The sequence below is a fragment of the Scomber japonicus genome, chromosome 1, assembly GCF_027409825.1.
Source record: "Scomber japonicus isolate fScoJap1 chromosome 1, fScoJap1.pri, whole genome shotgun sequence".
Taxonomy (NCBI): domain Eukaryota; kingdom Metazoa; phylum Chordata; class Actinopteri; order Scombriformes; family Scombridae; genus Scomber; species Scomber japonicus.
The window spans coordinates 31,671,462-31,803,727 of record NC_070578.1 but is presented as its reverse complement, the minus strand read 5'-3'; the positions used below and the strand labels follow the sequence as shown (position 1 = coordinate 31,803,727).

At 38.5% G+C, this 132,266-nt stretch overlaps 1 protein-coding gene across 1 annotated transcript; it reads right to left on the bottom strand.

Annotated features, from left to right (window-relative positions):
* Positions 1-15,742: 15,742 nt before the first annotated feature.
* tspan4a (tetraspanin 4a) lies at positions 15,743-130,147 on the bottom strand. Its single transcript, XM_053316815.1, has 7 exons — positions 129,827-130,147; positions 65,985-66,176; positions 57,835-57,909; positions 32,503-32,604; positions 28,895-29,026; positions 18,911-18,994; positions 15,743-16,298 (listed from the first exon to the last, which is right to left on the bottom strand). Exons 1-7 carry the CDS (start codon positions 130,145-130,147, stop codon positions 16,230-16,232), a joined length of 975 nt encoding a protein of 324 aa, XP_053172790.1. The 3' UTR covers positions 15,743-16,229.
* Between the last annotated feature and the right edge of the window lie 2,119 nt (positions 130,148-132,266).

Genomic DNA, 132,266 nt, shown 5'->3' with positions numbered 1-132,266 from the left:
AGATGGAGAAAAAGAAAAGGTTCAAAATGGAAAATGGAGGAGACAGTAAATGTGACTTGATTCATGGAATAAATGAATATGAAATGAATTAATTTACTCAATACTATAAAAATGTTTATTTTTTTTCCCCACTGGTGGAAGATTCAATTTGAGATACTGTATTGTAGAAACACATATGTTATGGATATCTGGAGCTTGTTAATTCAGAAATACCAGGAACCTTAGATGTCTTATGCAGAAGAATTTATTGACACTTAATCGATTAAGGAGACACTTGGGGTACAATCTTAAGTTCACAGTCTTGCTACAATGAATGCTAACCAAAAGTCTGAAAAGGAGAGCTCTCTGCAACACTCTCAGATAAGGATTTTATTTACCAGACAGCCTTGGTTTGAGTTAAGACATACAGAAACAAGCCATGAGATTATTTTCTGTAGGGCTGATTCCCGTGAGAGTGTTCCTGAGGAGAAGTACAGCCTGACCAAAGCTGCCTGACATACTGATATATGGTTGGTCAGAAGTTCAATAATAATTATCCCTCAAATATTATCCTTAAGAGTTGGAGTAACATCCTCCTGCCTTAATCAATCAAACATCATGTAAATCAAAGTATAAAAAGATGAATATGACTCATATTATGCAATAAAGAATTAATAATGCAGTGTAGAATTAATAATGTACTGAATCAATCAGAGAACCTCCACTCTTTAATCCTTACACATGTTAATCTGCACACATCTAGCGAGAGATATATAGATATTTTATAATATTTTCTAAATCAAAAATCTCAATTCACCCAATTTATCTGACTCTAAGTGTCAGTGTCAGTGAATATGATTATATCGATCAAAATAACCTTATGAAAAAAATATGTTTATATCTAAAATGTTCTTACTTAATTATTCTAGTGGAAATCAATCAGTGCCTATTAGCATGTTAGCTGAAAATATATTTAAATACATGATTGAATAAGTTTGAATTGAATATATGGGCAAGATAACAAAAACTAATAATATGCATTTCTAGGACTACTTGCAGTCTAGTAAAACAAAATGATTAACAAACTTAAATATAAGGGTAAATCATTAAATTCAGATCAGAATTAAGGTATCAGTGTCTGCCATAAATCTGGTCTTGGAGACGTGTTCGTTTCAGAGAGCCAATCACGCTCATTTTTCTGCCTCAGTTAAAGGAAGGAAAGCGGCTTGATTTTAAGGGAGTTTTTCAAAAATATGTGGGAACAGAAAAGAGTTATCGCTTCAAATCCTGAGCATCGTGCTGCGTTAGCGACCTTGTACAATGGGTGAAGATTTCTCAATCATGGTGGCACCTGCAGCAACTGATCTATGGTAACCCGGCATGCCAAGAACCACAGGCGAATGTCAGGATGAGTAGTACCCAACAGCCCGGTAATGAGACCCATGTTTCTGCACCAGGATGCCTGTAGCACAGCCTTTCCCTTTGAGGTACATGCAGGTGAAACAGCTGAAGATAAGCCAGCAGACCCAAGGCTATGGCTACTGAGAGTGCATGTTTCAGTTAATGAAAAGCTTTGCACATTTCTTCAGTTCATAGCACAGTTGGAGGAGCTGATTGGACTGTGGCTGCCTGCAAACCAGAGTCCACAGCAGCGTACTCATTATCCAGTGCCCAGAGTAGTTTGCCAACCGCAAAACTGAGAGAAGCTCTTTCTTAGTCTTGGGAGGAGGCATGTTCTTCTGAAGTTTTCCTCTATCTGGTAAGAGCAGGTGATGTCTTTTCTTAAGAACATGTCCTCACTATGTCTCTTTAGGTACACAAGACTGCAGCTCAGCCAAAGAGGCTCTGTGGCCGCCGGAGAAGGGTTCTTCCTTCTGGAAACTGGAGATCTGCCAGATCTAGTTTTACTGCTGTTGTGTACACCATCAGACTCTCTACAGATCCCTGGACTAGCCTGGTCCAACAGTATTATTTACCTTTAAAAGTGAATGCAAACAGATACTGGCTATCTAGATGTTAAGGAATTGAAAAGAGTGCTGAACACAGGTCAATTACTGTGTATTGTGTGGAGTTAGAAGGCAGCGATGCAAGAATTGAATCAGTGTCCGGCATAATTGGAGCTGTGAGTACTTCAGTGTTGTTGATGGCAGTACAAATCCTCATTCATCTGGACAGCCAGCTTTTGCAGTAGGCAGAACAGGAGTGTTACATGGACTAGTGGTTTGAACCAACATGTCCTGATCTACTGGTGACTGAAACACTGGCTCAATTCCTTCTCTTGTTTTCATGGGCAAATAATACAACCTAATCACAGGCAGCGTAGCATCAGCTGTGAGTTTTAGTCAGTGAGCCGGAACAGGCTTTTCCCAATCCCACATGGTTCTTATGTTTAGCCCATAAAATGGCAGGAACCTCAGAAAGATCAGATGGGGGTCCATATTGTACTGATAGAGATGACTGTTGCTGTATAAACTCACTTTGTGGAAGGACAATTTGTTCACTTTGGTGTAACATGTACGCGTTGTCACCTCGGCTTGTTACAGTCTGGTTTTCAGAAGCTGTTACTGCTTTTCTCACTGATTGGCATTGAGCCATCACTTCTCCAACATGTTTTGATTCGTACTCTGCTGTGTCTGCTACAGTGAACATAAATCATCGGCCTTAAACAATGTATTGTTTGTGTCAGGTAATTGAATCGATAAAACACCTCCCTGTGGACCTACAAACCAAATTTGTTCACTCTTCAACCACTCTTGTGTATTTACAAATGGATCAGCCATAGCTTGCTCTCAGCTGACGGGTTAGATGTTGTTTACAGTGATAATGTAAGACAGGACTCATAGCAAACATTTGTGAAACACGAGCTGGTGATGTTTTAGCAACATGCTGAATGAATGACATGTTGAAAATGTGTTACATGTCAAATCTGGCAAAGTTCAGCAATACAAACAACAAATGGTGAATCATAACATAAAACATACAGAGGACTATATTATGTATTATGTATGTACACTGTGTGAAGTAAATATAGTAACAGCCTTGCTATGCACATACTGCAGTGAGGCAAAGACATATGCAGAAAACAGGACACAGCTATGGGCCTGCATACATATTTACAGCAGCATCTATTCTTCATGTTGGCGCGGTAAGACATTAGACAACAACAAAAATCTGCACCTATAGTTTTTTCTGATGTTTTTTTAAGATTTAAAGCCCTTTAATGTTGGTTCCAAATGTTAAATTATATTATGTTAAAAATATTTGTCTATAACATTAAATATTCATAATTAAAATTTAGAAAATAACATCCATCTGTTGCATTTTTTTTACCATTTGAAACTCAAAAACAAGTAGTTTGGTGTGGTTTTATTATATAATTATTTTTTTATTAAATTTCATGCTGCCTGGCAACAACTATAAAACTATAATATTAAATAAAAACAAATAAAAAACTTTAAAAATTGCTAAATTCTGATTGTTCCATGTTTTGATCTATTTTACTACTCAGGGGATGCAGTGTGTGTGTGAGTGTGTGTGTGAGTGTGAGTGTGTGTGTGTGTGTGTGTGTGTGTCTTCTTAATTGCTAATATGTATGAGTTGTAGTGGGCCCTGTTCGTTTAACTATATGTGTGTGAATTCATGTGTGGTTGAGTGAGAAAATGAACTTGATGTAGACTAAACAATTGCTCATAGTTCAATGAGATGAAGAACAGGATATCCCATACTTCCATGCGTTAGAAGTGTCTATAAACACATAACTATTTTCAGGTATGATCAGTTTAGACACACAGAAGGCTGTTTTGTAGATGGCGTAATTTAAGATCTGGTTTTAAAAAAAAAACTGATTCAACTTTTTCATGCTGGATGAATTCTGGAAATCTTCCACCACTGTTTAGAAAAGTAATAGCACCAACAATAATGGTGGCCAGTAGAAATTTTTCAACTTACCATTGCTGGAAAATCAGGTGGAGCTAAAAGCATTAATGGTAGATCATTTCTACTAAGTGTCCCGTGAAGCCATGCAATTGAGCCATCATGCCCTGTTACTGGTGACAATCACTGAATGCAGCCATAATCAGTATTATTAATCACAGCTGTGCCTTTTCAAACACGACATGTCAAAATGTCACAAAGTGCAGAGATGGTTCAGGTGCTGCCAAACAGCACTGTGTCACGTCCAGACTCAAAGCACAAATAACAAGCAGACATTGATGTTTTCAGTTGAAGCGTTTAAGTTTTAAAAGGCTATTAAAAATGCATCTGTCCTTCAAGTTTGACGTAGGTGACAGATTATTTTAAACCCTGCACTGCCTCAAAATATCAAAACATACAACAGAGATGTCCCTTTAAAGCTGCCTATTATCAGGGTCCACAGAGCTTCTTAGGGTCTTTTAGCTCATTGTTTTGATTTTATGGTCCACTAGTTCATTGTTTTGGTTCAGTTTCTGATTCAGTCTCACTGCTTTCATCAATCTAGTTTGAAGCCCCACCAGCAGGGAGGTGTTTTCAGTGAAAAGGCTCTGATAAACTCACAGTATGCTACCTGCCCAGCAACAAACAGCAGACAGATGAAGTTAGGAACCAGCTGTTGCACATGTGGTGTGATCCATTCAAGTCAAGAGGTCAAAAAATGTCCAAGTTGAAAATTTCACTCCAAAACAAAACAAATGGGTATTGTCTAATCTGACACATTAACAGTTCAAATCAGGATATCAGTAACTTTCCAAAACCGTTACCAATCATGTTTTATGGTGTGACAACACTGTGGTTAAGTTCTGGTTGGGTTGAAGCACAAAAAACACCTGGTTTGGGTTAAAATGATCACTTTGCTAATGTTAGTATAAGATGTGGTATTTACTGCTGCCTTAAAGTTAGGTGGCTGCTAATGTTGCTCCATATTTGTTGACTGTGTAAAACTCTCTGTGTCAATAAATCAACTTAACAAGGTGATAATAATCTGTGATAATGTGTCAGTGATACAATGTTTACAGCTTATTTTTTTATTGTTTCCCCAAGTGGCCAAAAACATTTATTAAAGCATTGTTGTTCTTTAGTGCGGTGTCAGAATAAATGTAACACAGTAAGTTTCCTCATAACAGAAAAAAAACAGCCTGTGAACTCAAATGATTTTTACTCAGAAAACACATCATATACAATGTGCCAGGATTCAAAACACCCAACAGTGGTGTAACTTATTAGTTATTTCCACCTACACATACTGTATAACCTGCAGCTGGATCTGGATGCAACACGTCTTCTCTTGCTTCTCTTGAAACAAAGCCATTAAGTGAAGCAGATGTTGATTATAACAAGAAAGGGGGGGGGGATTCAAGTTGGTTACACAAAAACGAGAAAACAGAATTAAAACACTTGCTGAAATAGCTCCTCCAAGGCACCGAACATCATATATGGGTGATATCAAACCGTGTAACAAGCTCTCAGAGAGGATTTTTTCCTTTAAAGGGGAAAGCAAGGTCAACCATGTAGAACCACCTCTGGGAAATGTCCAGCACAACCGCAGTCTCGTACTGATTAAACAGAGCGGCTTCACCAGAACAGCTGTGAGGCTGAAGCAAATAATTTCACCTCGGATTGTTTGACACGCGGTTATCTGCTGAGTCTAAACGGGTGTCAGAGAGTCATGCTAGCTCTGTTTTTGTTCGTTGTCTGTATCCCTGAGAAGTTTTTTTTTTTTTTTTTTTTTTGCACCTCAGCTTGGTCTGGCTCCCAGCTACATCACACATCTTTTGATCCCACTGAGCTGGAGCCAGAGGGCCCTCCTGGCCGATTCTCAGCACCAGAAGTGACAGGGTCTTTGATGTCAGTGCCCCAAAGCTTTGCAACACCCTACTCCAAAAGCTCCAGCAACCTTTCTGTGTCATATTTCTAAAGTCTTTATCTTATTACCTGTTCTATGCTTGGTTTATTTATCTCATATAATTCCTGTATGATCACCTTCAGGCAGTTTATAATGTATAGTGAGTGTTAATGAAACACTTTGCCCCCCTGTTTTGTATAAGTAGGGTTGACACATTTCATCTCATGATTTCCAGCCTTTAATTGAAGCATAAGGCAGGTGATATTCTATTTTGTCTCTCAGTCTTTTGTGGACTTTCGCAGCCTGTGGCACTTAGTCACTTGCTGATTTCTTGTTATGAAAGACATAAATATTTAAAAACAAGTCACAAATATATAGTTTCATTTTTGTCATTTCAACCAAAACAGATGCTCAATGTAGTCTTTAGTAGATTTTGCTCAAACAGGACCTAATGATGTATTTGTTGGGATCTATTTTCAGCTGTGGATCTGGCGCTCTTGTGGCAGCAGGACGATATATGTACAGTGCCCGTGTTCATCTTACGATCTGTGACCAGTTCTTCTAAACAAATTGATGTTTTCTTCTCTCATCTTTTAGGGATATTCTAGCACTTTAGTATTAGACGTCCCTGAAGTTTGTTGACCTACAAGAAACAAACTTTAAAAAGAAAATTGAAATAGCAGAGGCTGCATTATCCTGACTTTTCTCTTAATAGTATGGCGACAATTCCCATCATGCAACTCGATAGCATCTCCTTATTTGAGCCTCACTGCCATATTACCACCTGCGTCTTTCAAACTCATCTCCATTTTAGCACTGTCTCCGAGCCCAAACTGATATAACTGTTGACATCACTAGAAAACTGATCTTGACACGTAAAAACGTCTGAAGAGGTGAAACTATCCAATATTTCAGAAGAAATGTAAAGATTACAGAAAGATCAAAAAAGAAAATGAACAATAGAGACAGAAATTGCTTTATTTTATTATTTGCTTTCTCTTTCATCATCTCAAAACACCACAGCTTTATCTAGTGATAACCTGACCCCAGAGTTGGGAACCACTGTACTGTAGGTTAAGTCCAATTCTAGACCCACAAAATTGTATTTCCATATAATATTCTTCCCACATTTTCGACCATTTATCTGCACACGACACCCTGTTCAGAGCCAAATTGCTTACTGAGAGTGTGTTGTGAAAGTGAGAGTTTCATTGGACTCGGTAGACTCCCTACAGAAAACCTGAGCTCTTTGTCAAAGATTGAAACGAGTGAAACTCCATATTGTCCCAGGATGAACTCTATATTTTCCCCGAGGATAGAAGTGGACTATTTTATGGAGTCTAAACAGCATGGTTAATGCATTCAGCCCTGGCAGGGATCCCCCACTTTCTGGCACATCATTTGTTACTGCCATTCCCATCCTGCAGCAGCTGAGGGGGAGTTTTGCCCTGGTTGCTGTACCCCTCTGCAAGTCTGTGATTCAGCCAAAGTAAACCTGGTTGTGGGTATTTGTTTTTTTGTCCTTCTTTTTCAGTCTTACCAGGATTGAACTACATTTCTGTGGTTTTGGTTTTGTGTTGTTTTTGTTTGAAGTATTGCATGTCCTCTGATTCTGACTTTGGGTGTTTTTTTTTTTTTTGCAGCACAGAGATATGAAGATAAATTCTTACCCAACAGAAGAAAAATATGTGCAGTAATGTATTTAGACTTTAAACAGTCCCAAACAATATGGTGGAACTGGATTACTAGAATATTACAATGTTTATTTTCTTAAAGATAGTCTCTCTTGCCTTTCCAATCCCCAAATTGTCCATAATAACACAGGAAGAGGAAGATGTCTGTAAGCGCTGACACAGTGATGTGTAGATTTCAGGCAACTTAAAAGGAATCTGAGGAGTCTTTTTCTGTGTGCTGTCAATAAGAAGGGCCAGCCATCACTTTTTAAATTTAGGGATAGAAATGACCACAACTTCCTCCATGAAATCACACTTCACTGTGAAGATAACATTTGATGGAAAGCTGTTCTCGAGATCGTTAATATACACTCTCTGGCATAATTTCCACCCGATTGTGTTAATAATGTAGCGCCTCTAATCACGTTAGCTTAGACGTAAGATGGGATTGGTTTTGATGCTTGGGCATACAGCATGAAATATTCAAATTGAGGTGCCCTACATTAGGCTGTGAATCTTCTCTTCTTTCTTTTTTTTTAGCGCACTGGAGGCGAGTGCCTGATAACACAGCCTTTCTCTGATAGCCATGTTAAGATGCTAATCTGGTAGTCCAAACATATAATTATGTTACAAAAGGAGAACCTAGACATTTTCTGGCACTGTATAATTACAAAATGTAGATAAAAGTTCACTTGCAAACAACAAGGAGACAAAAACACAAAGCCAAGGATGTTGAATCTCTTTGTGCGAGCAAAATCACCCGGGCTGCTGTTTACAGTGGTGTCGTTATAAATGTAATTGTGGTCAAATTATCCAAAAATAATTAGATCTAGATGAAAAAAATTAACAACAATTGAAAACAACACTAAAAGTCTCCAGCTGCGCCGGGCTCTGAGAGGCTTATTCAAAGTGCTGCTTTGAGTTAAACGCTAATGTCAGTATGCTAACATAACATCACAAAGACACTGCTGATATTTAATAGATATAATGTTCACCATGCTAACCACTTTAGTTTAGTGTGTTGACATGCTTACACACAAGTAAAGTTGAGGCTGATGGGAATTTAATTCACGTTTCATTCATCTCATCTAAAACCACACAAGTATAACAAGAAGAAAAGTCATGGGATCCGCAAAGTCATTATCATACATCTCTGAGGTGGTGTAAAGGTATTGTTAGACTGTTTCAGTATTTTGTGTGTTTCAGGGGAAGGCTGGAATGAATCAGTCTAACAATAATAATTAAGTTGTTCTGTGTACTACAAGTGTTGCTGCAGCTTTTTAAGCTATTTTTTTCTTTTCCATGCACCTTTGAAGTAGATGGACTTGTGCCAGATACCCCTTCTCTGCTTCTGATACATCTCTGAGGAACGTGAATGTCTGCTCAAAATTTCCTCTTAATACACCCAGTGGTTGTTGATATTTCAATCTGGATCACAGTGGCAGAATGGTAGACCCACCGACACTGCCAACCCTTGAGCCACACTAGTATCCACTATAGTATTACTATAAAAAGTTGAAAAGCACAATTTTTACAATGTAGTACTATTTATTTGCTGCAACAAAAGCTACAATGTTTAGGCTCTCTTTAAGATGAGAGCACCACAACACCTCCACATCTGATGGCCTGAAAAAAAAAATCCACTTCTATGCATTGCCTCTGTGTACTACCTGACCTGAGAGAGGTTCAACATGTGGCATTGCAGTATATATTGTAACACACCACCTTTGGTTTGTGTAATGAATTCAACATATATGATGGTTAAAACACTAGAGATATTTTTGGCTCTCTGAAATTCAATTGGGAGAAACCCCACTGACACGTCAAGGTGTTGTCAAAGGAACATTGCCTCTGCTGGCCAGGCTGTAGTCATGCTCCGTTGGGCTCAGTGACTGGACAGTCTGATAAAACTTTGCTTGGCTCAGACTGCAGCATAAAAAGAGAATTAATGGTTCTGGATTATAAATCAAAGGTTTAACAAAGCCCATGTTTTGGAAAAGCAATCTAAAGACCATTAAATTGGTCGGCAGTCTGTCATTTGTTTTCAATCTCTCATCCAGAAAAAATTAAACATTGATTAAAGTAGAAGTTATTTTTTTGCTGCTTACAAATTGTACTGTAATTTGTTGTGTTAGTTGATCGGTGGAGATTTAAACTTAACCAGCCAGAGTGTGATGGATGTCCACCTACAAGAGAGCCAGCCAAGTCTGACCTTTCAGCTTTAAATAGTCGGTACAAAGTCAAACCCAGTGAGCACACACTCCGTCTCACTGTGGAGATTTTGAAACAAATTTAAACAGATTATCAGGGAGACAGTTCACCTCTCTTTTTCAGGAGTAGGGGGAACAGCTCTCAGCCCAACTATATCACACTGTTGTTTACCAAGGCACACTATATGGCCAAACATATGTTGACACACTTTCTAATTAGTGTGTTCAGCTGCCTCAGGAACTGCTGCTGCTAACAGGCGCATAAAATCAAGCATATATTCTCCTTTGACAAACATTTGCAGTAGAAGAAGTTATAACCAAGAACTCAGTGACTTTTAATGAGAGTGCCATCTTTCCCATGACTGAGTCTGTCATGATTTCTTCCCTTCTACTTTAGATTTGACACTGTCAACCGTAAGTGCTGTTATAAGTGCTGAATGGTAACCCTGAGCCTTTAAGTGCATGGAAATCATTTACCTGCAGTTGCAAAACTATTGAGCTCGGCCTCAGAAGTTATGAGTTATACTTTAGACAATAGCGTTCCTCCAACTTTGTGGCCACAGTTTGCTGAAGGCCCTCTCCTTTTTGAACATGATGCCGCCCCCTTGCACAAAACCAGGTCCATGAAGTAAAAGGTTTTTCTAGTTTGGTGTGGAAGAAATTGACTGGCCTGCACAGAGCCACTGACCATTACCTGGAGTAATGTTTTTTTTTTTATGTTCCAGTCTTTCAGGTTTGGTGTGAAGATGGTAAAAGGTTTCCATTAGTTCTGGCCATCATATAAAAGTCTATGTCACATGAAAGGAACACAATAAGTAACAGGTGTACATGAGCCTTTCTTCTTTAACCATTAGTCCACATAAATGTCCATCTTGTGATGCTGCAGAGAATATGTTTCTACTCTGTGTATGAGTGACATTTGTTGTATGGAATCCATTTGAGGCTTTGGAGAAAACCTCTGTTCACCAGTGTGGTATATGTATTCCTGGACATTTGCCAAACCTTTTCTTAAAGCTGCTTTAATCCCTATTTTTATATTGACAATGGACCACCTGACCAATGGACACCTGCATCTTTCAGGTCATTGTTTTTGGTTTATGTTGTTTTGGTTCAATTTCACTGCAAACATCAAGCTGTTTTCCAGCAGCAACTGTTGTGTGAGTTTATATGAACTCACTGTGTGCTACTTGACCATCTGCAGTGATATTTAACCACTAGCTAATAAACATGGTGGAGCATTTAGCAGCTATAGAGACAGATATTTAGTCTCTCAGGAGTTGGTGGAGACGAAAAATAGAGCTAAAAGGTGAGTAAATATTGGGCTTGGAGTCGCTAGGTGGCCGGAAACATAACTACAAATGAATGCTTATGTTACTCTGTGTTTGCTGAATGTGTAAATAAGGTACTGTTTGCTAACATGTTTACCAAATTCAATTTATAATGTGGTAATATATTAATACTGTGTCAATAGTGTTAATTAATGCAGGTTTAAAAATTATTTAGTGGTGAAACTTCCTCTTTGGTTTCAGGAAAGTGAAAGAAAATTATTCTTAAAATGACATTTGGGAAAGAAACTCTCTGTGGGTGACAAATACAGTGAGTTCCTTTCACCACCCAAAATTAGAGACACAACTCACGCAGGCTAGAGATGGCCTGAATTGTAGTAATTTTCCCCCGTTTGAAAAGGCCATCCATCTATGCTGTTTTATCAGCACAGCATGGGCTCACGGTGTGGCTTCAGGAACAAGAAGAGAGGATGATTTATTATTATATATGACATCATCTTGTGCTTGATTTATTGATCAAGCACAAGATGGGAGAAAGCCCGTGAACATGGGTATGAATAATGTATTCGACAAGGGGAAAGGAAACAGAGATCTGCTGCGGCGGTGAGGTGAATTTGAGAGGCAACAGAGGGGCGAGAGGAGACGCTAGAGTTTGGAGAGGGTTTGCTTTCTTGTAAGTATGCAGTCACATTTCCTGACTAATGAAGTCAACAAGGCCTCTTATGCTTGTGTTTGAAATGATTCGCACACCTTGCATGTTGGAAAGTCGATTGCAGGTTAATTTTGTTCCTCTTCCCATTTCTTGGCATCCAGGGTGCTCCCGTCTGACTCCCCTTTTTTATTTTTAAAGCTTTTGTGTCTTAAAACCTTAATCTAGGCCAACATGTACCCTTACTTTTCAACTTCACCGTATGCTCTTAAGATTATTTTCACTATGTTTTGTTTTTTTAGGTCACATCAAGTTGTGGTACTGAAAGCTCATTTTCACCACCAGAATAGTTTATTTTTTCACAGCTATCTCACAGCTTCTGCACTGTAGGATCAAAGCTCCTGAACCTACAGATACCAGCACATGTTGAATAGTATATACAAGCTTGTATACACCTGTTTAAGTTGGAGAAAAAGCCATTTTGTGTAATGAGGTTTTAGTGAGAGGTTTATCTTGCATTCACCAAGAGCTTGAAGTTGTGGAATGACGTTTTCATGTATCACTTTCATTTATTGTTTCATAATGCAGCTACTGTGAGCCCCTTTTGAGACTCTAACTGCGGTTCAAGGGCTGTACACATAAACTTGACTTATTCCTTCATAAAAATGCCTGAAACACTGCATGAAAACATAGGTACATGGGTCAAAAGGTTACATCTGAACACTCCAAATCAATCTGTGAAATGCTTGTGGTGTATGGTTTGGCTTCAGAGAGCTGAGGAAATATTCTCTACATCTGTCTTGGCACTTTCAAACCACATCTCAGCATGGGTGTGTCTGTTGACTGAAAGGAAAGCAAAAATATAATCTTGCGAATGTTACTGTAGCAGGTCCAAGGGTCCAAACTGACGTCTGAGACATCACTGATTGCAAAATTGAAAACTTATCCTCACATGGCAGAACATAGCTGTCTTTGATCTGACACAATTTTGAGCCCACACGAATACTCAGATGTATTAAATTTTTTATTATGTTTGCATATCTTTGACGTTCTGTCGGCGTCATCGGTCTGTCTCGGCCAGCTTATAGAGTTTAACATGTTCTAGAAAGATGGAGGCATTTTTATGTGTGCAAAATGTTGTGGAAAATTACTCAATTTAGCAGAAATATTCTGTGTAAAAATGTGAATTGGAGTGTAAATGTTGTTTATCTCTTCTATGTGCTGTCCAGTGTTTATTCATAGATATGTTGCCTTCCTCTTGCACAATGCAAGCTGGAATATGCTCCAGTCTGCTGCTAGTGAAATATGATAAGTTATAAAATGGATAGATATGACAAGATAGATAGACAATATGGAGCTGGTCTACAGGGAGGAAGTGAGGCAGCTACTAGATTGGTGTGTCACCAACTATCTGTCCCTGAATGTTGTGTGCAAAATTAAAGAGATCCTTGTTGACTTGAAGAGGAACTGTCCCAATCTGACTCCTCTCTACATCAAAGAGAAACATGTAGAGAGGCTCATGACTGACAGTGTAGTTAGTCAAGAGCACAAAGTTCCTGAGGGTGCACATCACAGAAAAGCTGACCTGCACCCTAAACACCTCATCTCTAGCCAAGAGAGCCTAGCAGCAGTTACACTCCCTGCGATGGATGAGGAGAGCACCCCCCCTACCCCAGCTGTAATGACCAGCTGCATCTCTACAGCAATGCTGAAATCCCTGCAGAGAGTGGTGAAGACAGCTGAGAAAAATCATCAGGATTCACTCCCATCCATTCAGGACATATCACAGAAAAGCTTTTTCCCTTTAATCTTGAATCTGTTGTGTATGTGTGGCTGTGTGGGTGTGACCAGGCAGGTAGCTCCGGGTCTGAAAAGTGAAGCCAATGCAGAAGTGCCTTAAACCTGCATTCTTTCTAATGACCAGTGTGGGATGACTCCACTGGCTCCAAAATGAAGTCATTTTGTATAGAAGACCTCTCACTTGATTTATTACCTCAGTAAACATTTTCCTAATGAGTTTATAGTCTTCTTCAATTCAGCATTATTTTCATTTTGTAAATTATAGCCCTGTTTAGAGTAAAATAGATGATAAAGCAGCTTTAGGGAGTGGCTATCTTGTGATTTACAAGTCGCTAGCGGTGCGTTAAGTGCTGTAGTTGGACCCTGAGGAGCTCCTCCACAGCTCCATGCTCTCGTCTAAATATGGTTACTTCTCATCACTTCTGGCTCCAAAAAACCAAGATGGCGAAGGTCAAAATGCCAAACTCGAGGCTTCAAAATGGGTGTCCACAAACCATGTGACGCCACTGCGATATCATGGTGGTTACGTCCTTTATATTAATACATTCTATGCGTTTGACAGCAAACAAAATAACAGCAAATAACAAGCATTACAAGTACCACCTCTACTACTAATATTAATTGCAAAGGATGTGAAACAATGAAAAGAAAAAGGATGAGCAGGAATTAAGTATTTTCTTAATACATTAATGTTGGTCAGTCCCAATGGCTGGGAGGTCATGAAGAGGGAGATACGATTCTCCTCTAATGCTCATCAAGCATATTTCCCCAAAATGTCCAACTATTCCTTTAATACATCCATATGACATGCAGACAGGCGTCCACAAATTAAACACATCTTTACTGTAGTTTTCTAAGCCAGAGGTAGGAAATACAAATCACTTTGCTGGTTTAAAACATTACAAGTAGTTCTTTGGTAGTTTGTTAACTACACTTAGCCATCAGATCAACATCCAAAGGCACATCCAGATAAACTTCATTAAGTGAGTTCCTCAGCGTTCACTTTACCGTTACTGTATAGTTTATGCCTCCTTCAGCTCGATAGTAAGTCAAGTGTCTTCCTGATTCACACTGTTAAAATCAGTTCATGACAAACTAGGCCTATACAAGCACTGTTTATAAGGTTAATAGCTCAGCATTCACCTATTACATTACAATAGTTAACACATCATGACTGTTTCTCTGGCTTCTGCAGTCTTTTAGTAGCCTTTTTACTGGGGGTTAATGCACTCTCACTGTGCTCTCAGATGCCAGTGAGGAGCTTTGCACTACAGAGTACTTAACGATCTGAGTACGATTATGATTCAGTATACTCAGTTTAGTTAAAAAATGTTCATCCATGTACTTAACACCTCTAGATGCAGCATCAGTTTGTGTTATTTTGCATTACTTCCAGTTTGGTGTTTTATTTTTCACTATTTGTCTCATGGCCAAATACTCTAAATAAAGAATTGCTTCTTTTTTTTCCAACTATTGAACTGCAATATTAAGAGATATTTATTCATGTGACTCTCTGCCAGTTAATGCGTCACCGACTGTCGGCATTGTGTGACTTCATTGGAGAGTTTTGAAACGTTTCCAAATATTTGATTGCTGTGTGACTTTTGTTGTCTGAGGTCCAGGTTATGTGAGGGCACAGACAAAGAAGCATTAGATGACAAATCCTAACAATTCAGTACCTGTGGTGCTTGGATCTCAAACTGTAGCTGAGACACATCTTAAAGCGTTTTTCCTATGGGGCTATTTAATCAAAGAGCGTCTCTGGCGTACTTATAGCCTGGATTACCCTTGAAGGCCCAAGGTAGGATGGGGGGGAAAAAAAGGAACTTAAGAAGTCACAAAAGGGGCAGAGGCGTCTTCAAAGACTGCAGATGAATCTTTGTCATTGAAGCTCTGATTGGTGCTGGGAGGGAAATCGCCCCAGGCCTGTCTGGAGGATCCTGCTACTTGTTCATTTAAATTCTTATGACAGAATCTTTTCTATTGCAGTTGCTGCAATTCTCACGTCCCACGTAAATCCATCTGGTAGAAATATATATAAAAAAACAACACGTTCCAAAGTGCATGAAGTCAATATATCTAATTAATGTCTGATTTGTCATGTGCTATGAAATATTTTAATGACTCCATAATGTCAGTCTCAGCTGGCATTCTGGTGGACTATATTCATATTTTTACATTTTGGTTGCCAATAAATTTTCGCCGTCGCGCTTGTTTGTCATCTGAGTATCCAGAGTCTCAGGCATAAACACAGCAGGATTACATATTTAAACCCTTTCAGCGTTTCCTGTTGAGGAATGACACGATGACATGTACGTCGTGTTTAGTCGAGCCAAAACATTTAATACACACCATCGCAGGAGACATGCACTTGCGCTTTCCCAATTTTTTAGCTCTCATTTTTAAAACACATACAAACCATAAAATAATTTAAAACAAACACATATTAAAAAAGGGGGAGGGAGGGTTACACCTTTTTATACATGTTCATAATACTGCTTCATAAAATGTATCACAGAAATTAGCTTTTTGACACAGAGCAAACCATAGGAAACAACTCAGATATTACACTGACACTGTGCTTGTTGATAGTTAGCGGAAAAAACTGTGAGCTTGTTGACATCCAATAAGGAATGTCACAGAGGACAAGTGTGTTGGAAAGAAGAGTCTGTCGTGGGAGGAGGAAGAGGAGGACAAGGACGAGGAGGAGAAGGTGGAGGAGGAAGAGGAGGAGGAGGAGGGAGGGTGGGTAAATATCTGTTCCTCTCTGATGAGAAGCAATCCAAGTGTGCTGAAGGGCAGAGAGGTCGAGTGCTAGGCGTAGAAGGTTTCCACTTTCACTGCCTGACAGAACATCGTCATGGAGAAGACCAGGCCAAGGATCTGCACCAACACAAGAAACAAATCAGCTGTTAATGTCTTTTAATGTTCATGTGTGAAGTCACAGTGGAACAATAAGGAGCCTTTCTTTCTGCTCGACTCACTCTTTCTATCATAATGTACAGCTGTTTGAGGATAAACGCTGAAAAGACTTTTTCATTTATTTTCCTCACACTGTTATATCCAAATCTCATTATGTTTATTTCTCAGATAACAATAGGAAGATCATCCACATTTGCCCACTCCAATCTGTGCATTGCTGATTTATGAAGTATCACACAGATTGGATTGCATGGACACCCTTCATTTTATTTCACATTGTGTCTCTTTTTTGTTAAAAAGCTTTTCAATAGTAACTTTCTACATTTGGTTTCTGCTACACAAAAATGCCACTTTCTCATGTATCATCATTATTATTATTATTGTTATTCAGCACTTGAGTAAAGAGCCATAGATTTCTCTTCATTTATTTTATTTTTTAAGATGCTTTTTAATATCTAGCTGAGGACAATTGAAGGGATCTTTTAATGGCCGGTATGAACAGGAGGAATTATTACATCACGTTAAGCCTGTTTCAGTGTTCATATCCACAAGCCCTTCAAGGTAAACGACCACATTCATTTGTACCATTCACTCCAGAATGACCCATAGGAGCGTTTTCTACTGCCTCTATTGACAGTAATCAGAAGGACAACATAATTAGTGTTGTGCTTTCCAAAAGCGTTATTCATTGCTGTTAAAAAAAGAAAAAGAAAAGATGTTTATGGTATGATAACTGTGGTTAAGGTCGGGTTAGGTTTAGGCACAAAAATAACTTGTTAGGAAAAGATCATGGTTTGGGTTAAAATGATCACTTGAGTTGAAGTTGGTACTTAAAGTTAGGCAACTTTTGTCGCCATGGCAACAGTAAACACCGCAATAATTGTGAGGATTTAAAAAAAAGTTGTGGTTGGAAAATGGGAAGCGAACAGCAGTCTCCTGCAGCAACATCCACTTTCTATCATCAACCTGTCTCATCATCCACCCAACCAGAATATGTAAATTTGTTACCATACTGTATATTGACGTAATTTGAACTGTGTCACTTCTCATGGTCATAATTGCTGCAGTTGCTAGATGGTGTCTGTCCCTCAAACGTAACTATAGGTAACTATGAACATAGTAACGGAACATAACGGACTTGAACATTTCTCAACCTACCCTTTAATTAACTAACTAGCTAACAAGCTAACTAGCTAACTAACTAACTAACACACCAAGGTTCAAAACTCAAACGTCACTTCAGTTGATAAAACAGCAACAGTAAAATGAAAATGGCGCTGCAGGAGCTACATACTCTTCCCTGGATCATTGAGTGAGTGTGTGCATACGGTGTGTGTGTGTGTGTGTGTGTGTGTGTGTGTGTGTGTGTGTGCGTGTGTGTGTGTGTGTGTGTGTGCGTGTGTGAGAATTAACTTATGCCATTGCCTTAATAGAATCATTACAGACCTCCAACTCTCAATATTAATAATGCTGCACCTTCTGCCTGTAACCTTCTGCAACTTGATTTAATCACTGCTGCATAATCTGTCTTCTCAATATGCAGTCGATTTTTTTCTGGCATATTTTAGAACCTAATGTGTTTGTCTCAGCGAGTCGTTGTTTCAGATTGGTCTCATTCATTTTTTATCTAGACTGCTTGAGTTGTTTTAAGGAATCTTGAATTGTCTTTTTAATCTCAATTAGGTTTCCCTGGTTAAATAAAGGTTAAAAAACTAACTACACCAATCTATTGAAAGTTTGCTAACATTACACATTGTAAGCTTCTAGTCACACCAGACTGATTACTGTAAAATCCCTAAAAGCAAAACCCCTGAGTGCATGGAACGAAATCTCAGCTTAGCTTTTTATTTGTAAGAGGCAGAATTTGTGATTTCAAATGTAACACGCTTTAATTCTTAGTTGCTGTCTACATTTCAAGATGAATTATTTAACTTCAGTGAAGACTTGATCTGAGAGAAAAAGAAAGCTAATGGCAACCTGGGCAAGAACAAGCATTTACCAAATAGCTGTTAAAGGTAAATCACTTACCTGAAAACATAATTGTTTAATTCAATTCTGTGCATCTTATAACACTGACTCAGCAGGCAAACATCAGAGAACTATATATTCGAGATAAGTCTGGTAGTGATTACATTTTCTGTCTGGGTTTCATTTTGCTGCTTGTAGGATTTTTCTAAACGGGGCACTGATATACTAACGGGTGACTAAAAATCAGCCTGCAGCATCACAGGAGCCTTGTGTGTTCAGTGCTTTCAAGAACAGTGTATTTCTCTTCTTGGATTGGGGAGGCATGTCACGTACCACATGGCTGGAAGGAAGATAAAAGACTTTTTATGGAAAGTCAAACCCTCCTATGTGATCTTTAGTGGTAACAAACACAAGAGGCTTACATGGGCTCCTGCTGTCCTAAGAAATCCTGCCTTCGGTGCTTAATGCAAAGGACATTGGGAATATTAGGTTTATTTTTCACAAAGTAAGAGCCCCGATCTGACACTGCAGATATCAAGGGCTGAGTTAATGACTGCCAAAAAACATAAAAAAATCTCATAACTTAAAAGCTGTACACTAATTACCTGAGTAAGTGCTGTGCATAGAGCAAAGATCCAAAGTGCCACCAGGTTCTCATTAAGCCAGTCCTTCACCCGCTCGTAGCACGGCTGTGGAGACACAAACACACAAAAGCACAAACACACAGTATGAACAAACACTGGCCGACAAATGTAAACTCCTCATTTGTGCCTGCATAGATCATGTCCAATGAAATATGCAATAGAAAGTGCCATTTACAGTGAGTCTTCTTCTCTCTTGTATTAAGAAAGAATGACAGAAAATGTTCTTTAGCTAAACGATCCCCTGTGGCAACATCCTTATCTCCCGTCCCCTCCTCTGACCTAACATTCCTTGGGAAAACTTTTCAAAATTCACACAATTCCCTGCTGTACTTGTCTCACTTCAGCTGTACAAATGGGAGTAATATGAATGGGCGAGCAGCACACACAACCGGAGGTGTCATTTAGACATAAGAATTGGGTGAATGCTTCATATCTGACATTTTTAAAATGCCTTCTGAAGGCATCTCGACAAAAAAATAATGAAAACAATCTCAACCCTCCCTCTCCACTCCAACTCGAGTTCATTTCAAAATCCCTTTTGAAACTCATTGAAATGTCCCTGAGCCATGTAGTACCCAAAAGGCAGAGAGAGAGAGTAAAGATAATTATTATTAATAGGAAAAATGGGGCCAAATCCTCTTGGGTCAGGAATGTAAACAAGTCATGAAAAGGAGAAGAATCCTCAAAGCAATGAAAGTGTATTTCTAAGAATAGATGAAAGCAGACATTACAAGTGATGGGAGTGGCATTTGTCATAAGGGCCTCGTGGCAAATGGTTCACTGCCTAAGGGAATTTCACCTTTTAGACATTTTAAAGATGTTTGTGCAAAACTGCGTGTATTATTATGTTAGATACATAGGAGAAAAAAACCATCTGACATACTGTAGTAAAGGAAAGGTGCTGTCATAACAGGCTCCACCGCTGTTCTAATTAAATTATTCATTTCTGCAGACATGCCTTCCCGATTGTGCTATTTTTTAAAGCTCCTTACATCAAGAAGCTGAGTCAGAGCCGGAGAAACCAAATACAATCTCCTCTACATTTCACTGCTGCCTGAAATGTCGGGGAACCAAAAAATATATTTTCCTAAGCACAAGGTGAAATAATTCTTGGTTGGATCAATATGGAAAGTGATGCAGTAAGCCAAAATTTTCGATAGCTTTAGTGTTATTTATCAAACTGCTGCCCAGCTGTAATCCTGTTGGACCACAGAGCTGCAGCTGAAAATATATAAATTCATATTTTTTATTGTTTGGCTTCCACTGCAGGTTCCTATAAAACCAGGAAAGAGCAGGTAAGTATACCTGAACCTGCTAAGTCAGAACACATAATACAGTCACAATGTTACATGGCCAACAAGTCCTTCAACCTAAATAACAAAATAAGTCTGTGTAACTTCAGTTCAGAGATCCTCTTTGTAGCTTTTACTGTATCTTTTAGCTTTTAAAATAACTGTTGTTGTTCATTCAGTCTCTTTTTCAGTGTTCACAGTAGTTTTCCCAAAAGCTGTCACATGTGATTTCATAGGGGGAGTCTTGTCTTTAGAGTGTACCAGCAGAGGTCTTAAAAAAACTCTGGTTAGATGTTCTGACAGGACAGTCATGTTGTTGGTTGTTCACATTGTCCACTTGCATTTTTACGATCAGATTCAAGCTTGAATGTGTACAGAATAGATGTATTTAAGAAGTTTCCATTTTGAATAAAAAATGAGAAAAAGAAGATAAATCTAACTACTGTTGTTTGTTGACATTGCCTCCGGAGTGGGCAGCCTGAATGGCATGGATGTATTATACGAGTTGAATGCAGCACTGCTGCTCAGCCTCACTTCCAATTTTGCCCAGTAGCCACTCGCAGTATTACAGCAAAATATTGTTCTGTGGCCCAAAAAGCATTTTCCGCATAGACTACCATTACAAAAGAGACATCTGTAAAGCTGTTGACAGCACACCTTGAACTGCAAACAAGGTCATTTATTACTTTCTATTATGAATTTTCGATCCATGGGGGATTTATATTTATAAAAACATTCCTCGAGCCTAGAAAAGAGATTTTAAAAGTCTTTGGGCTGAGTGGGAACTCATGGGCAGGGCCAGCAGGAGAAACTGTGCATATTTAATGAGCTCTATACCTGGTAGAAAACCCAAAAGCTAGAAATCTTTTTCCATATGCATCAGGTGAGCAACTGTTATTGGACTAAATAGGTGCCATTTTGGGTCCAGTAAACAGCCTTTAAAATACATCCATGGGTAGAAGCATAGGAGCAGCTTTCTGGCAGACAGCCAATGACAGTAGGTTCATTTTGAGGGAGCCTTAAAGAGACAGGAGCTAAATAGTCTGTTCATGACAAAGGCTGAACTGAGGGACTGAATAAAGACCCGGTATAAGACACATGAGAAGTCTTTTGAACTGTAAATCATGCAAAGATATTCTAGTAGAGCCCCAGAATATAAATATAGACCTGGAAATATGCATGATACATCCCTTTTTAAATGAAGAGAGAAGGTCTTTAGAGAAATTCCAGGAATGCTCCTTTTTGTCACAGCTGGCTATAGGGGTGTGTGGGTGTCAGTGTTTGATTGACAGCAGCTGGCAGCCTGCCGGTGTTACACCTTATAGTACGAAGACACAGTAAACAAACTGCTGACAGCGTGTCACTAATGGATCTGAACTGACATTTTCAGGTACTGTATGTTAACATGCTGGTTAATCTGCTGCACTTTAGCAGCTAATTGGCTATCTAGCCTGCTAACTGATGTAAGCAGTGCACTTCTCCCTAGAAAATGTTTGTTAGGTGGCTCGTTCAACCAGGCTACATTCAGGACAAGACGTGTTAAGTCTGTCTTAAGAAGGAGACTTTAGCTGGTTGTTGTTGAGTATGTAGCTCTAAGCCAGCTGCTGCAAGGCTCAGTATGACTTATTAGGCTTTCTGCTCTGCCTATGATTGACTGCCACATTCTTCGTCACCGAGGGATTTTTGTGTTTTAAATGAAGACCACGATCCTTCCCTAACTAAGTGCTAAACAATGAAAACAAATTAAATATGTCATTAGTGAATATTGTACTGAAATGTTCAGTATCAATATTTTTGCAACATGCAAGATGTATTAATTAACAGCATTTTCTCATTTTTGTTGACAGAAAATGTTGGTTTGGCAGTGGTATGCTTCCTTCAAAAACTATTTGCTGTTGCACCTTAGTATGAAATCATTTCTAATTATAACTTAACGGATAATTGCATACTTACAGAAGCACACATGGTCCTTGAAATTTATGAAGTCTTTCATATTGTGACTGTGTGTGTGTGTGTGTGTGTGTGTGTGTGTGTGTGTGTGTGTGTCAAGAAGCCTGTTTGTGTGTCCTTTTTGTATTGTCTCTGTTTGCAGTCAATAAGGCAGCGTTAAGAGAATTTCTTTAGTTTGTACAAAAGACTTTTACATGGTTCTTGGGTTCATGGACACTCAGCTGGCAATGACAGGGACCACAAGAATGTAAAGCTAGCACCTGGGATCAGACTTTATTCCTTCTCTATTCATTACTAAACCATTTACGTGATGTTTATAAGATTTTCATCTGGAACAAGAGACACTCTCATATATCTGCCTTGAGACACCTCAGTGGCATGAAGCTGTCGGTGGCCTTGAGTGCTGTCATTGACTTTTTTTGTCCTCAATAGAAAAATCTCAGCAGCACAATTTGATGTCACACTGAGAAGTTAGGATGAAATTCTGGGTAGAAATTCAGATATAATTTAACTGCAATATGCAATATATATTTAAACAAAGAAGGACCTAGGTATTATTGAAAAAGAGGATTGTTTATGCATAATTCATTATGAATGAGTAACTGAATCCTTGATCTGCATAGCAAACATTAATCAAACTAAAAAACAAACTATTGGGATTCAGAGGGCTACGTGAAGGCCAACCAGCTGTCACACAGGGGTAAATATGCATCATTTTGAAAAATCTTTCAACAGTTTGTGCAGAACGTGTTTTTATGGGAAAATAATGGAAAGACATTTTAAAAGGTTACGTCTTTCATTTTTAATATGGAAAACAGCTGCAGCTTGACCACAGCTTGGCCTTTCCACTGCTGAATGAACAAATTAAATTAAGTTGTCAACAACTGCAGTAAGAGATTTGTGTTTAAAGATGAAAGACTGTTTGTTCCTGAGGCTGCACCTGTGACTATGATGGCATCATATTTAAGATCTGGCCTCTGCAAGTGGAAAATTAGGATTCACTCTATGAACTACAATAAAGACGGAGATGTGGTGGCAAATAGCAACCAAGACAACAAAATGTGCAAAACATGGTCTCTCATTATACCACACCACTGTCTTTGTGAATTCTTTTTTTAAAGTATATTTTTGGGGCTTTTTGCCTTTATTATACAGGTTAGTAGAGAGAGAAACAGGAAATGAGAGGCAGAGAGGGGGGCAATGACACACAGGATAGGATTGCTTGGTGCAGGATTCGAACTGGGGTCGCCTGCAGTGAGGACTGTAGCCTCAACACATGGGGCGGGTGCTCTACCCACTGAGCTAAACACAGCCACGTCTTTGTGAATGTTATCATAATTATGTTAAATGATATGATGAGTAGGTACAAATATCGATTATTTTGTTGATTAATCGATTAACATTTGTCAATAAAATGCTATAACTTCTTAAAGATCATGGTGACTTCTTCAAAATCTCAATTAGTCCAATCAGCTGTGTTATGTATGACAAAGAAAAGCTTAAATTACATGTAAGAAGGTGCAACCAGCAAATTCTGTTGAACGGCTAATCAATTAATTGACTAATTGTTCCAGCTCTAATGATGACCATAACCATAAGGTTGTTTTGGCAGCTGATTTGGATCTGCATTTTTCCACAAAAATGAATCCTAAAATTTGTACATCTACAGTTTCATGACACCTGAATACCTTGATCTGCAGATGAAGATCATATGCTTTGATCACAGCTACTGATAGGACCTCTTCATGAGATGATTTTCTGAACTGCTGTTTGTTTTGTTTTTTGAAGTACAAGAATAAACTCTGAACCTCAAATTGTATGATGTTTAATATGTTAATCTATCTGGTTTTAAAATGAAAACTGACATCATCCAATAAGATTTCATTGAAAAAGATTCATGAAACACTTTGTAAACCTCGAATGTTTCTACAGGCATCATGCAGCACATTTGTATGATTTTTGAAAAGCCCTAGTTACCATTTTATTGCAATGACACAACATCTGATGCTGCACTGAAAGTGTCATTATTGTTCATCATCTTCACTCATTTTGATGCGTGATGACGACTTTGGCTCTGCTGCATGACAACACCCCATGTGTTAAGTGGTCCTAAAATTTCCTACTTCTTAATTCTGACTATGTGTCAACGTCAAAGCTTATTTTTAATCTTGTTACTCCTGGCTTCACATCCTGTTGTGACACCTTATTTTTTTTTGTCCTTCATCATGTTGACACCTCCAAACGATGTCCCCCATTTCTGGAGCTCTTCTCGTTCATACACACCATTATCATCTTTTGCAGTTTTCTGTGAGAAATCATTGACCTCTGCTTTGATTTATATTGTCTGTTGGTTCTGTTAAAGTTTTAAAAATGTTCAAATTGAAACAGCAAACTACTGAATTTTTACATTATGTTTGTTTAACTGTTAGCTTTTATGATGCTACCTAATTAACATCACACTTAAAATACTGTTGAGTTGGTCAAAATGTTTAAAATTGACTATCACAGTTGATGCAACTCAATTTTTATTTCATTTTTTTTAAAGTTTTACTCAGTATTATTAAGCTGATATTATTCACAAGTTGACTTTCAAAAGTTGGGTGAACTCATTTTCCGCACATTTTCACTTAGGCTTTACTCGGCTTACTTGATAGACAGGTTTGTAAAAGCCTCACGTACATGCATAAGCCTTTGTAACAGGTAAGAGTCATGTTAAAGTGGTAGGTTAGACATTTACGTATGATAAATTGTTTTTACTTTAGATTCAGGGGACACAAAAAACATTTGTAATGACTCATAAATGATTCAGTCATACATATACACATCATTTATAACTAATGAAGATGCTAAAAATAGTTGGGGATAGTATAGAGCTGACACACATAGAGTCCCCAGCCTCTTCATCTGCAGGAGGAGCTAGATGTATACGGGCAGGTAACAACGTTCATAAGTTCATAGTATCCCACAGACTTATAAACAATGTAACTAGTAATCCATGAAGCACCTGGTCAATACTGGAAACACCAGAAAGTGATTCATAATATATGAACAAATCATGAATGAATCATCACTTAATGATTTACACATTAATTTTTCACAATTAACTAATCATTTATAGATGACTTACAACATATTTCCAATATGTTAACATTGCATCAATTATTAATTTACAAAGGTATATTCATGTTTTGTTTATAATTAGCTCATTATTAATTAATGACATATAAATTACTTATTACTGATTGTTATTATGTGTATAACTTGTTATTATGTGTATAACTCATACTAAAATAAAATGTTTATTGAATATTTGATTCATATTTGGAACCATCAGTGGAGAAAACCCAAAATCAACCCTACAGGGATCCCACAGTAGATAATGAAGTCTGAGAGAGTTCTTTTAGATCAATCTAGTAAAAGACTGGTCCAGGGACACCTACCCAGTGGTCCAGCATAAGATTAGTGTGGTCTACAGTGTGTAAGACTGATATAAGCCGATATTAACCTAGAAGATGGCACAATTTGATGTGTCAGCTGTCGAGAGGAGATCATTAGTCAGGAGGGCTTATTCTGTCCGATGGAGCTGTATAGGATTGTCAAACCAGACTGGAACTTTTTCAAAGATGTTGATCTGAAGCAGGAAAGACAGCGGTTCAGAAAAGAAATTCTGCTTTTTCTAGGACTTTGGGAAGAAAGGGAATTTTGAGGATGTGTCTGAGAGACTGTGAAATGTCTCTCTTTTTTTAAGCAGTGGGTGGAGTACTGTGATTGAAAGATAGAGGCCAGTCACCAGTTGTCTTGCTCCAGCTTTGGCTAAAGACTGAGAGAATGCTTTGACTAACAGTATTAATGACAAGTTTATAGTGAGTGTGTTGAGAGAGCAGATGGGTGCTTTCATGTGGGAAACAATTTGCTTCAGAGTCCAGAAATTATAGTAAAATAATTTAGAGCAGCAGAGTTTGCATGGGTGATGAACAGGTCACAAGTAGGTGGAGTAATTTTAACTCTGAATGACTGTGTAATTAATACCAGCTGTCCCTATATTATCTCAACACACTCAATTACCTCTCCAGTAACTACTTCCAGTCTTGCGAAATCATGTTGCATGTGCAGATTAATCTATTTGCATACTGTTCTAGTAATCTCTAGAAGCACCCAGCATTACATATTCATTGAGGCAAACCTGCAAAAAATGATGTAGCCTCTATTTTCTCTGTTGACTGATGCAATCTGCTGCACATCCTGTTCAGGCTCTTCACCAGCAGTAACTGTCATGCTCACAGTCATAAAACCCAACCCCTTTTAACAGATTATACACGTTTTACACATGACACTGATGATTTTAACCTGTAAAAGACAACTTTTTTTATTCGTAGATGGTTTGGCTTCAAGGAAAAACAACCAACAAAGACAACCCCAAAAACTGCTGTTGGTTTTAATCTGTTCTGGACCTACAAATAGTCTCAAAAATGTGCAGAAACCACATATCTAAGACCTCTAAACCTGTTTCGTTTTTTCAACTTGTAAAATATTGTAAAACATTGGACCTGTCTGTCTTTGTGCTGTATGATTAACTTCCTACAATCTTTGATCACAATCCAAAAGGAAAACATCAATTTTAAGTACTGTATAGCTGCAAAAACTTTAAAAATATGATGATGTGATTATACATCAGAGGAACATTAGCGCTAGTAGGAAAGCCCTTCTAGACAGAAGTGATTAATTGTATAATTATGAAAATTAATCTCTCCTGTCCTGTTATTTGCCTGCTGGGATCTGGGGCTGAACAGTTACAGTGTAAGTTAAAAAAAAAGAAGCCCAATATTTTTGGCTGTGAGGATTTTGAGTGAATTGGAAGATTACTTGAATCTTCTTCTTCTAGGTATCTAAAGGATAGCAGATATGTGATTATTGATTATGGCACAAGAATGATTTGGCCTCAAGTAAAGCCTTTTGACATTACACATTTGCATTTAAATGAAATGTGACTGACACTGTAATGCCCTCAACCCAGTGGTATCTTCTCTTCTTCATTTTTCTTTGCTTGAAACTGTACCTGGCATGACTTTGGAACGTACTTTTCCTTGACACCTCAGGCAGTCCCTTTGTTCAACAGTGAGGATAACTGACTTAAAGGTAGAGTCAGTCATTCTGGAGAAGTGGGGAAGCAGCTTCTCACCCTACACATTTCACTTACTGCATTCAGCCTCTCTATCATGGATGTAAAATAAGAGCTGGATACCGGACCAAAAAATGTCAGCCATTCAATCCTATAACAATTGTTCGACTGGTGCATACACCAAAAAGAGTTTCTAGCTCCAGGTTTGATTCTGCATTATGCAGCCCATTGAATATGTGCAGAAGTGTTTCTCCTGCTGGCCCTGCCTGCGAGTTCATGCTCGACCCAAAGACTTTATATTGTGATCACGTCACATATTTTTTAATCGCATTTCTCAGCTCGAGGAAGGTTTTACATAAATAACCTCCATGGATTAAAAAATTATAATAGACATAGTCATATTTTTTTGCAGTTGGTGGTGTCCTGTCAACAGTTTTATAGACATCTCTTTTACGATGGTGGCCTATGGGGGAAATGCTTTTTGGGCTGCATGGGGATTTTTTGCTGCAATACAACAAGCAGCCACTGGAAAAAAACAGACTGCTTAGTGGCGGTACTGTTTCCAGCTTTTATAATACATCCATGGTCTCTGTCTGTCAGCAGCAGCTCTTGGGGAACCGCAGAAATTTGTTAAACCGAAATAATTTGCATGTCGACTCCACGGGAAGAAATCAACAGTGTTTGTATTTATTGATCAATTGAGCTAGTTTATCATTTTAAAACATATACAGACGGATATTTGTGTGATTCAAACAGCTGCCTGCTCAAATTACACTTCACTAAACTAAACAGAAACAGACTCAGAGTGTAAATAATAAATAAATGTGGTGGATCTCAGACTCAGTGTGGATTGATACATTTAATAAAATGGAAGTGTATCTGTCCCATGAGATAACACTTTCTTTGTGAATTGGCTACAGTCTACAGTCAGTCCTCCAATTTGCCAACTCTCCCCCACCATTCAACTGCTGCTGGACACAGTTGGCTGTAACTTCCACACACAGACAGCTGCCCTGATAACTTCCCACTGTCCTGTGCACCAGCATGAACAGACTGTCATCTCAAAAACTAAAGGCCACTGCTCCCAAGGCCCATTGGGACATCTAATAGGACATTTTTCGAAATATTGAGCTTTTGGAATAATTAGCCATTGGACCGGTTAGCTAACTGCTTAACTACCTACAGCTGCTAAAATCCACCACAGCCTTTTTTACATAACCTGCTACCACACAAAATAATATATAAGTCAGTGCTACCTCAATGATATGTTAAGTCATGGATACTAAAGTATGCAATGAGCTAGTTAGATGGACATGGTATCATTTACAGTTTAGAGCAGGTAAACACACGGTTTAATCTTTAAACTTTTGCTTACATGTTTGTGGTTTTGGAATGAAAAATTACACCAACCTGTAGACTCTTTAGGTGCTAATTATGAATTAACAGTTATGATTGCAAAGCTAAAATAATTGTACAGGTAAAGGGATTTAGTGAAGTTTATAATTCAGTATGCTATAGTGTAAAAATGAAGAAGAAGAGTAACAATAACAACACAAACAGTAAGTTGAGAAGTACAGTGCTTACCGCTGTCCACCATGTTCCTGGGTTGTCCAGACCGCAGTTGTCGCTGTATTCCAGGCAGCAGGAGTCCGGCACACGGGTGGCATTGTAAACTTCAAACCAGTCTGTGTGGTTGGTAACTCCACAGCAGCGAAACTGCAGCAGAGACAGACAATGAATCAAGACAGTCTGGGCTTTTATTATCATCACACTGAAATCCTGATGCATGATATCAAATAAACATCCTCTGCTGCTGGCCAACTGAAAATTATTTACCTGCCAAAAAAGATTTACTGGCCAAAGCAATTTATATGTGATGATAGTTAAAAACACTTCATCTTGCTGATATTGAGCTGCAGCCCTATTTTTACAGTCCACATCTCATTTGTTTCACAGCCCTAAAATCATTTTCCAACTCGCCTGCTTCTTTCTATCTAAACCTTCCCCCCTGTGATTGGTATAGATTTTTGATAAAGGATCATGGCATACACCACAGTTCAATTCATCAGTGTACTGCATGAAAAGATAAAGTGTCCCTGATGTTTTGTTCATTCAGTGGACTTTAATTCCAGACAGAGGTAATGCCGCCTTCTCCCCACGCCACTTCGTGCACAGAATCAGAGATTGTGTGTTAATTTAAAACTTGCTCACCCCCCTAAACAATGGATCAAGTTGGCAATTTATCATCAAGTACAGCAGAATTTAAATTACCAGAAAGTATTTGAAGCTCATTTTGAAAGTTCGAGAACAAAGCACAGACTAAAGCGGACGTAAAGTCGGGATATTCAAATGTGATCACCTCAGAAAGTTAACGGCCAGTGCGACATGCACCCTTGACAGATTTATTATACCGGCATTTGGCGTCAGGTGGATGTTCAAGTCATATCCTGTGTGTTTTTATTACATCTCCTTATGTATGTAGATGCTCAACTATTCCTTAAGCTGCCATTAATAATATCCAGGGTGAACTTTGCTCCAGGGACAGCCGCTTTATTATCTATTCAGTGACTCAGCATGTATGAAGAACGGTAGAACAGTGACAGAATGAGAGCTGCCTTTTAATGGTCACATCTCAGCCAGGCGCAGACTTTATGGAGCCCCATACATACACACACACAGCAGCACTGATCTGACAAGGAGAAAAGTGCACATTCACGCTCACACACATAAATTATCAAACTGAAGCTCATTCAGGCAGATTCCCCTCACGCTATCATCCTGTATGCAGAAAAAAAAACTGCACATTACCACCCACACATACAGACACATTTGCATATATTATGTGCATATCAATACATTTCGCTGTCATCATTTATGCTTTCCACCGTGCACACACACACTCACGCAATATGCCTTCCAGACACTAGATACAAGCATGCACACACACACACACACACACACACGCATACACACACACACACACACAGACAAGAGCCAGACGTTCAGCATGTACTGCACATTTGCTAATGGAACAAAACTACAAGCCATAACACTGGATCTCTGATGCGAAAAAGGTCCAAAGAGGCCTGAAGTCTCCTATCTATCATTTGATGTCTCCCAAAGGTATTCACCAGCAGCAGGATCCGTCCTCTGCACCCCCTAAATCCAAATCTCTGATTCACACATTGTGTTTTCTTTGCAGTGGAATTTTTTTATTTTTTTATATAAAAATATAAATAATACAAAGACGAAGGCACATCAAAGTGAGAGCTGGAAACAAAGATTACCTCAGAGAGTCTATGATGTTGGCATTAATCTCTCTGAGCATTTTTTTTAAAACTAGGGAAGCTTTGAGTGTTTGTTACAGTTGGTAGAGACAATTTAGGTATTTTTTCATCAGAATGTCAGTAATTTTTTTTTTATCAGCCTGCTTGTAAATGTCTAGATTCCATTAACTACAAAAATGAATTTCAACTTTTTATTCACATTTTTACACAAAATGTGAACTGTAAAATCAAATGGCTCTTCAACATTTGACTGCTCAACCTTTTTTATTTTTAACCGTTACATACTGTTTGGGTCAAATTTGAGCAAAAATTATATTCTTCACGCCTGAAATCTGATGCCTTTCTCTAAAGTGGCTCAGGATATACTTTTTATGTATAAATATATGCACATTTGTACATCTATGCAGCTGATATACATTTTTTTGCACATAGAGGGTATTCTGGATCAAATTCAACCTATATTCATTCAAAGGCATTTAAAGTCACCAGAGAGGGCGTCAAATCAAAGTAAAGGATGGTGATGGGGAGTCTTGAAACAGTGAAACTACAGATTGGCATGTCTGTGTATTTTTGTCATTGGGACAGTGGGGACAGAGCTGCAGGGGGAACTTGACACTGTCACAAGAACTTCCTGTTATCCAACAATATTGCTACATTTGGGTAACTTGAAACAGTGAAAGACTAAAACTGTACATAGGAATTATCACATACGGTTTACACACAGCAGGAACATTGAGTCACAAAGTGCTTTGACACTTTCACAGCATCTGCACCTACAAATCTATAGAAAGTAACTAATCAAATCCATCACTTCCCATACAGCCAATATACTAGTTGCTCAGCACTGCCTATGCTATAGTGGAGGGCTTTCATAGGACTATAAAAAGTACCTACGCCCCTATTTTCACTGATTTGGTAGAGTGATTTGGTCAATCTATTAATCCAAGATGAAAAAGGACACAGTGAGTTAAAGAGAAAGTATAACAAGAGGAGAATAAACATGAAGGAGATGGAGGAGAGGCTCTTGTGACTCCTCTCATGCAGCGGTGATACCGCCCTCCCCACACACCAGCCGCAGCAGCAGCAGCAGCAGCAGCAGCAGCAGCAGCAGCAGAGTAGTCTGATTCTTGCCCTGATCAATCTGCAGTCACTCAGACAGTCGCCGCAAGGGAACAAAAAAATGGAGATGCAATTCTTCAAAAACAAGGGCTGTAAAAGTAATGTGTTTCAATGTTTTGTTTGATATTTGCAAAGTGTTTTGTTGTTTTGTTTTATGACTAATACACTCGATGCATAGTTGATTATGCACCATTGACAGAAAAGGAGGGCATGTTGTTTACAGGCTGTGGTTGATTAATGGTTTTAATGGCTATACTGAAACCTACCATTCAAAATGTTGATGCGTCCTTCACTCTCGATGAAATTCATAGAAATCATTATGGCTGCTAGTTTTGCCTGTTTTAGATTACATGAGATCATAATATAGAGTAATGATTTTGAATGTATTTACTTATAAACGAATAGCGTCAACCCTAAAGACCCTAAAACATTAATGAAGGATTACTCACCCATTTATTAATCAGTGCTATGATATGGGAAACAAAACACATTTGTGGCTAAAATTTGGTGTAGGGATTAATGTGATCACAGCAGTAGAAATGGTGAAACCTTGCCAATAGTAAAAGTAAACATTGTCACAATGAATAATGGAACCAAAATTAAGACACGTTAATATTGAATGGGCTGGGACGTTCAGAACAGCATGTTGAAGTGTTTTTTTTTTAGCATCAGGGCCTTGACAGACTGTGACTGAGCAAAAAGTACAGTGTCTTTTTAACTTCTGAGCTCTGTTTTAGATCACCCCAACCACCACCATCTGCACCCTTCAGTGATCCCATAACTTACATCAGTCTGTACTATCATCCAGGCGTTGGTCAAACCCACGTTGCCCTCTGTTCCGAAAAGCTGAAGGCCCTTCTTTAAATCCCTCTGGGCGTAGTGATCGATCTGTGAAAACAAGACAGAAAAAAATGTTGTAAAAGAGAGAAAAAAAGTAATGTTTTAATAAAATTTTAATTACTGCTTGTGTGACTGCTTTAATACTATTGTGCTAACTATGAACAATTCAACAAAAAGATCCAAATGAATGCAGCAGGACCAAGGATATCATATTTTTTTTATTCCATGGATTCTTCTTTGTCAAAATATGATGCTTACATTACCTAACATGCACCTTGACTAGAATCACACACCTGCAAAGATTTTATTTTCTATGCTAGCAGCAACTAATGTAGCCTTGAGCCGCTAGTTTCAATAAGAGATGAAGAGTGGGCTACAAAAGTCTGGTGACTTCACTTCTGTCTCACGCCACATCCCCCGGATTTGTTCCACTTTCAAACTGGTAATCTTCAGCTCCAGCTGACATTGCTTCAAATGATATCACTTGCGGCAAGTTATCAGATTTCACACAACTCACAAAATGCTTTATATAACTTATATCACATATGCAGTAGTACTCTCCAAGACCTGGAAATGTGTAAAATCTGCCATGTCTGATGCCTTGTGGGGATCTCATGAATTGTAATTGGTCAGGTTTGGCTTCTTGTGTGTTCTCCTACAAGTTTTTGATAATGATGGAGAATGTTGATAGTAAAAACAACATAAAGCAAGGTGGATAAAAGCTCCAATGTCAATGTCAACATCTCAGCTAGAAACCTTCTGCTCACTGTTACCGCTGCTCTGCACACAGTCAGTAAAACAACATTATGATGACCAAATGAAATAGTCTAATAATCAGTAAGAGCAAAATAGAACAGTGTGGTGACAGAAAGTTGCAATAAAACTGCTATTAGAGGTAAAACAAACAAAAGTTGATGCTTTTCTTAGACTAATTTGAATGTTAACGTCACAAAAAGGTAAAAGAAAAAGTGCCAGATGGACTCACATCAGGAATGTACTGGTTCACATGATCACCTCATGTATACTGGACTGCTGGTTTACTGTACATGGTTACACAGTGCATGTGGTCTCATAATAGACCCCTGTACTATATTGTTACCCTTACCAACATCTGACATACATCAATGGTTTCCAGCTGGTGGTCAAGATCCCATCAAGGGGTTGAAATTAAATGGTCACAAGAGAGTAAACAAATTATTAATAAGAAGAAAAATAATTTCTATCATGCAAGATGGGGTCAAAAGTCATTAACTGGTTGAATTTCTCACAGCTCACTGATAACCAGTGATGAGGGGTCATAAGTAGGCATTTCTCATAACCCAAAATGTGTTGGGTGATTTATAGCAGATATTCTTGCATGCTGGACCATAGTCTGAAACAAATTGGTTTACACAGCTGCATAGTAGAACAACTATATATAAACCTCTAGTTAACATAATAAATCTCCAGGACACTTTTATAGATAGAGGGAGGTGGATGTTGACTGCCTGCAGTTTTTCAAGCTTAGACTAACACAACTTTAATGGACTGAGAGAGACCGCAGTGTGCACTGATACTCATACACAGCTCATATTTCATATTTCCACAAGTGTTCTCAAATGGTATTAAGACTAATAAACTGTGGTCAACAGTGGAAACAAGTCAGCTTTACTGAACTTATTTCTGCTAAGATTAGATTTACTTTGACTCAAATATCACACGACAGGAAAAGCAGGTTATCCAGCTTCTGTTCAGTAAACAAGCTGCATGCAGATCTATGTGGGTTTACTTTACAATCTCTGCTTCTGTGAACCTAAACAAACAAGATAAACACATTTAACAAAATCAGCTTTTCCAGTAAGCTTTCAATCAAAGAAAACAAATGGTTGCATAGATAAACATTCATAGTTACTGAATTTAAAATACAATAATTTCAAACAATATGATCACAGTGCTCAGCCAGCGCTGTGTGCAATCAGCAAACAGAAACTCCAGACACACACAAGCTGCTGATCCTTGTTTTTACATTCAGATGGCCAATCCTATCAGACATCAATCTGATCTCCATGGACCTTGCTTTCTCCTAGAATGCAGCCTTTCAGTCTGTGATGTGCTGCAGACACCAAGCACCTTGTAAGATCTGTATCTCTATACTCTTTCTTCAAACACAAAATAACCGACAAAAGACATTTTGCCAAAAAGCATCTGGATGTTAAATGTGTGATGAATGCATATATTCAGTGTTGATCCTTAACATTATAGTGAATGTAAAATGGGGTTGAATGGGGTAACTTGTTACTCTGACAAAGCTCTCTGTAATCTGACAATGACATGATAAAAGTATCATTTCAGGCAGACAATACATCACTCAGACATCCACACAAACCCACTCTACTGGGAGTTCAGTGTGTATCTAAAGCTGACACCCACATCTGGCTCTTCTCAGCATCCTTGACACCCCACCTAACTGAAACAAACCAGTATTGCCAAATTTGAGATCCAAACCCAACCCATTATATTCTTGCTCTATTTTCTCCATTACAGATGATGGGCTTTATCTCTCTTTTCAGCACGAGACACACAGATTCAAATGATTGGCAAAATAACTAAACTCAAACCAACCCAAGCTTAGCTATTATTTTGTTCTATTGTCTTTGAGAGTCTTTGTCTCTCATTTTCAATCTGAAAAAATGAGTGAATATTCTGGAAATGTCAAATTTGTCCTAGTTTCTGAAAAAAGTTGATGGGAAATATGGGACATGCACCTGCAGATTCTACTTAATTAAAAGCAATCAGTAGCTTTAATTAGTTGGTAATAATCATTTTTAAAGGTGACTCATGACACTGTTGAAATATTCACTGATTAGTGTAATCAAAGTCACATATTTAAGAGGAGATGTTATTTTTCCAGTAGTCTGTGATGAAGAAAATATCCAATTTAGGAATTATGATATTTGCACAGCAGGTGATTTCATCATGAAAAACGCAAGTTGCCAAATGCAAATAGCTAATTGCATATTTAAGATTTTATTAAACATTTATTAAAGGTCACAAACACGCCTGCAGGCCTGAATTTCTGTGAGAGGCACTTTTGTGATGCTATTGGCTATTAAAATTAGCCACGAGCCATGTGTTCAGCTGACTCACTGCAACTGCATTCAACACTCTCATTTGCAGAGGTGCTTTTCTCTGATATTGCAGAACAGATATCAATATGTCAGACCATTGCACAAAAAGAGCCTCATAAAGTAGTCGGCTGAAAGAGAGCAGACAGAGATGTATTGAGGAAATCAAGAAAAAAGCTGAATTAACATGAACAGGTTATGACACACACACACACGTCTCTCTGTCTCTTTGTCTTGACTGAAAATGGTCTGTTTGTTTTTGTTTTTGCTCTTGTACATGTATTTTAGCAGCATAACCATGGTGACAAATGTTATTGTTTATGAGATACTGGGGGAGGACATGTATGGGTGCCTTTGTATATATCTTATTTGCAAGGAAATATTGCATTTTTTCTTTTCTTTCATAAATTCTTTTTCTTTTTCTTTTTATTACAAACCTCTTGTGTTTATACCATGGAGTGGAACAGGATAAAAAATGAAATGAAGCATGTCTAGAGAAGAGAAGCTTTTAAGCGTATGTGTTTTTGTGTATTTGTGTCATATTTTCTTTGTCATATTGGGTTATGTTCTATGTCCTAGATCTCAAATGGGGTATGCCTCGACTCTGAAGCAGCTAAGTTTTCCTTTAACAAGCAAGATAAAAAGGACAAATGGTACCAAGTAAGATTATAGAAACTCTACCTTATAAATTTACCATTTTTACCTTGAATATCAATGGAATAAAAAGAAGGTGATGAAAACAAAAATTGTAGGCCATTTAGAAAAAAATGTCCTCAGGCATTGTCTTTCTTCAAGAGCTTGATTTCAAAATGGGTGAAATATAATATCTAAAGAGACGGTGGGTGGGGAGGCATTCAAGTCTACCTTCACATCCAGTAGCAGAGGAGTTGGAAGACTTTGAATACATTCATTAATATTTATGCCCCACAATCCTAAATAAAAACCAGAAAACACTTGATGTGACTCCAACAGGGATAATTATATTAGGTGGAGATTTGAATAATATATTTAGCACACATGACAGGCCATATAAAAATAGGAAAGTAGAGCTACCTACATGACTATTAGAATTTCTTTCACTGCCTTTATCTGCCAAAGCTGATTGGACCACATTTCCATATCAGGTATAGGGCTAGGCAATGTCATATTAATACAAATATATGATGAAGTCATATCAGGTCATGCTGCAGTTATGTGTGTAATGACGCCTTCAATAAATTAACTTCAATAAATGAATTGAAAATATTTACCAACATAGAAATTCTTATACACATAAAAAATCAAACCGATACTTTTGAAGATACATCTATTGATCGACCTGTAGATAATTCTATTTTATACATTTAAGGTGTATATAAGAGGGATAATAGTTTTCAGTTAAGTAAGAATTAAAGGCACAGACAGAGTAGAAAAATCAATGAATTGTCTCTGAAATATTCTTCATCAATAATTCATCTGAGTATCAAGCAATATGTTTAATTAATAGTGACTATAAAATGATTAGAAATGTCCTAAATAATTGAATAGCCAAGATACTCCCAAATAAAATGAACTATAATCAAACTGGCTTCATAAAAAATTGAGGTCTTAAAGCAACATTATAGAACATGAACCAGTCAAAAGTTTGGACACACTTTCTCATTGATATGAATGAGAAAGTGTGTCCAAACTTTTGACTGGTACTGATATCATTAAGGAAATATGCCAGGATGCAAAAACTAAATGTGATGAGATGTAGAGAACGCTTTGGATCAATTAGAAAAAATTGAATTAATAGAAATGTTTGAATTTCATGAGGAAATAACTACCATAGTAAAGACAGTTTATATCTCACCAACAACACAGCTTTATGTTAATGGAACTTAAGCTGAGATATTTAGATTAAAAAGAGGCACTATAAGATTAATCATTAGCTCTGTTTTTATTTGCATTGGCAATCAAACCTTTGGCTCAGAAAATCAGACAGACAGAAGAAGTGAGTGGCATAAATGCAGATAAAGAAAAAATATAAACCGAGATTATTCGCTGATGATTTGATGTTATATTTAGCTAATATTCAAACATCTCTTCTATAGAGGATTTCCCCAAAATATCAGGTTATAAGATGAACTGGTGCCAATTAATAAAACATATTGTAGTATTCCACCAGAGTCTAAGAATTGTTAATGGAAAAAAAGATAGCTGAAGATACCTAGGTTGCAATATAAGGTCTGACAAAACTTGCCAATTATACAAAGACAACATTCTTTTTCTAATTAATTAATGTTAACAAATCAGACCTGCCCATAAATTTAATTGTGGAAGGATAAATCTGTTTGAAATAGTATGGTTACCTACTTTTCTATATATTTAATTGCTCCAAGAATTTTTTTACATGGTTAAGCAGGACTCTTTTTCAAAGTGTTAGAACATAAGGAAATCTGAGAAAGATACATAGATCTGTATGTATCATTAGGCCTCACAGATTTGATATATACTCTATAATCAATAACACAGCTAAAGAACCCTGGATAAATACTGAAATCTTATAATTAAAGCCTTCCAACCTATTTACATCTCTGTATACAAAACACAATATGAAATGATCTAACTTCATTATAAAAAGCACATTAAAATACTGGAACAAAATTGAAAAAATATATATATGTAAGGAAAGCAATTTAGTATGCAATGTGAAGCTTAACTTGGTCACATAGAGTACAAGTGGAATTAAACATTTTTCAGTCATAACTATGCATAAAGACTTCAATCATTTACAGAACTTCAGAATAAATTTACATCAACAAATCAAGATATTTTTTTTTAAATTTGCAATTGACACCATGATTTGGTGCTAGGACCTTTTGAGGACATTCTGTTTAAAGAGAGAAAAAGACATGATTAATGGGTAGAATATATATCATGCTGCTGGAGGACCAATCTAAACTGTTTCATATTTTCATTAATAATAATAAAACTGCCAGCACAGTTTTGTGGGGACTTGGGGACTCTATATGAAATCTCAGACTGCTGTTTTCTTGCAGCACATTTTCCCCCAAAGATACAAATCTTCTCATAAAACTAAGTAAAAAACACAGTAACATTCTGGCAGATTGAAGTGGACAGTATACTTGACTCACAGCTGCTCTTTTCCCCAACAGTTTTAGCTGTCTTTTTTTATTTAAGATGTTGCCATTTTGTAAACATAGTAATAACAAGAGACTGTGTGAAAATACCACCAGAAGGGGTTTATTCTTCCATTGCTATATAAGCTAATCTAATGTTTACAACCTTAAAGCTGCCTTCACAACAAACTGACAACCTCACAGCCTTGAAAGTCGTACAAAGTTGTTGCTTTTTGCCTGTTTTCACATCCAGCAGACATGGAGCAAAAATATGTACAGAATATTCACTCTCATTTTCACTCTGGTTTGATCTCCACCAACTTCTTTTTTTAATAAATGTGTTTATTATAGGTCAGCCATAAACAGTGACAATGGCAGCATAAGTGAAGGCATACTTCAACAACAACAGAAAGAAAAGAAAAAAGACAATGAAGATTGAAAATGATCAGTGAGCCAGTGTTAAAAGTGAAAATAAAATAACCCTAACCCTAAACCCCCACCCTCCTCCACACACTTCTGGCATGATTATTTGGACTTTTAGCTGTTAGCTGCTTTCTTCACCATGTAGTTGTTAACTTTGCTGTTTGTTGCTGGGTAGATTGCAGTTAGTTCATTCAAGCTTGTTAGCAGCAGTGACTGGAATCAGAGTTGATGAGGTTGAAGCTCAGTAAAGCTGCTGAGTTGGTGGTAATTACTTGTGGATGTGTTACTAGGATTGCCCGTGATTGCTTTGTCATGGTGTCCACCTGTGGAACATAAGTCCAATATTCATTCTCTTATAGCTCTTTAGTCTCTACCCAGTGGCGGTTTTTGCTATGGGCAAAGTGGGCAACCGCCCAGGGCGCAATCTACTTGGGGGCGCACGAGCGCTCTCAAAAAAAAAAAAAGGAAAAAAAAGTCCGTCCTCAAAAAAAGAAAAGCGCGCCCTCAAAAAAAAAAATCGCCAGTTTTCTAGACTAATACCGCTCATTTCCACATCAAGTTGGTGCAGTGGGCGATGAGGCGCCCCTACTATCACGTCAACTTGCAGCTGAGAGTCATGTATACAGGTTGTGTGTGTCAGAAGAAAAAGCAAAGGGGAGGGGGGGGGGGTGATCAACTTGCGACTGCAGAGGCTGTGAGCAGGTTGTGAGTGAGTCTCACTCTCAGAGGAAAAGCAAGGGGGGAGGGGGGCGGGGGATAGACTGACCTGTGATGATTATGAGCCCAGGCCACACAACACAAACTGCTGCTTCCAAATAAATAGTAATACATTTATAAAATTAATACAGACCCGTTATAGCTACATGTAAGTTATTGGAAAATGCAATAAATAAATAAATAAATAACTTTACACCTGCACTTTCATGTGGTCAAGCACTCCCTGATAGCAATCTAATCACCCACAAAACATTTTAATGCCAGTTGTAAAAAGGGTGAAAGTCTGTCAGATTACGTTAATTATTAGTATTTTTCATTTATTTATTTTATTTTATTCATTTGTATGATGACGGATGTGTGTGATTTACTTTGGTGTTTACATACTATATTTCATTTATTTATCTTATTTTTTGTGTGATGAAGGATTTGTAGGGAGGGGCGCCGATAGTCGGTCCGCCCAGGGCGCAAAACCAGCCAGAACCGCCTCTGTCTCTACCAACAGTTGAGAGTAGCTAATCGCTAACTGTGTCTGTTTTCCATTTGGTGTTGAGCAGGTAGTGTACAGTACATTTTTATATATTTATATATTTCTCTGATAAAAACTGCCTTCTGTAGCCAAAAACAATGCTATGAGAGCAGTGAGAGTGAACCAGAACAACAAAGTTGCTGCCAGACAGCTAAACAATGAGCTGAACCTAGTCATACATTTCTGTAAAGCTGAGAGGAGCTGCAGAGTCGCTGTTATTTTTTTGTAGGTTAGTGAGGCCTCTGACATTACACACTGAATTTGTTATGATAAAAAATATCAATAATAGCTGCTTTAAGTATGCACACTATTTTGCCCGAATATATTTATTGCATATATTGTGGACACTTACACATTTATGACAAATACACAAAAATTTGATAACACAGAGGGATCTGTAAACATAAAAAAATCATCATTTGGATGCCTCAAAGACACAGAGATAAAAGAGAATCCTGAATGAAAAGACAAATAGTACAGAAAGTAATTTCTTGAAACAATAAAGAACTGTTGATCTGATTTCTAAATAAACTAGTGGTATAAGCCACTGTATGACATCATAACCCTGGCACAATGCAACATGCAAGTTATTTCAAAACTGATGTAAGAATCTAGCACAAGGAGCTCTTTATATCTCATTTGACTGGACTGGAGAAAGCCTTCTGTCTTCTGAAGTTGTGCTAATAAAAAAAGAGAGAAATGAAAAGAAAAATATATTTCATTCAAAACTAAGTAGGTCGTTAGTAAAGACTGACTGAAAGTGCGGCAAGCAGACTGTGAATACGCCACAGCTGTACTTTTAGCTTAGTATTGATGTTGTCCTCGGGACTTCAGTCGCCCTTTAACTACACCAGGCGAGTCAAAGATGGGCCATCAATTATTTATATGGCAGGGATACAAGGAGAGATAAGAGATGAGATGTATATGGAGAAGAGAGGAGAGGAGAGGAGAGGAGAGGAGAAGAGAGGAGAGGAGAGGAGAGGAGAGGCAAGGAGATGTGGATTTGAAAAAAGAGATAAGAGATGGAGGTGGAGGTGGGGGGAAGAGAGTGGCTGCAGGAAAAAAGTAAACAGGGTAGAAGAGGGAGAGGATGAGGGCGATGAAGGGCAGAACATATAATAGCATACCTCTATGCACTGTGGGAAGATGGAGTGCTTATATAGCCACTGGACTCCATGCAAAGATAACACTGACAGCATTGCAAGCAAAGAAAGGAAGCTTCCCATCTGTGACAGCTCAAAGAAAGGACATTATATTTGAAAGAAGACACAAGAAATGGTTTTCAGAGGACAAAAAATAATGAGTGGAAAAATGCCTCAATTTGCCTCCTTCCTCCAAATAGTGGATATCCATTACCTGTGTCATACAGTAAATGTAGGAGAAAGACAGAATCTAAGGTACAGTAAAATAGATAAAATCTGTGATCATATTCTCTGTGGATTATTTCACTATGCTACACCAAACTGCATAAAAAACATGTCCTACTTCATGTCCTGTGATGACATTACTATTTCTAAAAAAAGGAGGATTTTAACATTATTGTTTCATAGCGTAAAATGCTGCCTTGACATTTGGAATTCATCACCACAACGCCGGGGGCTTTGTCCCACCGGATAACCCCAAATCAAGGTTGTATAAAATGTTTGATTTAAAAAGTCATGTTTCTGTCATTTCAAATATGTGGGATTCGGTCGTCTCTGTGTTTTCTAAAAGTACCCAAATGTCCCACCGGGCTTCTGCCTTTCTCACCTACTGGGTGCCCACGCTTATTGGCAAGGACTGGTTTCCTGCAAATGCTTTCATTTTGTCCTTCCTCCAAGGGAGCTGGAGCCCAGATTACATTCCCCCGGACTCTGACCAATTTGGACCAAAGTCAAGGTTTTTCAAGGGCATTTATTTTGACTGCAGACAGACTATATTAGCCTGACATGCTGCACTTTAGTTCCCCTGGTTTGGTATATGAGCATTAATCTTTGGAAGCATTGCAGTACATTTAGAAAACGAGTTATAGGGGAATGTTACTTTTCTGAAGGATCCACATATGTTATTCCTGTGCCTCAGGACAGATCGGTCAATCCTTCGATTGCTCTTCAGTAAAGATATAAACCTCAAGAAACCTTTAAATTTGTAAAGTGGGATGTGAAATCTGGTAGTGCTCCTTAGATACCAGAGTTGCACATTTAAGGCTTCAGTTTCCAACTTGTAATTCTGTCCTGGGGCATAGCAATAACATACGTAAATTATTAATATGACTGGTATTCATCTTTAAGTGACTAATCGCAGTCCTTAGCTGGGGCAAATCAATTACAACCCAACCTCTTTTCCCTCCCCTGCTTCTAATCAGTTCCTGATTAACACTTGGCAAACCATGTGAGTAGACAATCAATGCTGCTAACAGGGGAAAAGTAGTGAACTAGCAGGATTGAGGCTGTAAGAGATGCTCCAAACAGCTTTAATCATGGTAGTACTGAATGATCTTGGACAAGATGTTGGACAAAAGCACAAGGTCAAGACTCATTATCTCTTAGATTCAAAGGAAAATGTTCATTGTGATTGGACTTGTTTATTTAAAACCCCAAAGCCATCATAGATATTGATGTGTTTGTAGCCTGTTCTCCATGTTGATGCTACAAAGAAGTTCTGCACTGTTTAACATTAAAGTAGATTTTATATTTACTCACCTTTTATCTACACTTATTTTATTATTGTAGTGTCTGGTATGTGTAATACATTATTATCTCAATACAGAATATGTGTATAAGTGTTGATATTTGGAGTCTGTCACATTGTTACTCACTGCATGGAAGCAATGTAGACTCCCACAGGTGGATGCTGGGGAGAAGGTAGGTTTGTGAAATGTTATATGAGTAGCAGTGATAGTAAGTGACAGCGTAGCTTTCAGGCGAGCGGTGGGCAGCAAGCACAAAAGAGTGAGCAGAGCACTGACGGTTTAAGTACACTGCCAAGACTAAAAGGATGTGTTAGCACATTTGCAGATATGTTAAGTTGCAGGCTTTGATTAAGTTAGAAAATACTGTGAAAATAAAATATGAACATTCATGAAAAAAGCAGCAATTTTAAGATGCAATATTGTACAACTTAAATGAGTAGAAGCATATCTCTTTGGCTCGTCGAATGGCAAAGTCCTGACATAAGCACAAAAAATGCATTCCCTTACTGAAATAATTAGTTGACGAGCAGCAAACTAACTATGTGTTAATGTGAAATTACGAACAGAGATCTTCTGCTTACAGTGACGGATTTCCTTTATTAACGCAATTCAAATTATTTGAATTATTTTGTGTGACTTTTGGAATCGAATGGGAGAGGAAAAAGCCTGACAAATTTGCCAAAAACTAATTTACATCTGGCACAAAAGGATTTAGAAGTGTCTTTAATCACGGCACATGCTTTATTCAAAGCAGCACATTTTAACTGTAACTCTTATTGTGATTTCCCAGCAGAAGTCAAACTGTCAGCCTGTCAGTGCTCTGTCCATTGTCCTACTGGGCCAGTGAACCAGTGAAGCCTTGACAACAGAGTGTGTGCTCACCTCAGGCTAATATTTCATTTCGTGAGTGGGTTTTCAACCTCTGGAAGGAGCCCTTTTTTATTCAGAATGTAACCCTTTAACCTCCCAAATTGTGCTGGTTTATTAATTCATGGACCAGGAAAAGGCAATGAAAGGTGCAATATGTGAATCTCTCTATCCAAGTAACCTCTGCACAATTTGTTTTTTATTCAAAATCCTTTCCAAACCGTAACCCCAAAAGCCATTTGTATAGAAATTGCACAAAGCAAGAACATAAATCTGCGCTCATTTTTCATGTCTTAAAGAAGACTGAATAATCTGAAGCAGGAGGAACATGACACCTGGCAGTTCACCACCAACTGGGCAAAGGCTTTTCCTTTTCACAAGATTTCTTTTTTTTCCTGTTCCCACTGAGAAGTGAAATTGAAACCAGAGAACATTTGATTTGTGTTCAGTTTCTTCCTGTATCTGGCTAATGTTTTCTTCATGTTCAGTCAAATGTAACTGTAGAAGTGTTTATATTTTCCAGTTTTCTTCCTGTTGCAGAGCGTCACTCTCTTGTGTCCCTTCATAATATGTGCATCTGAGCCTGATTGCAATTTAAATTACTCATAATTACTGTTGTTGCAATTCCTCAACATTGTTATCTGCGCCTCTCAAACTGCACATTCCCTTGTCACATATATTCCAAGACTCTGCAAACAAATATCTTGTCTGTTTACCGATCATCTCAATTTGTCTCTCATATTAACATTGCCTTGACGTGGGTGTATTTTAGTAATGTGATTAGCCAGGGTTGTTTATCTAATTTCATTTTTACAGTCTACTACATGAAATGAAAATTTCTCAGCCTTGAAATGTATTCAGAAAGGGGTGCAGCATTTTGATATCCACACAAACTAAAATATTTTGATGGCTGATGCTGAAACAGTAATGATATGGAAAAATTGGAGCTATGTTGTTTGAAATGGAATTTGAGTGTGTCTCACACCTCACATATCTGCAGTTTTTAGAAACATGACACTTATAGTTTCAGGAGTTGTGGATACTTTTTTCCCATTTTCTTCTCAAATCATCTTGCAATTTTCCATGTTTAGTGTAAAACAGTCTACAAACAGTGGGATAGGACCAAAAATAGGAGACAGTGAGTGAGACCGACACATCACTGAGGGCCTGGCGCTGCATACTCACTCAGTAGTGAGAAAGGCAAGGCAGACTGTTTCACCTCAGTCACTTGAGGGAACTCTGGGTATCCTCTCAAATACTGAAGAACTCCCACTCCTGCACCATTGAGAGTGTACTGACAATGGGCATCAATTCCTGGTACAGAAACAGCACCAAACAGGACTCCAAGGCCCTGCAAAGAGTGGTTCGATCTGCTGAACATACAATAGGCGGTGCTTTACCATGTCTAAAGGATATTTACACCAGGCCCTGAGAAGATAAGACGAGAAAGAAAAAGACTAGGAGAAACAATAAGGACCCCGACCACCCAGATAACGGTCTTTTTTCCCTGCTGTGGTCGGGGAAAAGACCAGTTCCTTCACAAAAGGGTTTCACTGTGACTATGACAAATAAGCTTGTTTATTGATTGATTGACAGCAGTTTATTCTCCAGAGGAATAATGCATTTCAACAAAATTTGTAGGGTCTACATGGAAAAAACTCGATTTTTAGTTGCAGTTACTTTCAAAAGGATAAAACAAGGTGATTCTCAAGGTGATTCTGCTTATGAGGGAAAGTCTTTGTCAAGATAAGCATGAATGACCACTTAATTATCCATGAACACATTACTTTCACCCCCCTAGTTTAGCATTTAGAAGCAGTGTATAAATACCTCACTTAAATGCTAAATTACAGCACATATATTGTAGTTGTAAACAGATATAAGGACAATTTTATGTGTTTTAATGTATTTGTCACCAGTTTAAGTTCTCCTATGAAGCATCTGCAACTGACATATAAGTTAATTAATTATTTACAACACAATATGACACACCAGTAGGCAAATAGCAGCATGTGGGCCAAATCCTACTGCAGACAGTAACGTAAACAAAAGGCTTATGTACAAGGCTCATTATGAATCCCAATGAATATTTAATTTTACAACAATTAATACTGCTCCCACATGACAAGAGCAAAGCACAGCTACTGTTTCTTGTTCTGTGTCCAAGCTGATTGAAAAGCACATAGAGCTGAAATGAAGTCTAATAAACCAGATGAATGAAACAAATAAATAATATTACCATGTGAATTGAAAACGCAATTTCAATTTATCAGCTTTAACTGATTAAGCCATTTATGCCTCACAAACACAAATAGGTATTCCAAGAAATAACTTTGTCTGATTAGTTTTTTTTCTAAGGCAACAACAACAACAAAAGTATCTTCACTCATCCATGAATGAGGCAGACCACTGTTTTTCATGTGTGGATAACGTATGAATTTCATCTCTTGTATCAAAAATTTAAAATATATAAAATACATTCTGGTGTATAAGTCATTTATATGCAATTTCTTACCAAATGAGTATACATGCCACTTTCTTATAGGGAAAATGGCATGTGCCCTCGGACCCAGAGATTTTTTTTTCAAAATGAGCTTTATTCTCAAATTAGTTCAAGTAAATGAAACAAACAAAACATATTGAAAATATATAGGGCTGTGTTTCCACTGCATCTGAACAAAACTGAAAAAACAGGCCTATGGTGGAACTCAAAACCCCTTTTCCCACAGCAGACATTTGAGAAGTCAAAGTAGGAAAAGTGCAAGTGCAATTGATTACATTCATGATAGCTGAATCCTATTTAGTTTTTCCAAATTCATATCCCTGGTACAGTGTTGTATAGTTCAACAATATGGCTCCCCAAGGCAGTTGAATGGAACTGAACCATCATTAAAGGACGGGTTCACAATTGTTCAAGTCTGTCTTAAAACAACAGTCAGAGACCCGAATGAACATAGAAAAAGGATTTTTTTGCCACAATCATCCCCCCTCTTCAAACGGGCTATCTGAAGATCCCCGTAAGTGATGTAAGTGATGAGGGCCAAAATCTGCAGTCTTCCTTCTGTGCAAAAATTGATTTAAAAGTTTATCTGAGGTTAATATGAAGCTTCAGTCATCCAAATGAGTCAAATTAAGTCGTTATCTGTCAGTATTACAGTCTTTTTAGTGCCAAAGTTCCTCTTTTTATTACTATACTTCCACCACAGCTCAACAAAGGAAACACTGTCTGAGGGAATTTGACGCTAAAAAGACTGTAAATGTGGCAGATAGACACTTAACATGACTATGTCAGACTGCTGAAGCCTCATATAAATCAGTCTGTTGGTGGTCAGTAAATGCCTCCAATATAAATAGCTACCTGCAGTCTGATGCAGTTCAGCCTCTTCTGTAAAAAACAACTAACCTTTATACATCATCCCAAAAACTACAGGCCTATATTTAAGCTACCTTTTATTCTAAAAAAGTCCAAGAGAAAGTTGTTGCAAAACAGTTCACTGCTGTCTTGACTGCACACAGCATTTTAAATAAATTCCAATTTGATTTCTGTCAGCAGCATTTCACTGAAATTGCTCTTCTTAGTGTCTCCAATGACATAATGATGCCTTCTGATGTGAAGGAATGTTTTGGTGCAGCTAGATCTAAGTGTAGCTTTTGATACTGTAGATCTAAGCGTCTTGATTGAAAGGCTTAGGCAGTGGGTGGGTTTCTCTGGGGGCGGCCTGGACTGGTTCACCTTCTATTTCTCTTGGATAGGAGTTTTCTTTGTGACACTTTGTTCCAACATGTCTGAAACTGCTGCTCTTTCCTGTGGTGTACCTCATGGTTCTGTTTTGGGTCCTATACTTTTATGTGTTTTGCTTCCCTTAAATCATGTTATTGGCAAATAATGTGTAAAGTTACCTCGTATCACTTTTGCGCTGATGATATTCAGCTGTATGTCTCTGATGATGAGACTATTTGTCTGACTGCCCTAAAGGTCTGCATGGATAACAACTTTTTACAACTCAATGCAGCTAAGACTGAGATCCTTATCACTGCTTCAGATACTATAGCTCTCAAGGTTGCTCAATGTATTGTGGCCTTCCTTCAGCTATGCAGTCTAATCTTAGAAACCTTGGTGTTATATTTGATCAGGGTATGCACTTCGATCAACATATCATGTCTCTAATCCGGGCTAAAATAATGACATCTCCTTTTCATCTGCCTCAGCAAGTCGTCCTTGGAGCGTCTACAAATGGTCCAGAACGCTGTTGCAAGGCTGTTGACCAGGTCCAGCAGGATGACTCACATTACACCTATATGATCTTTTTCACATTGGCTTCCCATCAACTTGAGGATTTATTATAAGGTGCTTGGGGGGGGGTGAAGAAGCTCCAGTGGCTGGCAGATCAGACTGTGGCACCCGGGCAGCTTCCATGTTTGAATATGTGTAACTGCATAAATGTGATTAGAGCGTTGCTGGAAAATAGAGCATTGCTCTCAATGAATTTCCACAGACTAAATAAAGGTTAAAAAAACAGAACACCAGTAGGTCACTTAGGTCTTTTGTCCCTTGCACTCAACTGGAAACAACTTGTAGAATTGATGATAATGATGATGATGTTGATGTTGACGATGATTGTGTTGATGATGGCGATAATGACATGATGATGAGTGCACTTATGCACTTTATGCCATGCACTTTTAGGGTAGCCACCCTACATATATAATGCACTTCATGACGCAGGATGGAATGAGGATGGGGATGATGACGAATTGTGTAGCTATTTAACTGTTTTCATTTTATTGTATTGTTTTGTACGAATGTCTCTCACTGCAAGCCAAATTTAGGTTACGTTGTTGCAATATGTTTAATTGATTGTTTCTTTTATTTTTTCGTATATTGTACTATTTTTTAAAACAATTTTTTACTTTTGTGAAGCACTTTGTGACCTGCATTGTGAAAGGTGCAATATTAAATTAATTTTACTTACTATAAATGATTCATACAGTAAATGTGACATGGCCTTTAGGAAACTACTGTAATTGGAAAGTATTCTTTTCTCTGCATACAAGTTATATTATAGTTTGTTAAGATCATTTATTCTTTTTTATATACAGCTGAAACTAAGCAAGGTTGGTGAAAATAAAGTGTTACCGATGTCTATAAGAAGACTTTTTATTTTTTCTCCAAATGGCACCATCAGAACGAAAAAAATGGCCATTACATCTGCGTCTGTAGTTACCATGACTCATTTTAACAGCTCCACTACCCTCTGGGTTAAAGGATGAGGTGTTCTGTGGTTCAAAGCTGACCATAGCTCTTCACGATTTCCTTTTTACAGCAGCATTACCTCACCTTGACTCGTCCCAAAGCACACAAGCAGACAGGAAATCACCCCTACAACTGATCATCATGACCACCCAGCAGAGACAATACCTCATGCTGCACTGACCTAACATCAGAGGTGAGGACGCAAGCGATGATAGCAGGATCAAGTTACAGTGCAGGTACCCTCTGAAATGAGGCTCCTGTTATGATGAAGACGCAGCAGGGTAGTGTCCAAATGACTGGCTTTTTAATGTAGCCTATCCCCACATCATTTGTCGGCATCTTTTTGTCCTTTGAAAGTGACAGGAGAGAATGAGGAGAAAAATGGTGATGCAGTCCTAAAACAGATTTTGAAGCACATCTATGAAGTATGAACTCTCTTTTATTAGAGCAAAGTCAAAAGGACGCATGCTAATGTTGGGCACATTTTTAAAAAAATAGATAGGACTGTTAATATGACACTGGAGTTTCAGTACCGATTGTAACATTTAACTTTTTTTGATGCCATACATGTTTTGTATTTGCTTAAGAATTTAATTTAATTCAATCTTACTATTAAACAAACCCAGTACAAAAGAGCTTTGTTAAATGAAATACAATCTGAATTTAGCAAAATTATACAGAGAAACAATTAATATTTTGTGCAACTATCCCGTTAATTAATATTACTGATCCTGACTCACAGTGTTCTTGAATGCAGTGTTGTTTCCCTTTTTTGATTGTTGTCTGTTTTTCCTCTCTTTCATCTAGAGCTGCAACGATAAGTCGATTAATCTGTTCTTATCAATCGTCTTAAGCAATAAATTGTGATAAGTTGACAACTTAATAAATTGTCTTATTAACCAGCCTTTGAAAGAAAATTAATCCGCAACTATTTTGAAAATCAATTAATTGTTTTGAGTCATTTAAAAAAAATCTCCTATTCCAGCTTCTTAAATGTTATTTTTTCTGGTTTCTTTTGTTCTCTTTGATAGTAAACTGAATAGATTTGGGTTGTTGACTTGGGCTTTGGGAGACAGTGATTGACATTTTCACAATTTTCTGACATTTCATAGCTCAGATGTCTAATCAAGAAAAAAATTGACGGTTTCATCAATAATGAAGATAAGGGTTGGTCGAGGGTTTACTTTCCGCCCCCTTTCATGTTGATCACGTGTTGTTCACAGTGTTGAGCATATCGGCAGCTTACATTGACTACTCCTATATACTGTTTGTTTCACCCATTGAAACTGTATTTAGGTTTGCATCTTTGAGCAAGCTGGATGACACATGTGAAGGAAAATTTAAACTTGCATTAAACAAAAAAAGCTATTAGGATTGAATTTCTGGGCCCATCATGTTGTTTAGCAGTATAATCTATATCTATCTTTATTGGATATTGCGTTCGGTTTATCCAAATATTGATTTGATTTATATCATATAATTATATAAGTGGAGTCTTAAATTATATATGTTTTGGTTATAAAGCAACAGTAAACATAAAGTTGGGTAAACAGTAGTTTGAATGACTGTCACCTCAGGGTCCATTTAGTAGCTATTCTGGAGCTTTCAGTCAGACCGAATGATGTTCATCAGCTCATGGGTTGTGCTCTGTTCTTAAAGCATTGTAGATTTTAGGTTGACATTTTTTCTGAGCACTTTAAGGACTTCCTCATTTTTCAGAAAGAACATGGACCTTTTTTCCAGACTTGTCATTGTCAAGTAGCGTTCAACAGTAAAGAAGAAATGTACTGTAGCTGAGATGATTTTCTTCTCCTCCTGCCTTTTGCTTAAAGGGCACAGCTCTTACTCTTTCTACACTATAAATGCTCTCTTCTATTGCAATTTTTCTTCTTTCTAAATGTAAAATAAACATTTCACATCTGTTCTTAGATGGATCAAAAGCCATTCTTGGGAATGCAGGAAATTACCACCTTTAGGAGAAATAGATAGAACAATATTGGGATGAAATCATGATACCAAAAAGGTGAATTACATTTCTTACTCAGAAAACAACACTGAACATCACAGACTGATGATACAGAGCAGTTTAGGAGTATCTGATAGAGGACTTTTTCCTTTAATTTTAACCCATCAATGTCAAAATGAAACCTTGGCTACAGGGCCTTTGTTGCACTCAGCTTTTGAAGTCAAAGATCACCCTAGAAACAGATGAGTGCTGTGTATCACTGTTGATGCCAAATGGGTACTGGATTTGAATCTTAAATCAAAGAGTGATCGTAGCTGATTGATATCTCTTTGATGAATGTCTCCTCATCTGCTCACATAGAACAGTATGAACTGAGTGTGTGGTCTGAGTCTGAGCAAATATTTATATTTGGTCTAATTTGACAGTGGGTTGGTATAAAACTAATATTTTAGTATAAACTAACACAAGTACACAAAGGGAACATCTGAGTTCTAATGTAATAAGTCCTCTAATTCACTCAACTGCACACAAACACCCTTCATCTGAGTTATTGATCTGGTTTCAGGTCATTTACGTAACAGACTCCAAGTCCTGTCAATATAATTGCATAAGAGCTTTATACACCTCAGGGGTAACCTATCAGGGAGCTATAGAACAAGAATGGCCAATAATTTCAATCACCTTTATTGACATGTTCAGTGTCAGCAGTTTCGATTGGTTCCCAGTGTTTCTCCATTACTTGTGCTTTTGTCGAGACCTTTTAACATCCCCTCAAGGTATTTGATAAGGGAATAAATTAGATAACATAAGATAACATACTATATTGTCTCACAAGGGAAATTAGTCTCAGGCTCCATGTTACTGTATCACACAACACATGTGCTACCGGTGCCACAATGCACATGTACACGGAGAACATAGATCAAACATACACTTTAAATTCAATTCAATTCAGTTCAATTTAACAAGATTTTTTGTTCCATGTGTTTAAATGTGCTTAAAGAAGCTTAAGAAATGTATTTAAAAAAGCTAAATATGGTCAAACCAGATAATCAATCATCATTGTATCCTACCACTACTGTAAAGGCTTATACCATAAATACTTTTATTACTACTAATACACGACTATCTCAAATTACTTTTACCACAAATGTAAGTATCACTGCTGCTATACTCACTGATAAAATAGTACAACCTTTGCTTCAGTAAAAATACCATGTGAAGTATTTGTACTGGCATTAACTGAAAGTAATGCTCTGTAGTTTACTTTGCTGTTGGTTATTTTTTGCCATATATATTTTACTTTCATGCAGCTCACTTATAATGTGTTAAATATATACACTGAGGTCTAAATATTATGAGTATCATGGGCTAATTAGCTTTTTCTGCAAATGTCTTATATACTGTAGCGTGTTAAAGTTATTTTGGTTGGCTTCCCAAACTACTAATAACAAACTCTGGTCTCTAGTGGGAGGGTAATAATTTCAATCAGCTTTAGGGGTTAAAATATTACAGTTGACTTGCACACATACTGAGTGCTGATCCACAAGAAGTGCTTCTACTGTATACTACTAGCAAGGAAAGCAAGCAAAACTCAATGTGTATAGCAGATTCCATATCAACAATAACAGTAAAAGCATAAGAATAATGCATAAAAGCATATATAAAAAAACATGCTTACATAATGTACTAAGAGCATCATTTGAATTTATAATTTAAAATTGTCAGGAAACAAATGCAGATACCCTAATACAGTAGGACTGTTCTCTCCTATAATACTCTTGTCATCACCTCTACTGTTACACTACTACTACTGCCACTATTAGAAAGTAATATAATGTGAATGAGAACAATTGGTTTTAGTTTCATAAACCTTAAATACGGTATTTCTGTTGGTCTGCTGTTATTATTGCTTTATTTGTGTTTGTCTGGTGGGGTAATATTCCCTTGAGGTGATAATAAAGCCAAAGCAGACAAGGCTGTAAACTCACACGGAGATAGCACAAACACCCATACATCAATTTTCAATATCACACTGCTGACTCTGACTTATTTTTATTCACTTTGACACTTTGAGTTCCACCGGCTCCAGTGACGTTAATCTCTTAGGACCTTTTCATCATCCTTAAGAGCCAACAAAATGAAACAAATGGTGACTGTTTCAGGTGCGTGGAAGATCTGTGAGCTGTTTGAAGTAGCTTCCAGCTGTGTCATGGAGCTTTTTATCAGGTCTAAAGCAGGTGTAATAAACCGGACCACTGAGCGTGACCATCCCTAAAGCCTTGGATGGAGTTCATCAACATGCACTCACTGCTGCACTCAAGTTGTTTAAGTTAGGGTATCTGGAAGGCTTTGCATGCCAGAGAAATGGCATTGACTTATGCTTCTACTGCAAGGCTGCTTCCAGGGAGTTACCATGGTGATGATGGTGATGGAGGAGGTGAAAGGCAGCATAGCCTGATAATCATAAAGATAAGATAAACTAGAGCTCTAAAAACTGCGGGACAATCCAGAAGATAAAATCTAGGTAACGCCCGAAACCATTTTATGTTTGGGTCCAAAAATATTTGTGAGCATGTTTCCAGCCTCCTCTATCTGGGTTAAATAATGTCTCTTTTTTGTCTACTTAGTTTGTTTATATCATAGCATACACTGTATTCAATGTAAAATCCCCACAAATACTGTAATTAGTATTCACTTTGAAGACCTTATAAATTATAAATATATAGTATGTTTGAACTTTCAAACACTTCACTATGTTAAGCCTGGATCTACTGTATGTTACATCTGCTGGAGACAATGCTGCAATGTGCAGTTTTACTCATTTTAAAGGATTTCTAATATTTTTAGTTTGCTTTAAAGATATTGTATGTTTTATCTATAATTAATAATCATTTTTGCAACAAACCATAGTGGGGATAGGTGATACTACAAAATTTTGTTTTAATTTGATACCAGAATCAACCACAAATGTATATATATTATGTTTATAATGTACTGTTATGTAGGGATGTGTCATCATCTGGAAGGTCAATGCATCATATTTCTTTATCACAAGCATGTGAAATAACTCCAAATTATGTTCTTCTTACATTTGGCCATCAGTCCACTTTTGCATTTGTTTCTTCCCTGAACTAATGAGCTAAATCCTGCACGCAGGCACACATAGCAGCAGAGAGACAAAGAGTGACCGGAATATCACACTCATGTTGGAGGATTAAACAAACAAAACCTTGCTCGCAGACACAGTTTCTGATGAAATTAAAATGAGGAGACAAATCCCATTTCTATTTCTCCTATTATGGATGCTCAAAACAACACTGAGTGTTGGCACCATATGCAGTAGTAACCGACCATCCCTAAATCAAAGTTTGTTTGCATTTGATGCCGACTATTTTCTGCATTGAATGCAAACCGTCAGTAAATATTGTTTGTTCAAGCAGATAAAAATAAGCTCTATTTGTGTGGCTTTCTTATAGCACAGAGTCATAGGGACAAATGTTTGTTTGTGCAAAGCTTGTGGCAGTAAACATTTCCTATCAGCAATAGTTGTCTGGTGCATGCACACCAAATGCTATGTGCTGGTAATGGCATACAGTATATTGAAGGAAAGATGCACACTAAGCTCCAATGATTTTATTATATAATCTATGTTTCAACCACACTTGTGTCGATCTCAAAGGAAGTCAAGAGCAAAACAATAAGAGTTTTCCTGACTTTAAAGGGAACATAATGTGCTTACAGTAGAACCCCAGAATAAAAATATCGACCAGCAAATGTGTATTTTGTAGTATGTCTTCTCTAGCAGAGCAGTGTTAGTTGCCTAAACTTAACCAGACTTTAGTTAAAGGGGCAGTATTTTCAAGAAACAAGTTCTTGTTGTCAGTGTAGCACTGATGGAGTGTGTGTATGTGTGCGAGCAACAGGATGCTGACTGCAGCTCACTTAATGACCACCGGTGTCATTAATGAGAGAGAATTTCTGATTCTCAAATATTGGGCCTTTAAACAACAAAATAAATTCAGAGAATTGTTAAGTCGCCTGCTGTTTTAAAAACTATCAATGGCAGTTCAGATAATGGCCACCCATTCTTCACTGTGAGTGGTTTCCCTCAGTGCACCAGCCCTGCAGAACATCCTGCAGATCATCCCAAACTTTTCACTGGGTTCTGTTGCTAATTGCCTCCTGGGTAGACGACACTGAATTATTCAGATCCTGTATAATGGGGTGCACTGAACATCAGGAAACGCAGATAGTAAGAGAAAGGTGAGGCATGACAAAAGACAACATTCATTATAAGGTAAACAGAACACTGCTGATTGGCTGAATTCCCGGAGGAATATACAAGTCCAGAAATACTCATTGCATTACACCCCTATGATGGAAATACAACCCATTAGGCAATTATATAATCGTGCCAGAATTACAATAACAAAGAGATAAAAGCCAGAACAAAGTACATACAGGACCAAGGTCTATGGTCTCAACTATAATTCAGACAGAAAGACTTAGAAATATCAAAGTAGGTTGTTATTTACCAAAATGTACAAAGGCATTACACACAGAGTTGGCCTTGGCCTAACTCTTGGGGGATAACGTTCTTAGTCTCAGCACATGAATAATGCAACGCAAGAGGTCGAGAATTGCTAGTGATTTATGAGGGGCCACCATGCTTTGAATTCCCTCCATTTGGCAATGGTCATTTATTTGCCTCTAGAGGGTGCCCAATACACTGTATAATGTATAATGTACTTAATAATTTCATCTTATTACAGGGCACCCTCACCCTCTAATGGATTTAATTCCAGTAGAAACATACTGTTACATCAGTTTCTATCTTTGTGCCGACCGCATGAAAGATATTCCCAAACAGTTTTGATGATCTATGAATTACTTAAGTCATTTTCAATTAAGAATGCTCATTGTTCTTTTGTACCAGCTTCTATGGTGTCAGAATTTTTTTTTTTTTTTTCAGGTCGTTGGACGGACAAAACAAACAACCTCAACACATCACCTTCTGCTTCTGATTTTCCAACATTTTATTGTCTAAACAAACAATCAATTAGTCCAAAAAAATCATAGTTAATCATAATCATTAGTTGCAGTCAGCACATCCTCATCATATCGATTGTACGACCCAAAGGAATGTTTTGTAATATGCTGCCTCTGTTGGTGCTTTCCAAAAACATTATAAATCACTGTTAAAAGTACTTGTGCTGTGGTTGAGGTCTGGTTAGGTTTAGACACATAGACCACTTGGTCAGGGAAAGATCATGGTTTGGGTTGACATGATCACTTGAAACGTAGTGTGGGTTAGGGTTACTATTGCCTTAAAGTAAAGGCAACATCGTCCTCATGGCAACAATAAACATCACTCGTGGTTGGAAACATGAGTTGCAGTACATAATGAGAGAGTAACAGCAGTCTCCTGAAGCTAAGTTTATTTCCTGCTATCTATCTAGCCAGCCATCTACCCAACCCACCATCTCATTTGTCACTTTATATTGATGCCATCTGAACTGCATCAAATCTTCAGGTCATAATTACTAGAGCTGCTAGATGACATATGTGGTTTTCACTGGCTGAAACTTAGACCTATACTGTCATTTTGGACTTTTGATCCTATTACTGCGAAAAGTCTAGTCTCTTGTTTTTGTTGAATTTAATTGTACTAAAAAGTGATGACGTGAATTGTCACAGCAGTCCTTCTACAGTAGCAACAGCAGTTCTGCATTACAAGATAACACAAGATAACATAATCCTAACGGCAGGTTTTTTTTATAGCAGGTACTTGGACCATATTTGAAAACTTTTGAGTCATTGGTTGTTTCAACACAGATTTATTTTGAGAATGTCCTTTCCCCCAGCACCCCGCTAATCTCACTAATCTCACAAAATCCAGCTAAAACCCAATGTCAATCTGATGTTTGTCATTCTGTGTGCGATTGATGTGTAAGGACAAAACAGAAGACACATTGTCACAGCTTTTGCATTCATCTTCAGGGTTTTACATTTGCAATGTCATGTCACAAGAATGTGTTGTATCTATTGTTCACATTTCTCAACAAATCCAAAATCCAGCCCTCAAACCCTTAATTAAGATTAAGATGGATGGAATTTAACATGGCCTTTCAATGCATTATTAAAACCTTAGCTGAAAATGTGAAGGGATTACAAATTCCTATTAGGAGAAGGGTAGCTCATCCTCTCCTTTTCTCTTGCCTGACTTGTTTATTTACAGAGGAAATCATCCAAAATGGATGAGCTGAGATAAATTAAGATTTATTAACAAGGAGAGGAAATTGTGACACTGTGTATTTTTTTTTGGCCATAGCCCAAAGACGTCACCCCAAAGATGTTTGTGCATTAACCAAAGTAAAAACAACAACAACAAAAAATCTCATTAAAACATCGTTTATGCTGAACGTCAGCTGACACGCTCCATTCTACTGCTCGTGTGAACTTCAAAACAACCCTGCTGCTGAGAGGCATCATTTCACATGCCATCTTCTTTCTGAAACATCAGCAATCTACATGACATATGAAGGGAATAAATTGGACAGCCTCTCCGCAGCCCGCTATTATCTTGTTCAGGTGGAGAAAATCACAGGATATAACATGATGAGAGCAATCTCCAATGTCTTACCTCGTCTTGGTAGATGAAGAAAAGCATGATGGACAGAATTTCCAGGAAGAAGATAAGCAGGAGGAGGATGAAGAACTGTGGAGACACAATGGGAAGAGACAGGACAGCTGAATTATTTTACAGACTATTTATCAATGAGGAGGAAAATAATAATAATGAGCATCTGTTTGTATGTGAAAAATAGATAAAATATACACTGAGGAGAAGAAAAAAAGGCACCAGACACCAAAGGAAGGAGTGAAAGTAAAAAGAAATAGGAGAAAGTAGGAAATGGCCATAGAGTGTCAAGGAGAAGGAGCTGCTGAAGTAAGATCGATTGAGGAGCCGTAGATCGTTCAGCGTCGATATTTCTAACTGACAGGTCAAGAGTGCAGCGAAAGAGAAGGAGGTGGGGCAGTCATAGCTAGCAGGACAGACAAGGTGATATACAGTTTTCCTCCTTCCACTTTAGAATTTGTTAAAGAAGCCACATTTTACTCTTCGCCAGTCCCAACCCACCCCTCCTCTGTACGGCAGCCGAGATGAGCTGCTTGATGGGTGATACATCTTCCCGTGGGCCCATTTGAGTGCTTAAAACAGTTACGAGCTCATCCATCAACCACTCTGCGAGAACGTGACTCTGTCTCTCTCACCTGTCTGGGCCAAGGAGGGATGAAATATTTTAGGAATAACGGTACGTACGTTCCAGGGGGTCACAAAAAGATCTTGATGAAATGTCACCAGAATATCGGTTGATGTCTAACAACTTCTACATCTACAAACAGCAGCATTTTGGAGAATTTGTTTGTTTTTTTGAAAAAGACTCAGACAGCGTGAAACCTTCTCAGCGGGTCAAAAACAAATTTTAAAAGTAGATATGTTCTTTTTCAAATACATCATAGCTACACATCCTCTGTGTATTCCAGGCGTTTGCTTGACAGTGGATGTGAGTGTTGTGAGTTCACAAGACTGGTATCGAGCAGGGCTGTCAGTTGCCCCCGAGGTCTTTTTGGCAGCACCTGCATGAATGAATCACTAAGCGAGGAAAGGATGAAAGTCTCAGTGGCAACACTGGAAGGTGAGAGACAGACTAGGCAACGAACCGATAGCAGCACACAGCCCACGGTCTGTTTGGCTCACTCGTGCACTATTCAAGAGGTGCTCTTGAATAACCATCTGAAATCAATTTCTATTGTTCTGTCAGGCTTCATTGCCTCAGTGTTACACACTGTAAAATAACAGGTAATTCTAATTTTGCGTATTTTCATATGTTTATTTACAAAGAAGTCTCAATGAGGGTTGAGAAAATTCATCCTTTCTGGGCTGATGAAATCGTTTAACAAGCCACTGGATAAAGTGAAAATACAATACAGTTGAGTAAAGAGACACTGCTCAGACACTGTTTTTCTTAGTAGGTCTGAATATTTGACATGTTGACATGTTTTACTCCAGACAGCAACAATAGCACTTTTTTAAAAATCATGCACCACATTTCTGCAACCAATTTTATTATTTATTTGTTTTAATCATTGAAATCAACAGATACACAGAGGAAGTTTCACTGAATTTCAACAAATTTGTCTTCTTGTGATATTTCCTGACCTTCTATTGATCCATGATGGAAAATATTTCCCTGTTGAGTGTTAAGAGTGTGAAAAGCCAACTGTTTGACTACACTAGTGGATATTCATATTCCCTGTCTCAGTCAAGAATTCTTTATCATATTCTTACTGCCGCGAGCACTTTAAACACTTTTTCCTACTTAGAGTTGCACTAATCAATTTTTGGCCTCTTAAGGTTAAAGAAACTCCAGAACAAACTGACAGAACATGGATTTACCATACACATCCTGAAGACTTTATTATTCAGTCTGACATTATGTCCATGTCAGCTAATTTCGGTTTGGGAGGGAGGATTATTTTATCATAACCGGTTGGCAAAATTAATAGTTCTGTCGACACCATTTTCAGCTGACACAGAAGCGGTTAGCGATTTCTCGGAGCAGATAATTTAACGTTTGTCACGTGGCTAGAAGACTTATCTCAATTTCTGGAGGTCCACTGAGAACAATTCATCAATGCTTGTGTCACTATTTTTCTTGCTCCATTACAAGAAGATAACACCCCCATTCTTAACAGCTCACAAACCTCTGACTGGCTTGGATCATATTCCCAACTAGGCAAAATGGTCATCAATGAGGCCAATTTAAATTGTTGCAGATGACAGTGATTAATAGGTCCAGAGAGGTGTTATACAGGTCCAGAGGCTACTTGCAGACATGGAACAACAAACCAAGCATTCACCCTCCTATTCACCCTGGTTTGGTCTTCACCAACTCCTATACAAAAAAAAAAGCTGTCAGATGTTAGTATTCACCAGCGCACTGCCATCCTTATCTTGTACCTGCTGTTCTTTCACCTCAAGAAAAGTCACTTCTGACAAAAGAAAAATAAAGAAATCTCTGTAAAGCTTCAGAAAAACTTTCATGTTCTTTCCCCCCTCTGTCTCTCTTTTACAATTTCACTGTCTCTCAATGACTCTTTGCTCTCCTTATGATCTTCAGTTTTTCTTTGAGACCATGATATCACATCAGAGAGCAATGGGACATCATTAAGCATGAGGAACTGATACTCATAAGCACTTGGAAAACAAACAGACTCATCCCCCGTGGCTCTCTGGATATTTCCCCATTAATCTGCTTTTAATAAGAAATTTAACTCCTCTTCTTTACACCGCAGGCAATAGCCAGATTCAATGGGATCATTTAATGGCAGCAGAATGCATTTTACTTTTATTACATACTGCAAGAAAGCTATTGAATTACCTTAAGGAATTACAAACCACTACACTGGTCCTGTCAAATCGGTTTCTGAAATTAACTGTAAATGATGAAAATCCATTTGTGAACTGCAGAAAGGCTAATAACAATAATAACAATAACTGCCAAGGAATCATCCTGAAGCAGTTGTTTCCTTGATGAAACATAATTCATATAAGATGACAGATGCAACTTCCCAGTCATAGTCTCTAATAATAATAATTATATCAGTTGGTCTAAAACATGTCTTCTTCTCTGAGCAAAAAAAAAAAAGATTTAATTGAGATGTAACATAAAAACAAAATGTTCCAAGTCACTTTGCAAGGCTGTTGACTAATAAGACTGTAATGATACGCTTGTTTATGTGACAGACGCAGCAGGCAGCGGAAATACATTTGCATCTGCTCTTCTGTTTTATTCGTGGTAGTTGGTGCTTGAAGTAAATGGACATGAATGCAACACATCTCAGCTTAAAATCTAAAATTGAGGTTGGGGTTGGGTTGCTCTGTTTTTGCCTCGCTGTGATGAATTAATATAAACAAAGACTGGGATCCCATTACAACACGACCAAAGCAAAGCTTGATATGTTTTTTTCCTGAATTGTCATTATTCAAAATGAAATATGTTATTCTGTTTGCGGCAGCATAACTACAGGAAAGATTAATGGGATATTGGAGTAAAAGGTAATAAAATAAGGCTACAAACAAGCAAAAAAAAGCATTACAGCTTGTTAGACTGTTATCAAACAAAATCCTTACATACTTTAGATTCTGCAGATTTTCTTCTCTTATTATATGTACTTTATAGAATAGTGGTCTCCAACCCTGTTCCCGGAGAGCTGCTGTAACGCATGTTTTAGGTATCCTTCCACTCTAACACACCTGATTCTAATTATTAACTCGTTATCAAGCAGCTGAAGCTCGTCAAGGTCTTGATAACGAGTTAATTAGTAGAATCAGGTGTGTTAGAGTGGGAAGATACCTAAAACATAAAGGGCAGTAGCTCTCCAGGAGCAGGCTTGGAGACCACTGGTATAGAACATATGGATAGTACATACACTAGCCAATTCTCTCTCTATATCTTGTAAGAAGTCAGCTTTTATCCCTCCAAATCCTTGTGCTGATCATGTAGTCACAGGCTGAGCAATAGCAAGAAAGATTCATTTTTGGCCCCGAGACCTTTTATCATTCTCATCACCAGATGAAACGGAGAATTTGAAACCGGGAAAGGTGTATTTTCTTGCTACTGCTCTCCCTGTGCAAACCACTAGTATGAGATTTAAATAGTACTGACACGTGTAATGGTGTATATAATCATGTCAGTCTATCACAAGAGAGATAAAACTCAGTGAAGTGGTCCTTTATGACCTCTCAATTTCAGTCAAGGAGGGTCCTGCAGGTTTTTGCCCCATTACAATTTTAATTCCATGAGAGTTAATGACCCACAGCTGGTCTGTATCTACCCGACGCCTTCAGAGAGGATTTATGTTATCATATTTACATTTAAGAAGACTTGAATATATCTAAAGAACACTAATTTTTATAGTCTGCTTAAGTCTAAATGCAGATTACATTATGAAAATATATAAAAAAAACTCCACAAATGCTGCATGCATAAAACTCATGTAATTTATGTTATGAGTTGTTCGGCTTGCAGTGCTGATATCCCCATTTTAGCAGAGATTGATGCCTTAGCAGGGCTTCACGAGGAGAACTATAATCAAAGTCCAGGAACAAGGATTGATTCCTTCATATTCATCCTGCTGTGATTTCCACGCAGTGTGAAAGCTACAGTGGCTCTTTGTCTGTTGACACAGCGCCAAGATTGGTGAAGCAGTAATGTCAGGTGCACAGTCCATCAGCCCCTCGCAAATCAATATCTTCTGGGATTATTCTGCCTTGAGCATACATGAAGGGAAGCCTCAGAAGGTGATAGCCGTCTTCTTTTTATGTGGTGGTTCTAATCATTTTACAAGCTCTATATCTCCGGCTCATGTGTGACTGCAGTGTAAACAATCTGCCTCCATGTCTGCCACAGTGATCTCACACTCTGATGAATTTGCTGCCAAATTAAGTCACAGACCTCCTCTGTGGCCTTTGACTTGCTCTGTTATTAACCATCTGAATGCACTGGTATGAGACATGACTTTAATTACCCATTACCCAGGTGATAATTGAATTTCTGGGAAATTTCAATGGCCCTAATGGCTTTATTTTTAACCTAACAGGAAAGACTATTGGATTTTGCATGAAAATCTGGATTAATGTGATGATTGGTGCATTACACTACATGATGTATGAAGAAAAGACTGCTTTATTTAAAGCACCTGGAAGCAGGAGGCCCTGCTGGTAAATGTTTTTTATCATGAACCACAATGTCTTATTTTTCCTTCCAGCTTTCACCTCTCTCTCCTCATTTCCTGTTATCTCTCTATTTGCTATCTAATAAGGGCATAAAATGACAAGAAAAGATATTTTAAAGAAAGCAACTGAAAAAAAGGAACTACCTAAAAGAAAGCACCTGGAAAAAAGAAAGAAGCACCTGAAAGAATTCTTAAACATCCCCTCCAGAGTCGTATTAACACATTTAGAAAATAATGGTATACAGTATTTAGAACATCTTTAAACTGGCATTTCCTCCTTCTCCCTCATTATATATTCCAGATTATATGAATATGCAAATACAGCTCATTTCACAAGTTTAACTGCTGTGAACAAGATGTCACCTACTTCAATGTGTAGACAATCAGAGGCACAATTTAATTGATTTGTTGTAATCAGAAACAAATTACCCAGAATGTGATAGGACTAATTTTTTAATTTGACAGTCGATGGGTTTTTGTTCACCATCAGCAGCACAAGCACCAGAATTTTCAACTCAATGATTGGTTGTTTTGTACTGAAATGCACTTTTGGGCTTTACTTATCACCTTAATTAATGTACACAAGCTTTTACCTTTGACTTTTTTTGTTTTAATCAAAAAGGCAGATATTTTCCAATGCAGGTCATCTTTTTTGTGCTGACAACAGGGAAAGTTTCATGTCTATTCAAGTGTTGGACAAACTCCAACTGTCAGTCACTAAACTGTGTCTATGTAGAAAATGAGAGTGACTGTTATCTCCAGAATTGTGGACACTTCAATTACCTCCTAACACCTAACAACTTTTGGCAGGAAATAGAAATATCTCCATTGCTCATACTGAGTTGAGAAAAAATAAGTCCTCAGGGTCTTTGAAAGTGGTTTATTTGTGTGTGTTTACGCACTAATATTGCAACCCACATGCCTTTTACAGTAACTCTACGGCTGTGATGCCAATGCCAAACATCAAGAGAGAAGCTTACACAACGAAGTGACTGGATAAAAAATGTTTGTGACACAGGTTTTACATTTAACACATCATATAAAAGCTGAAATGTCTTTGAAGTCATTGAGTCACACTGTTGAAAAAGCTTTTTTTCTCCAACCGTGTAAACCAGTGAGTCTGATGTTTGAGCTTCAAATTACAAAGCCACACACAAAAGGCATAATAATATTTTTGCCAGCACGAAGAACAACAGTAATTCCTCAAATGTCTCACAGCAATGATGCAATGAGGTGTCCCTCATCAGCGATCAACATGCTAATTGGCCCTGAAATTTGAAGGGAGAAGAGTCTTTTCTGAACCTCCCTGAAGAACGGGCTGCTCTGTCACTCATTAAAGCAGACTCATAGTTTGCCCGGTCTCATTATATTGACACAGTACAGGGATTGTTCTGGTCACTGTGGGGAAAATGGATCATGCTAATGATTGGCGCTAAGACTCATTCCCATCGAGCTCATAATCGCTTACTCCTGCTGTGCCATTTCTGTAATGATTAATTCTATTTTTTCCCCACACAGAACTATTCTTCTCATAAACGCTGTGTGTGTCAGAGCTTCATTACATGAGCTTGTTTGTTTATCAAAATACTTATCAATCTTACACTTTTTCCCGGATGCCTAGCCTGAAATTGGAGCTCAGCCCAAAGTTTGGATAAATTAGTGCATTAAAAATGTTTGATATTTGGTGTCAAGCACATCCTGTGCCCTGATTTGCATATTAGCGGGTATATATCTGTATCTCTTTCCCCATGGCTAATTCACGTCAGTCAAGCCAGTCACTTTCTGCTGTAAACTTCACCATGAATCACATCTCTAAAAAAGAGCAATTTATAAGTTTTTCCACTGTTATCTGCATGAGCTTGTGAAATGTGTAATTTTTGGTAGCATATGATAATATTGTTCAAGAGATGAGAGGTTTTGGGCACAAGCCACAATCTTTAATTATGACTAATGGTTGTACATTTTGTTTGGGAGCTGAAATTGTAGATCAGATTATTTGAAATTAAATTATACAATAATGATAAATGCAGGTAATTTTGGCACAACAATTTAAATAAACCAGTGCTATGAAGGATAGAACAGCATCTGAACTTGCACTTACTGTACACCAGTCAGATAATAGCATTTTTTGAAATGAACGACCCAGAAAGTGAATTCATTTTCCAGTATTTTCAGTGCTGTGACAAACTACAACATTTACCACATCAATGCACAGGAAAATGCAAAAAGCTCACTGTAGTTGTGTGTATGAACATGTGCAAGTTGTTCATGTAGCTTTAAGATATTGTGAATTAACCAGAAAAAGAAACATGGATGTTAATATGTCTGCGTCTGTACTATTTGAGTTTGAAGAACAATGGCTCTTTCAGAAACTGTATAACAATGATACTCAAAAGAAGAGTCATTTTGTGATGTGTCTTCCTCAAAATAAATCACTTAATGTTAGCTGATCATATCACATCGTTTTCAGACAGGTCGTTAGCAGCCAGTTCTATAATTGCTGAGTGGCTAGCGGCCATTTGTCTTAATGGATCAATTAATCTTAAATATTTTAAATCATAACCTTCAAGATTTTGTTTCCAATTAATGTCTGCACCATATCATCTTTTTTTTCTGTTGAGCCATGGTGGTTATTAAGAACTGTGCAGTTTTGCTTCTGTTAAATAAACAAGTAATGTAGACTTGAAATGAATGAAAGGCTTGTATAAAAGATATTTTCCTCTGGAAAGATCACCCAGACATCAGCCGTTCAAGAGACTACATGTAAAAGCTTTCATGAATCTGGGTTAGGGTTAGCTTGTCATATCAATCAGTGATCTAGAGAACCAAAGCAGAAACGTATTCATGCTGTGTGAGATTGTATATTATTTATGAAAAGTTGTTGATATTATCTGTCAAAGCAGCAACAAGAAAATATGATATGAGAATTTGGCTTCATGACATCAACACAGATTGCAAGGTTATCCAAAACCATTCTGGCAAACAGCTTACCGTAAGCAGCAGAGGACGGCTCTCTTTGACAGCTCCCACACAGCCCAGACAGCCAATCACCATGATGATGGTCCCCACCGCGATGAGCAGGTTGGCTGCCGACAGGGAGGGAAGTGATGATGATAGGGTGGCGAAGTTACCCTGGGTCACTGAGAGCCAGACTCCTACTCCTAGTATGCCACATCCTCCCAACTGCATGGGGAAACATACAGAGACATAAAGCTGTCAGGGTTACGACAACAAAGTCCTAAAAAGAAACATATTCATACACGGTGGTGCATAAAAATATGTGCAGACATGTTGTGGCTTTGTGTTTGTTTTTTAAAGTGCAGTTCAGCGAGGGTGTGCAAAGGCTCGAGAGGGAAAGTCAAAATGAAAAACACTGTCATCAAAAATTCAGAACTGCAGCAAAAACTGAGATAAAAGATCATACGAGATAGCAGAGCAAAGATTTAGAAACAGGTTTACCACAAAAGTTAAGCAACCTAGCACCATGTCTACACACACAAAGCATATTTTCTTCTGTTTTAGGGAAATGGAAATTGTTTCTGATGATAGCTTGTCGTGGAGCAACTTGAAAAATTCTGAAAAACTGAAAAATCTGGATATTTTCGTCACTTTCTTGGATGTGGATAAATGTAATAACACTCATAATAGAACTTGACATAGATGTTGAAGATGCTTAGTCCATCAAACAAAACTTTTATCTTGTGTGGGATGAGATGATGACACTGAAGGCCGAAGGCCGTTGGAGGCCGTAGTTTGGTATATGCTAGATAACAGCACTGCTGAGCCTTGTTCATGTAACTGGCCCTCTCCATGCCTCCCAGTTAAGAAGTCAGATGAAACTGCTGTAAAAATACAGACCAGACAAGGTCTAACAGAAAGGTACCATTTTTACTAAAATCTGTAAAATACTGTTAATTTTGATGCTTTTTGGGGCTGAAACTAGTATTTTCATTCAGGTACAGAAGCTGCTTGCAACCATTGACATCATATAATCATCACTCATCTTCTTAATTCCATGTAGCTTATTGTTCCTCTTTTCATCCTCCTTGAAACAAATGAAAAGGTCAGTAACATCATACTGAGAAAAGAGAATTACATTTGTTCTTCTAGTTACCCAATTAGTGGCCATGTTGAACGTTTACTATGATGATAAATTGGTATAATCCAAACAAACACCTGGCGGGCGCAAGAGGGCATTTACAGGTTGTGTTTTTCAGCAGTTGTAAATTTGAATTGCTGGTACTTAAACATTATGTTCTGATTGCTGCTTGAAAGTTTAGTTTAAAGATTACATGTAGATGCCTGATCTCTCTTTACCTACCTATGTATCTATCTACCTACATATTAGTGAATATGTTAGACCAGCTTGATCTATCTACACTGTTGGATCCTCCTCATCCTCCTCGCATTTCATCATTGATAATAGCCAACTATCTAAAGCACATAAAGTTAATTCAAATAAGTAACCAAGTTGGTTAAGATATGTTAGCTGCTGAGCCCCAAAAGACTAAAGTGGTTATACTGGTGATCTTAGTTTAACCCAAGTGTGTTTCTAAGCTGTGGTTTGGTTGCTGCAATGATACTATAGTTTATTGCCAAGCTTCATTAAAAGCTAGGACATAACAGGTGATTTCCAGGCAATATTGTTTACTCATGGTTTTACATTTTGTTTTCAGGTACTTCACTGTGATTAATCTTAAAAGGGGAACAGAAGCCGGCCAAGGAAAAGAAAGACAGGGAATCCAGAGCAGGTGGACCCAAATGCAGAGACTGCAGGTGGATAAAGACTGAAAAAAGTACTTTATTCTAGGATTGAACATGACAAAACAAAAACTGGTTGAGCTGAGCAAAACAGATGCAAGACAAGACTGGGACAAGCAGGGGCAAACTGAACAGAACAGACTTAATCAAACAGACGATCCAACAAAGAATGAACAGAAAACCAAGACACAAAGGGTGAAACACGGTGGAGCACATGAGGAAATCAACTAAAGCCAAGGAGAAAACCTTTCAAAATAAAACAAACTAAAACACAACCAAGAAATCTGGCTTCATCCTTGTTTCAAATGTTTCTCTCTGCCATTCGTTTTTTAAAATCCTCTTTCTCTTAATCTGTGCTTGATTTTCATTCATGTGTCTTTCTCAGTCAGTGAGCTGTGAGCCGGGAAACCTTGAAGCCTAACTTCTGTCAATTAAAAGAGAGGACATTTGAAGGCATTACAAATTATGTATCCTGCAATCTGTTTATTTGTGTTTTTATATATATATATTTTTAATAGTTGTCTGGAAAGCAGTTGCAGTTTAGACTCATGAATAAGCTTTCTGGCAGCTCAGAACATTATAATTCACAGGTTTACATTGAGCCCCATGTGAAAGGGCATGAACCTTGAAAATACATTTTTCAAACATGTACTTGAATATATTTGGCATATTTGAAAACTTTTGAATAAATTATCAGTTCCATAAAGCTGTCAGTTGTCTTTTTGTTTTTTGTGGTAGATGTTAAAGGTTATGGCATTTTAAATGTAACACTTCGCTAATCTCTTTACTCATTCTCATTAGATCTCATTACTGGACCATTAAGATTGTTATTTACAGGGTATATCTGTAATTTATAGTTGCTTCATTAATATGAATGAGAGAAAAACTTTTCAGTTGTTTATTATAACATTTACAGTATGAAACTGTTAATGTAGATTATAGCAGAAACCCTATAACATTACAGTATGTTACTGCTGGCGTAGCTACAGTATCAGAGTGCAACCTCACACTCTACAAGTACAAGTAATATATTTTTACAGTAATTAACTGTTAAAGTAAACTAAAGTTGTGACACTGTATGAAACAAAACAAAAAAGTGACCAGAGCTTCCAATAGTTTCTTGTAATTTCACTGGGAAATTTGTAATGTTTGAAGCCTTTTACTATCTATCATAAGGTTAACAGGCCCACTAAACCTGATTTGTATCCGTTTCCTCAGGTGGTTGTATTGATCAGATGGGTTCGGACAAATCTGTGAGCAAATTTGATCTTCTCAAAGGGTACTGTCCCACTCACCAAAAGGGCAAGGTAAATTTCAGCATTCATAACTCCCTGCTTGTATTTCTACACAGTAATCTGGTTTAAGGAATGCACCTGCAACGTTTCAGCGGCCAATAAATCATGTTGTTTCCAGTCTTAGCTGTTGTGCTGCATATCTGGATGATGTAGTGGTGTATTCAGACACCTGAAAAGCTTATGTCCAGTGCAACGGTACTCTTTCTGACAGGTTCGCCTGGGCGTGCTTGACAATCAATCTTACCAAATGTGAGTTTGGCAAGGAGTTGGGTCAAAGCCAAGTCCGCCCTGTGCAGTCTAAAGAAATGGCTGTTCAAAATGTTCCCTGCACCCACCACCAGGAAAGTGCTAATGCTTGTCCTGGGAACAGTATGCTACTATCACAGTTTCCGTAAGAACTTTTCATCTGTGATTGCACCATTGACCGACCTGTTAAAGGGTAAAGCCAATTTGGTCTTCAAATTGTCAAAATGTATTTGAGAGAGTAAAAGCAGTGTTGTGTTCGGCTCCAGTTCTGGCAGCACAACGATTAGATCAGCCCTTTAAACTTCACATTGACGGCAGCAATGTGGATGCAGGTGCTGTTCTGCTGCAGGAGGATGTGGAGGGGTAAACTGTCCTGTAAATTTCTTCTGTCTAGTGCGCCAGTAGACTCTTAATACCATGTAGCTTATTGTTTCGCATTTCCATACTCTCTTCTGCTCCTATCTTTGTTCATCCTCTTAAATTGCTCCTGTGGTACTAAGATTGCTGGGGTGTTGGGGGTGCTGGGGGCGGAGGGATGCACTGGAGGATGCAGGAGAGTGTGAGAGAGATTATCTTTCATGTTTTTCTTGTATATATTATACTTGTTGTTACAAATGGTGTTCTTAAACTAAATGCACTGTGCTCGTTTGCTCGTTTTTTCCAAATGTATTCATGCTGTGTCTGTTTTAAACTTAGCTCCTTGCTGTGTAAAATGAGACAGTTGATTGTTTAACACTTAGTTTATGTGGTTGTGTTTTTGTCTGAGACGGTGGTGGGACAAATCACAGTTATGTAGATTTCTGTGCCTCTTTGCTCTTTAATGTGGTGATCTGACAAGCCGTTAGACGAAAGTGTTGCTTGTTCTTTAATTCGATGTTGTCAGCAGTGTTACTTTATTATGCTGCTTTGGTCCACACCTGTGTGCTGGCATTTATGGTTGTGAAAAAATACTATTTCTAGACTGGTTGAGCCTTGTCTTTTTCTGAGGGTTGTTCGCTGACTTTTATGGTTAGATATGTTTATTTTTGAGTCTGTACAAGGGTACTTAGGAGCTGGCTGAATGCTCTTCAGACTGTATTTGATTACATTATTTTATAACCTGAGGATGCTCTCTGTGTGTGTTTTCATTGAGAGATCAAGCAATTCTCCACTACAAGAGCAGTAATGCTAGTGGATGTTATGGGCAATGTATACTTAACAAATTATGGACACAAATTGGTATTCTTAAATTTAAGTGCTCGTGTTAACCATGATAATATGTGTTCTTAGTATAACCCTGTTTTTATGGACGACCCCTCCCTTTCTGCCTACTGTGGTTCTGGCTTCTTCGTGCAGTCAGGGAGGGTATTTCAGGTAATGTGGTGGTAAATGTGTAGGCCTCCACCAAGGCTAAAACAACCAGCCTGGTTTCATTGGGTACTTCCCAAGTCTCATATTAGACATTCCCTCACTCCTCAAACCATGCTTGAACATAAAAGTTGTTGTGGTTTGCCATTATGATGGACGTCCCAAGTCTCTTATTTCTACTCCGAAGAGCGAGGGTTGAGGAGGGATCTCTAAGGAGCTATGAGCGAGGAAACATGAGAGCAGCCTTCACAGAAGTCTTTTATGAGACAACCTCCCTAATTTATTGATTGGCCACTAGCAGTTGAACGGACTGATCTGTTACATCGTAAACTCAAGTGTATCACTCCCAGGTTTTATATTTTATTTGTTTTCTGATCAACCATCAAGTTAAAAATCTGTTCATTTTCAGTCTGAAAGATTTTTCCTTTCATAATCTATAATTTCCCCCATTAACTGTGAGGAATAGGTCTGTCTGTCAGCAAGAAACACATTTTAAACACATTTATATTTTACATAATTTGTCATCTTTTACATTCAGTCACATGTGAGGCTGAACATTTCTGACCGTCTACTTTGATGAAAGTTACATCGTTTCAAATTTTCCTGAAACATTTAGCCTAATAAACAATTTGCAGTGTTCAAAAGACACCATGATCATATTCTGGGTCATTAAATAATTAATCCACAATCAGAATATAAATAAATAAAGACACAAATACTGCATAAATAATATAAATGCATTCTGCCAGTAGAAATGGTTCATATGCCTCCGAGCAGGACACAGAACACAGTTAGTTTTATCAATGTGCAGGTGTTTGTCAAACAGGTAATATAATATATAATATAACAGGCTACACAAAGAAAACACTGCTGATCTGTCAGTGTGCACATTCATTAGTATAAGCACAATGGATATGTGTGCAGACACAAACTCAAAAATTGCTGCAGCTGTTGAAGCCGACTGACAGCTAATCCAGCTGTGTTCAGCTGCCACTGTCATCAGAAACAGACGAGAACCGTCACTTGAAGCTTCAGAGGAGAGGACGTCTCATGTCTCTAAAAACATTTTTACTCATTTGGTGAAAAGACTCAAGTGAGAGAAATGTGAGTGCACCCAGAGTCTATCAGGTTAAAATGGCAATACTGTACACCTGCATGAATGTAATTGGATGCTACTAGTCAGCTGGTAGCCAAGCACCTGATGAGCTAGTAATTGTGAAGCATTAATGAAGCAGCTGAGGCCAATCAGCTAATGTAAGCATTTTTTCAGTGCTCTACTTTAACTCACACTATGCTCCAAATGTGGTCATCGTGCATCCTCAAAGATGGACCTGCAGTGTGAAATCAAATTCTAGTGACACAACAAGCTTCTGTTTTAAGTCCAAGAAAAATACCAGCACTTGCATAATGATGTGTAACCATGGTTACCAAAACAGGCTTGCATAATTATATAGATTACTGACAAATATCCCTCAGGACAGTTCTGGGTGGTATCACAGAAATTAGTTTAACCCTAAACTCTGCATTGATGAGCATTGAGATGGAAAACCCACAGTTTTTGGTTTCACAACAGCTGATCAGAGTCAATTCAATCAACTTTGAATACTGTATGGTCATGAGTGGTGAATGAAAAAAGTCATCATCAACAGAGCTCCGATACTATGATTCACCATGACAACAGATAAATAAAAGGAAGACATTCCATTTTAAGCCTGTGGATGTATGAGATGACTATTAATGCATGTATATTGGGATGGTGCACATTCATACTGTAGCCTGAGTCAGAGTGTGGAAAAGTGTCAGTAAGATGACGTAATAAAGTTTTATTCAGTGTTGTCCATTAATTTATCATTTTGCTCTCAGACTCACAATTCCTTAATGGATGATAAAGTGGATTCTGATTCTGGGTATCAGGCTGCAGACATCATATTTTAAATATATTTGTTCGGCTTTAATCTGACGAGGACAAAACACAGGATGCAGCAAATGACGATACAAGATATGAAGAGTTATAAAAATACATCGATCAAAGACATAGAGACATGATTGTAAGCTCACAATCTTATTCAGTAAAAATGTGTTGGGTGATTTGCACTTGAAAAGGCGTGAAGGTTACATTGCCTTCTTAAAATTTTTAGACTGTGTCTTGGTTCTATAGCATTCAGTGATTTTCTTTCAACTACTGTAATGTAGTGAATTTAGACATTGACACTGAAATTCTATTAAAACATGAGACTATGCACCTATTTAAAAACACTAATTTTCAAACTAAATTCTGCAGCTGCACTCAGAAATATTAACATATCATCTCCAATGTTATATGAATTATGCTCCATCAGTGCGACCAATCACAGAATAAGTGATATAAATATTTATTAATTGATCCCACATGTCTAAAGCTTCATACTGATTTTTAAACTTTAAACTGACATTACACATTATGTGCAATAAACATTTCAGTGCCAGTACTGCTCTAACAAACTGGCAGCTGTCTTGTGTGCAACCGTATAACCGTAGGACATGCGGGGGGTTTATTCTGAGCTGAGGGTGAATTCACGCTGTGCAATATTTGAATGTGAGAGCAAAAATAAAATAAAATAACACTGTTCAAAGAAATGACTGGCTTTCTGATTTCAAAAGAGTAGCAGCACCAAAAATGAGCCCCTGAATATATTTCAACTTGGACCAAAAAAGTGTGACATTTTGCAAAATAACCTTCAAATTGTCTTCGGAAAGGAACTCAAAAGAAGAAGTGACAGTATTAACCAGCAGAACAGAACAGGAAATATCATCTTTGGATATATATTTTAAATCAATTAGCTGTCAACTGCTAACTGCTACCTGTTACCAACAATTGAAAGGAGAAACTGGAAGCAAACACAAGAGTTATTTTATGAAGACAAGAATAGAAATCAAAGGATCCTTGTTGATAACATAAGTGTGTTTGGTAGGTTGCACATACGAACACATATATAAATATACATATAATTGTTTGCCTTTGTTTGTGGGCTGGAGATCAGAGTGATTGGCATAGCTCCCCTTGGAGTAAACAAGTGGTCGCCATAGAAACCGGTCAGCGGGCGGCTAAGCAAAGCACACATCTCTCAGAGCGGAGAGCAGGGAAACTGAATACCAAACATATGGAGAAACCCACTGTGTGAAAGCTCAGAAGTCATCTTCATCGTCTACGCCCAACAAAAAGGAGAAAGGAAGAAGAACAACCTCATATTCTTCTCTGATCCCACCTGGAAACACACTCTGCAGCAATTATGTATACGTATCCAGTGAGGGCATCGGCTTAGTAGGCGGATTAAAGATCTGTAAAGATTAACGACATGATAAGGATGACCCTCTGCTTACTATCAGATAGTACACCAAAGGAAAGACCATAGTCTAAAGGAATTAAGCCAAACTGAAGTCCTTTGAAGAGACACCAAGAGGATCAATGTCCCCTTTGACAGTGACAATGATAAGAGACCAGTCGAGAACCCCACTCCACCACCTTGTCCATCTCTGCCCCTCCCATACCTGCCAGCTCTGTGTGAAGGACAGTACGGCCCTACTGGAGCTGAATTCAAAGAGCTGGTCCAAATCAGACTGTCTGACCCCCCAGACAACCACACTTTGGCATCTGACCTCAGAGGAAGTCTGGAGTCACTCAAACTGGAGAACAATGTGCTCCGTGCTCAGTCAGCCAAAGTGAAGGAGGATGCTGAGAATAGAGAAAGGAGCTTCACCAGGGAACTCCAACAACTGACAGACCAACTTTCATAAGTCCGCACAATGACAAGTATAAAGACACAGACTCTCCCTGCCAGTGTCCTAAACCCCTGCCAGGTCTCTGCCCCACCCTCTTTGCTCTACACCCAGCCCAACAACCCCCTGACACCTCCTGATGCATCCACAAAGCCAGCTGCTGACAGGCTGCCCTGCCTATCCAGACTTCCCTCCACTTAGCCTGAAGTGCCACAAGTGGTCGTGCTGGCTGACTCTAATGAGAAATTCCTGGACACAAACAAGCTTTTTCCTGTTCAGAAAGTGCTGGCTAATTGCTGCAGCACCTGAGGCCAGGCGATGAAACTGTTGAAAAAGGAGACCCTTGGGAGCCCTCAATGCCTGGTGATCCACACAGGAACAAATGACCTGCTCAGCCTTTGTAAAGACACTGAGGCGGGCAAGGGAGTTCCCTGATAGACATCCCTCCTTATGTCATCCATAATTTTATAGTCCTGTGGTTGATCTAATTTGCTTTCACACCACAAACCTCACCAGGGCTCACTTTGCAACACACCTCTTCAAACACTCCCACTGCAGTTATTTTGGTTTAATTACCACATTTCACACCAGACTGAAAAACAAAATAGGCAAATATGCTATAGTTTGTATCAATCAGGTTAGATGTCAAAGTATCTTGTGAGATTCAGAATACACAGATGTCTGATAACAATGGAGATCTAAAATGATGTTCAAAAAGCAAGCAAGCAAACCAAAACACAGCTATGCAATGTATAACAGATTGCATAGCTGTGTCGAAGCCACTAATTCTATGAAAACTTCAAATAATAATGAACCTACAAATAGAGGCCCCCGTTTTTTTTAACCTATTTATATTTGGTTCAGTTGTGGGTGTAAGATTGAATGAATTTAGTTAAGGTTAGAATATTCTTTCTATTGGTTTCCTCCAATACTGTTTCCTGTATTAGACAGTATAGGTGTCTTTGGTACATTGAGTTTTTCTTATTTTAACATTAAAACCAGTTTTGGATTGAATCTGTATCTGATTATTTGTACATTTGAAAGGAAGGAAAGGGTTAATTTCCCATTAAACAGATTGAACTGTGGTATTAGACTAATTATCATCTCCACCAAAGAGGTTAGGTTTTTAATATACAAAACCAATTGCAGTCAGTAGGGGCCATGTTTGAAGAATTCATCTGCTGTGAGAGGAAATCTCTTTTTGGAGTCCAGAGTCGATGTGGATTCATGGTTTTACTTCTTTGAAAATGTGTTCTTGTGAACCACAGCATGTTTGCCTTTGGAGGCACGGAAATGATAGTGGGAGGAGAAAAACAGTAACAAATTCATGATGTGCATCAGTAAGGATTTTCAAACACATCCATAGGAAACAAACTACCATACATGAAAACATGAACACTATATGGCTACTTGACAGAGACCCCAAAGGCAATAAGATTTACATGGCTAAATACAAAATTATTGTTTTTTCCCCCACTTTTCTTTCTATTTTCAGCTTTAACACAAGATTTTCTTTAATGAGCTCTTGAGCTGGAAGTAGGGCAAGGCAAAAATAAAAAGGATTCATGTGGGGCTCCATTCACTGAGGCAGGTTTCTATTCACTATCTACCACAGCTCAGAGATTTCAGCAGCTTGCAAACGAAGGGTCTTTGGGTCACTCTCGCTCACAATGGACCCTTATTGCACTCCACAGTGTATTCTCTAATGAAGATCGTCCGCAGTGGGAAATGAGATGAAAAAGGACCGCTGGGAAAAGATGGTGGCGAATATTTTGTGGTAAGATTCATAAGCTCATGAGCATATGCTGGACATTAGAAAAACTATATGAAAAATGTGTTTGGATGAAGGCTTTTTGGTATTAGGAAGAAATGGAATACATTCATATCCATCCATATGTTTTAGGGTTGTTTTAATTTGTACTTGGAAGTTCGAATTTCTGAGTTCCCAGTTGAACATTTCAACTGGAACGCCCCTGAAGTCATATATCTGAACGTTGTGGTAATATCCTGTTTTTTAGCAGTTTTGTCTTATTTGTATCTCGTTAAATCAGTCACACACACACACACACAGCACTGTCCAGCTTCTATCTGTGGACATACTTTTTGTATGAGCAAAATACGGCAAAATGTGTATTTATCAACTGGTATTGCTATCAATGGCTAACCGGGCTAGAACTGGTTTGACGGCATTCCCAGCTCTGACTTCCAACTTCTGAGTTAAATGGAACGTAGCGTGAGCCCTTTACATCTACAGAGGGAGTGGGTCCTTTTCCACAGAGCCAACCGTGTTGCACCACCATGTTTCTACAGTAGCCCACAATAGACAAATCAAACACTAGCTCAACTGTTAAATCTTACACACAGATCCTCTAAAGGACAATTTCACCTGCGTTCCTTTCCAGGTTTTTCAAATGGAAATGCTTGTTCACCTGTTAACAAAAAGCAGTGAAGTGAGTGAAATATACAAAGAGTCTGAGTGTGTGAGATGTTAATAAATGCACCGGATGGACGGAAGAACCGACAGCTGCTGAGTGTTTGGAGCTCTGGAGGAGAGTGCCGGGAGCAGAGCCGGAGCTTCAGGACAAATAACACCCGCAAGTCACACCCGTTTACTGGCAGGAGGAGAGCTCCGGCTTTACTTTTTAAATTTTGAGCAGGAGCAGCAGCATTGACTGATCCATTTGTGTGTGTCTGTTAGCATGTTTAGCACAGCAGCAGCAACATTGAATGCTCAGTCCATCTCTGTTGGCTGCTTTTAAAATGATGTCAGCTGATTAGTCACAGTGGGTCCACTCCAATAAGATACAGGCATGCTGCTTGTCACAGCCTGACAATACCAGTAAATTGTGTCTTTATTATGAAATCCTGGCTGTTAAGCCTGATGTATGAATTGCATCAGATCAGCTGCAAACATAATGACTGACAATAAATAGCTCTTTTGTTACATGATGAGAGCATTGTATTATGTCACAGACTGCATTCACGACAAACAATTATGTTATATTTTTTATGTTTGTGGTAAGGGTGCCAAGAGCTCGGTTGTCTATCAGTTCTCAGTTCTCAAATGAATAAAATCATGTGCACTTTATGGGGTCCTCTAGGATATGTCTTGGTTATTTATTTGTTACATTACTTTATGAAACCCTGTAAGTATGCCTGTTGTTTTGTGGGTTTCAACTTGATATCTACTACTTAGCCTATATATTACAGATAATCTGATATTGCTTTGATATTATCATTGTTAAACCTATGCCATTGAGATTACAAGAACCATGGCTAAGACAGCAGCAATACATTGTTTAGAACCACATTCACACAATTATAAAACACATACAACAAAACACACAGTCATAACTCACAAAATGATATGCTAAAAAAGACTGACAGCAGGAAAGAGCAACAACACATTCCAGTTGAATTTGCCCCTAAACCCCTCACTGCATTTTTTAAGAGCCTTAATTGGGATCAGTTCATCTAGCTGCGATTCTGTCTGCAAGTTGTTCCAGGCTGCAGGGGAAGAGAACTTAAAGGCCTGTTTGCCAAGTTCAGTGTGAACCTCAGGGATGGACAGTGAGCATGTGCCAAACAGTAATTACTAGTTTTGGGTGAGATATACCCACAAAGGTATGAGTGGAACAGACCAGACTTATAAATAAATAACTATGTTCCAGTAAGTGAGTCTGTGGAAGGCCAACGAAGGCCATTTAACTCATAAGTGTATGTATATATGTATGTATGTATGTATAAGTATGCTTTGGAAAACATGGGGCTGGTCTAGATGGAAATTGCAGAACCTGATGTCACTTCCAAACATGTGAGCCATCAAAACATAAAAATCTGAGCATTAAGGTCTCGAATGTAAATGTAGTCTGAGCCGTTCAGGTTGCGATAGATGAGTCAGGAAGAAGAGTGGTTTTCTGCTCTAACACAGGCTCTACCAGGCTATATGACTTTGCTGTTGAAGCCCTAATTAGTGACCACTATGAGCACCAGGGACACTTGACGCCTCTGCTCCCTCGACAGTCTAATCAGTTTCTTCATTTACTATGCTGCCTACTTCATAAAGTCTGACAGAGAGTGACAACATGTTAGGTTGTGACTATCATTTAATTCCTATTTGCTCACATGCTGTATCTAAAGGGTTTTGCTGGATATACATAATTTCATCCACGGCAAATGAATAAATGAATAGAGAACATATAGGGAGGGGGAGCTGGTCTGACTATTATTGTGGCTGACAAGGGGTTTTATCTGTTTCGCACTGTACAGCGAGAGGAAAAGATCCCATTCATTATTAAAGTGAATTCATTTTTTGTATGAGGAAAGTGATGATAGGAAAGTGATACATTCATTATAGTGCTCATAATGAAAGGTGAGCATTTAATTTCTCTCTCTTATCTTGTGCTGCTGCAGCCTTTAAATTTATATGATAACAAATTCAGAATTGTTAAATTGTTAAAAGTGTTACGAGGCAATGTTAGACATGAATAGACAGATATGAGTCCGACATATTCAATTTTCATCACATTTAGGAGCAAGTCTGAAAGGGGATATATAAGTATTCTATTAATATGCATATTAACAGTATAAATGCAAATATGGTGAGATGACAATAAAGATCCTTATATGCTTGTATCCTATACTGTATATTGGAGAAATGTAACTAAAATGTAACTAAATGCAATCAACCAACTAATATAATTATCGATTAATGTTATTTTTGTTTCTTTCGGTTCAAAATGCCAAAAAATTGTGAAAAATATGCATCATAATTTCCCAGAGGCTTATTTTGTCGTGCCAGTGGTCTCCCAGTTCATTTGCTGTGATTGAAAACAGAGAACAGCAGGAAATCTCCTCCTCTGAAAAGATAAAACCAGCTAATTTGTTTTTTTTTGGGTTTTTTTAGCATTTTCACTTGATGAATAACTCAATTTTTGACCCTCAACTAATCAATGAACTGATTAATTAATTCAGCACTAGAACGCTAAATAAACGATTGAATATTAAAATGTAAGAATGACTTATTGTAATATTTAATCACAGTTTCTAAAATGTGGTCTGATTTGTGTAGTTTATTTTGAAGGTTTCTAAAAAACAATCCTTCCACCTAGCAGCTTTTCCAAGCAGTTTTACTTTCACTCTGATCACTACTGGTCCTGATTAGCACCCATCCCAAAAACAGCAGCTTCAGTCTTTACACTCCCACAGATTTGCTGTGTTGAAATTGATGCAGCCATCTGGACTGTCTCCCCCACTCACAGCAGGTTTGTGTATTTGAAGCAGAGCCTCTGATACTGGCTGATGATTAAGGCCTAGTAATGTGACTGCTCTGTGTCTGAGAATATATGGCTTCTTCAATAAACACCTATTAACCAAACTGCCTTCATTGCATCTGAAACATCGAAAAACTTGGAGCAGAAATATCCTAACTGATATCATTTTGATGATACAACGATGAAAGCACATCTCTGAATGATTCCCCCATTAAAATATACATGTGCAGTAGATGTGTTTGACTCCTGGGATTGCAATGTATAACACAGGTGGGTGTTTTAATGACTACATTCACAGTACATGAATATCAGTGCTCTGATCTCATTGCATTTACAAGTACTCCGTCCAGGATGGGTCAGGAATACATATTGATATAATGTTATTAACATGATTAAGGTCATAAACTGAATTTTCATACATTCATGAATGTAATCTGAATGTCTTGAGGCCAATGATTAGTAGGAAAAAAAAAGTTTGCATGGGTATCACACCTAAGAGTACTGGTTTGATTTCACAGGCTTCATCTATTATTTCTCTTCTGACATTTTGATGTGTGAATCATGTATTCAGTTTGTCCCTGTAGAATGAATCCTCATGTCTGCTTTGGAGATGAGGTTTAAAGGTTGTTGGCTTTTAATAAATTGCATACGCTTGATCTGTATTACCTTTGCTTTAATTAAGTCATAGCTTTAAAAAAATGCACTGTAGTTCATTAGTTATATGAAAGAACCCAGAGAGATGACTGATTTCTGCACTACTGAATCTGCTAAAAAGTAGCACATTTTTAATTTCTGCATATAAAGAAGAATTTCTGAACCTATCCTAATAGTAAAATGTTGGTGGCCACAATCACCCTCCCTTTCTACAAGCAATCTATTAAAGAGCTTTGTTGACTGATGATACATTGTGTTCCTGTTTAAATATTAATTTATAAATAACCATTTTGACCACAAGCACCACATTCCCAGCAGACACAGAGCAACATTAACAAGCTTTTTCTGGTCACCTGATGAGTATAAATACAATATTCAAATTCATTTTTTGCTTTTTTCCAGTAATTCCTGAGAAAAATATCTTCTATCTTCACCAGTCACTCATTTGCTTACGCCTGCCTTTTAGTGCTGTGCAAGTTAGGAATGTCCAAATTAAGTCCTTTTGGCCATGATCCTAATCTGAGACCCTTAATAATGGGTATCTGCCAAAACCGCTTCCAGTTGAATACTTAAATCTGCTCAATGTTGATTTAACACCTTTTCATACACCTTATTTCACACAAGCTACTTGATAAAATATTGAAGATCCTGGTTCAACAAATATTAAGTAAGCCACTGATATGATATATAGCATGAATGAAAGTTTAACTGTGGCATAAATTGATCAGCAAGAAAGAAGACTTACTCAGTTGAGGTTGTGTGGAGAGAAATGAGGATTTTATTCCCGATGTACTGAATGTAGAGTTGACTTACAGTATCTAAACTTCTCTGATGCAAAGTCTGCCAGTTTTACATGGGATGGTTTATTCCAGGGAGCCAACTACACAGTCTATATCCACCAAGCATTTAGTTAAATTTGGCTAAATGCAGTAGGTTCCATACTTCAGCATTTTTAACTTAATGTAGTCATCTGCTATTGAGACACAAAATTAAACATCAGTATATTAAAATTTGAAAGGCCATAACTTCTTCACACAAGTTTCGTTTTTACTCAAACTTGGAGACTGGCCAAGGCATGCTTATGATATTTTTGAAGGTTGAATATGTCTCATTTAGTTAGTGTTTCCATCTGACATTTTCATCTATATCTACACCCAGCCTACACACTTCTCGGGCGTCAGTGCTGACAAACTTTTGAGAACATGGCTGCCAACGTGAAACTTGCTGTTTGGCTGCAGATCTTGCCGAAGTAAACAGCTTAATAATATACTTGTTGTACACAAAAATCTCCGCCATCAGTATAGATCAATGTGAAAAGCAAAGATATAAAGTCCCTTTTAAAACATTATAGAAGATGCTGACAAACCATGACTGGTCCAAATGGCTTTTTGTGATTTAAGTAAGTTGATTAAGTTTAACAAATGTCCACAGTCATTGGAAATGGATTAAGATGCCTTTGAATGTTTAGTAATGGTGAATAGAAATTGTTATGGGACAACATTATAAAGGTGATGAATCTATTACATTTGGCTTACAAAGCATGGCGGCCTGGAAGATGTCATATTATTTACAGCAACCGTGTAAATGGTGGAAAGGCTTCAGGACTGCTCGGCTTATTGATTTTTTTTTCTTTTTTTACACAATCCAACCTCATTTGTTAGCAGAAAAGCTTTTAACCCAAGTGAAATATGCACTGAATTGGCTGGAGAGCCAATTTTCTCACTAACTGGTTGTAGTGTTTGTGAGTAAACAGTTCACCTTTAGAGACACGCTTTTCATCCACCAACCTCTCCCCTGGGGGCCGTACACTCTCTTTTCATATTTTACATACAAATTACTGCAGTAAGCGAGAAATCATGTTTATTATAAACTTTTCTGATTATTTAGTCATTCTGAACCTTCTGTGGTAGGTAGAGGATGGACAGGAATTTATTTTGAATGTGTCTTGTGTTGCACGTGGGTGTTGGTGTGATACATTTTCTCAGCAACTGAATGCCTAAAAAAATCAAGGAGCTGATTATTGATTTTAGACAACCATCACCTGCCCCCAACATACAGCAATATAATCAATAAAGCTAGTGGACAGCTTCAAGCTTATTGGTACCTTTATTAATATTAATTATTACTGATAATAGCCACATAAAGGTCATTTCAGTGTTTCACTAAACCTGTCAGAGCCTTCTGCATGGTGGCCTGGTTTCAGCAACTATATATATTCAATAACAGAGATTAGGAGACGTTTGAAGGTAGCAGGCAACATTACTAGAATTGGCCTAAGATGGCTAAAATCCTTAAAAGGCATTTGCTCTATAAGGCAAATGTCATCCTTGATAATCATGGTCACCCACTGGTAGGGGAGTATAAAATATTGTTCTTTGAGAGCCACTTCAGACCACTTAAACACTGCAGGAAAGAAACTGTTTATACAGTATATTGTCTGGATTATACATCTTCTGCACATTAACATTTACAGCTTCAGCACTTTCAGTATTTGTTGCCCTGTTAATACTCTCAGTACTGCAAAAACCTTAATTGGATTTAAAAATGTTTCAGCCACAGTATTGTTGCTGTGATTCTTGTGTGTGCATACTGGTAATAAACATATAGTCTTGTGAGACCTCCAAACTTTCCTTCCTCTTCTAAACGGAGATAAAACTGAAGATAATAAACCCAAGGAATGCATGTTTATACCCAAACTGTGCTTTTGTTAGCAAGCCATTGTGTAAACAGGAAACCTTGCCTCACCTTGGGCTGTTTGCTACCTTCAGATTGGGAATATAAAGATGCGAAACATCCTGCTCCCTGTTGCTAAGGAGAATGCAAACACCACACTTCCCTCTAGCACCTTCTTCTCTGGTTTTCACAGATGTAGCAGATATAGTAGCAGCACCTTAGATACATGTCACAGCAGAAAATACCACTAATTACAAATACTAATTATAACAAACCAATGTCTCTAAGCCAATAGAACTGAACATATGCTATCCAAATAAAAGTGCTAATTGAAAACATTTTGTCAGAGCCTCCCTGTCTCTTAAAACAGTGAAAGCTTTCTAACACCAAACAAGTTTCACACCAGCAGCCTATTTGGAAAGATAAATTAATTCATTTGAACTAATTCAAAACTGCCTCCATCCATTTTTCATTTGAATTAATTCATAGTTACATCCCTTTTTCCTCACATCTGTTAATCTTTTTACAAACTGTGAGAAAATAACTAAATGCGCATCACTGTTTCCCACAGGAATGCAATAGCATGTTCATCATGACTGTGAGAGGAGCATGGTCTCACATGACTGAACCGCATTTCAAAGAGCCAATAATGGAGCAGTGAAAAACATTCACGTCCCACTGATCTGGATTTTAGCATGAGGTAGACTTTTATGCTCATAGCAATAAAAGGCATATAGGCCATTTTAGAGACAGCAAACACAAGATGACGTACATGGAAAGTAATAACCAGTTTTACTCCCTTAACATTTTCATCTGACAAACATCATATAAGAGGTTGAAGTTGCTTTGTAAAGCGTAGTCACCAAGGACACTCAAACTAAAACTATTTCTGAGTCTAGTGAGATTTACATAAACCTCTTATAATTCATCCATAATCTTGTCAGTCTATACAAACATTTTGAAAAGCAAAAGCCTGTAAAACCAGTAATACATTGTCTGTGAATAATGAATGTGTGGTGGAATTAATCAAATCAAACTTCTGTGAAATATAGCACAATGTAATCAAATTTACCAGCCTACAAATTTAATCTTCCATTATATTTTTACTCTCTTCTTGCAACTTGTAACTAGTAACTTCTGTCATCTATAAACTGTACAGTAGGTATGTAAATGACTGAAGTCTGTATATAAAGAGATTTGTCAGGCAATTTCAAAGACATAAAAATCTCCCTCTGCAAATCCCTTATTTGATCTTCTTTGACTTATAGTTGCTTTGCCAGATTTCTGCAAATCATGGCACCAAGCAGCAGAGATTATGGCCCACAAAGATACAACATGGCTTGCAGGATGTGTCATGCTGATGCCATCCCCCATTCAGTTCTGTTCATGTCTTTATTGTCCCACAGGAGGAAATTCTTTTTGCAGCAATGAAGCATAAAAACAACAAAGCCATGAAAATGTAAACACAATAACAATACAACAAGAGAATAAAATTAAAAGTGATGCTACTGCACACACAATTAAGACAATAAGGATGAACGCTGAAAGCAACGGAAACAACAAGAAGAAGAGAGATAAGAAAAATTAAGTGCTAAGCTGTGCGAGGAAATTATTTATATTGTAAACAGTCAGCAGTTTATAATGTATTACAATACCCCCATTCTCAAGATTTGTCTACAAGTTGCATCCTTTCAATTTTCCTCCCAGTTATCGTTACTATCCACCTCCCAGTACAGCTGTTACTGAGTTTAGTTATTAGCTTCAAAATAATTTCAATTAAAAAGTAAGTTTTTAAATGTTTCATGAATTACTATCCTTATTTACTATATGTAATGTTATTCCGGTTGAAACATGTTGTTAGGACAGAGCATTGGACAGCAAGGGACTGATTTTTAGTGTAAATCAATTAACTATTAAAAGGTTATGGCAAGAAAGGTGTTGTGGTTAGAAAGGATGGGCAGAAAGCTGAGACTGTTTTCAGCATGTAATACTTTTAAAAGAAGTTCACTTGCTAATTCTTTCTATTTTATGTTTTTGCTAACCTCCAGTAGATTAATTTCTTGCCTTGCTGCAGAGGTGTAGAAGTGTATAGTACACTGTGACATCACTGTCAGGTGTGGTGACAAGTGCCAAAGTGCACACTTTGCATTTGAATCCACATCTCAAAATGCAGGTACAATAATGTCACTGCGCTACCTGTTAGACATGTAAATCAGCATTTTTTTGTTCACCATATCAACTTATAAGGTTGAATATGTTTTTAGAGCTTATTTCTGCTGCTTCCAAGTGCCAAATAATCATCTACATGCATTGCTGGCTTGAAGACTGTTCACTTTCCTTGTAAATCAGATAATACCAGTTAATTTTTACAATATAACCAGTGCATTCATGGCTTCCTGCCATTCCTGCCTACTTATCTGTGTGTCTGCATTTAGGGCCTTATCCCTGCTGCCAGTAACATTGAACTATGACATTATGTGAAGGAGTTTGTTGGCTGCGTAAATCTGTGGCTAATCCACTGTGAGAAAAAGACACATTTCAAATGTGCCTCTTTTGAATTTCTGTCATACTCATGTTTAAGGGCGGAAACTGGCAGAAACTTTTCAGAGCTTTAAACAGGCACTAAAGAAATGTCCCTTGAATGCCAGGACTCTTCAGTACTGAACTGTCCCTGCGTATTTACCTTATGTGGGTGTGTTCTGAATATTCCTCAGACAGTGTGCAAGTTTGACTAATCCATTTCCGCCCCTGACAGCCACATCCAACAGACAATTCTCCTCCTCTTTATTTGGAGCACCTCTGCACAGGATGCACAGACAGTAAAATGTAATAAAGCCAAGAGGATATGCTGTTATATAATAAAACCTTACATAATTTATTTGTATACTGATAAAATAAACTCTTTGTTAACTGGGGGTAAAATAGTGTATAGTGTAATATCAGAAATGTAAAAAACTTGATAAATTCATGGGAGGAAGAGCGGGTTGCACAGTCCACATGTCATAGTGTCCTTGGGCAAAATATCGAACCCCAAATTGGTCTCGATGGCTGCGCCAGCGGTGTGAGTGTGTGTAATTACATGGCCATGAGCAGGTTGGCACCTTGCATGGCCGGCTTTGCCATCAGCATATAAATGTATGTGTAAATGGGTGAATGTTGACATATAGTGTAAAGCAATTTCAGTGGTTGGATAACTATAAAGGTGCCACATAAATGCAGTCTCTTTACCATTTACCCTAAATGTGTGTAAATCTGGTGAGATGAAAAATATGAAGTAGATCATATGGTATGGCTGTGTTTGCAGAGACTGACATCCTCTCCTCTGTCTCCTATTAATATTATTCTACTTAATACACAATCTCTCACCAGTAAAACCTTCTTCATACATGATCACATCTTGGACAATGTGCCTAACTGAAAGCTGGCATAAACCAAGGACTACTCTGTGCTTAATGAGGCCTGTCCTTCTGGCTATAGTTACATGGAAAAAGCCTGCAGCCCTGGCCGTGACAGTGGTTTAGTAATAATGCACCAGGCTGAACTGAAATAGTCTCCCCTGTCAATGCCTAATCTTTCTTCCATTGAATGCCTTGCTCTAAAATATAAACTTCCATAATCTCTGATGGTGCTTTTCATCTACAGCCCCTTCAAACCTAATTCAACTTCCCTCCTCATGTTACACAACCTCCTCACCTCACTCTGCTCCATGTCAATCAACACTGTCAATGTTGGTGATGTGAATATACATGTCAACAACCCACCAATGCCATGTTCCAGTGGAGTTTCTGAATCTGATTGAGTGTCTTGGCCTGAAGCAGCATGCTCATGTCCATACTCACACCAGGTGGCACACAACTGGCCAAGTTAGGGCTAGGTCTGGGATCTGAGTTTGTTCAGCCAAAAGATGGTCTCAATGGATTTGCTATTCGTGTCACCTCCAACTAACCCATATTCTGCATCAGTGAATGAATGAGTGCCCTGGACCCCGCTCCCACAGATCTGCACAAATCATACATCCTCATTCTCAACCCGTGATCACCCAGACTGTCAACCTGTTCTTTTAAACTGGTCTGTGTTCACCTGCTTCCTCTTCAAAAAGCCCACCCTGGAACCAAAAGTTCTTGCCAGCTACAGACCTATCTCCAACCTTTCTTTCCTGTCCAAAGTTTTTGGAGAAGGTGGTTGCTTCTGAGCTTCAGGACCACCTTACACACAACAACCTATTAGACGTTCACTGGGAGGATGCAGGTATAGATGGTTCCCTGTCACCTGTGGTGTTCTGCTAAGATCAGCTCTTGGCCCCATCCTGTTTACCCTCTGCATCCTCCCCCTTGGACATGTTGTCAGCAGACATGGGAAATCTATTCATCACTATACTAATGGTATCCAGCTGAACTGCCCCAGGCCCTTCTGCAGCTATGTCACACCTCAGCACCTGTCTTAAGGAGATAAAAGTCTAGATGAGCACAAATTCCCTCCTTTTAAACAGCAGGAACACTAAAGCTCTCCTTATTGGCATATACTGACACACAAGTTAGACATTCCCTTTTCCCTGACAGATGCAGAGAAACGTATCCATGCGTTTATCGCCTCAAGACTGGACAATGCAATGCACTCTTCACAGGAATCTCTAGCAGGAGCATCTAGAAGCTCCAGCACATTCAGAACAGCACTGCCAGGGTCCTGATGAGAATGCGAAAACACAAACATATAACACCATCTCTCTTTTCATTGCACTGGCTCCCCATCTCCTTCAGGATTGACTACAAAGTCCTGCTACTCACATGCTGATCCATCGATGGACATGTGCCTCCCTACCTACAGGAACTGATCACACCACAAACTCCCACCCACACCCTCAGATCTGCCAACAGCTTGCCCCTCTAGGGCCCACAGTACCAAACTCTGCACCGCAGGGGATCGAGCCTTCTGCTCTGCTGCACTATGCTTGAAGAACAGCCTTCTTAACCATCTGAGGGGAGCACAAACCCTAGACTCTTTTAAAAAAAGGCTTAAAAACTTGTTTTATTCAGAAAGCCTTTCTCATCTTGTCTCTTGTTATTATTTTCTTTATGTTGTGTGTTCTATAATATTTATACTGTAGCACTTTGAGTTTCTCTCTGAATGAAATGTATTATATTATATTTATTATTAATTATGGGTAAATCAGTTGCTAGGAAACATCTGTCCAACACAAATCAACCAACTATGTACACAGGAAGTCAATATGAGCTGTAACAACTTCTAAAAATAACAGTTTCATGGACCAAAAGATAAAATAAACTGCCAATCCTTTGTGAACGACTTTGTTTCATTTATTATGATCTTATTTTCAGAAAAATCTGACAAGCAATTTTTTTTTACTGGTCATATTTTCTCAACACTATTAGCTTAATGTTTTGAGGTTTAACACTGTCAAGTACTTAAAGCTGATTACAATTGTGATCCTTAGTTGTTGATCTGTTTTTGCTAAATTTTGACAGTATTTTATTCTGTCTATTTCTCAAAGTAAGGTATAAAAACATAATTTTGGTATTTGTATGGAAAGTTGGGAATCACATTGCCATATCAAAGGAATTCAACTGATCATTTTTAAGCAATTAGCAGATATTTGAAATTATCCATATATGCATTGGATTTCCTTGTTGACTAACAAGGAGGTTATCTTTAAAAGAAAATGGAAGAAATAGAAATATGTGAGAAAAAAAACACCATACTTTGTTGACAGTTTTTCAATTTGAGGCTTAAGGGGTGATGCCTTGACTGAAAAATCATATAAGATACAGCATATGTATCGACAAGCACTGAGGGAAAGGCAGGGAGGGATGGTTTAATCAAACACAGCTACAGTCTGCACACTCTGAACGCCATCACCTCACCTGAACAACAACTACACTTAACAAAGCTGGATGATTTATTTCAAAGAAGAAGGCGAGAAAACTAATTCAAGGCCTTCTTTCTGCGAGGCTACAAGGTTAAATCAATCAATCAAGTTTATTTGTCACATGTAATCATATGGTATAATCACGGTGAAATGTAATCCTGCCAGTTCCTTCAATTTATGTACCATTATGAATAATATCACACTTTATACTTTTGTCATACTTTACTTGTACACTTACAGCAGTCAATAAAAACACATAAGTCCAATTTGAATGCTGAAAAGTTGAAAACAAGGAAAGCTTTGGAGCTTTAACAGTATTTCCAGAGTCTGCTGGGGCTTTATTAACTGATATCTGCAGAAAGTGTGGAAGTGTGGGAATTCACAGATAAAGAAATATGTTTTTCGGCCACAGTGGCAAGTGGAGCTAACTAATCCATCCATATTAACATTCACATTTTGCTTTGATTCTCCTTTCTATCTGGTTACCTACCATCACATACACATCACTGTAGTAGTAGAGCGATTGGATATACTGAATCCTGCCTCTGGCATCCCAGCCTCCCCTTGACTGAGACTTCAGCATCTCATCTTCAGCCTGGCAAGCTCACAGACATTCAACAGTGTTACCTCTCACTGTAAGTCTTAGCCACTCCATACCTGGAGAAAATTGTACAATTGGCACTCACACGCTGATCTACTTTCCTCAATAAAAGCCTGACAACCTCTGCTCGGCCTGGAAATCAGTTGTTCTCTACTCAACGGAATGGATCTTAAAGGATGGACAGTCTGGTCAGGTCAGCAGAATGAGGAAGTTAAAGGATATAATGTTGTTGGAAGAGGAGAGCAGAAAGTGCCAGAGAGTGGAATTGGTAACTTGTACAGCAGATGATCCTGAATCACAGCAATCAGATTGAAGTCACTCTAATCCCTCTCCTCCTCCCTCCCAGTTTCCGCTTCTTTCTTGCCATTTAGCACATACATTTCCATTTCAGTCGCTTAGATGATGCTCCCCGTCTAAACTTAGAAAGAGTGTGAAAAAGGTAAAAGCTTCAATTACATCAGAATGTATGAGCAGGTAAGATTTTCTTAACTGCGACTCTGACTTATGAGCCTCCTGGAATAAAAAAACAAAAAAAAACCCAGCAGGTCTTGTTCCACTTTACTTTCTCCCAGTATGTAAATCAAAATGGTATTTAACCTTGCAGGTCAAACTGTGCTGCAGGTAGTTTATTCTCCAGGCTCTGTGTGTCTGCATGTGCATATTAGAGGTTTACATTCTGTTTATCAGGCAAATGAAGTCTCAACCCTCAAAATACACTAAGATATGCTTTACTGAATGCACATGAGGGATCATGGTAAATAATCTACACTCCACATGTGTGTTTCCCATTCAAAATCCATCTATCCATTTGTTACGGATACAGGGAATATATATCAGTGTCTGGCTGTGCAGTATATTCATGGTGCAATTTTCTGTTTAATTAAGCACATAGATTTTTAACCCCCAACTGCTCTGCTGAGGCTCAGTAAATTATCTATCTGCGCTATTACTCAGAATTGCAAATAGACATCTGTACTCAGATTCTTAATATCTTCCAATCCATTAGAAGGGTGCAGTGGGATAAAAGAAATACAGCTCCCCTCAGGTGTTTTGATGTTTGGTGATAAAATCACACTGTAGCAGTTCTCACAAAAGCGAAAACAGAGAGAAATTGCTATGTAGCCTCCGCTGTGCTGTATAGCCTCCTGCCGTCATCTTCCCACTCCCACTTTGTAAGTCTGGAAAACATTAAAATACTAATTTTGGCTGAAGGCATTGTCTAAATCTGGTATTTGTTGCCAAGATGGAGAATAGGCAATCTCAAAACCTGCAGGGTGTTTAAAAGGATGCTTGAAGTCTCCCTTGACAAGTAGAAGGCTCCACAAACTCATGATCTCCCTTCACTGCCCTGCATAAGATGTTCCTCCTCCTTGCTGCTTTATTTTCTTTGCTCTGTGGTGAGTAGGAGACTCTTATAGAAAGCAGCATTAGCCAAAGAAGTGACAGATCATCCTGTTCCTGATACGGACATCCTCTCCTGGCTTTGTAAAAGTTGGCTGCATAGAGATTTTCTGCTGCTCAAAAGCCTGAAACCATATTATACTGTATGTCTGCCTCAATGGGGGACCACCAGAGCCAATAACATCCTGGTGTAAAAAGCATGCAGCCTCCAGTGAATATAAAGACTAACTGCCAAGTCTCAACCAGTACCTGCCCCCGCACCCTTGTTGTCTGCCCCCGCCGCCCCCCACCTTCCCATTCAGTCATATTCTAAACACAGTCATAATCAAACAGCACAAGCACAAGCCCCGCACAATCATCTACATATCTACCATTTGCTGTTTTTTCATGCCTGTCGGAAAAAGAGCATGTGCATTACTAAAGCAGCATGTATCCTGTGGTACTGAGAAGCTGCATTTACATTTTAACATTGAGCAAAGTGCAGCTGCCTGACACATTGTGGAGCATTTATTAAGGCTACACAAGAGAAGGGAGCCTGCTTGATACAAGAGCATATTGCCTTCATGTTCTCCTTCCATTACTTTGATGCCGACATTGGTGCACTCGATAAGCATCTGGAATGATGTTTTAAGAGAAGGCAGGTCACTTGAAGTCTGTAACACATTGCAGAGCCAAAACACAGCCCCCTACAACCCACTATAAATAAACTGGCAGAGAATGGAAGACCTGAGGAAGATGGAGAGAGGAAGAGAGAAGGAGGGGAAGGGGGAGAGTCACTGCAAAGGGTAATCAATAAATCTCTAATCTCTAGGGTATTCTCTCCTCCTCCTTCCCTCTGTGCAACCAGAAACACACACACACACAAACACACACACATAGACTCTGATACACACTAACACAAACATACACACACACCTCCAGTCGCCTGCAGGTCTGGTCTCATTATATCGACTGGGATTGGGAGGAGACTGATTTGTTGCAGCAGTGCCCGGTTTGTCAGACATGGTGACAGCAGTCATCTCGTCCCTGGGCAAAGTCAGAGTAGAGGGACCAGCACACACACGGCTAATATGCTTCTGCTTATTTCCCTAACGCCAGGTGCTAAAACTGCCCCATAAATCATGCAATGCACATATGCACATCCTAAAAGTGAATCTACCCCAGCATCCATTGAGTTAAAGCCATCTGTGTAGGATGACATTATTGTTTCTTATTTAATGTAATTCATGATTATTTTATATGCAGGCAACTGTTTATGCCTTGTGAATAAAGGAGAGAAGTTGTGTTTCTTGACCTGCATGAGAAAGAGATTGCTTTCCCATGTACCAAATTGGCGACTCAATTTCAAAGCCTTAGAAATCATCAAGGCTTTCCTCAATTTCTGAGCAGCCATTTTTGAATTCATTATGAAGGAATCATATTGAAGTAAATTACCCTCACTCCCAAGTCCCTGCAAGAGTTGTCTGATCCTAATGTGCCCTCATTTGAGAACAGGTTCTGTGTATTCGAGTCACTTTGCTATACGCACACAAGTATACATCTCCCCCAGGACTTGGCATTATAGGATAATGATAATAACAAAGGTAGCACAAACAGAATGTGGGTTGGGAACATATCATGAATAATATCTAATATGGAGAAATTACACAATTTGCCTTCAGAACTTCCTATTTTTGTATTTTTACCACTCATATCACCATATGTATCACTGGTGAAGGTGCAACATAAGAAAAAAAATCAGAGAACACCTGGCAAATGAGTTAACTAAGAGAAGAGCATGTAATATGTGTAATATGTTTGTTTTTTTAATGAAAAATGTCTTGTGCATAAAATATTATAATCAAAAAAAGGCGAAATAAGTTAGCGGTTAATGTCTGAAGATTAATAAGAAGTTAGACCGATGTAAGCCAGATATACAGCTGAGTCTGTACACATTTAAAAAAAGACTAAGGCTAAGAATTATGGGTAAAACAATATTAAGCAGTGAACAGTGAAAAGGAAAATTACATTTCTGAACTAAGTGGCAATTACCATGGCTTTAAGATGAAACCAATTTAGAAGTACCTTAAAGTGCAATGCCACTTACAGCTGTTTCAAGACGGCTCCCATTGACTCCCATTCAAAGAGCATTAACTTCACTTCTCCCTAGAAATACTAAGTCATTCATTTTTTTCAATGAGTCTTTATGGCTTCAATTGCTTAAACCCTTAATAAGTGGTCATTTTGGGAATTAATAAGATTTGAAGATTTATAGTAGCTTTGATGTCTGCTGTGTGGGCGTTGATTGACAGTTCAAGCATGAAATGCAACACTGAGCACTCTTTTTCTGGAAGATCCTGGCTCCAAACAGAAGAGATGGCTCCGACAATAAGCATCAACTCTGGGTTTCAAACTAAAATGCAAACCAGTGGGTGATGTCACTCCTCGCAACTCACTCATCTTTACATACAGTCTATGTTCTGAGCAGAACCAATGCAAACATTCAATAAGAAAGACTGTACACACACACACACAGGGGGGAATGTAGTTTAACCCATTTACAGCTTTAAGCATCCACATACACAGAAAATCCCAAGAAATACATCATATTACAGACGCAAACACAAATCAATACGAAAGCAATCAGGCGCTAAAGACATCAATACTTTAAAAACATAGAAGAAATAGAAGGGAAGGATGTATCGCACAGTCATCAGGAAAACCATCATGAAGTGCAATAAACGCATCAATATACTACATTTATATCTTCATCCTGACATTACAATCCAAATTTAAAACACTGGGGTTGTAAAGAGCCTCATGGCTTTCTCTTCAATAGAAAAAAAATAGGTGGAAAACAACTACATGAAATAAACAGCTAAATTGCAGGGGGACCACAGAGTTAACCTCCTCAGGAGATCCATCATCATAAGTGCACACTGTTCATCCAAGCACTGTTCAAACCCAGGGAGCTTCATACCAAAATGGACTGGGATCCCAGGATACCACATATGTCATGCTGAATTCCACAAACACATTGATGCACAAGGAACTTCTCTCAATATAAGCATTATTTAGCTTCACTGCAGCACTGGGGACAGCTGGTACAAAATGTGACATTGTTGATTGTGTGGGGAATGCTGTATGTTTCATCTGCCTCTGAAAAAATTCAATTTAAACATGTGGGTTTATGTGGTTAACCTACCTTGGACTGCCGCAGGGAGATATAAGACCCTGTTCATATCAAATCACTGAGATGAAGAAACTGGAGATCATATATAATTTAGAGATAAGATATTTAAGGAAGAGGCTATCATGAAAACACAGAATGCACTGTATCTTACATGCATCCTCCAGTAAAACTATATTTTACTGGTACTTCAATTTTACACTAATTCTCTGGAAATTTTCTGAGTAATTTGCAGGCATTTACATTTATGTTAATTTTCAGGACATTTTCCAGAGAGACTGATGCAATTTGATATAAATTATAAGAAAAAAAATCTAAACTTGGTTTAGTTTCTTAAGTACTGATTCATTATTAATACATTAGACTCTAAAAAATTCTTTAACTGACTACTGTTGTTACACAGCAGATAATTATTCAAAAAAAGCTAATATGCTAATATATATTGTTTGGCATACAAAATAACACACTGAAAACTAAGCATTTTCTGTCAGTTAAATAATAATAATAATATAATAAGAGTAACAAGTACTAATTCAAGTATTAAGAAAGTGCACCACACTTTCCATAAATTCGTATAAAATTAAAGGACCCTGTAATTTTAGGTGTTACCCATATTCCTTATTGGATCAAAACTGTCTGTTGACTTATCTTGTACCGAGTTTGTCACAAAGGCTACAAGACCCCCCCCCCCCCCGTAGGAACAATGACGAAATTATAAACATTCACTGATGTTTAAATCTTGATTGAATCAGCCATGAAAGTCACTAAGCGTTCACAAAGCCATTCCTGAATTTAATTGTTTAACAATGAAATGGGTGGGAGTTAATGTCTTTGGAATATAAGGACATCAGGAGGGAGCAATGAGTGCACCTTAAGATGCACCTGGTGCTATAAAATGTCCCTCAGCCTTTATATGACTGTGCAGAGCAATCATCAGACCTAATGACTCCCACAAGGTGGCAGCTCCCATCAGCACTGATCCACCCCCATCTTTAACAGTGGCAACAGACGCTGAGAGAGTAAAAGCTGCTTTCTACAGATATAAACCTGTGGATGTGGATGTAAGAAAAACTCATTAGACCACACTGACTGTTTCCAAGGTGCTGCAGTCCTACTCTGTCTGTTGACGTAGGAATCAATTGATTTGTGAATGACGGCCCTGCAATACAGTTCAGCCTTGTGAAGCATATACATTATGATTTATTGTTCATATCAACAAGTCCTCACACCTGAAGGACACCATATGTAGCCTTCTGAATTAACCTCATGACTCTTACATTCTCTGGATGATGCTGACTATGTTACGATGCAGCTCTGATGACGACATCAGTTTGTAAGGGATGCTGGACCCACTACTACAGTTAAACCTAAACAGAAGCCACGGGTGGATCAATCCATCCGTGAGGGTGTTAATGCATGCACCACTTCCTAAAGCCCAGGGCTGATGACCAGAGATGTGGAGGACTACAGGACAGCTTCCTATACAACATATGTAATGTGGTGTAGGAAACCAAAAGAGACAAGTACAGAGAAAAGATGGAAGCCCAGTTTCAGCAGTCGGACACTAGATGTATGTGGCAGAGTGTGCAGACTGTTACGGATTACAAATGGAAACCCCTCCCCATGGCACATGCTGACGTCTCACTGGCGGATAAGCTTAATTCATTTTATGCTCATTTTGAGGCTGATCCCACCATCAGTAGCCCCCCAAAACAGCATGAATGGTGATCCTGCCAGGGAGGTAAGAAGACTCACTATGATTGAGCATGACATGAGGAGGGTATTTAAAGGAGTAAATTCAAGGAAGCCATGTGGCCCAGGCAACATCCCAGGGCGCATCGACCAGCCATCATCCCCACCTGCCTCAAATCCTCTACTGCTATTCCTGTTCTGAAAACCTCCCGTTCCACATCACTGAATGATTACCACCCAGTAGCACTGACACTACTGCTGTCATGAAGTGCTTTGAGCGGCTGGTTAGGAGCTACATCTGTTCATGACTCCCCAGCTTGCTTGACACACTACAGCTTGCCTACCAGTCGAACCGATCCACAGACGATTCAATCACATAGATCATGCACAGTGTCTTCTCCCACCTGGACCAAAGAGGGGGGAACTATGTATGCATGCTCTTCATACAGTACAGTAGATTACTGTTCGGCCCCCTCCTGTTCATTATTTATCTCCTGCCTCTTGGTCACATTCTCAGGAAATTTGACATACAATTCCACTGTTACGCTGATAATACCCAACTCTATCTTTCCACTAAGCCTACTTCCACTCTGCCACCCACAGCGCTATCAGACTGCTTACTGGAAATTAAATCATGGCTCTCACTCAACTTTCTTAAACTCAACAGAGACAAAACTGAGGTCCTCCTCATCGGTAACAGATCAACCGTAGCAACACTCAACACTTTCTCCATGTCCATCAACAATTCCACTGTTCCTCCATCCCCTCAGGTAAAGAGCCTGGGTGTCATCCTGGACAGCACATTATCTTTTGAAGTTACTCGGGCTTCATACTTCCATCTACGTAACATCAATCGTCTCCGTCCCTCACTTTCACCAACCTGCACTGCTATCCTGGTAAACACCCTGATCACATCCCGTCTGGACTACTGTAACGCTCTCCTCTTTGGTCTTCCACAGAAATCTCTTCATAAACTCCAACTGGTACAGAACGCAGCCGCTCGTATCATAACCAGAACTCCCTCTATTGAACATATCACTCCTGCCCTGCAGCAACTTCATTGGCTCCCTATCAAATCCTGCATTGACTTCAAGATTCTACTCCTCACTTTCAAGATCCTTCGCAACCTGGCACTATCATATCTCTCTGAACTTATTCACATCTACACACCTTCCTGAACTCTCCGATCCTCCTCTGCCAACCAGCTCTTAGCCCCATCTGCCAACTTAACTACCATGGGGTCAAGAGCCTTCAGCCGATCTGCCCCCCACCTTTGGAACTCTCCCACCAGACATTCACACTTCTGACTCTGTCTCCACCTTTAAATCCCGCCTGAAAGCGCAACTATTCAGAGTGGCATACTCTGTCTCACACTGACTATGCAATCACATTCTTATTTATTTATTGTACTAATGCACTTTGTAGTCACATTCATATTTATGCACTAAATGTCACCTGATTTATATTGTTTGATATATGTGCCTTGTAAGGTGTCCTTGAGTGCTTTTAAAGGCACCTTAAAATGCATTATTATTATTATTGTTATAAAACCATTGTTCTCTTCAAGATCATCACATAGCTCTGGTACCTGGAGCTGCACTCTTCCATCTGCAGCTGTGCTCAAGACTTCCTGATATGACAGCCTCAGGTGGTGAAAGTAGGAAATGCATCAACCTTCCCAGTAATGGAGCACCTCAGGGCTGCATCCTTAGCCCCCTGCTGTATTCCCTATATAACAGCAGTGCAACTACTATGTATACTACAGTGAACACAAGAGAGGTAAAAGGCTGTGATATTTAGCATAACATGATAGTGAAGCACCATAAATAGGACCAAGCACAGTGATGCCTGCCTTACACTGAAGAAAGACTGAAAATATGATTGCTGTTATTAGTCTTTGGAGCCATTTCTAATCAAACTAATGTGACCAAAGCTCTTCATGTTGAATGAACATGTCACAGATCAATAAGTTATGTATCACGCTTTGGATACACACAATACTTCTAAGTCGATCAGTTAATTGTTGGTTTGGCTTTGCACATTTGATTTGTTGGTTTCTCTGGTTATTCTTGTTAAGTTGAGGCTAAATCATGAAACCAAACATCACCATCATGATTTTAAAGATACAAATGTAGGCGAGAGAGGACGTGAACTGTAATCTCTCTCAGTGCCTGATCAATACATTATTTATTGAAGTGAAATTTCTGTGATTTTCTTGCAATTCATTTGTGTTGAGAGTCTCAAGTTTGTATTGAACCAAAAACACAAAAGCCTGAAAAACTTTTTCAGTGTTTGTGCCTGATGAACAACTTTTCTTGACATGAATGGGGCGCCATCTTAGAACACGATTTCCACTTCTGTCAAAACATCAGAGACATGAGAGGTCCAAAAAAGTTAGAGTTGCTATTTGCATCATCCATTTTGGCTTAACCAGAGTATGAACTGCTTCACAAATTGCAGTTAGTCTTGAGAAGGAAATCAATGGTACAAAATTGTCTGTTGAATGTCATAACACAACATTTGCAGACAAGTGCCAGAAGACTTTCTGCACCATTTCTTTTGCAAGATGTTCAAATAATTTCAGCTGCTTTTTTTTTTTAGCTGGTGATACTTTTCGCAACAGTACAACAATGTCTCACTGCCTTTGCTTCTTCGAAATGACAGCCATTATTCTCACAGCTGAAAGGAATCCTTTGTAAAGTGTGAACATAAGTCATGTTAAATGTTAGTAGAAAAACAACTGATGCTGTCATTATTCCAGCGAGGACAGTGCTACTCAGAGAGCATCAGAGAGATTGATGTCATTTCCTTTTTGAAGCATCCATCCTGCCCCATAAATCCTGTTAAATGGCTGTGAGCACCTGAGGTGGGGACATGAAATGATTTTAGATTGTGTGAAACTAATTAGTCTCTTTAGCAACCTTTTAAAACTCACATATTAAAGTAACAATTGTTTCACATCTTTTAAAGTTCACACTTCCTGCTAATTAGGATTCAGTGGGAAATGATTTGCTTTTGTAGCTGCCTTAGTTGCTGCAAAGTTTAATTTCCTTTTCTTCAAGTGGTATTTTCATAATGTTGTCCTCACACACACACACATGTGCGCGCACACACATACACACACATATACAGTATCTCACAAAAGTGAGTACACCCCTCACTTTTTTGCAAATATTTTATTATATCTTTTCATGGGTCAACACTATAGAAATGAAACTTTGATATAAGTGTACATCTTGTATAGCTTATAGATTTACTGTTGAATTGTATCAAAGTTTCATTTATATAGTGTTGTCCCATGAAAAGATATAATAAAATATTTGCAAAAATGTGAGGGGTGTACTCACTTTTGTGAGATACTGTACATACGTGCACACACACACACACACACACACACACACACACACACACACACACATGTATGCGTGCATGGAATCACATCTAACAGGAAACAGGAGTGCAGTATTTCACAAAGAATATGCCCTCTTTGTTTTCCAATAATGGCCTTGCATTCTCATTCAGCCTTCTGAATGCCTTCTGGTGCATTCAGGTGGTACTAATGACAGATTGAAATGGCAATACCTACACTGTGTGTGCAACACTGACTAAATAATTCTCCTGGCCTTACATGCAGCTTCCCGATTCTGCACATTCTGTGTTCTCCACTGATAAAGGTGTAGCAGATGAAAAACACCTCTGTTGCAGGCTGCAGGGAGAAACAAATCTCTGACAGCAAAAGTATGAGATCAAACAACATGGGGAGGAGGGTGAAGAGGGAGGAAGGAGGGTAATAGAAAACTCAGCGGACAGTGACCAATGAGACGTGTATGAGGGAATGGCAGCGGCATAACAAATCAGAACTGCAGGAGAAGGAAAAAGAGACCAATGAGAACTGCCCTGCAGAGCAAAAGTGTCATTACAAATTATAAATGGAAAGAGAAAGGGGGGGGGGGGGGGCAGGAAAGACAGCAGGGAGAGAGAGGTGAAAGGGGCACAGCGTAGAAAGAGTAACAGTGTGTCCCATGAGAACTGCATGACAAAGTGCAGTGGTAGGCAGCGCTGGTGACAAGGAGGCTAAAGACGTAAGAAGGAGAGAGACAGAGAGAGGGGGAGGGTGTGCAGCAGGATAAAAATAATCAGGGTGGGTCAACAAAGCAAAGAGAGGGAAAGAGAGGTGACAGATAGACCGCTGGGTTTGTTCAATCAGAGCGTTGTTAAGCAGCCGACAGTCCTCATGAGGCTGCGTTTCCACGTGTTTGCAGTAACAGATGCTCCACCTTGATTTCCCTTTCACGGAGGCAGAAAACTTACAGAGATGATAAAAACTCCTCCAGAGAAATCAGAAACTCCAGCCCCAGCATGTGAGGAATTATGTACATATTTGTTCATACTCTGCAAGTCATAATTTATGTGGCGTCAATGTGGGAAGTAGTGTGCAGAGAGGTAGAAAATAATATGGGAGACTGGAGTTCATATCCCGTCACAGACCTACAATTGATGTTCACTCTTTATGGCATTTTTATCATCTTTATTTGATAAGTACCTAGAGATATGGGAGGCGTGGGTAGAGAGAAGGATATGACTTCCAACAAAGGTCAGAAACAAATCGGGACAGTTTCAGTTTATTCCAACGTGGGTTTTTATAATTTTGGTCAATAGAGATAACATTGTACTCACCAAGTTCAGTGTAAAACACCAAGGTGTGAAAATGAAGAAGAATGGTTTGATTTGTCTGTTGTATAGATATATCACAGTTTACAGACCAACACCTTGCTCAAACTTTGATCTGCCTCACCTGCTGTAGTTGAGCAAACATAGTATTTCTGTTCAATGTGTCAAGTGTGTTCTCACTTTCAGCAACAACCTGTCAGTGAACTTCTTGTGTTTCTTGTCCTGTTGGAGCCAGTTCTCTGACAATATTTTGATTAGGACAATTTTACTAAAACTGATCAGAATGATGGTTAAAACTCTGCAATCAGACCCAAGCTATTTTTAAGTATGTTGGAGGCTTTTTATGCTTCTTTGAAGTTAGTAGAGAAATGAAGGGTGCCTGACTAGACCCAAATTGGGGATGTTGCGGTTCATAGTCAGCACGTCCCTCAAGTAATTCAAGCATTCCCACATATTCACTAGTCATGTGTCGGTTGTGACTGAGCCAGCTCCTTAACATGAAAAATGGGCTCATGTTCAAGAGATGTTTTTTTTATTGTAACAAATCACCTTGCTTAAAATCTAAGGAGAAAGGCACACACTCAAAATTTAAAGTACGCTATGGGGCAGATCTGATATCTGCTGCAAATTGACTCTGACAGCTGGGCCTAACTAAATGACTGAAAGCAACAAAGACAATGCCTCTTTCTTTGCCTCACTATAATTTGAGTCAAAATGATACATTAAGGTGTGTGTTAATTAATAATTAATAATTGTATTTGTTTTGGACAGTAAATTTTAATATAATTCACAACATTTAATATAAATAGTTAAATACACTTGTAACGGTGTGGTGATTTACAATATTTTTATACTAAATTTAACCTAAAATAATCATAATCTGGAAATTATTAAGTCTAGCATAATTACACTGAATAACTTACATGCACACATACCAATTATAGGTGAAAAGAAGTGTTACATTTGGTTGAATTATAAAAGCCAGAAGTAGTAATTAACGAAGAGCCGTTTGGGAGCTGGCTGAATGTAATTCCCATCACTAATATTCACAGCTTCTAATTCAATTCAAAGTCATTTTCTCTGTTTTAATTCATTGCAAACTTTGGTTTTGGACTGCACACAAATATCACTCTGTGAAGATGTGACAAGCATATTTAAGTATTGCTTGATATTTATGAACTAAACAAAAAACACATTGATTCATAAAAACACTCATCTTTAATTGTAGCCCTGGCTCTGATTCACTAGCTGGTAATCAACAGGCCTCTTGTCTCAGTCATGTATGTGCACACACACGAGTATGTTTGTGTACCTCTGTGTCAGTCAGCATCACAATCTCAATCTCTGCATGTGTGTGTTTGTGTGTGTGTGTGTTTACGCTTCAGTTGAGTTGGACCATCTATAAACCCCTTAACACTCCTTCACTCTGTGTCTCTCGTTCTCCCAGCCGACTTCTCTGACATTTTAATTCCTTGTTTCTTAATTGTGCTGCTCTTTCCCTTCTTTCACATCCTTACCTCTCCTCCTCCCCCACTCCGATCATTAACACCTCATTCCCTCAAGCCCTTGTTCTGTTGCACTTCTCCTCCTCCTCCCTCTTACTCTCATCCCATCATTAGCTCTCTCTTTTCCCCACTGAGTCACAGATTCGTCTTTCACCATCGCTTCCTTTTCTATCCCATTTTCTTTGCTTCTCTTCCAATCCTTACCTTGTCATCCTTAACATTATCTGCCCTCCTTCTATCCACTTTCCCTTTCATCTCATCCTCACCTCTCTTTCCCTCTCGCTCATCTTCCTTCAACAGTCAAGTTCTGCTGCCACCAGTTCAAATCACCATCATGTCTACCAGCCTCCTCAATATGGAAAATCCACTCAGGGTGAGAGAGGCTTAGGCTTGAGCAGGCTCAGCTAGTCCAATGCAGCTCTGAAGAGCGGAAGTAGAGGTATGTGTTAAGAAGAGAAGTCATCAAATAATAGGAGAGTTGTGAGCTTTTTCTGCTCACATGCACACTCACACTGCAACTGCATATCAGGAAGCATTCTGCCACTGAATATCCAGTTGGATACGCAGGTAATAAGATGGAAGGGTTAGCACTGAATATTTCAAAAGGCTTGTGCATCAAATAGAATGGGGTGGACCAGAAAACATGTGGGCAAATAAAAGGAGGGGGGGTGGGGGTGAGGGGGTGCAGGGGGTTTTGGGGTTTGTGTTGTACTTTGCAGAATCAAACGGCTTTGAAAGCACCGGGGAAGTAAAACTGGTGCACAGGAAGAGAGAGGGACGATCAAACACAGCCTAGTTCCCGATCAGGCAAGAGAGCGCACTGACAGTTGTATTATAAAACCAATCAGCACTGCTCACTGCCATCCAGGTGCAGACAATGTTTGTTTAATGCACTGACCCACACATGAATACTGAAACTGGTTTTAGAGACATTAGATTTGGTTTGATTGCCTCACGGCTGAGGAGTCCAGCGACAATAATCAGAGTCTTTATGTGAATCCAAATGTCTGAATTTCAGCACACCTGCACCTGCAGACTCGTGGACTTTGTGGGCGCGTTTCCAGGAAGTCTGCGAGTGCCGAGGGATGTCTAAACCCACAGTTCATCAAGTCCACATGGCGTCTTTCTACAGACTTCCAGAGAGTCCGCTTGGGGGGGGACTTGCTCAGACTTTACCAGATATTGCTCAGAAAATTAAGCATAATCCTGCAGCAATGGGCTATAGAGCGAGGATGTAAAAAATGACTAATTATTATTATGATCAATAATAAAACATCTCTAATAATCATAATAATATTAATAGGCTATCTAAAATATAATATAATAATAATAAATAATAATAAATAATATAATCTATAATATAAATATATACTTTTAATAACACGTGCTGTTTTTCACTTTTGTTATATGAATTAATTGATGTAGTGAGGTATAATGTACACACAGAATAACAGGCTTAAAGGTTTAATTTGTTTATTATAATCTGCTAAACTAGATGGGGTAAGGTTGGGGTTTTTTTCCATCTACAATGTGAAGCTACGCAGAAAGGATTTAATGTGAATATAATATTAGCTGTGTTTAGCAGCTCATGTAAAGGGAAAATCTCACTGAGCGTTCCCACCAGATTTGTTGACAGTAAATCAGCAGATGTGCACATATCAAAAACGTTTGGAGCCGTTCAGAAAAACACTTTAAAATGAGGTCAGGAAATTCAATTTATCTCCATTGAAAACATGGGAGTTCTTTAGTCTGTCTAAAAGAGCATTTTATCCCCTCGGTTCCCCCTTTTAGACTCGGCGTGATGACGGTGAACAGGTCACAGTACGTGCGACTGAAGCCTGCAAGGTCTCAGTCGGTAATACCAGAAGTTGGACATTTGGATTCAACCTAATTTGAGTCAGGAGCAGAAGGTTTCCTCGAAATCCTGCAAAGGATTAAGATCTGTGTGCAGCTTGTGGAACTGGAGTGAAATAATTCCAGCTGCTACTGTAACAGACAACATGGCGAAGAAAATGAAAAATTTTAAAGCTCTTATTAATTAAAAATCTAGTGTTCTTACACACTTTAGCTGAACTATATTCAGTGTCATTCAGTGAATCAACATGAATGCCAAGGGCCCAATCAGCCTCTAAAGAAACGCCTAATTAAAGAGCTCCCTCTTGACTGGCCAATCACTCTGTCTACTTCACTAATGATCCAGATTAGGAAACCTCTTTAGCCTGAGTTGCAAATACGCCCCTAAATTCTCTATATGTTGCATCTGATGTCTGAAGTGCCAGGCAATTGCTTTTATTCAAAGGTGTACAGAATGAGATTTTTCACTGCTTTATAGCACAGATGATGTCTCCGCAGGAGGTTCACGGTATTGCTGATCAATACTCAGAAATTGCTTTCTCTTGCTTCGAAACAACTCACTTCTTTTCACTTTGTAAACAGGGGTGAACAGAGCTAAACAGGAACCATAGAATGTGTAAAGGCTCAGTGACAATAGAGTTGTCAGAGAATAAAACTGGAGACTTGTGAAAAGAAAAGCGAGAATGTGATCTGCAACCTCCCCCACTGGAGAACAGCTGCCACAAATTGAAAACGCTGCTACTGAATTTGTTTAGCATTTTCCTTATTTATCTTCACAATTTAGTCATCACCAATTTCCATGTTATACATACCACAGCCACTGTCATGTTCATCCTGTGATACACACACAGTCATCAGCCACGTTTTCACTCGGCAGCACAGTTTCACCAAACAACGTGTGAATGAAAAACACTCATTAAGCCTCCTTTATGTGATGAACACTCACTTACAGAACAAACAAACTGTATTTATAGATTTCTGTGGCATCTATAGACAAGAGAAAAGAAACATGTAGCTGGATAGATTAGTATGTAACTGAATTCCCCAACATTTTACTTCAATGCTGGCTATACTGACCCCCCCCCCCCCCTCAAAAAAAAAAATCAATACGACCTTCAAATTAAATAAAAGAAGAAATTGTTTGTAGATGGTTTGCCCTGCAAAAGTACACATTATCTGATAAGGATCATTTGTCCTTCCTCTAATAGTTTCAAAGTACTGTTGCAAAAATAATACTGTTTGGTCAGCTAAGGCACATAAACTGTTTTGCTGGGGTTGGGTAAAGGAATGACTGAGGCCGGTAAAGGGTATATTCACATTACATGCTGAAGGGGCACAAATTCTACTTTTTTTTTTTTGCCTCCAATTGACTCAGATCATATTTTTTCATATTGGATCTGGTTTAGTTGCACATGTGGTTCTTAGGGCTGATTTATGTCCAATACCTGGATATGCAACCACTTTCAGAGCAGTCAGATTCTTGTAGTTTGTTTTCTTAATATCTCACTTCTCCGCGCACATTGCCTGTCATCAGCATTCAGTGGCGGTACCTCACAGCTGGTAAAAGTAAACACAGAGGAGAGCAAGAATAGTGCAATGGGTCAATGGAGAGATTAGGAAGTTACATTCATGGAGAGAGTTCTTCTTCTTCTTCTTCTTCTCATTTGTCTTAGGCAGACATTCTCCAAATGATATGTTTACAAAACAGATTGAATAAAAATAAAACATCATTTGCCTCCATCTCTTCCCTACATAACAGTCTGTTATTATTTTTGGCATATGTAATTGAACCTGACATTAGCTTCGAGCAAAATCGTGACAAGCAACTTTTACTCACATCAATTAGCAGCAGAATTGTCTTGACTCAAATTAGCAATCTTGTTATGAGGATAGTTTCTCATAATTACTGGTCATTGAGACATTGCCGAAAAATCATATGCACCAGCATGCATCAGAGCATCAGTATACCGGGTGTACTCCACATGCTTTAATTGGTTTCCAAGGCATTTGGAAAAATAAGATCTATAATTAAAACTGGTGCTCGCATGCTGCTGTACTTATCAGCTAGCAACATGGGAGTCTAATCAATGTGACAGATGGTATATGGTATAGTTAATGCGCTGTTTTTTGGTTGTTGTTGTTTTTTGTTTGGAGTATATCAGTGCTTTTTAAATCTTTCAGCAACTATACGTACACTCAGTCACCTACTTTGGAGAAAGAGTAAGAAAATATTTGACTTTAAGTATTTTACTATGTTTTCTGTCTCTTGCATGTCTGCATCAGGCAAGAAGAAACTAGATAGCACATAAATAAAAAGCTCATCTAAAGCTTAAACTAGTCAGTTTAAATTAGTCAGTTTAAACGTAGACTGAAAGTGAGTCGGTTACAATTTTAAGTCTATTATACAAAAATAATTGGGTGCAGCTTTTGAGAGAGTGCAGCTATTTTATTTGTTCTACATCATTATACTGTAAATAAAATATATTGGTGTTTTGGACTGTTGGCTGGCCAAAAACAAGGAATTCAAAGATGGAAAATAGTAATGGACATTTTTCACTATTTTCATTTTATAGAGTAAATGATTAATCAGCTATTAGGAAAATACAATCTATCAAATTATTTAAATGACAAATAATCCAGCCATAATTTCACCATTATTTGACACAAAGTCAAAAATTCAGACCAGATCAAGGTTTCAGTCCCTTGGCTTTTATTACTGCCAGTGTCACAACCCATCCTGTGCTCTGATACTTCAAAGTAGGAGTCTGCAGGAAATGGCTTCTCATGTTCTGGCACTGGCAGCCTTTTAGATAAACATGGCCTGTATCCCATTGGAAAAATACATATTTCATGAGGACATTTGGGTTTGGGATCTATGTTTATCTTATCAACAGTTAACAAAGCTGCCGTAAAGACTGCTGCGCCCTGCAGAATCCCTTCAGATCCCTTTAGACCCCTTTTCGATCCCTTTAGATCCCATTGTGTGGCCACATGATGCCTGCCCCAAACACTCGGACTTGTCTCAATAAAAGGCAACAGTAGAATGGATGTGTTTCATTCTGTTTTAGAAGATGGAGGGACTAGCCTTTGATCAGTACAAGGCTCTGTGAAGGATGTCATTGTGGCATCTACAAAGGACAAGATTGATTGAACGAGTGTTTGCTTCCTTAGGGAAGCAATTTCTCTATCTCGCCTGAGTGTATTATTGTGTCTAAGGCTGAATCGCTTTGCCTTTTTGCCAGGCCAGACAAGAGTGCGTGGGAATGATGAGGTGGACGATAACTCAAATACCTCAGGAAGACACTTGAATACTAAGTCATCAGTATGTGTCAGGTACTGCAAGGTCAAGCTGATCCCTTTGGCATGTTTCCATCATAGTATAGAGAGACAGATGGCTCAAACTTAATACATGTGACAACAATATTGAGCAGCATTAAATGTAATCAGACCTATTACGGTCAAGCTCACATGGTCTGATGAGTCTAAATACAGCAGCCATTAGGGAATCGACTAAAATATCACACTCAACACATTATCAAGGTTTTTTAATTTCATGTATTTTTAGCACATTTTCCACAAAGAAGCACGTTTGAGTCATTACAGCATCATCAAGATGCTTTATGATGCAGCCTGTTTGGGCCGCTACCATGACTTTTTTTCCCTTACCCCCTCACCACCTGCTGTTTCCCCACCTGTTCCTGCAACCTCCACATCTCCCCTGGTCCCTCCTTCATCCCTCACCACCTCCCTCCTCTCCCACCACCAGCTCTTATGGCTCTGCACTCCTCCACCTGCAGTCAGCACAGGTCCCAAGGTGCTCCCATTTGTGCATCCATGCTGTTTGGACTCTCCGCTGTACCACACTGCAGTTGTTTTTTCCATACTGCTATAACCGAATCTCAATTATATGAACAAGGGCAGTAAAGACAACACACCCCCTCACTTCCATCCAGTTCTCTCCATTTTTCCCTCTCTCCTCTGCTAGTTAGCGTTCTTCCTCCATTCTCTATCCTTCCGAGCCCAGACTTTTTCCCCCGAACCACCATCTGGTCCTCGTATTGTCCAGACTTATTTTGTTTTTCTGTTTGGCTTCACTTTAATACAGACACACTCTCTCTCTCTACTTTCCTCCCTCCGCACCCAAATCATCTCTCTTCCTCTCCCTCTCGGTGACTCTTGCTCTCTCCCTCTGCCCAGCAGCATCCTTATTCTAAGCGGCGCTGCAGCAAAACGCTCCCACCCTTCTCCTTCCCCTGTCGATAAGAAGATGGAATTTTTTATCAGTGTTAATAAAAGCCTCTATTTTTATAGCCTGCTGAAAGAGCGGGGCCTCATCTTTTCATTCTCTCACTTGTTAATGTGCGAGAGTGCGAGAAATGATTGTGCATGTGTGTGCTGAACCATGGAGTTGTAAGACTGTGACTGTATGAGTGTGTGAGTGAATACCTATGTAAGGAGGTAAGCACAGGAGAGCATGCATGAATAGAGTCAGTGGAGTTTCTCTGTGCAACATATATATCCAGAATATTTAGTCTTGTCAAGTACATTTCTTGAAATAGTTTAACTGACAGCTTGCTGACATGAAGTTAGAATAAAAACCAGACACATGATCACGTTTTGTACTCGGCCAGCAAAACAGATGCTCACGGGGAGTTACAGAAGAGGGTGGAAAGTTAGAAAGATGTATTTTCAAAAAACGGAAAACATCTTCTCAGGAGGAGGCAGCAAAGTTCACTGAATATTGTCAGAACAAACAAGAAGAAAAATAAGGCATTAAGAATTATGAAACGCTATAAAAATCACACATGCTAAGACAATGGATAAAGCTATGATACCATAAGTTTGGACGCACTTTCTCATTCTTTCATGGGAATGGGAAAGCGTTTTCAAATGTTTCACTTCAACACGTACACTGCCTCTATACTATTACAGTATGTCTCTAAAAGGATCAACTTAGAATCACAAATACTTTCTGCTCATGATAAGCAGCCATGTCACACCGGTGCACCACTTGACCCAGAAAATAAATAAATAAGTAATGAGAATGCAAATGTATCACCCTTTCTCTGCACTCTGACTGTGAATCTGAAAGAGCGTGACGGTGCCAAGCAGGTGTTAAGTGCAATTACATCTTTGGCATAATCTCATTAAACTGATACCTGCTCCTGACGGAAATGATTCAGAAAACTCTCCTGGCAGAGACAAGGTCTAGAGTTTTACATGATGTGTTCCACATTACAGTACAGACTCCGTTAAATAAGTTATGGCAAGGCGAAGATGTATTGTATGTGTGAGGGTGTAGTAAAAGAAGCGTGATTCTGGTTTGATAATGTGGATGAATTTCAGTCGTGGTGCTGTTGTTAACGTGGGGGCGTTTGCTGTGTCAGTGCCAAACTTACTCTGAAAGGAGTTGGTTTACTCAGTTTACTGACAACACTGAGTCACCACAAGAATTCACACAGCCTCTCTCTACATAAACATTTCATTGTCTTGCTCTATTTTCTGCTTAAAAGGTAATTTCTATGTTACAAAAATGGCATGTGTTTCATGTCCTTGAAGGACTACAGAGGGTTTCTTTGGAACTATTGACTGTTCCTGTACTCGCCATATGTATTTAAATGGGGAACACCACCAATTTTACACATAAAGGTCAGTTTTGTTTAGTATTGTTACTATTTTTTAGCCTCTGGAAACAGGAACATTGACAAAAATAATCTTGATGATGTCACTAAGGGTTGTTTAAGGCTTCAGAAATGTGTGACAGAAAGATTGTGTTACTAACTGTAAGCAGAAATAGACGGCCAAAACAAAATTATACTATTGGGTTTTTTTCTGGAAAATGTAGGATCCAGCATTTGGGAGTAAATGTCAAGATGTCTTAGCCTCTACTGTTTCAGCCTTGTCTGCTAGAAATTATATTTTCTCAATGGATTAGATAATCACTCAATGGATAATGTCTGTGGCACTGTATTATCAAATGAAGCAAATCCTACTTTTAAATCCTTACACAGTCTAAGATCAGGACACACATCTTCAGTCCTGTGTGAGGTTAAGTTTAGGAAACCAAAATATTTATGGTTTTTAATTTGCAATCTTTAACCAAAACCACAATCTTTCCATAAAGTGGCTACAAGTCAGTATTGTTAAATATAACAACTGCAGCTCCGAGTGGTATTATGGAGCTTTATAGTGAGTTTCAGCTCATTGTTTAGCTGTCTGGCTGCAACTTTACAGTTGTGATTCACTCTCAGTGCTCTTATAGCTTTTTTTTGGCTGCAGAAGGTAGAAAAGCCTTTAAAAACCCACTGTAGACTACCTGCTCTGCACTAAACATCAAATAGACACAGCTGGCGACTATCTGGTGAACAGAGTGGAGCATTTAGTAGGTAAAGAGCCAGATATTTCCCCTAGGAGTTCGCAGAGCCTAAAAACAGAGCTAAAAGAGAGAGAATATTGGACTTACATTCATTAGGTGGACAGAAACACAAATTCAGATGAATGATTATGATGCTCTGTAAGTGGATGTGTAAATAAACAACTGTTTGCAAACAAAGTTACCATTCTGATTCAAAAACGCAGTTAATGCAGGGTTAAAGTCCCTATGTATAACCTTAAAACATTAATCATGCTCAGTACCAATAAGCAGATAATCTAGGGGAAACAAATAAATTATTTCGGCTGTCAGTAAGCATTTTTTAGATATGTTGTATACCATTTTTCTACTTTGCTGACATGTTAATTAAAAACGTTTCCCATCATGTTGACATTGAAATTCAGTCAGCATTGAGTTGCTCGTAAAATACATTTCCTGTTGTAAATAACATCATTTTAAGCAACAGACTTTTCTGCTACAAGTTTGACCACTTTTATTTTATTTGTTTACAGCAATACAAGACTGAATCCCCGAAGGATCTTTTTATCTCCTTATAGTAATTTGGCACAACCATGCTTTGGTAAAACTCTTTATTTTTTATAAATAGGAAATAACAGGCTGATTTGAATCCAAATGTGTATAAAATGTATCCAAGACCTTCACATTTATTTCCATTTGATGGATGGTGCCGCCATAGAAAATTGAATCCTACAATGCAATATTCACTCAATGTACTTGTTCAATAAAGCACTGGATCAGACAGGTATAGAATATATGTGAGAAAGCCAAATAGTGTGTAAATTTGAGGCGACTTCCTTAGAACTTGAAAGGAAAAATCATTTTCTTTTTTAAACCTATCTCTGCCAATTCTTATGCATTGTAAATGTTCTTACGCAAAACACATTGTGTTTGCCTCATGCATGAAATGCACTATAAAAAAGTTTGACTTGCCTAACCTTTTCTAACATACAACCAGAAATATTCCCTGACAGTGTGGAGAGCATGACACAGCTTCTCCACAGAGGTAATAGAGACCACAGAGAGGAAAGGGAATATCAATAGAAAGGCACTCTTGCAGAGAGAGAGTGACTACCAAGTGCGTGGGAACATCACAACTACATATCAGAGAAAAATTCTGTCTCTCCTCAAATTGACATTACTTAAACACCGCTGCTTGTTCTTGGGCATAAATGATTTGTTACTGAGGATTTGTACCCGCCCCCTCCATCCTCTACTGACATCTTTTTAAGATTTTTCCTGGTGATATTTCATTGAGAATACAGCACTTCTTTGGAAATAATCTCACACTTGAGTGAAAAAGGGAAAAAAAAGAGGTTCCTCTGACTGATTCTTTAAACAAGAAAGGGTCCCCAAAGCATCCTTTTTCTTCTTTCCACAATGGCCCGAGAGCTATTGATGATTAGCATTGACTTTGTTTTTATTTGCATCACAGAACAAGAAGTTTTGCTCCTGCTCAGTCCCTTTAGCATCACTTCGGCAGCCGCAGCAGGATCTGCTCAGCTCTCGGTGTGACTCGGCTGTTTATGCATTCCACTCGGGACTGACTGCACCCTAAACTAAAGCTCCTTTCATGACACCACGCTGTCAATTAGGTGTATCGAGCTGCTTTTTTCCTTTCTACGTCAGCAGAGTTGGTGGGGTGTGAGAGCTCAGTGCTTCCATCTGGTCTCCATCTGTAATGAGACAGGCTGACAGGGGTCTTGCTCACTCTAAGAAATAATTCATGGGGTTAGTGAGTATAGCTTAAAATCAAGAGTTTTTTCAGCATAAAGAAATAAGTTTATTAAGTTGCCCAAAATTAAAATAAAGAAAACTGTCTTAAAGCTGTAATATATTGATTTTGAATGATTATTTTTGTCTTCACTTAAAATTACAATATCTAGAAAGCATCTTTTGAAAGCAGAGAACAAGACAGAAGTTTTCAGGACATGTTTTGCTCCCAAAAGAAAAAAAAGGATGGGGAGAAACTGGAAGAAATAGTGGTTTGAATCATTTAAAGGTGCCAGGTGTAGAAATTAGTGAAATCTAGTGGAACGGAATATAATATTCATTAGTATATAATCCAGTGAAAATAAGAATCATTGTCTTTTTGTTAGAATGAGCCATTTATATCCACCTTGCTTCTACAGTAGCCCAGAACGGACAAACAAAACACTATCTAGAGAAAGACCACCGTAGGTTCACCTATACACATGGAAGGGGAGAGGGAGAGGGAGAGGGAGAGGGAGAGGGAGAGGGGAGTGGGGCTTTTCAGTTGGTGGCAATATGCAACTTCACTAGATGCCTCTCAATCCTGCACACTGGTTGTTTAACACTAAGTTATTTGGTGCATAACTATTCTTGCTTTATTTAATTCACAACAGCAATTAACTGTAGTAGCATACATTACAAAAATCACTTTTACACACCACTAAAATTGTAATTATAGCTTGTCTTCATCTAATTCAGTGATTATAGTGTGTTCAAAGTATTTTTTTTATTTATTTTTGTTTTACAGTAGAAGACAAATTACATTAAGTGGCACTGAATTTGTGTAGTGTTAGTCATAACACTGCAAAGGTAAGAGAATAAGTGTTTTACTTTATCCTAATTTAATAATTAGCACAGTGTTGATGTACCTTTGATCAGCAACAACAGCATGGTGTACTTGACATTCATGACTAACGTTAAACCTGTAATAACAAGTTTTAAATCCATGCATGTTGATGTTTAAGCCATAGAGTTACTTTTCTGTCAGGTTAAAGCTATTCAATTGAGCTGTAGTTAAATTATTCTATGTCCAAGGTTTAATGTGCAAACATGAGCTGGGAAGGTGACACCATAGGCGCGTTTCCACTGCAGGAACTTCGGGGTTGGTACGTGTCTCCACTGCAGGAATCTCCCCCACAGGGCCATTTACAGGAACTTTTACGGGGCCAGGCCCTGAAAAGCTCCTGGGTGAGGCTTGAGGTTAACCCGGCGCTGATTGGCTAAACCTAGAGCAGGCTCTGACGCCATCAGAAAGCACCAAAACAACCGGCATTTTTAAAATCCATCTTCTTCGAGACGCCTTCTCCTCTTGTTCATACCATCAACCACCATGTGTAAAAACACACAAACCAGAAATGTGGCTACCGCCTCAGCTCCTTCCATCCTTCTTCGTTGCTGTTGTGTTGTTGTTCGTTGTTGTTATGCTTTTTGTGACCCGCCAGGGTGACGTCACGGTTGAAACTGTCGCACAACGATTTCGTGGTGATCAAAACTCATGAGGGCCGAGGAGACACTGCAGTGGAGACACGGCCACTGAGAGGGCCGAGTGAGGGGACGGTTCCTGTAGAGGTTCCTACCCCCTCCTTTTACCAGGAACTCCTGCAGTGGAAACGCGGCTCATGTTGTAGAAAGAAAAAGGCTTGATTAAGTAATAAGTCTAAGTACCTGAGTTTACACAATTAAACCATCTTGAATCGAACATTTCAGAGGTATTTTTTTATAATTACACCTTTTGGCATTATAACATTTATGAGAAATGTTTTTTTCATTTAATAGTGTGCTGCATAATGTGTGATAGACCGTCTGCTGGCACATTTCATTAAGTTGCTAATTAGTAAAATGGGTCTGTAGTGACTACAACTTTTTCTTGCAGTGTAGTTTTCTATTAATGTTCACATTCTGAAAAAAGGCAAAATGTGAGTAAGACAAAAGCCCATTTAAGTGCTGTTTTTTTTTATAACCTGGAGTTTTATGATGCATGATTAAAATGGAAAATTTGGACTAATTAATCAAGTTATAATGGCTTTCTTTGAAATGATTAATTGATTATTTAATTATAATTATACACAGTAGAGATCTATAATTGGTAGAGCGCAGGCCTCATAAACTTTATTCTTTAGTCTTTTTTCCCAGTTATATAATTATTAAAAACCCATCTTCACGCAGGAGCAATTTAACTTTTTTCTTATTCTTAGTCTAGGAGAGGTTGTTAGTGGTGTATCTCAGAGAAAAAGAGGGGTATTTCTTCAAAGAGTAGTTGGTCAGTATCAGACACTTAAGTCCAGACATACTATACTTTGTGTTACTCTTGTTTTCACTATGATTACATAAAACATTGGCATTGATTCTGACCTGCTTGTGCCAGGATGGTGGGGATTTTACCAATGAAGTAATGAAGGTGATAATGTCTCAGCCAGCACAAAGATTGTGATTGAGGGAACAGATGTCCTGAAAGACCTGGATGTACCCAGAGCCTGTGCCTTGCTAATGGGGCTGAGATATGCAGTCCAACACAGCTACCCAAAAAGAACTGAAAAACACCTTTGAAGTGTTTCAAAAGATTTTCCTTCAGCTGGTTGGTCTGAAAGCCAGTTTGAACATAATGTCTCTAAAAAGTAAACAGCTACGAAAAAATGTGAATTAATTAGATTAATCAAATTCAACATGACTGTTAAAAAAATTGCATTATTTTTTAGGTAAGTGGTCGCAATAAACTGGTAATTGAGTGTACTGTATGTTGATCAAATGTTCTTCTTTTGGAAGTATTGATGTGTATCAGACATGTATATATAAAGTGACTTCTTCCTCAGGGAGAATGCATATAGCTATTTGATGTGTTTCATGTATTCCTTTTCACATCGTATATAATGTTATTTTTGTATTGTTTTCTTTAACATGAATAGAGGGTGAAGCACTGGATTCATTTCAGGGATTACTCCTCCAAAACCCTCATTAATAATTGAATATTAATGGTAAAAGCCTGCAAATATTTTTGCTTAATATAATCATTTAGAGTTCCCAAACACACTTTTTGTCTTGGTTAAACTCATTAGTGCATGGATTTATTTATTTATTTGATGTGCTTAAGTGTTGTTTTGTGCACAGACGATGGTATAAAAATTGTTCACAGTTGAAAGAAAACATTTGTAAATATGTTGACATTGGTTTTACAGTCAAATTTGATCATAAAACTGGATTTGCTATGTGTAATTAATTTTGACTGCAGTGAAACAAGTCACTAATACTCTACTAAAAGAAGTGAAGGTTTTCAAGGACATTTCTAAGAAGGATGGAAGGAAAAAAAAGAAGTTAGAATAATTTAAATGAAGTAATTTGACCACTAAATAACACCAGAACTTTTTAAATTAAGCTGGTTCAACTTAATTAAACTTGTAGAGGACAAAGCAAATCATGTTGGTTGCACTGAACTAATTGAGTTAGTCTAACTATAAAAGTCTCATGGGATTGATTTCCTCAATAATGGTGTTGGAATTACTTAAAAAGATCCATGCAAAAGGTTACCCTAATTTTTTAAAGTTGAGCCTGTGTATTTTTTTTCCCAGAGCGCTCATATGAAATTTAACAACCCACATCTCTCCATATGCATATCTTACATCCTTGTCTTACAAAACACTTTCCAGCCGGCTTCTCAGTGAACTCCCCTTCAAGACTTCATTACCGCCTCAAACCGGCACCCATGGTCAACTGAGTAAAACATAGTGGAACTGATGGGATTATACTGATGGGCAGCCACTTGACTCTGGGTAAATCTCACTTAAATGTATTTAAACCAAAGTCTTCCCCAACTTCCCAATGTGGACTGAGGCTCATCTTCCACATCCTCCATGTGACATCTTAATCCTTTCATAGTGACCTAAAAATAAGAACTGTCATACATTTTTATATAGTATAAGAAGTGCCTGTGTTCATGGACCAGCATCAGTTCGCCTACGTGCAACAGACGATGCTATTTTCGTTGCCCTCCATACATTTCTGGAGCACCTGGAACAACCTGACACATATGCTAGGATGCTCTTTATCGACTATAGTTCAGCCTTAAATACTATACTTCCCAATAAGCTGCTCACCAAACTACTCCTCTTGGGGCACACTGTGAACTTGATTTGAGACTTTTTTGCACTACAGTTATTGGATTAATAACAAAGAATGATGGAACACTATTCAGAGAAAGACTGTACACATGTTGCAATAATCACAACCTGGAAGTGATCATTGACTAAAACAAAAAAGTCTGAACTTGCCCTACTATTCAGAATTGGAGATGCAGTGGAAAGGGTCACAGGTTTTAGGTTTTTGGGGTTGCACATAACAGAGGAGCTCAGCTGGACTAACAACACCTCTGTGATAGAAGGAAAAACCCAGCAGCACCTCTACTATCTGAAGATATTAAAGCGAACTCCTGTGAACTTTTACCGCAGTGCTATTGAGAGCATACTGACATACTGCATGACAGTGTGGTATGCCAAACGCAATCAGGCTGACAGAAAATCTCTCCGGCCCATAGCGAGCACAGCACAGGATATCATCAGAACTCATCTACTGGACTTGGACTCAATCTACACCTCGTGATGCCTGCAGCGAACTCAGAGTATCATTAAAGACCCATCCCACCCAAGCTAACACCTGTTTAACTTCTTGCCGTCTGGAAGGAGATATAGAAACATTGCGGCTCAGACTTCCAGGGCAAAAAACAGTTTATTTCCTGGCGCTTCTACCCTAATCACCCCACCCTCCAGTGTGCAATAACTGGAGCAATCCCAGTACTTTTATACATTTTAATGCACTACACATACCACCAGTGAGCAACTGGAGCACAAGCTTTGTACTTTAATACATTTTGTATTTTATGTATTTTATGTAACAGTCTAATGGCTTTAATCAATGTTTGTCAGTGCTTTTATTACTTCATTTTTATTTTGTTGCCTGCTGTGCGCTTAGAGAGCATTGCAAATATGTTGTCGTGAACAATGGTAATAAAGCTCCATCTATCTCTATCTCTCCGTCTAGCTGGTTATCTATCTTAACAGTGCAGCTACATGCTGTTTTCAACTGCACTGCTGTCGATTTGACACATCCAGTCCTCAAGTGTCCTTTATGAATATTTAAAAATTTTCATGACTCAGATCTGTCAAATGTGATGACTCAAAACTTATTAATTTTTAGAAGGCTTGGATGGAGCTTCTGAAGTGTTTAAAATATTGGCAAGTGTGCTGACTTTTTTTGACATTGGCTTTTATATAAATTCAGTTTTTTTCTTTATATTTAAACCTGTTTTAAAAGATGTCCTTTGTTGCTATGGGAAGATAAGGCCATCTGTGTATAGAGCCCCACTGCAGTCACCCCAGACTGATGCAGTGGAGGAAATAATTCACTGTCAGAATACTGACCAAATTGTGAGCACAGGCCTCACCGCTTCCACACAGCCCACAAGCTAATGTGGAGTGTCAGACAGGGGAGAGCGCTCTTCCTCACAAGCATAGTGTTGGGGCAATCAGTGTTAAACATAGTCTGAAATGGTCAATTCAATGAAATAAACATAAAAATGTTTATTTTGATGCAACACATTATGTGAAGACTAAATTGGGAGTTGTATGTTTCTAGGGGTTTTACATGTAACTTCTTGTTCTTATTCTTCTTATTATCATTATGTATTATTATTACTGTTTTGTACAGATAATCACATAGATTCTTGTTGGCAAAAGATGTTACAACAGATGATTTTTCCAACAATACACATATTCTATGCAAAAGCTGTTTTTGTTGCTCAAAACTGGCTGGTATGCAACTCCCTGGAGTTAAAAGGTCAATTAACTGTGACGAAATTGCCCAGACTTTGAGGAATATTTTGTTCATTGAGCCTCCCAACTGGTGGTAGCAGTTGCCGCGCCAAGTAATAAAACAGATCATCAGCGTACCTAATATAAAATTTTTTTGGAAGTGACTTAAATTGGAAATGGTCACATGTGACTGATTTTTCTATCATTGCCTAAGCTGAGGAGAACTAACACTCACTAACTTTGTTTCCCTCCCTGACATCTCCTGTCCTTTCCTAGACACCGATGGACTCAGAGCGAACAAGGCCATCTGCATGTATTATCCTTCAATAGTGAAAGGGCTGTGACAGTTGTCCCTGTCCATACTAGCTAAAAGTCTGATGGTCATTGTGTCAATCTGTCTCTGTCTATTGAAGGGGAGTAATTACACACACATCACATAGACTATTAGAAAGCAATATCAGTGAAAAAGGCCTGCACATTTACTCCAGGTGTGTCAATTTCCAATTTTATTTTATAGATTATTTATGTATAAAAATGTAGGGTTCATTTAATCTGTCTCTATTCCCCAACCTACAGACACTACACTTACTACGTTGCCAAGCCGTCACACAACTCATTGCTTTTTTATTAAATATTCTGGTGTGGAGGATCCAGGCAGACATTGACCTTTCGAATTTTACATTCATATAATGATTTAATCATGTTAAGTAATGACAAAAATAATGAAATATGGTCTTAATAAATAAGAGAAATGTGTTTTACAGGTGTTCCAGAAATGAAAACCTGAAGCCAAGATGCTAATTAGCCTGCAAATCAGCAATTAAGTGAGTTGTTCAGGTAAGCTGATTTCTTTTTGGGAGGGGGTGTTCATTAAGTTTTGTTTGCCCTAACCAATGAGTGAAACATTCATCCTGCCAACATCATTTTCAGTCTACATGCTTTTATCAGGAGCAGTAAATTGATTAAAGGATGCGTTCAATTTAAGACCTATTATTTCTGTATTCATTTTTTGTTGTTATTTTTCTAAGTAGGTAAGTAAGAAAATGTTATTTGCTTTCATAATCCCACCCACTAAGCTTTGATTGGTTGTCTTCTTCTCCAACTGGCAGAAACAGAGTCTGGACCCAGGCTACATGACAATCGTACCAACCTCAAATTTGCTGCAAAATTCCCTAATACAGAATATGTTATAAGTAAATATAAAGTAAACAATCTGAGATGGCAGTTAAAAATAACTGTGTTTTGAGGTAAGTTGACAGCTCATACAGTAGCATTTTCAGTAGCATCAATACAGTTTACAGCTTGGTTAAATCCCTGAAAAGTCAGTCATAGCAATGCTAAAGTGTCCGGGGAAACAGGCGGGAGAAAACTACATGAGGCACAACTGTCAAAACATACCTGAGATCAGGTTTACTAACTGACTGGAATCAGGCTACTGACATACTTTTTTGCTACCAAGGGGCTTTCCTGGATGCCATGAATTTCTTTAACTTTAAACAATATTAGAGTGAAAAACACATAAAGACTGACACAGCCTAGTTACATCAAAAGATGACAACAAACATAATTTTATCTGAACTTTTTATTTTTTCAATTAGGTCTTTTATGTATTTTTCATATGATTTATCTGTTCATCACAAAGCTATACAGTAAAGGCACAACAACCCCCCATGTATCCCATATCTACAGGGTTTGATTTTCTTTTCTCTTTATACTGTATACAGTAGCACTTCAGCTGGAGTTTGAATTTAATTCTGTTTTTATAACCTAAGGCACGAAAAAATTATATGAATGCATAATTCATCACAGCACAATGATGGCTGATTGCATCTATGTATTACACCTAACAATTGTGCTATAATTGTTACTTATAACTTATAAATATAAACATCACTGGGGAAAACAAATCAAGTTGTGACTTCATGCCGACACATTCATGTAGCAGCTGGTTTTCTCAGCCATGAAGACATGCGTGAAGTTAGGATTTTTAAAGCGAAAGAATGCTTCAAGTAGGTCAGTGTTATGGCAATGCCAAAATCTCATGTTTGTAAAAGCTGAAAGCTGGAATCAAAGGGGTTTGAGTATTAAACTGGCAGCAATGATAAAGCCAGAGCAGCCTCACTGAGGCATCACCTAAGCCTCTTTCTGAGCCAGGAAAGACCCCAGAGAGCTTTATTAAAGAACATCTTCAACAAAGTCTGTCAGAAATAAACTTTGCTGTATTTAGAAAATATTTTTATATTTAAATATTTAAATGTATTTACCATTGAATACTGCATATATTTTTATAGCACTAACCTACCAAATACTGTTACCTCAACATGACCGATCTGATGCAACTGCTGATGCTAAAATGTAGCCTATGTCATCATCTATAAACATGACTATGATATTGAAAAGAACAACAAGACATCCCTTGTGTCTCTGCTCCATTTCTTATGTGCAGATCTGGGAATTTGGAATGTGGGTGTAACATCGCCTGAAAAATTTGTGCACAAACATACCAAACTCAGCAAATGCAAACTACAGGCCTATTATCAGGACCGCTCATGCTGTGCACGTCCCCCAACCTGCTGTGAATCGATGGGCTGTGTGGCAGCAAGGGCGGGGCGGGGCTGACAGATCTCAAATCAGTAGAAAGGCAATTTCTATTGATCTGGCCAAATCAGTGGAGACAGATGCAACCCATTCACAACTCTGGCAATCTATGGACCCTCCACTGGGCTCTGACCTACATTATGATGACAAGTAAACACAACTTCAGAGAACACGTCTTCAGTCTTCTCCTTGCTCTCTTCCCATCTTCTTTTTTCTGTCCCAGTCTCACCCACAGCCACATTGGTTTCATCCCCTACCCCACCTCCCCACCTCCCCACGCACCCCACCTCCACACTGTGGAAAAGCCACATGATAACAAGATTATTTAAAAAGGTGTCTGTAAATGAGAGTCTTATTTTGGTATTTTGTAGCTATAGGGCATTTTTTCCAGCTCTGTGGTTTCTGCAGAAAACGATTAGTGTCGTGCATCTTTGCATATTTCTGAGTTTCTCACTGTTGCAATTTTATGCTGGAGTCATTGCTGCTACATTTATGGGATAATCAACATTTGTCCTGCAGCACAGAAATCCATCTCTCCTTTTCAAATGTTTCTTTGTCTGGGAAGAAGTGATATCCCAGCTCCTTTCACCCACACGGACATTAATGTACTAGGTCAGAGTGCTGAGCTTATTTCACACACTTACAGTATAATGGGGATTAACCAAGGGGCAAACAGGTCTGAAAAGTGAAGCCAGTGCAGATGTGCCTTAAACCTGCAGTCTTTCTAATAGCCTGCAAGAGGGCAGCTCCACTGGTTGCAAAAAGAAGTCAGATTGTATGAAAGTCCATGAGAAAATGACCCTAATTCTCACTTGATTTATGGTCTCAAACATTAGTTTAAAGTCTTCTTCAATTCAGCATGATGTTCATTTTTGTAAATTATGGCCCTATTTAGAGTAAAATGAATGATTGTCAAGTTGCTACATATCATAACCCAATATTAGAATAGTACATAGGAGTATATGTGCAATCTTAGTGTGTTCAGGTCATAAAAAATTTTAAATTCTGGTCTCCTAAACAAGTCTTGATCAGCTTTTGATTGTACTAAAAGACCCTATAAGGAGTCTGCTGTTTAGTTTAAGTACATTTTGTATTAAGTCTGTTTTTTGCTGGACAAAATTAACATAAGCGTTATCAAGGCTGATCAGCTCCATCCAATCATCCAAATATAATCACTTCTGGATCCACAAAAACAAAAATGGCAACGGTCAAAATGCTGAACTTGAGGCTTCAAACCAATTGGTGTCGTCATGGTGACTATATCCTTTTTTTGTTTTGTTTTTTTGCATGAAATCAACACAAGAGTCACTGCCTGAAGCTCAGAGTAAGTGAAGAGTCATTAGAGTCCAGTTTGAGTGAGATGTGTTTGCTGCTCTAGACTTTATTTACAAGCGTGTGTCATGTAATATTTGGGCATGTACACACACAAATGCACAAACCCTCAACTTGTGATTGCTTTTCATGCAGTGCTTTGAAAGGACACGTTTCTATGACAATCTGAAAGCTGATATACCTTTTAATGACATGAAAGCATGAAATGGGAATTCAGACTGAGTAATTGTGGTACTTTTTTTCTGAGAGAAAAAACACAGACTCCAAAAAATGTGTCTATGATAATAACACTGCTGCATCCACTATTACTAATACACAGTAATAATGCAGTCAGAGTTATCCAGGGATCGTTATTTGGCCTTAAATAACCCCTGTATATAGCATTTATTTCTATTAAAAATAAATATATGAATCAAAAAATGTGGTAGTTTTCATTATAAATATTATCAAACAGGTTAAGGCAGATAATAATACAACAGTTGAGGTGAGAATCAGTTTATTTGTTGCATAGAAACTCTGCAGTTTAACTGTCTGATTTTTTATGTACATAGGGGGGCTGTGATGACTAATTAGCACATAATTTGTGCTTTCTCACCACTTTCTCCTCTTCTATATCAAAGGCATCGTCTGAGCTGTCAATGTTGCAAGAGGAAATTCTTTAATGTAAACCGCTATAACGATGCTGGTACATAACGTGGATGCTTGGGGACGTAAAATCAGAAGAAAAGTAGGCTTAAAACAATCTGTTCTTTAAAAACGGATTACTTTTTTAGTAAGAAAAACATCTTCAAAGAAAAAACAGGAAAACAATAAGCCTTCCCGTAAAAGTATGACAAAGAGATTGAATGGCATTGTCGTCATTTGTAAAAGTTAGAGCTGTAAATAATAAAAACACCATGCCTGACTAACAAGGTGACACAGGAACATTTATTTTAGTGTATTTTAGTCCGCTGTCTCCAGGAAGCTGATTTCTTAACTGTCATTTAAATGAGAAACCTTGTTCCTGAAATTGGGACCATGTATAAACATGAAATGTCTCCTATTTGAAGTAATTGCATCCATAGTCAGACCAAAACGGAAACTAACAAAGTAGCGTGTAAAAGTCTAAATAAGTCAGTTTCCAGTGGTGTTTGGAAAGAAATCTGGTTACTTATCTGTAATTGTGGATTTACAGTAACTAGATTACTACAGTGCATTTATTTTTTACCCTCATAATCAGGCTTCTTTGAGTAACTTGGTTACTTAGGTGTAAGTAAACTCATTGTCACACTACCAGAGTATAATATAAAAAGTTTATCTCTTATCTCTTAGGTGATTTAAAGCTATTTTAGGAAAGTTGCTTCAAAATTTGGTTTTAGATTCTTGTAATCTGCCGTCCTACTGCAACAAGACAAATTGCAGATCTTTATACTGTTCGTTCAGCAGCAGGACAGCAGTCAGCTTGCTCAGATAGATACTGTCATCTACACTTGTTCCCATCATCCCCGGCACCTTCAGTAGCTGCAGACCAGCAGCTCTGACCTCAATCATAACGACACTTCTGGCTAAGTCGTCACAGTTTGATTCCTTGACCTCTTACAGTTGCCTTGAGAGCAAATTAGTCAGTGACACCAACATGAGCAGACAGTTTGTCCCAGAAAACCCTTATGCTTGTGGATGCTGTGTCATAGTCCTGTTTTTTTCTGACCAAAAGTATGCAATCTCCAACACAAAACTTGGCACTATTTGAAACAGAAATATAGATTTATAGATTTTATGCAAATTAATTATTTCAAGAAAAAATATTTTTGATATTTTTCCAAAATTGTTTGTAATTGTGCAGTGTAGTGACAACTTCCACCAAGAGGGAGTCTGTTATTTGATGTTTTATATGCCACAGTGAGCAAAAGATTAATTGATGGAATAACTTTGAGTGGAAACAAAAGGAAGTAGCCTTAAAAAGGCAGAAAACACACTGAACCACTACAAAATAACTTATTCAGCCAATCAATAGAATGAAAAGAGCTTAGATGTAATTGACTGAACATCAAACAATAAGTGTACTTTTTTATGGCATATTTTGAAAACTCTTGCACTGCAAAATATGCATATCCTACTTTTACTTCAATTAATTAGTTGCTGAACTTATTGGTTTGACAGTATTTAATCCTTGGGGGTAGGGATATAGCAGACTTGGTACTTGGAGTGGAAGGTCTTACGAAGGGTGACAAATTGAAGGAAAAACCAACATAAAGTGTCTTAGTAAGGTATTGGGCTACCACATGCTGCCAGAACAGCTTCAATGCGCCTTGGCATTGATTTTACAGTCTCTGAACTCTACAGGGGGGATGAACACATTCTTCCAAAAAATATTCCCTCATTTGGTGTTTTTCGATGAAGGTGGTGCAGAGTGCTGTCTAACAAGTCAGTCCAAAATCTCCTATAGGTGTTCAGTTGGGTTGAGATCTGGTAACTGTGAAGGCAATAGCGTATGATTCAAATCATTTTTTATATTCATCAAATAATTCAGTGACCTCTTGTGTCCTTTGGATGGGGACATTGTCATCCAGGAAGAAACCACTCCCATCAGGATAGAAATGTCTCATCACAAGATAAAGGTGATCACTCAGAACAACTTTGTAGGGACCCTTCCCTCTAAGGGGGACAAGTGGATCCAAACCATGCCAGCAAATGCCCCACACAGCATAACAGCATTGAGACCTGTACTGTTCTCTTGATGTAGGCTACACATGCACTCACCTAATTGTCAAGAATATGGTGACAATGACTCATCTGACCATATCACTTTTTCCCCCTACATTTCTAGACCAGTGTCTGTGTTTTTTGCACTACTGAACTCTCAAATATGAATTCATCTTTGTAATGAAGGATTCATGCACTGCAGCCCTACTATAATATCCCTTTCTATGTAACTGTCGAATGACTGCTCTTGCTGACACAATCTCATTCTCAATCACCTTAGGAAGAGTTGCATTACTGCTTTTCCTTACATATCGCACTAAACGCAAGTATCGCAGTCATCAAATGTGCCCTGTCGACCACAATTCCCTATCCTGTTTACTGATGTCTTTTCCATAGATCTAAATACAGATGTCACTGTTCCTACTGAAACAGCAGCCAGGTGAGCAGTCTTTTTGACTAAGGCTCCAGCCATCTGTGTCCCAACAATCAACCCTCTGTCAAAGTCACTTATATCTTTTCCTCTTGCCATTTCGATGCAAAATCAGAATCAACTGGGCCCCTGCTCAGCATTTATACATGCCACAGAGCATGATTGGATGTTAATTGCTTAATTGTACCATGCAGTGTGTCTGTGTGGAAGCATCTGCACTCATTATGTATCTCCACTCATTTATTCAGATTTTACTGTAGGTCCAACTGAATGTCTGCTGCTGATAAACTGATGTAAAACTGTATCAAACTACACACTTGCACTCAAATTGTTGAAATGAATTCTTTAAGGAGACAGTGCTGGTTCATTCTACAATGTCTTACCTCTTTCACTTTATCCATTTTAGAGTAAAAACCATCACATTTGTCAACCAACTCACGAAAACATAGTTTTAAATATAAAAAGCGAAAAGACAAATGGGAGCTTTTATTTTGTCATATTTTGGTGAACAGACTGAGAATAAAGATGGAAAGCAGAGAGGTGTGTCAGGCCACAGGAGAGGTTTTATTTTTTGATGTTTTCATTTGGCTTGCCTTAAAATATGAGCTTTAACTAGAGCACTCCTTTAACCTGTACTGTATATGTGTCTAGTCTTTTGTCTTCTCACTCAGCATGTGGAGTCATGTTGTACCTGTGCCTGAACAACAAGTACATTTAACGCTGACGGTGTTGACACAACACCATCAGAGTTTAAGTATGACATGTATGTTATCACTTGTCAGTTTTCTGTGTGTGTGTGGGTGTGGGTGTTGCTTGTCATTTTCAAGTCTAGATGTTGATGCATATCTGCAACATGACAAGTTTCTCTACATTTTCGGCACTTGGTTCAGCTCTTGATTATTTCTGTTGTCAATGCTTCTCTCTGAGGATTTTCATCTCAGTGGATTTACGTAATGGTTAAAGTGGTGAGATTCTATTATTTATATAACTCATCTCTTTGGTGCTAAGCGCTTGTTGCTATGGTGTTTTTTATTTCTGCTTTTTTATTATTTTTATTATCCTATTTTATTATTTTACTTATTTATGTTATTTTTTTGGTCATTTCAACAATGGTGGCTGTCAAACTGTACACATTGTAACTACCCAGTTCTCAAGGTTTTCTTTTGATGAGCTGCTGATCAGGACTCCAGCAAGGAAGAAATTATGCACCATCTTGGATGTTACTGATACTATGAGGGCTGCAACTGCTTTTCCCCATTATTAATTCATTTGTTTAATACTTTTTGAGGAATGGGTTGAGAGAAATAGAGAAAATAATGAAAATTGTCAAACACAAGTTCCCAGAACATGAGATCAGATTTTCAAATGAATTCCTTTGTTCAACCAACAGTCCAAACCCAAAGAAATTCAGTTTACAGTAATAGAAACCCAGAGAATGCTTGAAAAATCTGTCGACCAATGAATATATTAATAAAGTGATTCCACACTAGAGGCTCAATGATCTTCTTGACTACATTATTAAGTTTCAAATAAATCAATGTCCACTCCATCAGCATGAGTGAAAATGTTTATACAGTAGTTTGTAGAAATAAAATTCTAACATTAATGTCAAATAATTAGAGTTCACTTTCCTTCCCGTTTGTTTTTTCAACTTTCGTCTTTATGAAGACTGACTACCAGAAGTGTTGTTTCCCTCATAGAGAATGTCTGCACTTCTCTGTGTCCACATTTAGTCCTTATTGCATATTGCTGTGCTACTGCGTACAGAAATGATCTTGATAGAAATGGGCTAAATAAGTGGCAACTTCATAGCTGGTGTCTTTAATGTAGAATCAATACACTATATCACGAAGAGCGATCTCTGCCCATTACAAGATAAGTAGAGTATTGCTCTCAGGTCATTTTCTTGTTGTAGGAAAAAATGGAAAATTATTATTTTCTTCGCTGATGTGGCATGAAAGAAAATTCCCATCTCAGTTGCTTAATGTTGCAGTATTGGTAGTAGGCACATACAGAATTTAGATGACATTGTGTTTTGTTGTAACTGCTGGTGTTAGCTTAGTCTTTTTATTTTAACAGTAACAAATTAATTGAATAAAATCACTCTATCGATATACTCTCCTCTCTGATTTTGTGAAATCATCAGTAATCACAACCAGCACATTTATTATCAAGCATTAATATATAAATATATCAGTACTATCCACACAAAATAATAAACACATCACATCAGTATCTGAATAATCCAAGTCCAATAATTGCAGAAGCTATATTATATTATATTACATTATATTACAGGTTTAATTCTGGGGAATGCTGTGACATTTACAGTACTTTTTACTACAAAGTCAGACATCCCAAATGTCCCGCATATTGATAGTGGCTCCCTGATGCCCACAAATGAGATCCAATCTCCCGGAATCTGGAGCGTGCAAGCAAGAGCGCGCGCTAGAGAGTGACTGCGCGTGTATGTGTTTGGTGCGACTATTAATGTAGAGAGCAAAGCGTCCTGATAGGCCTAGAGCGGCAACAGCAAATGTGTGCTTCTTTTACCGATATATTTATCTATATATTTTACATTTCTTATCCAAACAACGTCAAACTTGGCACTGCACTTACTCGTGCCCATAGCAAGACACCTGTCACGTTTGAAATCAATCGGATGAACGGTTCGAGATGTGCGACAGACAGACAGACTGACGTTCCTGTCATTTATAGATAGATGTGAACTGATTGAAGTCACTATATGCCCCCTGGAAATCTTGTTTTTGTGGACATCCAGTTTTTTTTACTTCTCACCTTGCTGCAGTGTGTCTACATGTGTACTCCAGGACACTGTGACATTTCTGTTGAGTGTGTTTCAGCCAAAAGTGTGAAGTTGCTCTTTGAGATATTTCTGTTTGAGTAGAGTCCTCTCTCAGAAGCCACTGTGTATGAGGACTTCTTGACAGTCGAACCCAGTGAGTTGTAAGTCTCAGTGATATAAATATCTAAGTAAGAATTGTTGGTGACAATAGAATTTTCTGTGCTTTTGTTTCCTCCCTCAGGATTTTAAACTCTCATCTGCTGTGCCACTCTGAAGAGAAAGAAAAGACCAAAATACACATTTTTATTGGGTTTCTTTAAGTGCAATACCACTGATAGCCACTAGATGCTGGCTCCAATTGACTCACATTCAGAAAGTGTTTCTGGACATACAAAGTCAGCAAATCATCATAGTCTCAAAAAAGTGTGTTGGTGGTCATTTAGAAAATGATTGGTCCGTTAATAAGATTTGAAGACTACCGGTAGCTTTGAAATCTGCTGTGTGGGCGTTTACTTACAGCGTTGGCTCACTTGCTGCTTACTTACAGCATTGGCTCACTTGCTGCTCCGTCTGGCGCCCAAACTCACAGTTTGGCTTTTGTCACAATATTTCAGACAGTTTCATGTTACCTGATCACAATACAATACCTGCCCTGTTAGCACAATTTAGGTGAAGTAGCTAACGTTGCCTCAAATAATAACCATTCAGTGTTTCCAGTAAGCTAACATCAGCTTCAGCCTGAGGTAGCGGGTCATGTAGTGTAACACCCCACATGTTATTTGGGAGGACCTAGTTACAAACTGAAAAGATTGCTCCAACCATAAACAGCAACCCTGGACTTCAAACCGGCTCCAATGCAAACCATGCTATCTGGGGACATCGTTGGGTGACATCACCTCTTGCTATGACCATCTTTATACACAGACTATATTAAAATGTTTTCAGAATAACAACGTAACATTAAAATCTTACAATATGAAGTAACCACTTGAAAGGCTATATTTTGAATGAGGCACACAGACACCAGATTTGGAACCAATGGGCATGTAATTGAAACAGCCTTTAAAATGCAATTGAAATGGTGGATACGCTGAGATCTGACATTAGTGATCAGCAGCCACTATGACTCAGATGTGTTATTTTCAAAGACAGGATTTATATTGAAAGTGCTACTCTGTTCTTAGCTGGATGATCTTAACATGAGTGGCATCTCAGGAGGAGAATGCTATAGCTCATCGTGGTCAAGTGGTCATTATTTATCCCCAGCAGCAACACACACACACACACACACACACACAGTGCGCTAATAACAAATCCTATGACCCCTATTTGACAGCATTTTATGGCAGACAGAAGATGTGCAGGTGAAGAGGTCACTCATTCCTCGAGGGAGATTGCATTGTGGCAGCTAGATTGCATTTCAGTGTTCAAGGCCTCATCTCATTCCATTATCAATAAGAACAGACATATGACAAATCAAAGTAATCCAAGAAAGGTAACCACAAAAGCCAGCATCCTATCAAACCTGTGACAAGTTAGAATAGATTTCACAAAGGGAGTCTGTGGCCAAAAAAAATGCAGATGAAGCAGAGACCGAGATCTTTAAATCTGAATCACAGCTGGGGAGCATGACAGGCTTCACACTGTGAATGAAAGTGAAGTGTTGTGGGGCTATCGGAGCAGGATTGACAGAGGCAGACAGATACCAAAGCTCAAACGTCCCCACGGCAAACAGATACGATCAACCAGATAGACCAGATTGACAGTAGATGCTTTGATGGGCTGAGAAGCGCTGTTGCATGGGGAGAAGGGTGAAGCAGAGGCAGGTGAAGAATTACAGCACAATGGTAAGACTGTGATTGACTAGAGTACACACAATGCATGCTCCAAATATGCCAAAGCCTAACACAGCAAACAATGCAGTGCACACCCACACCTAAACTACTGTATAGGGAACAGAAAAAGCTCAACTCACCCACACAGTGGGCTTTGTACACACGATCTAAATGCATGATCTGTCTCTTCCTCACATACACCCCCCCCCCCCCCCCCCCACTCATCTCACATCCTCACCAGTGAACAGACACACATAACAGAGCTAACTAAACAGAAAAATAGGACTTTACAGTGAAATAGACACCAATTTAAAAGTCAAAAAAGCAAAACACCACTTTCTTCAAAACAAGCATTGCTAAAACTCACACACACACTCAGTGATAAAAAAAAAATGTAGAAGAAGAATAAAAAGAGAATTTTACTCACCCAGAAAAGGAGGTTGAAGAAGACCATTCCATAACGTAGGGCCATCATACAACCCTCGGCCATCCTGCAGCGACGCAGTTCTAGGAGGAATATGAAGGAGAGGTCCAGGTAAAACACCACATACTTCTTCCCTTGGGCGTAGCGCCCCTTGGACGTCTGTGGCCCCTTTGTTGTGTGGAAGCCGAACGCAAACGGCGGCCGCTTATACTCAAACTCCCCACTGAAGCGGTGAAACCCAGAAGTGAACGGCGGTGTGTCAGGTTTGCTGTCCAGAGATGGACTGCGCCGGTACGGAGTCTCATCTGTGCTCGAGCGTCTCATTATGAAAGCTGACTGAGCCTTGAAGAGTTTTTAACAGTTACACTGTAATTCAGCTCCACGCAATGTCCACAATGAAGGACCAGAAGTTACTCCTCTGGGGGGTGAGCGTTGGATTTCAAAAATGTTTCGACCTACCCTCAGTTTGCCTCAAAAATAATTATGACCCCTTGGATCACTCTTGATCTGATTTAATCTGTAAAAGATAACTTACTGCCATTCCCTTGACTGGAGTTCTTCTACTTAATCCTATAGTGTCACTATATTCAGGACACCTGTGTAATTCTTTGTGTTTAGGACATGATCCCAACACACACATTCACATCTGCACATCCCTGTTTCCCTGTCTCTAATCCCTCAAGCACAGGTGTCACGCTCTGTGAGATAAGCTGGTTTGCAGTTTCATCACATAACAGTTCATTCAGGCAGGTGACTGGAGGGTTTCGATTCGACCTCTCCAGCTGGCAAAATGATCCAGAAACGTCCTACCTGGTTTCATGAGAAATTCCTGAGCAAATGCTCTTGGCCAGGAGGTAATGGCACCCCTGCTTCAGCCAATCAACTTCTTTTACTCAGTAACAGATAACATATCCACTGAGAATGAAATGCTCCGCTCTGGTCTAAGCTGTGTCTGAGTGCTCAGCAGTGTCCATGTGGTTGTCGATGTGCTTTTGCTGACATGCAAAAAACGAAAAGAACTAAATAAGACAAGATGAGCGGGAAGGGTGATGTTATGAATGTGAGAGCAAGAGTGAGAAGCAACGGAGGCATGAAGGGATGAATAACGAATGTGAGCGGACCATTCTTTGGGTTCTTGAATGAGAATCCCTATTGAATTCCTGCCTTGCCTAATTTCCTCCTCGCTTCTTTTACTTCTGCCCTAACTTGTCCCTTTTTCTCTGAAAAGTGTCTAGGGGTTACTCTGCCTCTCTCCACAGCACAGTCATCACACATCTAGCAATTCACCCTCTTCAACTCCCCCTCTTCCTCCACCTCACACTGTGCCCCTTTTTGCGCTCCCCCTTCTGAGCCGATGGCGGTTAATTAATTTCCAGACTCTCATCAGTGAGGCAAAGTGTGCGGTGTCCCCTCTTCTTGTTTCTCCCTCCTCCACTACAGCGTTTCTCTCCTCTTCTCTATGTAGGCAAGGAGATCAAGGTGTCCACCGGGGTCATGGCCATGCAGCGAGCAGGAAGGGGAGACAGGCAGGGAGAAGAGAGACAGTTTCCTCAGAGAAGCAAAAGAAAGACTGCAGTATTTGAGCGGTAGTCCAGCCTCGCTGCCTGAAGCTCCCTCCCTCTTTCTCTTCACCAGCTCCTGTTCGCTTTCTCTCTCTGTTCTCCCCCTCCCCTTTTCCTTCCTCTCCTCTCTCACAAGCTCTGATGCTCTCTCATCCACACGCACAATCTCAAACACCCTATCCCTCCTCAGTAACTGTCCCCAAAACCTGGTAGCGCGAAAGGGAAGAGGCAGTCATTCATATTCAGGCCACACCCTACTAGGAAGGACAACCAATCAGTGTCTTGCAGCTTCATCCTCCCTCGTGCACACGCCAATCATGCCCTACCATCTACAAGATAACACTAACACATGCACACATACACACACACACACAATGTATGTGCACACTCAGACACACACAAAGCCTGGTGTGTTGTTAACATACCAGTGCTGAGAAGCCTGCTGCACTTGTGCTAGTGCCTTCTCCTCTTCTTTCTCCCTCCTGCTTGGATCTCATTCCACATGCAAAGGTTGTTCCTGTGCACAACCCAGGCTGCTCTCTGCACGCTTGGCTTCAGTCATGTTCCCTTCTCCCTCACTGCCTCTGGACCTGGACTTGTGTCATACAGTATCCGTGTAGCCACACTTGGCACAGATTTTCCACACTACAAACAGCTAAACACACACCTAAAGTGTGTCTCTGTACCAACGCACTGGGAAGTGCACACTGCTGCTGACATTCACACAAAGTAACTGCATGTTCTCCACAACCTAGTAGCCATCTGGGTCAGTTGCTTTATGAGTCCACAGAGACGTTTCAGGACTGCAAAGGTACGGCCTTTATTCATGGCTGCATCAAGTATTTAAAGGATTTCTGTTTTGTCTCCTGCGCGTGTTTTTT

Excerpts from the sequence above, each read along its gene's own strand:
- tspan4a (XM_053316815.1), bottom strand. The coding sequence starts at position 130,147 with ATGAGACGCTCGAGCACAGATGAGACTCCGTACCGGCGCAGTCCATCT. Across the intron at positions 66,177-129,826 it reads TCTTCAACCTCCTTTTCTGG|TTGGGAGGATGTGGCATACT; the intron begins GTGAGTAAAATT and ends TTCCCCATGCAG. Across the intron at positions 29,027-32,502 it reads GGATGATAGTACAGACTGAT|TTTCGCTGCTGTGGAGTTAC; the intron begins GTAAGTTATGGG and ends TCTCTGCTGCAG.